This window comes from Dicentrarchus labrax, unplaced genomic scaffold (genome assembly GCF_905237075.1).
Source record: "Dicentrarchus labrax unplaced genomic scaffold, dlabrax2021, whole genome shotgun sequence".
Lineage (NCBI taxonomy): Eukaryota > Metazoa > Chordata > Actinopteri > Moronidae > Dicentrarchus > Dicentrarchus labrax.
Window position 1 is genome coordinate 24,188,293 of NW_026136706.1, and position 144,179 is coordinate 24,332,471.

Sequence of the window (144,179 nt, forward strand, 5' to 3'; positions counted from 1 at the left end):
AATACCATCGACCTCTCCCTCACTCCTTCCTGCTTTTAAATGAGAGTAAATTAGGTGTTATAATGTTGCGGCTGTTTTTAGTGGCTGCTGGGAACACACACACACACATGCGCATGGGCAAAGACACATATTTGTAGACACCCGTCGGGTTGCTGATATTTGGGCAGACAGTTTATTCAGTGTTCTAGCTCTTAATCAGTCATCAAGTTCAAGGGGAAGCAGGCAAAAGGGCTAGCAGTCGAAATATATGCAAACACACACACACACACACACACACACACACACACACACACACTCGCACAAGCTAACAACAAGGTCACATTTGGAGATCAGGATTTACTTTGGCCCGTGTTGCTGGTCTTTAATGATTAAATCATTTATTGGTTCAGGTTTTCGTTACTGTGTGTTAGCACATATCTGAAGGTGAGGGAGTGACGCCAGCTTCGCCAAGGCACACACCTAGAGGCCAGTGTATACTGAGTACTTTTATATAACATGACCATGTTTTGTATAGTAATTTGCTAAGTCCTGTCTCCCTGGTACTGTTTGTATGCTTGGCAACTGTTAGATTCTAGCATAGCACTTATGGAGTTTACAGTGATAACAGTGGCTGATTTGCCAATTAGAAATAGTATTAATTTTCTCAAACATTGTGTGTCAGATTTCAGACAGAAGTAGAGTAATATCTTCTCATTTTTGCAGGCTGAAATTATGCTGGCAGATTTTATTAACAGTAGCTTGCAAGCCACTTGCAGAAGAAGCGTTGAGACTACTCTTTCTGTCAAATTCATACTTAAAACAATAGCATATCACTGAACTGCCGTTTTCAGTTAGCTCCCAGACTGGAGCAGTCTCACTGGAGTGTTGGTGTTTACACCACTAGCACAGAAGCTTTGGGCTGCCAGGAATATAAGGTTGTGGGGAATGCTGGCGGGGGGCGGCGCCAGAATGGGCACCAGAACCAGAGATGGATGAGTGGGCAATGGGACGAGGTTCAACAGCCTCCCAATGAGCCTCCAAGAGCGACAAAGGCCAGTTTGATGACAGTGGAAAGACAAACAGTGAAAGTTTTGGCGAGTTTAATTTGGTTTCAGTCGAGTTTGAATTAAGTGTGTTTTAAAATGAGTTAACAAAGCTATCAAGCTAATCTTAGTTCGGTAAGAGAGAAACTTGAATTCAGAGGGTGTATGGTTGTATTTTTCTGTTCAGTAAGGAACATGGGGTAAGATCATTTTCCTTCTTGACATTTCATTTTAATTATTTACAGTAGTTACCTGTTTAACTAACACAAGAGAAACTCAGAGATTGCATAAAAACAGTGGAACAGATGCATCAAAAAAAGACCAAAATGTTTAATCCAAACTGTGTGAAAAGTGACACACATTAGTTTTACTTCAGCTTAATGAGGGAAGGAAGAGATGACCAAATGAAGAGGCATCAGACTTTGGGAATAGAGCAGTCTCGAGGAATTACACTACAGGGAAAACAAGGAAAAAAATGGCATCCAAATTGAGTTTATCTGCGTGACTCCTAGTTTCTTTGGTGGGCTGTTGGGGGAGGAGTACTGCGGGAAGATGGGGGACAGAGGGGGTTCATATCCAAAGAGACAGTCATTATTTTTCACGTCACAGGGAATAAATGAGGCCTGTCAGGCTGACTAATGACTGGGTCTCTGCTGTGGTGGAATCAGGAGAAAGTCTCCGTCTACCAAGTCAGTCATTTTTTGATGGATCTCGGCGCTGATGGATTGTAGGATCTGGCTCTGATTACACGCTACACTGGCATCCACTCATCCCCCGATCCCTTTGTTATTTTGGAAACGAGTAATAAACACACATACAGCAGACATGCATGCAAATACACACACTCGCTCCAACTCTGCAGTCTTCATCAGTTTTGACACTTCTCTCAGACCTCAGCTCAGTCAGAGGCTGCGTGGCGGAAACCCCCAGGAACACACAGCATGTCTGGTTCCCAGAAAACTACACACAATCCTCTCAGTTACACTTTTTTCATCATGCTAAATGGCTAATAATGGCTTTGAAGTACACTCTAACGACAAGTATGCATGCTCTACCTCCAAAAATACTCACATTACAGCATTCAGACTGAGCAGAGGCTTTTGATGTGACTTTTATTTTGTGTTACTTAACTGTGAGCTCTCTAGGAGGAGGGACATCTTCCTCATGATAAGTAACAGGCACATGGGAAATGTGCCTGTAATTTTGAGAAATATTTACGACAGCACTGGCATGAGATAGAAACTGCGAGTGGACTCATTTGTTTACATCAGTTACACCAGTGGATCCCAACCTTTTTCCTTAAGAGACCCATTTTCTATCATTGTGTAAACTGATTACCCCTGACTAAGTGGATATTTCATGGGTATTTCATATTATATTCAATGTATAACAATAACAGTAGAGAACAACTGATAAACTGTACAATGAACCCAAATAGTGAACACAACAACTGCAGAAAGTTTGTGTAAAACAAGCAATTTGGATGAATTTTGAGCAGATTATTTCCTGTGAATATTGCATCAGACAAGAATTTTATTTTATTTTATTTTTAGGAACTCAGTATACAGTTTTTGACAATTCAGTGTTTCTTATTGTTTGATTAGCTCTTTGGTTTGATCTGCATTCTTTGTAATCCAGGACGAGGCTGTTTAGCAGAGACTAAAGGCTCTGTGAATATAGCTTGTGTTCAGCTCTACAAAGTTTACATCTTAAATAATAATTATAAAAATAACAATTTTATTTTATTTTCTTCACAGAGATGAACAAAATGCTCACTGTGTACATTTTTTAAGTTTTCTCACACCCCTTATAATCAAGAAGGCCTCGAGACCCTCTGTAAAGCTCTGGCGACCCCTAGTGGGGCTCCAGCCCCCCAGGTTGGGAACCACTGAGTTACACTATAATATGAAGTGTTGATCAAAAATACAAAAAGCATATTTTCTCACCTGTTGTATTCAACCACGATTTGACGTTCAGGTTTTAAAATATATGCTACCAAGAGACTTTTGACTACACTGTAATACAGTGAAGGAGAACAGAGTTTTGTTTGTGCTGGTCACAACACTGAAAAGCTACTTCAGCAAAGGTTTATGTTGAGCTGAGGATAAAAAAGAAATAAGACTCATAAATGAACATGGTAAAGGTCAACAGACTCCCAGCTACTCGCATGAACACACAACTTTAGGTTAAAGATATTGACAGTATATATAAAGGTTAAAGACCTATAATTTAATGGAATATAGTGATCATTCATTTGATCACCAACTTGTGCTATGTACTGTAAAACATGCATTCAAAACTAAATCAAACAAGAATAATTATATTAATAATAATATTGACAGTATTCATACTGAAGTGTTGATCTGATGTTTCACCCTGTCTGCCCCCCCACTCCTGTCCTGTCAGCACTACAACAGGCAATGAGACAAGGTGCTGACACAGACTGCGTCCCTGAGAGACCCCACAGCCCCCACTGCAGCCCCTACACACACACACACACAGGCACACACACACACACACACCCACACACACACCACACACACACACACACACACACACACACACACACACACACACACACACACACATACACACATACACACACACATACACACATACACACACACACACACACAGATCTTCTCTGCTTGTCATCACACACACAGTGGAATCTGACTGACAGCATACAGAGATGTCTCCCATAAGAAGCAGGGAGAGATTAAGACAAAGAATAAAACATAATGCTCTGTCTTATGTTTTAATGATGAGTTATTTTTGTAAATATGAAAACTTTTATTGTGTCTGTAATACTCTAAACATATAAGTGTTCCCTGAAAGTGTATTTGAGCATTTTTTACATTGTTTTCAGACACGCATTCATTTCTTCAAGAGGGAGATTCAAGTGAAATTCTTGTAATCATTATTTATTCAAACAGCCTTGTCCTCCCACTTTATTTACTATTTTGTGTCTCTACACTTTATAGTTACTATTTATGTTCATGTATATTGTATATTTAGTGTATTTTTATTTGAGTTCTATTCATGCTTTACTTGTGTGTAGCAGATGTTCAAAATGTGTATATAATGTTCTTAAAGTTACTTTTTCTTCTGTCTTTGCAGTCCTGCTGCTATTACACCTCCATTCCCTTGTATGGTGTATATTTATATTTTATTTATTGCATTGCAACAGTAAATAATAATTGTGTTATCTTATTTTAAGGTTAAAATTTTACTTTGACACTGATTCTCTCATCCTTTGGATATTTTTTTAATTTTCCTTTCTTTAGCACCTCTTTTGGGTTTATCAGTCAAACTTCAAAAATGTTTGGATATATATAACTTTTCCTCATGTTTTATGCAAATTTGATCAATTATGTCTGAAAATGTAGACGCATTGTTCCTTCATCCTAAAAATCAAGTCTTTGAAAGTATATGAAAGAGTGCATGATAGAAAAAAATGAATTGAATACAGGATGAGGATGAGGGGAAAACCGAGATGCTCTTAGTGACTCTGTGTTGACGCTCTGTCTTCTTCGCTGCATGCTGCTGTCAGGTGACCTCCAACAGGGCAGTGACATCACATCAGCAGCTCTGACACACATAACGCACTCACTCAGAGTCTCTGCTGGGAAGCCATCAGGACAGAACTGTTCAGATGCCCCATGTAAAGTGTCCGTGCCTGTGGTTGGAGTAGAAAGTTCGTGTTTCACCAAAGGGTTCAGACTCGAAATTATAACAAAAAGAAGCCAGAGATCTCTGGTGAAAATGTGTGATTACAGTGTATAAAACCTCCTGCCTGATGAACCTAAGGAGACCATCAAGGGCCACCTGGTGGAAAAACAAAATCAATGTTGACACTTGTGCTCCGAAGCTAGACATCCTTGTGTGTAATTTATGAGGGAAAATGATACTCTTGAATAAGAATTTGTAATTCAATATCTCTAATTCACACTGAATCATGTCAGTCTTTTAATGCAGGGAGCAAAAATACAATTCTTCACATTCAGGCATAAGCATATATAGTATACACTCACTTTAGTGCAAGCGGGAAATATATGTGTATAGATATTTGATCTATTTTTTTTAATAATCATGTTACAAAAACAGAGACCTACAATTTTTTCAGGTCCTAAGTTGATGGGCCTGCAGACCCCAGAGGTATACTTTTTGTCCTGTCTCACAGGTGCCTTATTTTATCTTTCTGATATTTCATGACTTTGTCATCAATTTGTTCCTAATGACTTCTTCATTGTTTTCTGTTTCTGTGTTAATTTGTGCTTTGAGAATCATTTTGCTATGATGGTTGTTTCTTACAGTGTTTATTTTTGGGGTCCCCAGGGCCCCAAGTCGGTAGTCCTCATATCTTAAATATTTTGGTAGGATGAGGGTGAATTTTTTGTCAAATCAATAGCCCTAAACTGTTTCATAATTTTCAATAATATAACATAGAGAAAAGCAGCAAATCCAAACTTGAGAACCCAGAACCAGACTGTCTGCTGTTTCTGCTATAAATGACTTAAATGGTGATCAAAGATTCCTTTTCTGTTGATCGATTGGTTATTCATTGTCTCTGCCCGTCACTGAATCAGTCTTCAGTAGTAATATGCCCAATGTATATTGAGCTACTCTGTCAGAAAGGAAGGTAATTGAGAAACCTTTAGTATATAAAATAATGACGAGTTAAACCCAGTGCATTAAAGACTTGATGAATGAAGGAAGCAGTCATGCAGAATAATTAGCAGCATTGTCCATGAGGCCTAAAACAACCAGAGATATCAAGAGGACAGCTACCTCAGTACAAACATGGTATATATTGTTATATTGCCCAACCCTCAGAACAGGCATACAGTAGGTGGGCAAGTACATGTCTGTACACACAAACCAACACACATGCATATACACATAGACACAAATGCATTGCCTTGACAAGCACACACTGTTTCTCACATGCACAGTCACACAGATTAATGAAATCCAGATTCTCCTTGGGGAAGCAAACATTGCTTTACACAAAATACTTTGTCCTGAATGTTTATTATGCTTGCCGAGGCTTCCCACTCTGAGAACAGCGGGCCGGTGAGGGAGTGACGCTGCAGGCTGTGTGCGGTCGGCCCGACAATTCAATCACTGACACATTCTCTGCACTGCACAGTGTCGGACTTTATTATGTTTCATCCCTCTGGCCAAATTCTATCCTTCCAGTGATCGACTCATCTGCCTATACATCTGGTCGACTGTCCATCCATCCAGGCGTTTGCTCTTTTGTTTGCCTGTCTGTACTCCAGTCCATCTGATTTATCCATCATTCATTTGTCTGTCTTCAGCCAACACATCTTCTGTTTGTCAAGGTGTCTGTCATTCTGCTAGCTGTCCATCCATCCGTCCACTTGGGTGGTGGACGTCCTGTGGACTCTGAATGCCTACAGTGTCAGAGGGGAGATCCTGTCTTTCAGCGTCAAGATCCAGAGTCCAGAAAACACACACTCACACATACATCTTTGGCCTCTCACTCAGCAGCCCCCCACCCTCCCATCATGCCTTGCCTGGCTGTATTATGACAGGTGGAGTATCGGTCGCCACCAGCATCTCTCCTTAGCAGAGGGCTGCCGCAGAGAGTTAGTATGTGTGAGAGAAAGCATCAGAATGTGTGTTTAGAAGTTAGACTAATGTGGTGTGTATATATTTACAGATTCTGTATATACAATGTATATATTCAGGCATCTGTGAATGTGTATGCTTACATGTATGAAATGTGTTACAGCAGGTTTAATTGAAGGAGGTGGAGATGTATGAAGGGGGCAAAAAGACTGAGGAGAAAGATAAGAAGGAGATGAAGACTGAAGGTTGAGAAGAAGATAGACATGGTAAGCACCAGAAGAAGAATAAGAGGAAGAAGAGGACAGCAGGAGGGGCAGAGGGCCTGATGAGGATGTAAAAAGGAATCACCCTGATGGTGAAAGGAGAGCAAATTTGCGATGAAAGCACAAAGTCATCACTCATCACCTGGACGGCCTCTCACTCCTCTCTGGAGATCACACTGCTGAGTTTCTGTTTCTTCTTCTCGGCTCCAAACTGAGTGATGGGCAGTTTTTAACACTTGAATTCCCAGTGAAAGAAAGAAAGTATGGCACCACATTTACTTCCTAAAAACCATGTAAGCCTATCAGTTCGAAAATGTTGCATCATGCTGCAGAAGTTAGCATTACATATAAAATATGATTATGACTCAGAGGACTGGACCACAGAGCGGAGCGACAGCGTCCCATTCCCACTAACTTAGATGCTGCAGGTTCAAACTCACTGATGATTGATTTATAAATTTTTTAAATATTTATTCATATTCATGTGTGTACAGATGAACATTTCTGACTTCGGTGCCCCTAGTGGAAGTATAAAAAGAAACACAATGCATCTGTGAGATGAAAGCAATGTATAGACTGCACTATTTTCCAATTGGGTTTTCTCATGATTCCATAAACAACCTCAGGGCCACTTTTGAAGAATGACAGGAAACCAGGGGTCAGTTAATAAGCAAACATTCATAATATTTATCTGATAAAAAGGAATACAAAATGAAAACATTAGAATCATTGGTGCAGCAGAATAAGATGACTTCATAGTCTGGTGCCACCAGGCGGGAACGCTGCACTGAAGCTAGTGTGTTTGGAGTTGTGTCGATGTTAGCAACCTTGCATATAGCAATTGGCATTTGGCAAATTGAACGCTGTGGTTTAGGACTAGTTACACGAGTGCAGTGTTTTCTACTTGAGATCCATTTCAGTCGCTTAATGTACTGTGAAAAGACATTTTTTCAACCTAGTTTGAAAAAGGTGACTTGGATTTACTAATGCATTATTACATTTTGATGACCAATGACTTTAAACTGCACTGTAAGCTTAAATGTTTTATTATGGGTGATCTCTGTAGGAATTGAACTATTCTGACCGCACTTAGCTCCAGCGCTACATAATACCCACATATTCTATTATAAGACACAGACACACACAGACACACTAAAAAAATAAATTCAAAGCAGGAAAATCTCACTCTTCTTAAATTTAAGGAAAGGTATTTCTCTTACACTATGTAGGGAAGAGGAGGAGGCAGACGAGAAAAGAAGAGAGGAGACGAGGAGGAGGAAGACCAACCTCTACTGGGTGGCCAGGAAACAGGAGCTGCAGACTTACACACACACACACACACACACACACACACACACACACACACACACACACCAGCATACAAACCCATCTCCCACCAGTCAGTCCACCGACCAGATCTCCCATCACCCAGGCGTGAGAGAACATACCGGCTCAGGTCTCCAAATCTGACGCACCAAAGAGCTCAGCCTCACCGCCTCGGGAAATAATAATGAATATGGAATGATAGTCTGTATTTTGTGCTGCAAATGCAACCAGATGCAAAAGGTGGAGGGAAAAAAATCAGGAGCAGATGTCGGTAACTTACAGAAACAAGAGGTCTCAGGGACTGTGGGCAGCCAGTGTGCCCTGCAAACATATTGTAACCCTACCCTGTGTGTAGTATAATCACTTATAGTATGTATATCGCCACTTTGTAATGAGGGGAGGTATGGGATAGAGGAGTTCTGCAGCTGCTCCCTGGGAAAGTTCAGTTGTTAAGGAAACAGCCAGGCTAGACACAACAACACCCAATTAACATTCAGACAATGAGGAAACCGCACATGTCTGACACATTTCTATAGCCTACTGTACATGTGGTGGTGGGAGAGTGTGTATTTGCATATGTTCCTCTTCCATAGGCTGCATGGAGCTCAGATATACATTGAGAACAACGCAGGCAGCTGGTGTACGGTTCCACAAAGAGACTAGAAGGTCCCGTGTAAGACCCAGTGGCTGTCTGAAAAAGATATTATACATGAATTTAAGCAAGCGTCTGCAATAGTTCTTCCCTTCAGTGTGATTATTCTGTCTCCAGTAGAAGAAGACTTGAGTTATTTGGAAAAGAGGAACCAGACCAGTGAAAAAGCAAATCAATTGGAATTCAAGACCCAACATTACTTTTATATCATGCAGTGATCCAGAGTACGTCTGATATTGATCCAGTGAAACTCCCACACATACTCAAATCTAAAATCTGTACGTTGGAGTAGAGAAGAGATTCTGAAATACATAAAATGTTGGGAAACAAAGAAAATAAAAATGGATTACATTTCATAATAATAAGCTACGGTTTAAAAAGTGTATTGTAATGTAATGTATTGGAATATTACACAGTTCAGTGTTTCCTGTGTTTGTTTGTTTATTTCATAGTCTCATTTATTTATATAAAAATCAAATAATCCTGTTGTGACTTTAGCATTTATAATTCGCACTTGACATCTAAATGAGCTCTGTGCTTTACCTTCACTGTGCTGAATTATGGACTGAAACGCGGCGTTCTCCCTGTTTTGTCCTTTCAAAGCCACCGTAGCGCGACGTAACAATCCAAGATGGCGCTCCCTGTGCGGACTGACTTCAAACATCTCCTCAGATTGATTCAGAAGTTTAATTCTCCGAGAAGAGTCCTCAGCGCTGGAGCCTGTACGGAGAGCAAGGTACACAGACTGAAAGCTTCACCCGCTGGAGCACAGGAGCATTCCGTGCTGTCTGCCTGTCTGTCTGCCTGTCTGTCTGCCTGTCTGTAGAGGAGCTGTCAGCTGTCTCAGTACAGTCAGTAAACATGGCTAATGCTGACTGACTGACTTACAGGCAGGCACAGATACAAGCAGACTTATTAAGATGGAGGGATTTGGGGACTTTTATAAGTCTATTACAGTTATTGTCGGTACACACAATGTAAAAGCTTTTAGCAGTGTGATATGGGAGGTTGACGCCTTCTTTAATGCTGCTCATAAGACTGTATCATACCCTCAACCTGAGGGGGTGTATTATTATTTCCTTCACCATATATTCTAAAGCTAGATAAACTGTGTGGACCAGTACATCAGCCAATAGTAGTTTGTGGCTAATATATTGCTATATGTGTATATGCCGGTCAAAGAAATTGGCCAAGTGACATATACAATACATATATACATATATACAATACAGCAGCTGCAGTTTTTTGATAAAGTCAAATGTGAGACAAACAGCATTATAATGAAGTACTGTAGTGCTGCAGAGAGGCCCTGGTCTACAGTTGTTGTTCTCCAGATGTAAGAAAACAAACCAACAAATGTCGTCATGATTTTAATAGTTTTTCAGTGAAAATGAAATGTGTGATACAAAAATGATCATTCTCACACAAATTTCTGTCAAACACCATCACAATATGATGGCTTTACCATATTGTACAGCCCTCATTTAAATCCAAAGATATGAGGCGTATTGACACATTCTGTTATATGTATAAAAAATGGTTTTGGAGAATTGTTTTACATTCCTCAAACTAAAATAATTGCAGAATCAATCCAAAGCCTTCAGGCGGCCCCTTAGAACGATAACATGCAGAAGTCACATGCTTGTAAACACTCTACTACTCCAGTACTGCACTCTGGTGCCACTTAACCTCTTCACATAACCTCTTGATAGGCAGAGGAGACGCAATCTCAGCAGATATTTTAAACAACTTTTACAACATTTGTTAAAGTCAGAAAGTGAGGAAAATCTGATCAAAATAAAACATGGTTTTCAATTACATTTTAGAATTCTAATGGTATTATTAAGTATGGGTACTTGGTTTCGGCAAATAACAAAGTGTCAGTACTTTTACTGCTGTTTGGTGCATCCCTTCTCTCGTACTATATAACATTGCTCGTGATATCCATTTTCAGTATGTTAGAAAGCTCTCTCTGTGTTACACAGTGATTTGCTATATCTCCAGTGTGTTTCACTATGGACGACAATGGGGGAGAGCATTGTTTCAGGTAAGGCATGTCCTTAAAGTAAATGCTTTACATTTAGAAACCCCCAGGTGATTGGTAGGCACTGAGATCTCCAATTGTCTGGTATCGTGAGACTAATATATCAATACATTAACATAAATATATTAGGGCTGAACAGAAAATGTAAATATTACTGAAATTGCAATATGGCCAAGTGTCATAACCAAACTGCAGAAGTTGAATCTGTAGTGCTGCAGAGAGGCCCTGGCCTACAGTTCTTGTTCTCCAGATGTAAGAAAACATCTGTTTGTTTGTAGACCACAGAAGACATTTTTTTTTTTTTTGTTGAAATGAAAATTGTGATACAAAAATGATAATTCCCACTAATTGTGAATCATATCACAATCTTAATATCTGTCAAAATCACTGCATTATATATATATATATATATATATATATATATATATATATTTGTGCAAATTAATCTAATTATTATGGAAATCACAATATAGCCAAGTGCGATATTCAAATTGCAGGGAAAATGCGTAAAAGCAGCATTACAATGAAGTACTGAAGAGCTGCATATTTACAGTATGTATATTTTAATATATACTGTATATACAGTATATTGTTATTGTCATTAGTGGTTTCTTTGAGGGATTAACAATTACAACTGGCTGACAAAATCAGTCAATCAGCCAGCTGCTGTTAATGTGTAAAACCTTTCTGGTCAGTTAATGCGTTACAGCCGTCCTGTGGAGTTAGAGATGAATGTTTCGACCTGCAAACTCTTCATCGGACAAATGTAGTGTTTGCTTTTTAAAGAACTTTAGAGATTGAAAACTTGGGACCTTGGAAACTTTTTTTTTTTTTCTGTGAGAGATGAGCAGCAGCAGCAGCTCGGTGCAAGAATTCAATCATCCAAAGTTTCTCCTGGACGGGGAGCCTAAGAGCAGCACTTCTTATATGTGCATAAATATGCAGTGGAAGGTAGTATTTTTCCAGTTAGTCCATTTCTTTCAAGTGTAACAGTCTTGTGGATTTGTAGCAGGAAGTTTTGGTATTTCGAGCAGCTGCATTTAGTTTGACAGCAGAAAGTCTTAAAGCCTCCACAGCAACTGTCAGCTTTCGTGTCAGTTGCTCACAATCAAAGAGTGAAGTTTTTTTTTTCTAGAGTACAGATGAAGGCAGACATGGTTATGCCCAATCCCTGGGGAAAAGGCATTCTGGGAAATGGAGGAAATAATGAACTGAAGTCAAAGTAAGCAAAGCAGGTTGAAGCAAACAGTGGTTTTGAATGAAATGTAATTGATTATACATTGATTATATTGGACTTTAGGTGGATTACGTTTTACAAAGCCACAAAATGACATGTTCATTCATTATGGTGGGTTTATGGTTCATTCATGGATCACACCTTTTGGATGACTCTGTTTCGAGAATTTTCTTCTCAGACACATCACATTATTAATTCTTTTTTGACTGTAGCAGCTTTCATTTGTGACTAAAATCGGTTTCCTTTCCTGTCTGGCATGTGACATCATATCCTCAGTAGCACTCCTTGAGTGTACCTTTTTATTTCAGTGGATTCAAGAAACACGCTTACTATAACTCAGCGTAGGGTTTCCTATCATTGCACCGCTGCCTTGGAGAAGCAAATGGGGTGTTAAGGAAAACAATGAGTCCCATGGCACGCGTAAGAATAACCAGTGCGTTTCAGTACAACAACGATGCTAATTATTGAGCTGTTCTTGCATTACGGTGCAGTTGAAAACCTCAGCCATCTGCCCAATGCCCTGATGCTGGTTGATGTACGAGCTGTAATACAGTACGCACGTTCACCGCTGTCCCGTCTGTATTTTGTTAAGCCAAACTCTCTGGAGAGGCTGGAGAGGTGTGTGACGAGAGGGGAGGAAGGGGTGGAAGTGGGGGGGGGGACTCAAAAAGCATCACAGCAGTGCTTCATTACCAGCAATAACATCAGAAATGAAGTGTTGGTTTTCATTTGTTTTAATTTTCTCCAAATGTGGAAGGCTGAGTGCAAACACCAGCACTCTCACAAAGCCCTGAGGTGTGATGTGCGTCAAACAAGACGCTTTTGGAGGTTTTTCTGCGCTGGAAAATGTGTTTAAAAAGTCACTCAACCTCAATGGGCTGACACAAAGATGAAGTGCGACCTTTGTCAGATGCTTCGAATTTTGAGAGGAATGTTTGTGAGACAGCTGTGACTTGCTTTCTAAAATCTTGTCACTTGGAGTTAAAATTTGCTGTGAATGTCTGCTGATAATATCAGTGAGATAATTTGTAGTCATTAGACAGCAGTTTGTTTTGCATATAGGTTTATAGTGTCTTATTCTATTGTCAGGAGTACATACTTTGTTTACTATAGGGTTTCTTGGCTCACCAAAACATTTTACAATATACAAAGGAATCAGAAGGTAAACAAGTTTTATTGTTCAAACTGAAAAATTGAACTTAAAAAGAAAAAAGATATGCCATCAACCCTTATTCTGCTTCCTATTTGAAACAAATGATCTCAAATACAATGTTGTATGCCATGGTGTTCAGTCCTGTTCAAGAGAGTTAATTGTGGCTTATTAATTGTTGTGTTATAAAGTTATGCCTGTTAGTAAGAAGAGTCAATAGGGATCCCCTCTCAATACGTGCCATACAGCTTGCCCCGAAACTAGCTCTTCATGGTAAAAACATGAACAACAGTTGTTTTAGTAGGTATGGCGATATACAGTATATTTGTATCACAGGAAATTGTTGCCCAGCACTAGAAAGAGACTTCATAGGTAGATGGATTGGGATGGGACTGCCCAGTTATTGTCAAAAAAGAGTTTTCCAAATTTATATTTTAGATATCAAGTTTAGATGTCCAGTGTGTAACATTTAGGAGGATCTATTGGCAGAAATGGAATATAATATTCATAGGTATATTTTCATTAGTGTATAATCCCCTGGGTCCCCTTCTACAGAGTCCACCGTTTTAAACAGCCATGTTCCTACAGTAGTTCCGCAGCAGGTATAGTTTCTCCTTTGCACCTCGAAAAGGGAGACGGAGGTGGGGTGTCGCAGTGTGCAACTTAACCGTTAGATGCCATTCAATCCTACACAGTGGACCTTTGATTGTGATGGGCAGTACTACTCAGCCTGTCTTCCATGATTCTGGAGTTTGTCTGAGAAAATTACCCCAGTGATGTCATCAGGGTTATCATGGCTTGGGCTTGGAGCTGAAACATTTTTATAGAAAAGCCTGTGTAAAAAAACTGGATTTTGAAAGACATTAGTATTAATGAGGCAGGTAAGGTATATTGAATCCATTATTTGACTTGTCTCCCATGAGCTCCCCAGCATTATGGAAGAGACGAACTATATTGCCAGGCTTCCCCTTTAAGTTTATTAGTGCCAGAAATAATGCATTGCAAGTCGTATCAATTTACATGTTTTACAATATTTGGTTGACTCTTGAATTAACTTGAGTGTTTGAGGCACTGCATGAATTGATTTAATGTGAATCGTGAATTTAACTGTTGTAATGTTAGTTTAGGATTGAAAGTTGTGTTTTCTCTACAACCCTACTACCTTACACTAACCTCGAGCCTCACGTCAGCTGTAAATACAGGGCTCCCCATCCAGCCATCCCTCGCCTGTGGTCTTGTTATTGACTGATATCAGTCATGTCAGCCCCAGGCTCCAGGAAAGAGGAAGTGACTTCTAATTTGCCTCTCTGTTCTCCTCTGCTTCAAATTCACTTACTCGGGTGTCAGCTAAAACCATTAGAGCGGCTCCCGCACCACATGGGAGAGGACTGCGAGAGCGAGGAAACATGGCCTCCCCTTTGAGGATGTTCATTAACTGCCCTATTTATTTTCAACTGTCAGAAAAGCCCGCTAATTCTCAGCAGTCCCCTCTGTGTAATTAGGTCTGTCGTAGTCATTTTCCAGCCAGGGCCCTCACTCAGACGCTTTGCACATTACCCATTTCTTAAAACTATCCCATATGTCAACATATTCCCTTTTTTAAATTCAAATCTAGCTAAGTCGCATTACAGAATCAGGCTGTAGCTGTGCGCCTGCAGTGGTGCCAGGGGAACCGTACTAGTTTTCCTGTGTTTTTGGCCGTGCCTGATCGAACTCCTTTTGATGAGCGTCTGACATTTTTAATTAAAACGTACCAAGTATTTTGTTTCGTCTCTTTGAGCTGCACCGAGTCAACAGACGCTGCCTTTGCAGAGGGAAATTACAGAGAGGCTGCTGGTGGAGGTTTGCTGTGAGTGTTACCATAATTACATATTGATAAATTTATGAAGTGTGTGCCGGTTATTTTTTGCTGTGTTGTGACTTTTATGGTTTTTTAGAGTATTATTAGCTCTCCTGTCAGTCATTTGTTTCCGGCAAGTAAAATAAAATTAAACATGCCCATTGTCAACACAGAAGGAGGAAGTGGTATAATGAAACTATTTGAAACAATTTGGAAGGACCTACTGAATGGAAACGAGTAGCTCTGGCATGAATGTGTTTATATAACAGTGAAAAAAAGTTACCTATGAATTAGTCTTGGCTTTTCCAGCTGCACACAGCTGCTTTCTATGTGATCATGGGCATATTGTAGGCCAACTGGGTTGGTTTTAACAGGCCTTAACTTACAGTACATAAGATTTTTGTCAGTGTTACTGGTTTAAAAGTGATTAGTTCTTGGTCCTAAGTTAATGAAATTTCTGTTTCTCAGGCCTGATTTATAATTTGTTGATTTTAGATGACAGTCAGTAGCTATCATAGGATGAGAGTTTGAAAGGATTTTGAACTACAGATAATATTTGGGTGTTCAGGCAGACATTAGCACTGCAAGAGAAAACACAGCCTTGTCATTTATTTCACTGAGACTACTTGTTGGCAAAGCAGGATCCCAATGCAAAAACAACACTGGGTCATCTGCAAAAAAAGGGATCAAGCACCAGTTTTGCCACAAGTCTGTGCCATCCATCATGCCCAGTGTTGGCCAGTCAAATACATACGTCCACGTTTCCTGTAGTTTAGTTGTAGTTTAATAAAGCTAAGATGGAATTCTAGTGTATACCTCAAGATTGTCAAAATGGAGGAAAGAATTATTTCTTCCATGGTAACTCTCCAGAGTTGCAAAATCCTGTAACTACTGGGCATTGTTTACTGGGCATTACTCAAACTGGACCTCCTGGATTGTATTTCATGAAGCAACAGGAGCCCAAAGCAATGTTTGGTCTAAATGCCCACTTAAAGAGATTTTGATACCGTACCATGAGTGAGTATTTTTCAGACATCTGTTTCCTGTTAAAAATAAATAAGATTTAAAGTTCATTCTTGAAAAAACAAAACAATCTCAAGGTCCATTCAGTAGTTTCAATCATAACACATGATCTTCCTCAGCAGATAAAGATTTTACCTTTGCTCATGGAACTGTAAATGTAAAAATATCTGCACCTCAACTTTAACTTTGCCTTTTTAGTAAGGCTGCAACTAATGATTATTTTCATCATCGATTAATCTGTCAATCTTTTTTTTGTCAATCGATTAGTTCTTTGGTACATATTATGTCAGAAAATTATGAAAAGTGTAGATCACGGTATCCCAAAGCCCAAGGTGACTAATGTCAACAACCCAAAGATATTCAGATTATTATTACATGATAGAGGACAAAACCCCCCCTCCCGAAAATATTCACATCAGAGAGGCTGAAATCTGATCATTTGGAAATGTTCTTTCAAAAAATGACGCAAAACAATTGATAATCAAAATAGATGATGAATAATTGAATGGTTGACAGAAAATCAATTCATTGACTGATCATTGCAGCTCTACTTTTAAGTCAACTCATTTCTAAATCAGTTTTATTATGGGCTTTTACATTGTGTAAAGTTTGTACTTCTTTGGGTTGAACATTCTTACTTGTTGCTAGTAATTACATCAGCAGGTAATATGATACCGTAGTTGATACAATATCAGTTGTCAGCGTTTGTCACTTCCCATAAACTAGAAAAGTCATTAAACGTTTAGTTTCTAATGAGCCAGATTACAGCTTCCTGTCTTGAGTAGGCACTGCTCCTCTTGGTTATCTCCCCCCAGGCAGTATTGAAGTCTGGTTCCTTCAGAAGCTGCAGCCTGTTAGGGCTGGAGGCTGGGGCTGCCTCCCCTGCCTGGTTATTTTTGGAGCACCGACGGGCCCTGTCTGCGGGGAGTGCTGTTTTTGAAGGGCCTCCAGTACCATTAATCAGCCGAGGGACCCCACGGCGCGAGCGGGCCCCGAGCCCTGGCCCGCCACACTGCAGCGTTCTGTTCCTGTACCCCCGCTCTCCGCACAGTGTGAAACTCAGAGGAACCTCATCAATCTCACCTGTCCCACACGTCAACCGCAGATTTAATCAAACGCTCCTTTTGGGCCTTCCCCTCCGCTCCCCCTCCAACACACTCACTGGGAGGAAAAAAAGAAAAAACCTGCCAAAGTCTTGACTAGCCTATAGTCACACTTTTATTCTTCTTTCCTTTTCTTTTTTTCTTTTTTTACTACATTGCCTCCTCCATGATTTTCTTCTTTCTACCTCCTGCTTTATCCACTACTCTATTTTTTTAATTTTGTTGCCTGTGTGTGTATTTTTTTTTGTTGCCAATATGCATTCATGTGTGTGCATGTTTTCTCTGTGGTCGTGTGCACTTTGTTTCAAGCTGTGGTGTGTTCCCACATTGGCTAAACAAACACACATGCACACATGCTTTTAGGGATAAAGAGGGGGTACTACAGTAAACCCCATTTCCTATTTGATACCTCACTGAAGTGCAGCTCTGTTGGTCGCCAGCGTTAACAGGTCCCAAAGTGAGAAAGATACAGAGATGAAGAAAGATACAGAGGAGAGGGGGAAGGTGTGTCTAGGTGCATTTCAGCATGATGCCGGTGTTAATGGGGTGCGTGGGGCGCCAAAGACAGAAGAGGAACACTGGATCCTGTGTGTCTGACACCCAGCGGGAGAGCCGTGGAAATCCTACATCTGCAGGCCCATCTCGGTGCAGCCACGGTCAGATCTGGAGCTCTTCCCCGGCCCACAAAGAGCCGATGGTAATTCACAGCGGGGCAAGCGGCGATGCTCCCAGAGGTGGTTTTGAGATGTGTTGAAATTGGCGCGGTGAAATGGTGGTGACCGTCGGCCCCGCTCATCAGCCCCTTGGTGAGAGACATGTCAATGGGCCACTCCAGGACTCCCAGGCTCTGATATGATGTATGAGCCCTGAAAAGTAGCCCAGAACAGATCTGAGTAGAAGAATCCACTGTTTTGCAAGTCCTAGCTCAACCAAACCACGACTGTGATTAATAACATTGAGCGTAGCAAGACTGTAGGGCTGGACATGCCAATAATAATGGCGAATCTCAGGTCTGTTTTTAAGTCAGATTGTGTGCACGTCATGGATACTTCAGACCAGTCATACAAATGGTTTTCTAGAGCAAACCAAGTGTGATATTGATTTCAGAGTTGCAATCAAACATGTATGATTTGAAGTTATACACCTAGCAATTCAAATGATGCTGTGAAAACAGTGTTTCTTCTCGTTCCTACAGTGTGATGTTTGAATGCTGTATGTGCAAAGTTTGACTCTAGAAGGATGTTTTCACATTCATCTGCTGAAAGTTTCTTTGTGCTTGTTGAAAATCTGATTTTAACGGGCAGGGCCTACGAATAGTAGAAGTCTATAAATAGTTAATCCTAAATCCTATAAAGTCAATCCTGTACACTGAGAATGGACTTTACATTGAAGTAGGAGACATCTTGTGTCCAGTAGGAAAACTTTGAAAATTAACAAATTTAGCACATTCATAGGTAAGAGGAGTAGAGGCCTTTTTGCTGTGCAAATATTTCTTTTTTGGCAGAAAAATGTGTAAGACACACATCATTGTTACAAGCACACTATTTTCACATATGTCTTAATATGTGTCTGGAGAGAATTTAACTTATCTTTACATGAATGCTAAATAAAATGTGTTGTGTGAGTTAATTCAACCTACAAGATCTCTGCCAAGTTTAACTGTGTTAATCCAAATATGCAGCTTCATAAATCTGGCAAAACTATTTTGTTTTTATATTTCTGTCTTGTGTAGATTCAAAACCAAACTGTTAGCAGGTTTATACATCTGGTCCTAGTACTAGTTGTCACTGTTACTCATTCTTCTGTAAGGATGTAATTTAAATGTATCTTGCGATCACTGATACATCCAACACTTGTCATTCAGTTCCCACAGTGGTGGGGTTCCAGGGCTCTGGAAGACTGGAAAGAAAAGGAAAATCTTGTTTCCATGAAATCCTGGAGCTAAATTTTCTCTTTCGAATTGTGGGAAGCCCAGCATTGATTCCAAAAGAATAGGACAGTCTATTTGTTCTCAGATGAAGTGAATCAGCTCCAGTTGACTATTGTTTTCCATTTAACAATGCCACTTGTGCGGAGGATCTGGTCATGCTATTGTTTTTTTTGATGGCCTGTCTGATAGTTTTCTTTCTACCAGTGTTCCTTGATGGGAGCTGTCAAATTCATATGGACAGACACCTTCACAACTTAACTGATGTTGATGTAGGCAAAGACTACGACACGTGCAGACATGTGTCTATGTTTGCACATGACCTCTGTCCCTATGGAGATTACCACACACATACACACACACAGACAAATGAACACATATTCCCGGAAAGGTACTGAAAGTGTGAAAACATGGCCTTTTAGTATATCTAACCTTCTAGCTGTTGCTGTTAATGTCACACACACATAGTGTGTAATACATTCAGCATATGGCAGATGTGGATGAAGAAAGCTTTCGCCACCTTAGCAACGATGTAGTATGACAGCCCTGTGCCTGTCAGTGTAAAATTTGAGGATAGAACAGTCAGCTTTTCCCGCATCTGCTACGTGGTCATCAACAGGCATCCAACGAATGTGAGAGGGATCTTACGTAATTGGACATGGAGAGATTGTGTTTTGTTTGCAGTGAGCTGGGTGTTCTTGTTAACTGAATATTGAATCCTGCTTGCTGTTGCTGTCTCCAAAAAATGTCTTGACATCACAAAATATTTACAGTTTTTCGCCATACTATCGGGCTGGCTCTAGGGATGGTTGTATCATTCTAGCTGCTGATTGGGTGTAACCTGACTGCGCCAGTTGCCAGTTGTTACATGGAACCATCTGGAAAGCCGTCGTTGGAATCTGTTTGGAAAAGGGCAGGTACCTTAAATACTTCAGTAATAGGTCAGGTGATGGATGAACCATCTGTCTGTCACCATCAATCACTGGGGAACTTTAACCAGTCAGATCAACAAACCATATGACGTAGTCAAACTCTTGCAGAAGCCAGTCGGAAGAAGAGCGAAAACATCTTATCCATCGAGAAAAGCCTTCAGAGCCGTTCTCTTCTTTCAATTAAGAAATACTTTCCAGTTCTAATATAACTGATGCTAGCAGCATCTACGCTAACCTCTTTAGCAGCCACCACTGGTATTTTCGAGCAAACTGTCACTTATCACACATGTTGTCACACACCTAGCATCCAACCACACCTGTAGCTCATGCTGTAGCTCCCAGTAGTTCCTCATAGGATGCCGATTGGTCAGAACCACTGTGGTTCAAACACAAAAGCCTGGAAAGATGCTCTTGTGTGATCTTATGATCTTGCGAGTCCAGCTGCCAAGCAACGTAAGGTTGGTCACCCAAAGGGTGCCTTACTTTGACCCACACTGAAAAATCTCAAATACTGTTGGATGGACTGCCTTGAACTTTGGTACAAACACCCATGTCCCCCCAGGATGAACTGTAATAACTGATTACTGACTTTTAATCTAGAGCCATTATCAGGTCAAACTTTAGTTTATGCAAAACTGGCATTCCCATCAGCCTCAGCTTCAACATGGTGAACATAATATTTGAACCTCAACATGTTAGCGTGTATGTACCTAACTGTAACAGAAGTGCTGGGCATGGCTGTGGACATTCTCCTCTGGCCACAATCACCTGTGATGTTGCTGCAGATGTTCATCATCTGCTCTCAAAGGCAAAACACCTGCTGTGACATCACTGAAAGGGGTGTGGTCAAGTGCAACATGCTTGAAATATTTCAACCCACAGTGTGTCAACAGTTCTGTGCCTCATAATAAACAACAACAATCAACTTTATTTACATAGCCATTTAAACACATAATAGTCACTCCAAAATGTTCTTCAAAGCAGACAGAAAGAAACTAATAATAAAAATAGAAAGTGTTCTTGATTTCCACTGTTGTTCTTTCTAAAAACAAATTTTCAGTCATTAGAACTGCTGGAAGTGCGTTTGATATACCTTACTGGAATTGTTAACAAGCCACAAGGTGTCAATTCGCCTCCAACATATGAAGTCAAGCACTCCAAAACTATTTAAATATTAAAATGAATTTACTTGCACAGGTTTAGTCCGCAGCCAAAGTATGCTAGATGATAATATTTTATTACTGTTGGCTTTGCAGTGCGGTGTTCATTACAAACATTAATAGCTGTACAACATTTGCTGTCTCCTCTGTCATCATGCAGTAGTTGATTTACTTTCTTGTGTAACCGACTTTCATTTCCAACGACTATACAGGCACATGTTTAAAGACACTTTCCTCTGACCAAAAGTAACACGGAGGTTTCTGATGGAGTAGTGTTATGCGTGATAGCGCGTTTGCCCAGTGGCTAGTTAGCCGCAGCGTTGACTCTCATTTGACACTCGATTGGCTCAAATGACACCATTACCATGTCTGCATGGCTAATGGCTTCCCCTGGGGGACGGAGCAGAGGGGGAACATGCGTTTGGCGTGTCAGCTCGAGGTGAGAACACACATGAGCCAGACTTGGGGCCCCGTCCGCGCCCAAATCAATCCTGACACCTCTTAAGAGGCTCTCAGCATCAATGGCACTCCAGTGCAATTACCCCGTCGGTAATGACATAAGCACCCAGTTCCTTCCTGCCTCCCTCTTGCCGGGCAGCGACCAGCTCCCTCAGGCCAGTAGATGGAGACTTTGTGGACCACGCTGGCCTCAGAACAGTTGTTATTTGATCCCTCAGGGCTGAGAGATAGAGAAGCTCAGGGCCACACTGGCGAGAGAGCAGCTGTTATCTGATCTCAGAAGCAGTGCCGAGCCTGTCCCTCAGTCAGATTGAATGTGATGTAGCTCAGCTAGCTGTCAAGATAACCGATTTCTCAGCAGTGACTGTAGAGGATATCCTCTGAAAGCTTCAGGTTTTAATGATTAGTTATGATAACCTTGAGGAGTGCAGCCGGGGAACATATGATCGGCAGCCAGATTTGAGGCGATAACACAGAGATCTCATGGGTTTTGTGGGGGAACATTTTAAAACGGGCTTCTCTATCCAGCTGTTGCTTTTTACATCCCATCAACACATCTCACGTCAAGCTAACACAAACAGAATTTTGGGTCATTTTCTTTGAAAGTGATTAAATGAAAATTACAGCCTCAAGAATAATTTGATGTAAAACTTTGTGCACTTTTTCATCCAACTGCAGTGCAGGAGGCACCCCACTGAAGTCTTTGCCCTCTTGTATATACATATGACTTCATTTACTGGATTTCCCTCTAAAATGCTATATTTAAATAAAATTAGTTGTAAGTTAGTTATTCTGGATTTTGTGGACCTTGTGTAATTCTAACCCTTGTGCACGTGGAGGTTCATGTTTTATCTACCACATATTCCACCTCCCCATCCAAATGAAGGACAATGATCCCTCACCACCTTCTCACCTGTGAGTTTGAGCTCACGGCCAAGCCACAGCACCGCGCCTCTGCCGGGAACTGAGCCCTGGCCTCCGTGGTGGGCAGGCTAATGTGTGTCACCCAGATGCCAAACACTTTGTCTTTCTAGCTGCTCAACAAAAACACCACGTTCCAGTCTGGGTCTCTGTGTTTTTCTGCTCTGTCAAAGCCCTAATCTACTGTGTAACGGCTTTGGTGAAGAATCCCAAGGCTTTGGATACCATTGCGGTTTCATGTCTCATGACAGGTGCCGCTCTGCTTGCCCTCTAATTGTATCATGTGGTGCTTGGTGCCACAAGCAGTGGTTAAGACTCTTCCAGCAGGGCCAATTTAAAGCCAAGGTTCAGTGGAGTGGGCCAATGCCAGAAGAAATGAGGCGGTCTGGCCTGGCCGGGCTCTGCAGAAAGAGAAACACAATGTTTGCCCAATAATGCAAACACAACGAGTGATCTCCCTCTTTCTTTCAGAGGGGGGTGAAGAGCCCACTGCTATCCTAGCTCCACCTCTGTAAAATAAAGTCCTTGTTGTAATGTTGGTGATATAGTGGGCTGTATGTTGTATAGTATATTTTCTATTTCCGTGGTTCTGTCTCCACCTCCTCTTTCAGTGTCCTTCCCCAGTGTGGTAACAGAGGGCTCGAGTTTGGCCAGACAGATGTTAATTATTATTGTTGGCCAGTGAGGTGATGCATTCTTTGTGCTGGATGTGTTTGGGAGAGAACGGAGGTGCTAGCCATGGAGTTAGCATTTCGGTAATACAAGCATGACCGCTGCTGGCCCCCAGCCTGTCAATAGTTTAACAGTGACACTTCAGTCTCTGCAGGCTTCTTTCTAGTTTTAACTTTCTCACCTTTTCACCTTCACCCCCTCTCCCAAACACTAGTTTCTCTTCTCTTCTCCATTTTTTAGAAGTTTTTCTCCCATCTCTTATCTTGTCTTGTCTTTTGTTCTTAGTGTGGAATTTTAAATCAATAAATCATTGCTGCATTCATTCTGAGACGTTGATATTATGGGTACTATTACGTTTAGCACATAAGACATGATTTATGTTTGTACACTCTTTATTTTAAGATACACTAGCACTAATGAAGGTGTATGGTACATTGTATGGACTTTTTTTTCAAAAGGTAATTAAGTGAAAATATCTTCACAGAGTGTCTTGTTTCAATAAAGCTACCTTGAACATAATTCTACTTCTTTTCCAGAAGCCTGCAGGAGGTGGCCGCATATTCTCTGGGATCCAGCCAACTGGAGTGCCCCACCTGGGCAACTACTTGGGTGCCCTGGAGAACTGGGTGGCCCTGCAGAACCAGTATCCTTCAGTCCTCTACAGCATTGTGGACCTGCACTCCATCACCCAGCCTCAGGACCCGGCCCAGCTCCGGAGCAACATACTGGACATGGCAGCCAGCCTGCTGGCCTGCGGCATCGACCCAGAGAAGGCCATACTCTTCCAGCAGTCTCAGGTGGGCAGGAGAGGGGGGGTGGATGGATGGTGGATGTCTGCTGTGCTCCATTACAAACTGGAAAATAGATTGGTCCAGTGGGTCAACAAACAAAAACATAAAATAACATAATGACATAAAATTGTGTTCTCCATGCCACTATTACTACAGTGGCAATGTCAAGTAGATACATACATATACATATTTTATCATTTACTGCTCAGGTGCTATAACAGATGTAGGGTCACGTGTTACTGAAAGTTGAGTGTAATTCAGGATTGTTAAGATTAACAGAGTAAACAACATGTTGACATTATGTCTGATAAATGCTTCTTTAAAATGCCAGTCGTAGGAAGTTTAAAATGTTCTTACTGGTGCCCTTGTTCATCATTAGTTATGAATGTATGCGGCTTTGTTCTCCTTTGCAATCAATAGAGAGATAAATGAATACCACTCATACTCAGGCGCAGAGAAGTGCTTTTCATACATGATCACATATGAAGAGCTCTTGCCTGACTGTGCACACATATTTATTTTTTATGCCTGCGCATTTTATTTCACACATTTACTGTGGTTATTAAACAAAAGTTCAGACCTTTAACTTAATCAATGCTGCAGTGTCTGCTTATGTGGTTAATATATATATATCTAAACAGTCAGCCATCTTTGACTGTTTATTTTACTGCTGTCGACTCTTTAATATTTACCTGCCGACATGCCGGCCCCAAAACGCTTATTTGGTTGCTCCTGATTCTTATCTCCTCCGTACGCTATGCATACATACAGTTTGTTTGTGTGTGTGTGAGAAAGAGAGTGTGAGATAGTTAAGTTTGGCCCATCTGTGTTTCTCTGCCATCCCCCCCCTCCCCTACACACACACTCGCAGCCCTATTTTTATTCCCGTTTAGCTTTATGCCACATAACTTGGCAGCGAGGCAACCCTCCTGTTGAACACGCCTGCTCCACATGTAAAAATACAACGACTGCCCAAAGAAAATACTCTACCTCATTGAAAAAAAAGAAAGAACAGATCTGGTGCAAGCTGAAGTCAGTGGTATCAAAAAGGAAGTGAATGAATCAGCAGATCCACAAATCCTCTGGGTTTTCTAGTAAGTATGGAGGGGAAGAATGGATTTACAGTGCAGGGCCAACTGTTTGCTGTTCTCTAAAATCCCTTCTCTACAGTCTTGAAGAGTCTTTACCATGGCTGTATGATAACTCACTATCAATGTAATGCCCGGATGATCCGTATCATTAGCATATCCCTTGTTGCGGTGCATTCTTACCATGCAGCCTGAATGGAGGCCTTGTTCTTCCCAAGCTTTTAAATATCGGAGTTTTATTGCACTTCAAACCATATCCGTCCCTTTCTGCGCTGTCATCGACATCTGTCCCATCTCTTGTCTGTCTGCAGTGTGTAATGAATACCGACCCCCTGCATGTACAAGCCTGAAATCCAGGTTTATGTCCCTGCTGTCTGGTGTTGACGTCACGCTCCCCAGAATGCTTTTCAAGCAACAAGAGAAAGAGGGGAAGGCAATATAGCCAGCGTCCATAAACTTTAATTTGCTGAAGCAGAAGGATATTTCCTGCATCCCCACTCACTCTCTCTCTCTCACACACACACATACATTCAGGACAGCCTCCGTGAAAGTGGATATGTTGGAGTTAATTTACCACTGCCAGATGCACAAGATACTCTACATTAGCATTCAGCTATGCATTGCTTCACAACAACATATTAATAATACATTTGACCACATGCAAAATTGTTTTTTAAATTTAACCAGAGGTGGCAAAAGTACGCTCAAGTCAAAGTACAGATACTTGAGTAAAATAGGTACTGATTCAACTTCTTTACTCAAGTAAAAGTGAAAAAGTACAGGCTCTAAAATGTACTCAAGTATAAAAGTAACTAGTGCTCTCTTGTTTTCTCTGAAAGACATTTGTTCCAGCTGTTTCTGTGCAAAGCTAACTGAAACTATTTGCATATAAATGTAGATCAAGTAAAGCACAGAGACCTGGAAGTACTTAAGTAGCTTTTTTTTAGGTATCTGTACTTTTGCTTAAGTATTTGTACTTCCTAAATCGGTTAAATTCAGAGGTGGAAAAACAAATGATGATATTTGAAGTTTAGGAATGGATTGATTTTTAGTGTACCAATGTTTGTTAGCTGAGACTGTGACTTCCCACAAATGATAGGCATCAGTGACTAACACTAATAACCCCCAATGTGACCACAGCTGATCAAAATCCAGGATGCCCCAAAGGTTCATACTAATGTGTAAAAGAGAGGTGTTGTGTTGAAATGATTCTTGTTTGTCTGTTGTTATAGCACAAAAGTCAATGAGTCTTTAAGATGTACAAAATTAATATGTAAATAAAATGTCAACGAAAACAGCATATCCATGCACCCAGATTTTATTCAGAATAACATTCTGAATCCGCTCTGTCGATATCAGGAAATACACATTAATGTATAATTTGTAGTTGAAACCCGACTATCCAAACAGTAAGCACAGGTGTGACCAGGTGCACCTGTCTGTAAGGAGTGGAGGACAGATGGGGAGAAGCATACACTGGCAGTACTCCTCTCTGCCACTTGGAGGCGCTAGGGAGTCACCCTCTTGCACCACCACAGCTGTCCCACAGCAGTCCTCTCATCCATTCATCTGTGTTTGTTTAATCTGTCTGTGTAATTGATTTCTTCTATTTATCTCTCGAATGCTTCTCTGTGGTTACGCGTGGACTAAATAAAGTACAACACACAGACACATACAGATATATCTACAGACACGTGTATGTATGTATGTAGATGTGCAGATACTCTTTGTTCAGTGTGTAAACGTATATAACAGGGGGCGGGCAAGATAACTATAGAACTATAAACAAACAGAATGAAAGAAAGAAATACCCACCAAATTACAAACTACAGCAGCAACAACCACTCCTCGGGTCAGCGTGTCTGTTCTTCTACACAAACAATATTTATCTTATGTTTTTGAGTTATAGTAAAGACATCACTTAATGTTTCCAAACTTTGAAGGATCAGGATTTATCCGACTTTGAGGTTGCTTGTGGGTTGAGCTCAGGTTGTAGTATTAAAAATCTGAAGATTAGAAAAGATTGACTAGTTGAGTAGTAGATTAAAATATGTAAAATTCAATATTAAGTCAAAACAGATTTTCTCCTAACTGTGTCATTTGATGCATCCCCACCCCTCTCTCTCTCGACCCTGCAGGTGTCAGAGCACGCCGAGCTCTCCTGGATCCTCAGCTGTCTGACCAGCATGCCCCGCCTCCGACACCTGCCGCAGTGGAAGGTTAGACGTTAGAGATTTGCTGCAGCAGACCCTCACACATGCACATCTGCACAGAATAATCAGACAAATGATCAGTTAGACTGTTGCAGAAGTAAGAACACTTGATAAATAGTGAAGGGTAGTATGGAATCTTGATTGTTAAAGTATTATGTAATATTTATGATTTATAACCATTTGTGACAGTTGCAAGTTTACACTGACTGATTGAGTGAGTGTATTTAAATATGATTATTACAACAGTGACCTATTGCACAACCCTCATGGATAACATCCTACACTACCTGTTTGATAGGAATCAAACTATCTCGTCTTCTTTTAACAAGCCTCTATTTACTATTTAAATGTGGGCTAATAACAGTGTATTGATGCTCTACAAGCCAGACTACTAACATCTGACTTAATACTAATTTAAATAATAATTATATGATATCGTTATTATTTGTTGATCAATCAATACTTTACACAGTGTTTTTATTTTAACAGCACCATTTGTTAAGGGACATTTTATAAAGAGCCTTTTTGCTTTGTAGCAATTCAACAACAAAAACGCCTCAATCTCGAGCCTCAAACAGCAAATATTGAAGCAGATTAATTATGCTGCATGATATGGTAGAAAATAGCATATTCTGATTATTTTGACAGATATTGTGATTGTGGTATGATTCACAACAAGTGGAAATTATTATTCTTACATCACAATTTTGATTTTCACTAAACAAACTATTGAAATCATGATGATGTGACATTTGTTGGGGTCTGTACCAAACAAACATCTTTTCTTACATCTGGAGAACAAGAATAGTAGACCAGGGCCTCTCTGCAGCACTACAGTACTTCATTATAATGCTGTTTCTTCACACATTTTATGGGTACTCCTTTCCAAATTGTATAGACATTATGCCATTATGGAGATCCAATGCCAAATATCATTTTAAACTGACTGATGTAAAATCGAATCCAGTTTTAATATCCTGTTACTCGTTGCGGTCAGATCTGTTTTGGACTAAACGTATCATCAGCTGGAGATGAAAAGTATTTATTTCATAGCTGAACATTAAACAGAGACTAGCCTTAAAATCCAGCTATAATTTTTTTGAATGAACCCAGTTTTTTGTAGCCTGAGCTTTTAGACGGGCCATTTTATAGTAAATTACATATATTGTGAATATTATTGATGTTATATGTCTATCAAAGGTTGGACCTCCTCTTACTGTCTCACTGGTTCAGAATCATGCTGATTTAATTATAGCCACATATGCGCTTAACTTCACTTTAATAGTTTCAAATTAAGATCTTTCCCTTTTTTCGCTCCTTCTGAATTTCAGGCGTTTGTCCAACGTCTCTATTGTCTGTTTTATCGTTTTGTTTCTCTATTCTACTGGCCAGATTTTTCAAAAGTCTCGTAATTACAGTTATTTTCCCCCAGCCACAAGCAGTTTTAATACATGTTGAGACAGAGCGAGAGAGCCAGCGGTTCCCCCATTCTCAGTCTCTGTTGCTAAATAGAAAACACCTTTTGTTTACCCAACAGATGAGTTGATCTCCAACACGGTGGAAAATGTCACATGAAACCATCCGTACCCCGTTTGTCTGAGAATTGATGGGTCGTAAAAGTGAAAACGGGTCTTTCCGGGGGGGGCAAGAAAATGGTTGAGACACGCATCCCCTGTAAACTTTTGTTTTAGCTTCTATTTAGTTTTTCCTTTTTCCATTTCACCTATCTGAACTTTCCTGTTTTTCCTCCGTCCATCTTTTACTCCAGATGAAGAGCAAACAAAAGAATGAAGGCAGCGTTGGTCTCTACACATATCCTGTCCTCCAGGCCGCCGATATTCTCCTCTACAAGTGAGAGCACCATACAAGTAGGGTGTGTGTGTGTGTGTGTGTGTGTGTGTGTGTGTGTGTGTGTGTGTGTGTGTGTGTGTGTGTGTGTGTGTGTGTGTGTGTGTGTGTGTGTGTGTGTGTGTGTGTGTGTGTGTGTGTGGGGGTTGAGCACTTCATTATTGTCTATGTTTCTGGTACACATGAAGCTGAGACAAATGAAGTGCATCCTCGTGGTTTGCAGCCATTTTTATTGGTGGAACATACCGAAATGTGTGACCACCCCGTACAAAAACAGATTTATCTTTGTATTTGAATGCCAAAACTATCAGAGTTGTCAGTTTCTGTAAGCTAAAGCTGTTGGTCAGGTTGTTCCTCGCATGATTATAACTGATGATTAGGCACTGGACGATATGAAAATGTCCTTTCACGATTATCCTGACCAAAATAGTGGCAATGCTGGAATCACTTTACCTTACATTTTGTTAAGAAACAAATATTTGTCATTCTTTAGTTTGGAATCCATATTATTTCCACACGTCCAGTTGAACACTCTTCTTTTGGGCAAACTAAGCCTTCAGCCATGGTCACAGGCTTAGGTTTTTGGAATGACTGGAAAAATATGGGCCACCCCTTGTGGCAATTCAAAATAAATCAGGGAAGAAGAACAAGAAGATTTACCTTATTCATTTCTAACTGTATAAATTCTAACTTTTATAAATTCTTTTTAGGCATTATTTAAGTAAATTTTCTTTTTCTTCTTCCATTGATTTCCTAGTTTATTTTGAAGTGCCACAAGATGCCTCTAAATCCTACAAGCTGGTCCTTTAATTCTGTATTTTCTATTACTGCTGGTGTTGTTAATGCGTGCTAAATATTAAGTAATGGCAGGGTTTTGTAAGGGAGACAGTGGACGAGAGAGCGAAGAGCTGAGTGAAGTCAGTGAGGCAACGGAAAGCACAGTCGTTAAAGACGCTGCAGTCCTAGACATTTTTAAATTCATCCCCCACTTCCACTTTTTATCTCTGTTTGACAATATCTGATGTTACAAACTGGGACTATCTGTTCGTCAGAGCCATTTCCACTTTTCCCTCACTGTTTTTACATAAAACTCTTGCAGTGATGAACAAAAAGTCTTAGATAATGACATGAATCAGGATGTTATCTAAATGAAAAACTATTAAAACTTGTTTTATTTGGACTGCTGTTGTCATTACCAAAAGTGACCCAAAGTTCTGTGAGATTTACAAAATTGAAAAAGAGTTGATTTAAATTGGTCTCTTCATTATTTAACAGAATTACTGCAAAAAATAATAATAAAGTGAGAGAGGTGGATCCTTATCTGAGAACAACAACCACGTCTTCTAACATCATAAAAATGAAATTACTGCATATGAAATAAAACATTACCCTTAAGGGAAAAACCGCAGAGGTGCTTTTTCATAGAGCAAGGCCGTCTATTGTGTGACTATTGTTGAGGTTGTCATCTACTGGTTAAACTGGACACAAGAAGAGGAGTGTGGGTCTGGGTGGTTTTCTACCACAGCTAAAATCATTTTTGCGGATCATTTTTCAATTGAGGACATTTTAAACAGCCAGTCCAACAGTAGAAAAGATTCCCGCACACTCTTTAACTTAACTTAACTTAACATTTACTAGCAACCTTTCAGTCCCTCATTAGGCAAATTCTTTTTTTCCCATCAGATTTTGCCTGATTTTTTGGATACTCATCCCACTCATACACACCTGACTCCTGAAATAGAGGTGCGGATATTTTGTGTCTATTTTAAACAACCAGTCCACCCATATTACAGACAAAACTCTAGTGCTATCTGAACATGCACATTGCTTTTAATAGTCCAGGTTTTGAGATATCTGTCTCCAAGGTTTCTGCCTCCAATACAAGAAAAACATCAACACGTGCCAACTGTTCTCATAGGGACTATTTCTTCAGTGTGAAGTAGTTCAAATAAAAATTATGAACAGTGTGTTCTGTGCAGCATGGGCACATTGTTTCTGGAAAGAGATGTTGCTGTTGAATTTTCATAATTTAAATATGTTAAATAAATATGTTTATATATACTTTTCCTGAGGCAGCCCTTTAACACTCCTTAATGTAGTTAAAATGCAGTGAACCGAGCTGTTGTCCTTGGATTTCTGATGTGCCATTTAAATTTCAGTATCACATTTGAATGCTGAGAAAATGTCTGATGCAACATACTGTTAATGTTTGATCTGCAAGTCAGAGTGCCGGTGCTGCATCTGTACGTTTTGATGCGAGCAGAGTTAGTGATCACATCAGTTTGGTGTCTCTGCACTGAAAATGAATCCATAAGCTTCATATTTCTTTTTATTATGGTTTTCAGAGTTTAAAATACAAACAATATTTTGACATGTGTGACATGTAGATATCAATGACACAGAAATACACAAAACAAAAATAAAATAAAAATAAAAAAATTAATTTTAAATTTCAGTAAGGTTGATTGTTAAAGTACAGAATACACACGAAAAGCGGCAGAAATGGAAGAGGATGTCACGTAGCTCAGTGCTGTCTTCCTATTAACAACAGGTTAGTTTGTAGGAAGTGTTGGTTTCTAAAAGGGCTGCCAGATTTGATGGAATTTGTCTTCACACCCTCTCAGTGAGAATTCAGTTTTTTCTAACTGTAGATGTTGCATAACATCTTTCAAAAGGGTAGAGTGAGTTGGGAGCCGAGCCTGCTTCCAGTTTAGTCATATCAGTCTGCGTGCTAAAACAGATATAAATGTTATCATGTTATATTGAGAGTTGGATAACACGAGACCAGGTTCTTTAACTCCAAAGATAGCTGTCAGTGGGTTAGGATCAATAAGCTTCATATTTCTGAACAAATTCAGAAGTTATCTCTTCAGGAGTTTCTGTTTGAACCATCAAACAGCTAAAAGCTCATTTCCTGCGACACCCTCCTCCTCTAATGCTCTCTGTATTTTATTAAAGATGAAATGAATGGATTACTTCCTCCGGACTGACAGTTGCAAAGTTGCTAAACTGACTCCGAAGAGAGCTCCAACAGCGAGCGTCTCCAAGTGTCTCCAATTTGTTCTCACGTCTCAGTCCTGTGCTGTCAGTGTGTACTGTTGTTTAGAAGCTCACGTTGTGATATGGGTTCGTCTCTCAGGTCCACTCACGTCCCCGTCGGAGAGGATCAGGTCCAGCATTTAGAGCTGGCTCAGGATCTCGCTCGCATCTTCAACAAAAGCTACGGAGACCTGTTCCCTGAGCCCAGCGCCCTGCTCAGTAAGAACACACTCATACACACATTTACAGGCATGGCAGCACTCATACACACACTCATCAGATCATGAAAAAGATCTCTATTCGCCAATGATTGGTGAAATCAGTTTTATTTATGTAGCTCAATATCACCAATCACAAGTTGGCTTCTTATAAAACCTCATTACACACATTAAACACACACATGTTTCAGAGGGACAAAAGCTTGTTGGATTTTAGCTGAGTTGCACATATTAATGGAAACAGTGCATCAGGGATTTAATCATTTTTGTCCTTAACTGAGTCCTTAAAAGTTTATTTTCTAAAACAATCTGCCAGTGCATATTTCAACCAGTGTTAATAGAAATCAGCTTGCTTCGATAATTCTCTAGAAATGATTCATTCAATGAGAAAAATAACATGATGAGAGATTTTGCCGTGCAGAGTACAGCAGGTCTTGCAGCCATGTTGCCTTCTGTTATATTTTCTGCTTCTGTGCTGTGTTGTCTTGCATTGATCTCTCTGCCTTTCCCTCTGTGGACTTTTTTCCTGACTGACTCAAACAAAAAGAAAGAATCCCCAGTGTGTTGATTTGGAGGGACTAACAATAGTGATGTCTTACATTACTAAAATAATTTCAATCATCAAACCCTGTTTTAGCTGCTGGAAATATCTGGATGATGATGAAGTAACTGCATTAGCGGGTTGCCCAGCAAACGACCGGAACGAAAAAAATACAGCAAAAAGCAAAGCAACAAATGTTGCAGCGTGCATTTTTAAGGTGATTCTGGCATACTTCTGTCTTATTTTTGCAAACTTAATTCTTATACATAAAATGAGGGAGAGAAACTTTACATTCATTACATCAGATGGCAAGATCTATATTTGCTGTCTGTCGCCAGTTCTGGGAAAGGGATGAATAAATCATCCTTCATATTTACTTTCAGCCACTGGGATTAATCTATAGAAAGAAATTAAATTCAGAGAATTTCCACACGTCCCTGGCCAATTTCAATAATATTTAAAATTCTATAGTAAATTATGACATTTTTAATTGTCTCTTTTCATGGCTTTTTTCTTGTCTCGTCTGTTTTGTGTTGGATTGTTTTTATATTGTTTTGTATTTGAGGTGTAACCTTAATGGGACTTAAATGGGGGTTAAATAAAGTTTTTTTTTTATTGACGACAGAGTGACCAAGCACAGGTTACACATAAGCAAAATTCTGGGAAATATTTATGTGATTCGACAAAGATTTAACATACGAAATAACATTAGGACTGTTTTATTTTGAAATGTTTACTCCACTGTCTTCCAGTATGTACTCAGTTTAACACACACATGGTTAACATGTCCAGAGATCCCAGTTTCATCCTCCTTGATTATTAGCATCATAAAAGCACAAGATGGAGTCAGTCATGTGTGCAGTGCAGCTTTGATTAAAGAAATATTTTCTTCCTCTTGAATCTGAATAATGGAGTGATAATAGATTGGGGGGGATGTCCTCGGGATGACTTCAGGGAGGGGTGGTGTCTGTATGCGTGTGTGAGCAGCCAGGAGCGCTGCAGTATTTGGCTCAGCCTGGTGGGTCCCATCATTTCTTGTTTTTGGCAAAGCAGTGTTTCCAGTCACCACCTTCCCTTTGAAACCAAACCAAAAGGCCTTTTAATTTGGCTGAAATAAGGACGTCTCAGGGGTGATAAACAGGACATGACACGTGGGGAGGATGTGGACTACTAGTATGAGATGGAAGAAGAGTTTGAGCTTGCAAGATTGCGGAAGTATGGCTTTGATAAATAAGAAAGGAAAGGAAATCCCACAGTCTGCTCATCACTTCACACCGGGATACGTCTGCTTCACACCGGGACGTTTGCACACACACACACACACACACACACACACACACACACACAACAAAGGCAGCAGTCATGAAACTGTAATTCTTCATTCAGGTTCTGCAAGAACTAACGCTCAGCGATCTTTTTGGTGTCGAGTCTATTTTTTCTTTTCCAGTGCAGTGGAAATGATTCTCATTTTATCCTTTAACTCCAAAGAGCTGTTTGTTAAAGCAGTCATTCACATCTAAATTTAAAGAATTTCAAATTGTAGTAACATCGTGTTTAATACAAATACAAAAACAAATTAACTGAAATGCATCACTTGAAATAAAAAACCATAACTATATTCCAAGGTCAATAAGTTGATTTACATAAAATAAATGGATAAATTGACAAAAATGTGGTTACTTTTAAACAATTGTTGTTTTTATCAGATTTTAAAGGATTATATTTTGTTTAATTTACATACTAAAGTCTCTAAGTGTTATCTTGATGTTATCACCGTACACTCCCAGCATTAAGCTTTAGGACCAGCAGTGAATGCTGTGTGGACTTTTTTTTTGCCCTGGTTTGTGCCTGTCCCACCCTCTGATTGATGGAAGGTGTTGGAGTCACTGAGAGGAAGATTTGCCAACACTACTCAGGGCTCTGCACATACAAATAGATTTACAGTTAATACTCCTAAACAAATATGCTAGAATTAAACATGATTTAAAAATAAAGCAGTAAAGGACTTTTTTGGAAAGATGGAAATATAACATTGTCATAAAGTGTCGGGTCTTTTTTTGTTTTGCATTATCGTATTTCCACCTTTCTTATTTTGAAAGGAATATATATGTTTTCTCATCATACCAATGGATTTCTCGATCTTATTCCCTCCCGCAGGCTCTATACGAAAGGTCAAATCCTTGCGTGACCCTTACACCAAAATGTCCAAATCCGACCCCCAGTCCATGGCGACGATTGCCATCACGGACTCTCCTGATGACATCGCCCTGAAGGTTCGCCGAGCTGTCACTGACTTCAGCTCTGAGGTCACCTTTGACCCGGAGACACGGCCGGGTGTGTCCAACCTGTTGACCATCCACGCCGCCATGGCGATGATCAGCGTGGAGGAGGCGGTGGCCCAGGCCAGAGGGTTGGACACAGGCGCCTATAAGACGCTCGTAACCGAGGCTGTGATCCAGAGGTTTACGCCCATCAGAGAGGAGATCGAAAGGCTGAGGTCGGACCCTGTTCACCTGGAGGGAGTCCTGGCCCAGGGGACCCTTAGGGCTCGGGAACTGGCTGCACCGGTCCTCAGAGAGGTCCGACAGCGAGTGGGATTCTGCAGCTAGGCAGCTAGGCTGGAGAATAAAGCCACATTTATACTGCAGGCCTCGCTCAGCCCTGCACCGCTGCGGATATCAGATTTTATTCCAAAGACTGTTTACATCTCTAGAATATTCTAGGATGTAACTCATTAGATAAAATGTTTTTGTCTTTTTGAGCTCTGCCACTAAAATAATGAAAAATACCTATTTAAGATGTAACTTGTTATACTATACTGGTTTGGTTGTGTTCAAATGCAAATTGAATTTAGGTCACAGGTGCTGCAATCTGGTGTTCTAGAAGATGTCAATGGTTTGTGTTTACACTGCAATCAGATGTTTGTACATGAATATTGGAATCAGATTGGATTTATAAAAACTGTACTAACACAGACCAAAACACAACAACATAAAAACACGGATTTTTGCCAATAAGATTCAAACCAGATTCATTGGCGGTTTGACATCTGATTCAAACATTGTTTTCTAACGTTACCCCGAGTGTGACCGCTCAAACACAATGCAGTTCATCAAAAATTTACAAAGCCAAAAAACATGGAAGAAAGGATTGAACCGTGAAAATACAAATAAAAGTATAACTTCAAGAAAATGCAACCCGACTCCAACACGCAGTGCTTTACAAACTGGGGTCCAGGGACTCTTGGACCAACAGGGGTCCTTGAGTGGGTTATAGGGGGTCCCCAGCTAAAGGAGGAATACAATATCTTAACTTTTATCACTTTTTTTTGGGCAGTTGGAGCAACAAGGGACTTTTGTGTGACTTTTCTTGGTCCAGTGTGCATCTATTGTGGGCACCTTTAAAAAGTTTGCATAAACAAACAAAGGTCAGGCCACAGTTAAAAGCTAGAGAGAACAAATGAATTATGGGACACCTTCTGTACTTCCTGCAGTGCAGACAGTGTGTGAGCAATGAACTGAGCGAGATCACTTAAAAGGTTCTGTGGTGCAACAATTGACAGTGGAGATCACTGATAATAAATAATGGCTGCAATAATAGCTCATCCATAGCAGTGAACATGTGATCTTCAACACAAACAAAGGTAAGTTGCTCCTGATTGTACTGAACATACTGCATCAGCTTATCCACATCTTTAATGACCAATATAGTTTATTCTTTATTGATTGCTCTTTTTATACTCTGCGCTACGACACTGTTTACCACACTCAGTGGTGAAAGGGAAGAATTGATGTATTATGGCCTCAGAAACAGAATATTTGTCCCTTCTGTTGATCTTCAGCCTGCTGCAGGGAAACAGGCTCCGCTCCGCAGCTTCAACACGCACTGTCACACATCACGAGGAGTCGGAATGTAAAAAATGAGCATTGATATTAAGGTGATAGAACTGTGTATTTGTGTGTGGGGATAGTCAACTGGTATTCTGCTTGTTACTGTCGTCTGCTTATTTTACTGTTTTTTGTCTTTTGGGTATTTAAATAAAATAAATGAGGCTTCATGTTTTTTTAAAATCTGATTTGCAGCTCAGCAGTTTTTCATTGCTAACACTGATTCTGTTGACATTCACATGCATATTCTGAGTAACCATAAAGTGATATGTGCACACTAATGCACAACCTTTCATTTAATGAATCAGCACACAGTACATTTTCAAACTTTCTTAGTTTTCTGCTTCAGTTTTAGTTTTCTCTTCCTTCTTCGACTCTTGACTCTTTCTCATCCTTCATTTGTTCTTCTCTCTCCCTTTTCTTTCCTTCTTTGTTTCTTTCTATATTCCCTTCTTAGTTTTTTTTTTTTTTACCACCCCCCTTCCTCTCCCTCTCATCCCTTCATCCTTTCACTCTTCCCACAGCTCCTCATCCTCCTGCTGTTTCTTCTGCTACAGTTTTAACTTTCTGCTCTCTGTCATCACACTTTCTCTAATTGAAAATGCACTTCCGTAGCCCTGTAATATTCCTGCAGGGACTCGGACCGTTCACACACACACACACACACACACACACACACACTATGGAGTTGGAGGGCGCTGTGGTTTTTCCATCTCGGTGTTTACCTGGGAACAGAGCGTATCCTCGCTCGGTTTATTTCCCTTTGGTGCTTTTTCCCTGTTGGCATTAAGCAGCTGACAGAATATAAATAAAAATATATAGACTACATATGCACACAGCACCGGGCTGTAAATCCTGTTTGGACAAATACATGTCTCTGTGTAAAGTGAGACTGCAGTGATATCGCTGTGGTGTAGTAAGTAATCTGTTTTAATATGAAAGCGACACCGTAACTGAACCGTTTTACGCGCAGAAGTAAAAACTTTAATGGAGTCGTAATAAATGTTACTTTTTAAAGAAATAGTGGTAAATGGAAACAGCTACAGCCCGGCAGACACTAAATAAATATAAAAACGGTGTCCATGCAGTGAGCAGTATAGGAAACTAGTAAACCTAAAGCCTCTTTACCTCCACACATTATAGGCTGCTGAAGGCTCAGACACTTCACTTTGATTGTAATTAACCTGAACTAAAGGCTGCTCAGTGTTTCTATAGACTGTGTGTGTGTGTGTGTGTGTGTGTGTGTGTGTGTGTGTGTGTGTGTGTGTGTGTGTGTGTGTGTGTGTGTGTGTGTGTGTGTGTGTGTGTAGGATACAATTGTATCGCACTTGATGGTGTTAGGGTCAAGGGGCTATCGCACTTTGTGTAATTTGTGGCATTAATAACTCTCTGTTAATCCTCTGATATTCCTAAAGGACTTCAGCTGTGATACATCTGTCATTATATGTTTTATAATTGCGGCTCCACTTCTGAGTGCTGCAGATGTTCACTGTCTGAATAATGTTGTTAAAGACACATTTAACAGAAGAAACAGAGGGAAAACACGCACATTCAAGGTCTGAGTGCAATTTAATTGTATTTTTTTTAGTTTTGTGTCGAAGAATAGAATAAACTGTTTACCCGTCCAGCAAAGAATAACCAGTCATATGTAAGACTACTCTTGCATATTTGGCTCACCCAAAAACGGTCCAGTAGTGTTTGCACATCGTCCCTTAACCTCTGCTGCCGGACTTCAGGCCGTAAGGATCTTTATGAAATGAACATTAGCCACATAAGAGGTGCAGAGTTTGCACCAATACTGGTCCGCATCCTATAACGGGGCGAGACAACTGCGTTATTCTGCATTTTGAGGGAAGTATTCCACTCCTGAAAATTGGATAACTCTGTCATGCCTTCGCCATCCTGGGAAAATGTTTTGCTTCCAGAGCACTTCTGAATGTTGCGCATCAGAGGGGATTTAGCGGTGGTTAAACCGAATGCTGACTGAACAATAAGTGTAGGTATAGTCGGTAAACCTGCGTATACCCATACAGATACAGGCTGGAGCTGCATGGTATTTTTCATTGTATAATTATATCTGCGTAACATCCGTTTGTATTGTAGAATACACAAAATAAAGGAATAAATTAATATTTTTCACTATGTTGTTATGGGCATTTTTTTTATTTATTTCAGGACTGCCTAAACTTTGTCTTATATAAATATATAATTTCATTACAATATTTATTGAATTATAAATTTGACCTTTATTATAACAATCGCTTTCATGTTCCAAGAAAGTTTAAACGGCGCTTAACAAAACGTAACCACAGGCTCATGTCTTCATGTCATTGTGCACAAAGATCATTGCAGACACACAATGATACAGTTTATTTCCTGCTTTGATGTTTGTTTTTTACTCAGAGTCAGGGTCACCAGCCCTCAAGGAGAGCGTAAAACAAAGCGGCTCCTTTATCAGCAATGCATCCTCTCGTTCGATAAAATCACATGTGAGGTTTAAGATGTTGAACTCTGACCTCTTGGTTTTTGTGATCAGCGCTTACACAATTATTAATAAGTGCGCTATTTAACAGCCGCGCCGTCATCTTGCGCCAACCGGATGCTGCTGATTGATATTTTACGCCTATAAATGAGCGTCAGGTGGATCTTGGCGCACGGCCTCACAGTCTCAGTTCCAGTCCTAATCCTCACATCTTCAACTTCTCAGTGCCTGCGGCTCCTGCAGTTGCTCTCCACACTATATTTAGAGGGTTTCGTCCTGCGTGGGGAATCGCAGTCCTTGGCCCGGAATGGAAGGTGCTGAAACGTCTGTCGCTTCACCGCTTCATCCGCGGGGTCAGGCGGGGTCAAAAGCCTTATTTTACTAATTGAACATTAATGACGTGTTTGAGCGTTTCCGCCCACCTCCCACGTGTCTGTCCGGTAGGATGGCGAGGTCAGGAAACAAAGGTTCTTCAGAGAAATGTTTGTGGCTCTGTGTCCTCTCTGCGCACAGACTGAAGCAGTTCGGTAGAAACGGAAAACCAAACAAAACGCAGGAATTTTAGGACTCACGATGTAAACATCAGGCCTGCTGTAAAATGTTTTACAGAAAATATTTAGTAAATGATGAACCTTATAAAACAGTTCCATCTAAACCTCTGCATTGATTGACCCCCCCATGCTTTAGTTTAGGTTAATGAGATGCCATCGGGGCTATAATTGGGATCTAAACAGTTGGTTTTAGCTTTTTACTGCTTGTGTTTAACGAGTTTCCTTCCACAGTGATTTAAACCCACCATCCTCTACACCCACGCGCACGCGGAATATTTACTTGTTTACTGTGCCAGAAGTTTACGCAGAAGCGTTCACTCGCACAAAATCATCCAAAACATTTTTTTTATAATTATATTTCCAATCATCATTACATTCATATAATTCCAAGCTCCGTATTCCTCCCCCACTCTCCGATTGGATTCTCAACAATTAGTTTTAAACTCAAATCACATTTGCACATTATTTTCCATTCAATATCTCCTGCGTCGGTATCTATGCACAATAACGTCAGTTTACGTTAACCTGTATGAGAAGTCACTGCGGTACTCCTGTAATATGTCCGCAGTGGCGTACAGTGTGTCAGTATGAATTTATGTGACCCAAACTCTTTTGATTTATGAGTCTCTATCTGTCTTTAAATCTTCCGACAATATTTCAGCAATATATGTATTTCTTCTTTTAAACTATAATTTTATTATCTGTCTCTTAATTTCTTCTGATGTTCTTAACTTAATCCCACCGCTTCTACAGATGTTTGCTGAGCTCTTCTGCAGCTGCGCACTTTTTATTTAAATTCATAGAATATTTATTTTAAAAAGACAGATTTGACCTTTGCCAAGCTTCCTTTCCTTTCCCGGGGCCGCAGGTTGACTTCAGGCCCGCTCGGTGCAGACAGCCTCTGACCAGCAGTGAACATCCGCGGCTCTCTTTCCACCCTCATGTTTTCGTTTTGCCGCTGATGGGAAATGTGTAAAACATTTTTTCCCTGCGCGATCAGCCTGTTAACTCCGCTCTGTGCGCCACTTCCTGCGCATCAGGCCTGCACACTGAGACCTGCAGCTCGGAGCAAAGTCTCAGCAAAGCGACTCAATGTCTGATCTCTGGAACCCGATTATCTTTAAAGGCTTTCACTAAAAGCTGTTCCAACAATATGACCTGCCTCTACTACTATTATTATTATTATTATTATTATTATTATTATTAGTAGTAGTAGTAGTAGTGGTAGCAGTAGTAGTAGTAGTAGTATTATGATAAGCCTAATATTTAATGATTATTGGCATTCTTTTATTTTCCTATTTAACAGCAGTCTTATTTATTGCACTAACTATAGGATATTTACTTGCAATGCTGTTAGGAATCAATCTTCTTTGCATTCGACCCAAATTGAAATATTTAGTTTTTACCAAGTTTTTAAAAATAGCTGACTTGATTATTAATTAATCGAATAATTGCTCTTGAGTTAAAATTATATGTTATTTCAAGTTAATTTAGTTATATTACTATTTTTAATTAGAGGCGGTATTTGGCTTTATTGTGAGTAAATGTAATGACTGATAATAAATTACATTTATTAATAAATTAAATAATAGAATAAATACATGACAGGCCTATAATGCAAGCCTGAATTTTGAATCGAAAATCCTTATATCCGCTCGTGGATGATCTCCCTCTAAACACTATTTATATATTATCCACAATATATATTTTGCTGGGACCGACCCGCAGATCCGCTGGAATAAGCGCTCCATAAGCCGAACAGAGCCACAAACCTTCCCTTGCTAATCTTCTCGTTCCTTTTCCACGCAGCCCTGAGATCAGCCCACCTGTCCTGCTGCGGCTCTGCTCTGCCTCCTCAGCTGTTGGGCGACACAATGAAGCTGTAATGTGACTTTTCCTACAATCCCTGGTAATGATGGAATCAGCGGCTCAGACACACTTGGTGAAAAGACAGACATTAAAATGACTTTGGGATGTTAGGGCCTCTCACCGGCCTCGGCTGACAGTCCCAAACCTGGATGATCAACCTTCAGAGGGCGACTGGAGTGAAGCTGAGGGATCTGGGTGTTAAAGAAGGGAGACTGGTGAGGTCAATAAATGTTTTGATCACTTTATTATTCAGTTTGCAGGGGTCAACGAGTGCAGCAGATATAATGAGAAATAAGATAATACGCTAATATATTTTCCATAGGCTGTATGGAGTCAGTTCATCAGGCTGCTGCAGTCCGGATGAAGGTTCCTCTTCCAGGACGCACGTCTCCCTCCGCTGCCATTGGACGAAACACTTTGTCTCGCAGTCTTTCCTCACTTCTCATTGGATGCGCGGGTTTGGCAGGGCGCTGGAGGGCCGCCCCCCTTCGCCTGGAAAAAAAACTCCTCCAGAAGTGAGTATCAATCAGAGAGAAGTTAGAGGGACAGAAAGAGAAAAAGAAAGACGCGGAGTGGAAGGACGGAGAGACGCGCAAAGCGACAGACCGCATCAAAACTATCAATCCTCCCGGACTTGATCTCACGCACAGCCAGGATGGCACAGTCAAAAGTTTGACGCATCGTTTCTAATCACAGTTGGGATTACTTTGGACACTTGGTGAGTTTGCGTCCCGCTGTAAACACTGACGTGTGCATTTTTTAATTTTTTTTTTTTTTTTTTTAACTGTTTTGCTTCATTGCGTTGGACGGACGGAGTGGGTTTTTCGCAGCGTCCCCCCCCCCCGGTCGGGTGGATTTGAGAGAAATGAGTGAGAGGAGGCGATCTGCCGCAGCTCTGAGCTCTAGAGCCCACGCTTTTTCCGTGGAAGCCCTGATCGGCTCCAACAAGAAGAGGAAGCTCCGGGGCTGGGAGGAGAAGGAGCTGGAGTTGTCCATGGAGAGCCTCGCCACGGACGGAGAGGACCCGGCGCACTGTCTGGATATGGACCCGGGTCAGTGCGCAGACATGCACCACACCGCTCAAATGTCCGGATCTCCGTTATATCACTGCAGGGCAATGCAAACCGACGAGTCCCGAGTCAAAACATGGCTCCACGTTCAGTGACCCAACCCACGACAGGGCATGTAGCTATAAGCTCCACGGTCTCTATGTGAATGTGGAGGCTTTTTCCTTTAAACCAAGTGAGAGATTCCGCTCTGCTGCAGCGCTGTTACACCAGGAACAGTTTTACGGGTGTAGCTTATAAACCTGATGCATGTAGATCTGCACAGAAAGTCAGTCGTGCTGCTCTGCTGTCAGGAATATGACACAAAATATGCATCAAGGAAAACATAATAATAACAAATCAAACCACCACAACTTGATAACAGTCTCAACAGGAGGCTCAGTATAGATGTGTCTGTTTGCCATTGGGGGGTTGCTGTCCAGGTTTTGACTCAGGACTGCACTGTGAGATATTAGTGACATAAAGAAATGAGTCAGAAATGAATCAAGCGTAAAGTTGTGCTGCTGTTGGGCCGCTGTTTGCTTTGAGTTTGGCGGCAGGCCTGCAGGGAGGCCTCAGCTTGTTGCATGAAGTAAATGAACTAATGGGTTTCATTCTCAGAGACAAACACATTTCAGACATTTTGATTATTTCTCTGCTGAGAAATAATCCCCGCTCCCTGTGCGAGATTCCAATTCATTTATAGATAAAAGCGTCCACGTTGCGCCACGCGCAGATCATCCAGGGTTTTCCAGGGAACAGAGAGCGTTTACACAACTTTGGAGGTAAAATCAAAGACTTGATTATTTGTGGAAAATTTGCTATCAGTTTAAAGATGGATTGTAAGAATTCAACAACCAACCGAGCCCCGCGTAAAATGTGAACAGATTATAAATAGAACAATAGTGGAAATGCACGGCATGTGTCAAAAAATCACACACACACACACACACACACTCAAAAAATCAAATATAATTTATAAGAGAAACAACGACGGATTAAGAGGAATTTGTATTGACGTTCAGTAAAAGAAATGATCAACTGTGGAAACCAAGATTAAAAAGGACATTTTTTGAAGCAATTTTCTGTTTATTTATAACAAGCACGCGATAAGATACTTTTGAAAAACAACTAAAATTTTTATGTAAGCAAATCATATATATTTATTTATATATAGGCCTATATATATTTTTGGTCATTTTTAAATTCACGGCTGATCGGCATCAACTTAAACATGAGTTGAATTTTTAGCATTTTGTAGATTAATGAAGAGCAGGTGTGACATTCTGGCTGCTCCGCTTTATTTCAGTGTTTGGAGCTGAACTGATCACACACAGATAAACCTCCTGCAGACCTGCAGTGACTTTTAATCTCGATGCTTCGCTCTGAGCTGAGACGTCGACACTAAAAAACTTCATGTTTAAACTGACTGACAGGCCTACAGAGCTGCGCGTCCTGCTTCGGCCATACCAACTAAATAATTTAGTTGGAAATTCAGTGTAATTCAGTTTAAACAATGTTTAAGCACAGTGTTTATCTCAAGTCATCTTCTTGTAAAATTCTCGATTTGGTGAAAATGATCTTGGCGATATTGGATATTTAATTTGGCTTGAAATATACAAATCATAATATCTTCCATGTAGATCACAGCTCTTTAAATCTTTGTAGGAATGTAGGGACGGACAGAAATGAAGCTTACCTCTGCGTGTTGCTCAGGCTGACGCTGAGCCCCGCTGCTGCTGCAGTCTGACCTCCGGGGCGCAGCGCCTTCACGCACGGCTCCTCTCTGCTCGGACACTGCTCCTGATTGAAAAGCTAAACTTTAAAAACAAATGGAAAAAATAGAAGTAAACTTTCACTTCACTAGGAGGAGGATTTGAGGAGGAGGATTTTCTCCTGGGAATTCTCCTGGGAAGATTGTTGTTGCTGATTTTCAAGTGTCTGCAGTGTAGTTAAACCAGGGAGGTGAGGCTGAATGTTGATTACAGTGTTGCCAACGGCAAACAGCTTGTTTGTGTGTGTTTTAAAAGGGCAACGATAATCAACAGAAATGAAAGGCCAGACATCGTTAAACACGACTTTTTTATAATGTTCTTTGGTTCCGTGGGGCAGAAAAGTCTTTCTGTTCATCATCTTCCAGGTTTTGTCCAGGGAGTTTTAGGATTTGTGGCTGAATGAATTACCCAGTTACCGGTTCCTCGCCCCCCCTCCCCCCCTTGGTCCCACTCATTAGCAGGCGGGTTCCTGGCAGGTTCAGCGGGTCCTGCTCGGGTCCTAAAGCCTCCGCTTTGGCGCGTCGGGCGGCGGTGACCGAGAACAGCGAGTCTCTGTGGTCAGATTATGTGGTTTAGAGGAATCCTTCACGGAGTGATTTTATTTTTACTCAACTCCAGGCGAGGCTGGAGGCCGGTTGGTCGTATAACACGTTTATTAGCCTCAGAGACAAGGGCAGGACTGAGAAACGCACAGGCTCTGAACCAGGCTCGCATTTAACGGTCTGCCTGTAAGAGCTGAACAGTTGAGTTAGCACAGAAAAAGTAGTTTTGTTGGAGCTCGCAAAACTACTACAACCACATCTCCATAATATTTACCCTTTAAGTCAACAATTAACAAGGCGAACTACATCTAGTATAAGTTCATATTTAATGCCGTTTATCAAAGGCCTGACCCGAACTATGTGATTTACAAGGTGACACTTTTCGCTTTTACGCACAGATTACGCACAGCACTAATTCACTACGAACACCTGACGCCTCACCGGACTTCAGTAATTAAATTCTATCAAGATTACTGTATAATAATATACTAATATAATACTAATAACTGATCCTAATAAACGCCGCTCCTTCCATTAAGAATCATTGCTCAGTCTATTTTAAGCTTGCTGATAAAAGAGATGTGTATATGAGCTGGATTGAAGTTTTTACTGCCTCCTTCGTGCCTGAGTCTCCATCAGTGAGGAAACAGGTGCTCTCACTGTGTGGATCGGTTTACTCGGTGATTTCACGGTTGGCACATTGCTACTGTCCACTTCAGAAACCTGCTGCAACTTTATTAAATACATCTTCATAAAAAGACAATTTTACTATAAATGAAACAGTAGTAGCCATATGATAACTATTAAAACTTCATTTCCATTTGTTGACTTCTTAAATGTGTTTTACCTTAAGAATCTATAAAGTAGTAACAAATATATTTCCGCACAGTATAACAGGATCACATTGTATCTGTTTGTAATCCTGCACTGAATGTATGGGGTGCTTACACTTAAACACTCAAATATTCATATCCAAGACTGGATACTTTTTTATTCCTTCACCACAACATCAAATGGAAACACTGTTTGGAAACTTTTTGCATTAAAATAAAGTTCTCTGTCTTTGAACAGCGCCTGGCTGTACAAAATGTTTTGGAAAGACTGAATCACAGCCAGGTTTTTCCTCTTTGTTAGAGACATCTTAAAAGAAAAATTAAGTATTCTAAATCAGGTATAGAATTTCTACCTGACCCGCCAGACTAATGATAAAGATGATTCCCATATTCCACACAGCTCCTTAAAAACCACCTCCTCACAGGAGGCATGATGTAAAGGTAAATAACTATCTATAACAGTAATCTATAAATATTTAAACAATTAAAATATAAAAGCTCATTAAATGTACTTCCTCTTTCTGTAATATTTCTATTTACTATATGTGTGCATTAAGTTCAGGCCCTCTCCAGCTGTGTGGAGCTGATGTGAACTGTGACACAGAGAACAATTGATGTGCAACACTGACTTGATTCAATTCAGACCAATTAGTGGCCGACTATGGATGTCAGCCTCATTTTAATGAGGCCTGGCATGAGCTGATTGGGAGCCCTTAACCGCAAGATACAGGGCCCGAGTCTGTGTGTATACACTCTGTGTGTGTGTGTGTGTGTGTGTGTGTGTGTGTGTGTGTGTGTGTGTGTGTGTGTGTTTGTGTAACCACAGCAGATGTCAGGGCAGCGTTTTGCTGAGGGGGCAAATTTTTGTTCATCAATAAATGTCAGTTTTTATTCATTCAGCTTGAAAAATAACTAAAGCGAGGCTTCGGTTTAGAAACTGATGTGTGACACTGGACTGTGTTTGTTGTTATGATATTTTTTGACAACTTTATTCTCAATGTTTGAACTTTGAGTCAACACATATACAAAAACGTGTATGTATATAGCAGCTATCTGTTCTGGTGTGTTTGTCTGTCTGCCTACATCCAGCTCATGGTTTAGACCTGTGTGTGTGTGTGTGTGTGTGTGTGTGTGTGTGTGTGTGTGTGGTTGGTGGTGAGTGGCAGAGGACAGGTCCTTCAGCCTGATGACAGGGCGTGCGGGCGGAGTCGACAGGCTCCTGCTTGGGTTGCCGTTTCCCTCCTCTGCATCTCGGAGGCGTTCCTGCCAAATTATCTTATTTAGTCGGCCTCTTTTTGCTCTCTGGAATGCGTCTGTTCCCTCTGAACGCCTCCATTTCACGCACTAACATCCACTTCTAGATGCCTATAGTAGATATGGGGTTACTCAATGTGGCTTTTCAGGCTGTGTTTGATGCACATATTCAAGTAGATTTCAGTTTGGATGCCAGAAAACTTTTTATGTAGTGTCAAATGTTGTTCCTTTCAAAGAGAGCGGCAGCTGCATTTTTATATTTAAACTCTTCAGGCTAATGAATTTTAGATTTATCTCCTTGTGCAGGTACACAGACACATTTTAGGCTGTTAAATGATACATTCTTCACAATTAGTGAACATCAATGAAATAAAAATATAACATTATGAAGCCTGAATTTAAGAAGATTAACCACCCAAGTCCAGTTTACAGCACTAAGGCTTTGTTGGAGTCAGTTTGTGCAAAGCAGCTTGAGGCTGAGATAATCTGAGCTGAATGGCCTTGTCAGTGCGGCAGACAGTATTATTTATTATTTGTTTATTTGTAAGGGACACTGCAAAAAACATTGTAACAGATTACAGTAATGATACCCATCTGTTGTATATAGGATTCATTACAACCCCTGGCCCTGGTTAGGCTTTTCTGCTTGAAAAAGGTCATACTGTAACACATGATCAATACCAGAGGTACATTAGTTAAATTGAAAACACAATAAAAAGGTACATTCTCATACAATGTTTACGTCACATTTCAATAGTGTGTGTGAGCATGTGTGTATGTTCCCTAGTCCATTGCAATATATGTGTATAGAGGTATGTATGTCTGTGTTCATGCATGCAGGCAGTCTTTATGAGTATGTATGTGTGTTTATCTAGTGATCAGAGGTGAGTGAACCTTTTCATTTAACGTTTTCAGATCAGTTAAGAGCATTCCAAACATGTTGTCCTTTTAGACAGTGCTATGAGTAGGAAAACGTAGAACATAATTAGAACAATTTATAAAAACATCCAATGTTCAGTAAAACTTGGGAATATAAAAAACACAGGTGTTGCAATATTAGTCCAACTCTTTTTAATATATACTATGTATACCCAGTATGTGCTGTCTGTCCGCAGTATATAAATGAATCCCCAGAGCAATCAGATATCCCTGTTCTCCCTCCATTAAATACTCAAATTAATTGCGTTATATTGGCCCCATCTGAAGATTACATTACAGCAGGGCAGGCTATTAGTTCCCCACCCTCTCTTCTTCCACATACACTAGCAGTATGTGTAATAAGTGTTTTTATAGCGAGTGAGGGGGCAGCTTACTGACTGATTGGCTGGCTGAGTGTGTATCTGCATGCAGTTAAAAGGAGAAGAAGGGGAGAGTAATCGTGTGTGACAGTCCATACTGGCTGCAGTGACACTGGACGGATCTCCCAAGAAGATGATGGAAAGTGTCTGTCTTTCTGTGGTCATTAGCCCTCCACCCCATCTTTCCTCCTCCCCCTCCTCCTCCCTCCACTCTTCCTATCTCCATCCCTGCTCTCCGTATGCTCTTGTTTCCAGCAGGGGTTGGCTCGGGCCTGCGCTGCGGCAGTTTTTTCGCCTGGGACGCTGTCCAGTCTCTCAGCAGCTCTGCATTTGCATAGCCATATTTGTGTGCCCTTAGCCTGCCAAGTCAACCTCCTCGTGTCAGGGCCCTCAATAAATAATACATTATTAGATTCTTTTCTATTTTTTGGGTGGTGGCGGGGGTGTTGGAGGGGGTGAAGGATATTCAGCAATAAACTATTTCTGAGAAAAGTGAAATGAGAGATAGCATGTGGTGATCTTATGGGATTTTTATTCGGGTAAAGTGCAGTTTTGAGGTGTTGAGCATTAAAGTTTTTACATCCCAGCTGGAAAAACCATGTTGCATTTTGATATTTAACCCCAAAAGGTTTGGTTTAATAATAATAATAATAATAATATCATCACACATGTGTTAAGTAACATTTAATGGTCAGAGTCAAATAGAAGAATTCTTTTTTGAGAAATTCTTTAGTGGAAGTGGATTTTGTTGTTTAAAAAGGTTATTATTAATTGTCAAAAAGAACATAATGTTATTTACTGTTTCTGTTGAAAGAGCTTCAGTTTTGGGTTTTTGAGAGATTAAATAGAGGAATGAAGAACAGTGAAAATGGACAAAAAATTAAACCGTCTGATGATTTATGACTCTTGCATAATTCTGTTTGTCAGGTGTTCCTGTTATTTTGTCCACCCTGCCATGGCCTGCAACGTTAGGCTGTTGGATTAGAATAAAGTGAATGTAAAGGAGGCTGAGGTCATCCTGGTCGGTGTCTATGTGTTGGAGGCTCAGGCGGATGGAAAGCTCTCCTGTAGGTCTGGATCTGTTTCAGGATGGAGGGAACGTTTCTATCTGCTGTAACGTTGTGACGGCGTTGATGACTCTGAATGCTCAGTCTGTTAAACCTGGTCCAGAAGGAGCACTTGAGGGGAAACTTCATTTGCAGAACGCTTCCCATCGGAATTCGTCATTGTGTGGCCCGATGTTAAATTTAATATTTTCTACATCGCATTTCAAAGGCTTTACGCAGCATTTATTCTGCTTTTGACATAAACCCAGAACTCCATGAAGAGTCGAGCCAGTGAGCCAGACTCGGCCGCCTCTCTCCAAGCTGCAGACGGCAGGTGATTTGGAGTCAGCGGAGAGAACCGCTACACTTTCTCGCCGTGCCAAGTTTCCTGCGTAAAGCCTATTAATTCCACTGTTTCTGAGCTGCCTTCTCATCATCTTCTTCATTTTCCCTTCAGACTCGGAGGCGAGTCCCGGCTCGGACGGAGAGGGTCTGGCCGAACGGACGTCGTGCTCCTTCAGCTCACCTGACGACCTGGCCCCCGGCCCCTGCGAACCGTCGCCCCCGGCCTCCATGGAGGAGATCCAGGTGGAGCTGCAGTGCGCAGACCTGTGGAAGCGCTTCCATGATATCGGCACCGAGATGATCATCACCAAGGCGGGCAGGTAGGCCGGACACACACACACACAAGCACACACACACATATATATATATACACACACCCTCAGTTGCTGGAACTAGCACAGAAGGTCTACGTGCAGCTCTCTGGCGGACTCATGGCGCAGACAAGGCTGTGCGTAAAAGGCGATTTGCGCACTTTTACACGCAAAAAGTTTTTTTCCACTTTTAGCGAGGACAAACAGCCATTGTGTTATGGATTACTTTCTTTAATAATATTATTCATATTAATTATGAGGTCAGATTGTGACAACTCAAGTCGTCACACACAAACTTAAAATGTATCAACGGACCGGGCCACAAATGCGTCCTTATTAAAACACACACACACACACACACACACACACACACACACACACACACACACACACACACACACACCTCTGAGCTCTGTTTGCAGGGTGTTAATGTGTTGCACATGCAGGCCGCTCTGTTGCGTTCAGGCCTTCGTGACGAGGCAGGTTATTCCTGATGTCGGAGAATAAGGAGAGCTGGTTCTAATTAATCTCTATGTACCATGTTCCGGGTTTTTGCTCCCTCGGGCCAACAGTCCAAACCCAGAGAGCAAGCGCAGGAGTTGACCTGCGGAATCCTGCAGGAAGACCCTTTCCCCGCAGTCTGCTCCGCTCCCCCCGCGCCTGCAACACCGCACATTTCCCCCCTGTTCACATCACTCGTCATGACTGACACCAGGCTTAATACTGCTTGAACTTTACGACTAATGTCTAATATAACAAGATCTTTATTAAAGCATTTGGTTCCGTGAGGTGAGATAATTCGTTATATTTTCCAACAAAGGTTTGCTTTGAGGAAAATGTTAATAATAGCGGGTGTATAGTCTTGGAACGTTTTCTAGAAAGTATCATGACAGAAGTGAAGAAGCACTGTGTGAATTCATGACTTAACACAGATGTTATTCTCTGTCTCCTGCTGGGACTACAGATGTAAATGAGTTTATAGCTAACTCTGGTACAGCTAAGAAGCTGCAACTGTCCCTGCCAAACAAACAAACAAATAAAACAATATGAAAAATAATAATATCTCCTCTGTGTTTAATTTGTAGTTAATAGGGAGGGACATTATTAAGGAGGCACTCAATAAGACTTATTTAGTTTTTTTCCCCAACTGACCTTTCTCTCAAAATTCTACTTTGAAAAGTTTAATAATGCGTTTAATGTGTGGAATATTTCTTCTTGCAAAATGGAGAAATAATATCTGATACCAGCAAGGTTTATTTATCCAACACCTATTTCACACACTACAGCGGAGAGTTGGCCTTAACGGACTCAGACTAAAAAAAACCCACCACAGAATCATTTAATTGTATTTTCCCTGTTTTATATAACCTTGGGCCATCTATATATTTTAAACATGTAATTTGGTTTTGTTGCTGAAGAGCAGCGTCACATGAGAGCACAGTTGTTTTTCAGTCCTTCCTCTCAGTTCAGACTTCAGACTGAAATAACGTCGCTCTCTCGTTACACACCGCACTCGGCTGTTTTTATGAATTGGGTTTAAATTGGTAATCAGCTCATAAATAGAGCAACAATCAGTTCGCGCTGAAGCGGGGTGAAGGCGGACGCGACCGTCGCCGTGTGTATTTCACGGCCTGCTCATAATAAGCTCATAAATCCCGAAGAGGAGGGAGGCAAGAGAACAGCCCTATTTTCTCATTAGGCAGGCCCCGATTTACGACCTCTAAATGAAAAGGGAAAAATGCACCGTTTGAAGTGCAAAATGAAGAATTAAGTTGAAATGTCTCCGTCTCCACATACAGACCGTTAATATAGCTCTTTCCTTTTATTAGACCTATTGCATGAGCTGAAGTCTCAAGCTGCAGCTTCAACATGGGAGGAGGTGGTTGCTAAAAATACAACATGAATACAAATACATTTCTTTATATAGAAATAACATTTCCATTTGGACTATTTTTAAAATATCATGATAAAATAAGGATTATAACAACAGAATAATCCATGAATACGTGGAGTGCAAAGGTCAGAGGTCACAGTGGCATGATGTATGTATATGGAACAAAGTATCTCCCTTCACTAAAATTATGCAAATTAAGTTAAATCATTATTTGAAAACAGCAAATGATTAAGCCTACTTATTATTTTTTATATTTTTATTTACAAATTATAAACACATTATATATATATTTTTTATAAATCCAAGGAGTCACAGTAATGATAGAGAACTGATCTAGGCTCAATATTGACCTTCTAGAAGCTTTTAACAATTTTAATTAAATAAACCTGACAATATGGTCTGTATTAAAATACCAAACTCTGACCAAAAGCTGAATCTCCTCTAATTCAAACATGCTGAGGGTTTCCACTTTATAAGCTGCAAACTGCCATGATTGAAAGGATTTCAGTAAGTCTTTAGTTAAATAGCCAATCAGGACCAGTCGGCTTGAAACCGCCTGCACACAAATGTAGGAATCTAAAAACTTCTGCAGTGTTAAATTATATAAATATTACTGTATTATCTCTTTTAATTTCCACAGTAGGGTCCTTTCAACAGTTTGAATTTGTGTCTGCATGCTGATTGATGGATTTACTGAGGGCTGCACAAATACCCCTGCATTTACATCCTTTGGGAGGTTGTTCACATGAAGGAGGCGGACCCCTCCTCATTTCAGTAATTGAAGGCTGACAGAGCAGAGTTCTGTTCAAGGAGAAACAAATATTTTAAAACGTGTTAAACTGATAAATGTTGATTTAGTGAATATCCTATATATCTTCAGTGACGAAGACACAGCTACAGTCTTGTCCTTTATTGGTTAATTCAGTGGTTATGTGACAGTCAGCTGTGTAGCTTACGCTCAGATCTGAAAGGAGGTGTGCTCAGCGCTTTAGTGCACAAACAGTTACAATAATCAGCTTTAATAAAAATCAGGATGGCTCAAAGCGATGGATCTGCTGCAGCAGCATTTTTTGATTCTGACGGAGCTCCTGCTTTTGATCAAGTTGTAACACTTGTGGTGTTCCTTGTTCTTGTTTTGCAATCGAATGCTATTTAGGGAGACCTGCTATAAAAAGGCTTGTATGGAAGTATTTTCCATTGGCATTAATCCTTTACAATGTTGAATGAGTTTATATTTTTCTACACTGAAATACATATTAATCAAAAAATAAGTTGTGCACCAACTGTATGACTGTATATTTTTTTACCCTCTCAGATCAGTAAGTTGGAGAAATAATTCATTCTTGCTTAAATAAAATAAGTTTAAGTAGTTTCAGGCCCCTCCTTTACCACAGCTGCAGGAAACCAACATTAAATCAGAATCTTTACATGATATGAGTTATCTGTACGTATTTTTTAACTCTCCTAAATTAATTAAACACAGTTCTCTATCAGAATTTTTTTTCTTTACCTCTGAGTACGTGTTGTGTATCAATCTGCCATTGGAAAGTTAATCAGTCGGGTTTCAGCGTCCTCTGCGGGTCTAAATGCTGTTCTCGTGGAGTTTTTGGCAATTTTGTTCTAAAAATGTTATTCATCTCTCATCTCTCTCTAATTGATATAACAGAAGGAAAGGAGTAATACTCCATCACATTTATCGGTATGTGTTGTTTTTTTTCCCCTTCAGGAGGATGTTTCCTGCCATGCGGGTGAAGATAGCAGGTCTGGACCCTCATCAGCAGTATTACATCGCCATGGACATCGTGCCTGTGGACAACAAGAGATACAGGTACCTACACACGTACATGGGATGCCTGCGCTGACATATCAATGTATCCAGAACAGAGGTTCCTCTCTGAACGCACTTACAGAAAACAGTGTAACCCCCTGACATCAAATTGAACTGTCTTTGCACCTTTTTATTTATGTTCCTCGCCATTTTACTTCCCTTCCAAATGCGGAAATGTATCCCAGAGTCTACCAAAGTGCTGCTAAAACCAAAATGATTTCATTCTTTTGGGTTTCGGTGGGGAGTTTAATGTCCCGTGATGGTCTGAATGCTGTTACAGATGCTTCTCAGCCATGACAAGAATTAAACTGCGGAGAAAACGCTGAGTAACTGTATTTTTTCATGAGCACCAAAGAATGTCAAATTCACAGATGCTGCACAACAGCACAAAGGAACAGCTTTTGGCCACTCCGGTCTGACAATAGCAGCCTCCAGAAATCCTTTTAAGAAATGCACAGCTGTACATAATATGCACAGTCATATCTGCAGCAACATTTCTGCCGCTGCTACAGCTGGACACAAAACAGTATTTTCCTGGATGATTCTCAAATGTTGGGCCGAGCATAAACACATTGACCTAGTTGGATTGTTCTCATCTTCATGCCATTTCTCATGTTCGAGTTGTACGTAACAAGATTTGGACCGAGCAAAGATATTCCAGCCTTTTTCATTCTTTCAGATTTCTCATAAGTACTACAAGAGGTGTTCCTGTCTTCTCCTTGGCGGTACACAGAATATACAGAAAGAGTAGTTGCTCCCATCATTTGCATCAGTGAAGTGAAGCGAATGTGATTAAAGTGTGCGTGTGCTGGAGGAAGGCTTGTATATGATGGATCTCTCTGGATATGCAATAAGACTGATATTCTGGCCCCACAGTACTAGTCCCTGAAGTCCGAGCCAGGGAGAGGAGATTGAAATGTATTCATCATCCTACTGGCTGAGCAGCAGAGCCAGAGGCTGCCTGCAAATAGGATAACGCTCAACATTCAGGTCTAATGACGGAAATCGGGGAAAAAAACGAGGGTCGAGATGGAAAGAAAATTTGCGGTGCTGCGCATTTACCTGCTGCTGTAGTGGTTGAACTGTGGAGGTTTTATAAGCTTACTTTTACGGCTCAATATAATCTTTTCAGGTATTATGACAGAAATGAGGAAGTGAGATGAACATGATGGGAAAAATGTGTGAAGTTTACCTGCATATTCAGTGGCAGAGTCTGGTTTTATGGATGCTGATGCAGATACAGGCTGTTACTGTGTGTGATAAAGTGATAATGTGGCAAATAACCCAGAGCCTGCCTCACTGCAGTTAAAATAGAGTTTGAGCAGTAAGAGCCTCTAAAAGCCGACGTTGCTGTTTATCTACCAAACCTGCCAGTAGACAGTTTTTGTTTAAAATGGATGGTTAAAACTCCTGTTACCCAAAGGTTTAGCAAAAATCACCCTTGAAGAAAAATGCTGCTATATTTTTGTCAGCAAATCCCATTAAAGGAGCAGTGTGTAGGATTTAGTGGCATCTAGCTCATGTCTGTATCTGATGACCTAGGAATGAGAACGGGCTGTGAAATGTGTAGGAGAAACTACACTGGCCACAAAAACCGCAAAAGGAAAACAGGCATAAATAGTCCGTTTCTTGGGGACTATTTTCAGCTGTGGATTAGTACATATTTGGCAGTCTAGAGTATTTAAGCCACCTGGAGGATGATGTATGTAAAATAAACTACAGTCCCCAGTGTCCATCATAATGAAGGAACATGTGACCCAGTGCAACAGTGTGGCTCACTGATGTGCTTTTAGTTGTTTTTGGACAGTGGAAGAACAATGTAATTAGATATGAGATTTTAAATATTGAATATCACCAGATGTATCCATTATGTTCCAATGTAAGACACTCACATATAACTAATCTCATAATCATAATTCTAAATGAACTGAAAGCTGCTTTCGCCCCCAAATTTGATTTACACAAATGTTTGTAATATGATATTTGTTTACATATGTGATAAGCACCGCAGTGAAAGCTGCCTATATCCTATAAGGAATGAAAAAAATCAGTATCCAACAATGAGGCTCAGTGACACCTGATCAAACTATCCCTTAGAAACATATGTATCCTGTAAGGTCCAGCAGATAATTGACTGTATGAGCAGTAACATAGATACCCGTCTTTGAGCACAGTTGCATAACAAGTTCTGTTGAGTTATGTGTGTGTTCTCAGTTGTGTATCAAGTGTATCAGTGGTGTTTTAAAGGCCTTTCTTGGCAGCTAGCAAGCATATTTTAAAATCTGAAAGTTCAATGACGTAAAACATGTTTACAGGGAGTTAGTTTTTTGTTTTCGTGCATTGCTGTGAGTGAGTACACCCAAAACAAAACCCTGTCATCTCAGAAGGAAATAGAGAAAAGGCTCTTGCCCCTTTTTATTGATTTATTAGTGACATAAACCGGGTTTGTCAGAAAGAGAGTCTGCATAGAAACAAACAATGAGTATAAGTGACCTCTGCTGTGTGTGCGTTTGAGTTGCGCTTCATATCGTTGTTTATTAATGTAAAGTTTTCCACCAGAGCGTGGCAGACGTTCTGCCCTGCCGCCTCTCCCCGCTCTACCACCAGCGAACCAAGACATCATGGAGGATTTTTAGAGGCCAGAAGGTCTTGTAAAATTAAATAGGATTTTCTTCCTGGCTGGGGAATTTACCACAGGCCTTTGCGAACTGAGCTGGGAGCTGTCACTGCTGTGTCTCACAGTCCTGGGGAGTTTGGGGTCTGGAAATACAGTCTTTATTGGAATCGACTCGCTTTACTTGGGCTCCCTGCCCCCCTCTTTAGCAACGTCTCATTGGTACCGCGCTCATTAAATCTCCATATATTACGCTTCTTTTATGTGGACAGTCGCTCGGTTTGCTCCGAGCTCAAGCCGCTGAACGTGGAACTGTCTGGCTCCTCAAACATACCTCATTCTTCAAACTGTGTGTCAGAGCGTGCTGCAGTATATACACACACACACACACACACACACACACACACACACACATTCAAAAGGGATGAAACACACATAAACTAAAACTAAACCGACCCTATGCAGAAGTGAGCGCTGGAAAAAATACATTAAATTCAAAGATTTTTCGTTTTTATCTATCTCCGTGAGGACATTTGGGCCTCACACACAAATATGTACAGGCATTAATGTTGCTATACACGTGAGGACAGTCCCTGAATACAATGCAGTCATTCCACAAACCTCTATCTCTGCTCTAACCTTAACCCTAACCCTAGCCTTAATCTGATCTTGAACCCAGTTTGTTAACATAAACCTCATCCTAAATCTAACCCCAATAGAGTTCAACGTTAATGTTTTTTTCCACTTTCCCAATGTAAATTTTCACTTGCCCACTATACAAATTGTTTTTTTTATTAGTTAAATAACAAACACATAGCTGGAGTTCTACCCGTGTCCTCTAATGCCACCTAGCTAAACTCCTGTTTCCAGGATAATTAAAATTCTCGCTTCAGCTTCAGCTCATAAACTTTGTCTTTATGCGCTGCCATTTTCTTGCGAGTTCCCTGTTGGTACTGAGCAATGTGCAACTCTCAACAGAGAGGAGAAGGAAGCGAGATGTTCTCAGTCTTCTGCTACTTCCATCATCAGCTCCAGAAAATGATGTTTCATTATTTTTTACCACTTGCCTAATCAGGCTAGAGATTTGTTAGATTTACTAGCCAGACGTGGAATTTTACTTAATGTTTAGCCCTGCTTAATTTAATTTAAAACTGACCCTGCGTATTGGCACAATGCCAATGCCCTAATGTAAACCTATGGAGTACTTTTAGGATTTTGGTCTCCATAAGTGCAGAAGCAGAAGAACACACACACACCTGGGTACTCACACACAATTAATAACACAGTAAAAGGGGATAAAACACCACTGGGCCTTGTTATATTTGTGAGGGCGGTCAAACCTTAACCGTGACCCGATCCAGCCCATAACCCAAATTCTTAACATAAATCTACCCTGACCTTAACATGATCCTAATACCAAACTTCATCCAATAAACTCAGGTAGAAGTGAGCATTAGAAGTATAGAGATCATACACACATACAGGTACCCACTTAACAATAAAAAATACATTCTTAAAGGTATAAAAGACATAGACATACAGCAGTGGGTATTTGTGTTACTATACAATCACCAAATACGATCACCTTTCTAACCCTAACCCAAACGCGATCCTAAACCTAAAGCCGGAGATATACTTAGTGCTAAACCACACATGCCGGGTTGCATTCATTTTCTGAGGATGTGCACAACCAATGGTCCAAATTGACGCTAGATATGTGAGGCAGCCATTATGCGTACTAGTACATGTAGTTAAAAGCAAGTATATTCAGCCTAAACCTAAAGCTAAACCAATTTTATCCTAACCGTATTCTAATCTAATGTAATAAACACCAATCCTTGTCTGAAACTGCTCTGTGAGGACTGGCAAAATCTCATAATTAATCTATCTTTGTGTGAGGACATTTGGTCCTCATAAGTATAAGAATTCAAGAACACACACACAAAGCTGCTGGTCTTCTCTGACAAACTCTGAGCCCACGCACCAGTCAACCCTGAATGGTAATTCAATAGCAATATTTACTCTGTCAGTACAGTAACCCAATATACAGTCCGGGTTTGGCAAGTGTGTAAATGTATGCGTGTGTTTTTATGTGCATGCCTGCCTGTGTTACAGTATATGTGTGATGAGCCGAGAACACACACACATTCACACATACACTGACAACCTGCTTTTTGCTTTCTGATTGGCGTTTGTCTCTCTATGTGTGTGTGTTATGTCCAAACGTGTATGTGTGTGTGTGTGTGTGTGTGTGTGTGTGTGTGTGTAATTGTGTGTATGTGAGAGAAAGATAGAGAGAATTAGAGTATGCATGCATTGCAGCTCGGTTTTGTCAGCTGTGTGGTTTGGTGTTGGCTGAGAAGGGAAAGGACCCCCTCCTCCCCTCCACCCCCATCGTCCAGTAAGAGTGTCATATAAAGTCCAGTCTTTATTGATCGTGCCGGTGCCAGATGGCAGATTTATGGAAGATGAAAGCGGGGGGACTAATCAGATTTCCAGTCCTGTTTGGGGCTAAAGTTTCCTCGTTCCTTAACACTTTCCCTGCTACACCGAGCGTAACCCTAAACAGCACTCCAAACAGGAAATTACAGAAACGCCTGGCACCCTCTCTGGGTGTATATGTGTGAGTGTGTGTGTGTGCTAAGGTCAAAAGTCAAAGCTGTGTGCTTGGTATTAGATATAGTAAAAACAGATAGTTAAGTGTTCTTTTTTTGTAGTTTGTTGACCAGTTAACAGTCAGCAAAGACGTTATCTTATAAATAAATGCCAATTTTATATCTCTGTGTCTGGGTTATAGCACTTTAGTTTCCGCATTAAAGGTCCAGTGTGTAACATTTAGGATGATCTATTGGCAGAAATTTAATATAATATTCATAGGTACGTTTTCATTAGTGTATAATCACCTAAATGTCGGTATAATTGTGTTTTTGTTACCTTATGAGCTGTTTTTATTTACAAACATTGCAGGCCACCTTCCATGGAGTCCATCATGTTGAACCACTATGTTTCTATAGTAGCCCAGAAGGGACAAACAAAACACTGGCTGTAGATCAGGGCATTTGCAGGGGATGGTGAAGCGAGGGAGTTGCAAACTGCAACTACACCGCTTGATGCCACTATATTCTACACACTGGACCTTTAAGTGTTTTTTGGGGGGGAGTTTTTCTTTACTTGAATCGAGGGTCTAAGGTCAGAGGATGATGTGTGCTGTACAGATTGTAAAGCCCCTTAAGTAATAATATCCCCCAGATTGTCATTTAAATCTATTAAATCACTATGCATTACTGAATTAAGTGACACAATGGTGATTGAGCCTATTCACTACAGATGAAAGCTCTTGCATTTGCAGTATTATGAACTGGGTTTTCTGGAAAAAATGCTGTAATAAGTTTCTGCTAATCCTAACTAAAGCTTCACATTAAAAGCATTTAATGGGTGAAACATGAGTTGACTTTTATTATGAAGTAGTCGCAGGGAATGCAATGGGTTTATTAGTGAGCTTAACACTGACTGCTCCTTTGATTGTTCATCAAAAATGCATCTACAAAATGAGACTGATAATTTTCTGCATTTTTTGACAGCATATCGGTTTGAAATATGTCAGGGAGTAATGGAAAAGAAGGAGCAGCTACAGTGAGCTGCAGGCGACGTGCTGCACACCTCCAACTCCTTTCACTGTGCCCCAGACTCAAAGCAATGTGCAGCATAAAGTCAGATCACGGTTACTCACAGAATAATGGAAAAAGGCCAATCATTTCCTAACTTCTTTTTTAAAAGAAAAAAGATTTGTTGGCCACAACAAATACATCAGTTTCTTTTACTTACTTACTTCTGACAAAGTAGCTGTTCAAGGAGTGTTTTGCTGCTATTACCACCAGCAACCAAAGGTGTCGCCAAATCAACCAGGGCTGGAATCTGAGAGATTACAACTTTAAGGCAAATTTAGAATTTGTGATATTGGCATGGACTTAGCTAGCCAGTTCTATATAGCTATAAATGAGCACTTACTGTGTGGTCGCTCATTCATGATACACAGGAAGTGTGTGTTTCTCATTTCAAGGTTATTTGAAATAAAGTCTACATGAGCAGCAGCAGCCACTATGTCTTACAAGACAAATAAAATAACACACCTACAGAAAGTAAAAATTTGAAGACTAAGAGCTCTCTCAGTGCTCACACCACCACTTGTGGTAAAATGCAGAAACTCAACGCCAATGAGGCCTGAGCGACAGCAGAAAATAACTGAATATTTATGTCCTTCCAATACGGGCTATTGAATTGTGTCACAAAGTCTTTATTCATAGTGCACAAACCAAACAATAAGACATAATATATTAGCAGACACAAAATTGTGCGGGTGAGATTAATAACCCAAATGGGCTTATTAAGACGTCTCAGCATGTGGTTGCAGCAAACCTCGCAGAAACATCCAGCTCAGTCATGGAGGTCTGCTGAATACTGGATTCCTGTGATACACTGTATATTGCATAACAAACAGAAATACCAGTAAAATCTTTTGGTTGTGTGGTTGCATTAGATATTAGGTTGTTAACACAGACCATTTGCAGATGCAGCCTACAGTTTGTTTCCAGTGTGAGCCGCTTACATTCCCAAAGTCCAAACCACTGAAGAAAACCTCTGATTAAATTTGGGTTTTTACTAGTCCAACGTTCACAGATCAACCCTCTTTAGAAGTATAATATTTCTCTACAGGGCATTTTTTTTGTTCCATAAAAAGTACACAATTATGAATAAAGGAGTCAATAGTAACATTTTCTGAAGCTGGAGTCCTGCAAGTCCCACAATGCAGTGTGCTATAAGAAATTACAGTTGTGTCTGAGACTACACCTGTCAGTGACGATGCAAAATGATGATGATTAATAAACTGAACTACTGAGTGTCTGTTATTCAGGGAGTAGTAAATGAGTAAGAGGGCGTTAACACAACACAGACAGATTGACCCGTAGCAGCTGAAGTCAGATTGGGCAAACACGTAGAAAGTGTGGACATGATACTTGATTAATTATGTGTCTAATCAATTTGTTAATAGATTTGATTACAACTGTAATATTAGAAACATACAAAGCTTTTCACAGAGCTGACTTTACCTCCAGCAGAGGGTGTGTTTGCCAACATCGATAGAAACAGCCCAGATGCTTCTTAATTAGTGTATGAGGTGTGTTTTTTGTGGCAGAGTGTGGCTGAGTATGTAATTTTTGCTTGTATTTTAATGTAGTCATACATTGTGTTTGTTTGTGTGTGTGTGTGTGTGTGTGTGTGTGTGTGTGTGTGTAATGGGGTGGTGCAGCCCTTGGAGGCAATAACAAAAGGACCAAATGAGAGTTTTGTCCATGTTTCAGGAGTGAGTGATGACTTTGGCAGAGACGCTGCAGATAAAACACTTTCAACTGAGCGCGGGGGCCAGAACTAAAGGCAAACAGCTGTGCTTCACACTCGCTCTCCTCCACTTATTCTCAACCACGCTCTCTCATTCTGTGTTTCTGTCTCTTTCCTCATCCTATCTCGTTCTACCTTTATTTTCTCTTTCCGTCCATCGACATTATCTCGCTCGGTTTCTCTCGCTTTATCTCTCTTGATCACTCGGGCTGACTCTCTTTATCTTCTTTCACTTTCTCAGTTATGGATTTATTTCTTTTCTCCTTTGTTCCTTCCTTTCTTGCATTTTTATTCCCTTATTTTTCCTTTCTTTCCTTTCTTTTCCTTTTCCTTTATTGTGTACACAGCACATACAGTGTTGACTCGTGGTTTGTGGACTTGTTTTTAAAAAGGAGGGTAAAAGTCACTTTCTTTCTTTCTCTCTCTCTCTCTCTCTCTCTCTCTCTCTCTCTCTCTCTCTCTCTCTCTCTCTCTCTTTCTTCCCTCTCCCTGCTCCCTGCTGTTTAATGGGTGGGACGCCCCGACGTACCCAAACTCACACACAACATCATCAAATATTATGGCTGGGCTTAATTGAAACTATGCAGCTGAGTGTGTGACTGCATATGGAATATTTTATGTTGCTCTTGTTAGAAATTTCAAGCCCAATGAAGAAACAACAGATGAGTTTTAAAAGCCGGTGTTGTGGCAACGTGGCCGAATGTTTGGAGTTTGTTTTCCAGCAGAGTGAAAAAAAGCAGAGACGCTCCAGCCTTTTTGAAATCCAAACAGCCTTTATTCAACCCTGAAGTAACCTCAGAGAATCAAACGAGTTTTCAAAACAGTGAAGTGATGAGGGAATATTAGTCCTGGAGATTGCTCTAACCTTCTGTGGAATATAAACATGGTTAGCAAAAGAAATCTGAGTCAAATATGCAGAGTAGAAAAATGAAAACGTTGTTGTAGGATGGCATTCTGCTTTTCCAGTTTGAATTAACATTTCAAATAAGTAACATTTAGAAGTGGACAGCTCTTCTCCAATATACTGGGAATAGAGCAGGCAGTTGAGCCTGATCTTCCTGCTCAAGATGGAACATCTAGTAATCAAATGATCTTTGCAGTTCAAACACATTTGTATAGCAGGAAAGATTTTAACAGGAAATCAAGAAAAATCCGGAAGACCATTGTACAGTAGAAATGTTCACCTTGACATTAAACAAAACAATTTACACAAACTCACCAAAAAACAAAGAATGAAATAGTCCCATCCTTTCATAATTTAGGGTGTACATTGGTGGATTCAAGTTTCTACATCACACTGTACAAGTTGATACTGGACCAGGTTGACTTCCTAACTATTTGTGATGTCACAAACCTTGCTTGTAGGCCCCACCCCTTCAAATCATATTTTCAGTGAGCACAGAGAAACTTTCCACTTTCATCAGATGAATGTGAAAACATTGGAGGGGGTCTTTAAATATTGTAGAACAACTGTAACTGTAACTATAATAACTGTATACAAAAAATGTGTAAACTGTAAAAAAAGGAAAAAAAGAAACACAAGGTCTTTCAACAGTTTATATTGTGACCAGACTATTAATCTTCACTTACTGTATCTGGAAAAAAGGAAAAATATGGATTTTAAGGGCACATTTTTGCTTCCCTAACCTGGCGTGTTGGTGTCTAAGACAGTGTCCCTGTCTTGTCTTCCAGGTATGTGTACCACAGCTCCAAGTGGATGGTGGCAGGAAACGCTGACTCCCCGGTGCCTCCGCGGGCCTACATCCACCCGGACTCTCTGGCCTCAGGAGACACCTGGATGAGGCAGGTGGTCAGTTTCGACAAACTCAAGCTCACCAATAATGAGCTGGATGACCAGGGACATGTAAGGGACCTTTTCTCTTTATCTTCACCACTGAGTGCTTGTACATGCTGTTACAGAACATTTTGTTATGGCGTCTTTGTATCTGCTATGATTCAAGACCATATTTAGATATTTAGTGCATCCTAAAAGACCACCATATTCATGAGAAATATGTTAACATTTTTTGTAATCCATTACGGTTACAGAATAAAAGAGGTATTCAGATTACAGTTACTTTTAGTAAATACAGGAATTATTTAGCAGGATTACAATCTTAAAATATACCAGTTTTTAAAAATAAAAATACACTGTGTACACATGTTAGATGCTAAAATGCTTTACCATTTTTTCTGTTTCTATCTTCTTTTCAAAGGTTCCGTTATTCTGTTGTCTTACAGAATAAACTTGTATCAATACTTCTTATTGACATTTCGTTTCTCTTGGTCTTTGAATATTTGGTGTTGAGATAATCCAAAAGTAACACAAAGTAATCAAGTTACGTTACTTTAATGTTGTGATACTTGGATTAGGTTACTGACTACATTTTCTAAAAGGTAATTAATAATTTTATCGGATTACATTTTTAAAGTAACCCTCCCAACCCTGGATATTTCATATGTTTTAATGGTGACTGGGGTTTTATGCAGCTCACAAGTCAGTTAAATTAAAGACATTTTCATGTTTTTACCCCTGGACTGTCAGACCAATCAAATGTCTGTATTTGTTTGCAATGGCTGACTATGCATGAAATCCTTTAGCAGAGATGATAGCTTCAGCTGAAGCGCTTTGTGTTTAAATGTTCAAGCTGTGATTCATTAGTTTCATTTATACTGCTGTAGAAATGAATGCACTCTTGGAGCTCTGAGGCAGTTTTTGGATGGAGATGTTTTTGATGCGTTTGCTTGAAAGGAAAGTTGACACACCTCATGGGCTTCATGCTTTCATGACTCACGGAGCCGTGAGACTTGTTCAGAATTGATTTTCTGCAATAGATGACAGTCTGCTCTGCCACAAACTGCCCGCCCACAGTCAGACTGTTTCTTTTTGAAGATGGTCCACCCTGGCTGAGTATTATTAGGTTTGAGGATTAGCGTGGAGAGATATTAGAGGTCTGGGATTTGAACCCCTGCCCTTATTTTAATATATAATATTCATTTCCTTCATGGCTCTGCGAAGCATTTTGTAATGAAACGGTTTCGTTAAAGGCACTTAATGATTGAATTTGATTTGTAGTATGCTCCAGCAGCCACACCACTGAGCTAAAATTTGAGTCTGACCACAGTCTGCCTGATTTACTGCCTTGCTTGTAGCCAGTCAGTAACAGAGGTGGTGAGCTAAAGTAAGTCTCTTATTGGCTCTTGGCTGCTCTAAATGTGTAATGTGGCTTTCATAGGTGAAATATTTCACTGTAATGCAACAAGTTAGACCACAATTTATTTGATTTACGGTCTTCCTTATGTATAATCAGCAAGTGGGCAGCAAGCTAAAGTGAGTCCCTTTTTTGCACTTTATTCTTCTCTATAGTTAGAAATGGATTTCATGGGAAAGGGACAATATTAGGTGGAAGATTTTGATTGGCCCCTTATGTTTAAAACTGCAATGACAGCTTAGGAAATACTGTAAGCTAAATATGAAAATAAATGTTATGAGTGGCTAGTAAATATGGTCAGAAATCTACTATTAGCAAACTAAAGTTATTTTTGTCAGGAGTTGGCCACATCAGAGTGAAAAAGGAAATCACATTTGACTTAAATACACCAGGAGAGAAGAAACACAGCTCCAAATGAACACTAATGTTACTTAATGTTATACTTAGTCAATTATTTACTGAGACATTAACCACCTTAAAAGCCCAAGACATGGAGTATCTGTCAGCTTGTTTTGATGTTTTTCTGCCCCCTGGTGGCCAGAAATTGATTAATGTAGCTTTAAAGACAACAGCAAAACGCATTGTAATTCACAGTCCCAATATTTTTATTCCAACTATACCGGATTGAAACTATGAGGTAATGGTGTGTCGATAATGAGAACACACTGTGCTGTACTTAAGTGTCACAAAATATCTCATCTCAAATGGCCCTTTCAAAAAGTAACATTAATCTTGTGCAAAGTATAGCATTTAAAGATCATAAAAATCTGAAAAATGGCAACTTTTAGTGAAATGGAACCTCATTACTCAAAGTTCTCTTTATATAATCTTTTCCATAAAAATGTGTAAAGCTACTCAGAGCATCAATTTCAGTTTAGTCTTCTGAAATTACAGCAGATTGAATTAATTGCAAATCCAGCTCTGTATGAACCCCATGTGCTCTCATTAGCTGATGGTGCAAACAGGAGACGATCTGCTCTCTCTTTTTTAATCACATAATCTGGATGTCGAAACAGTGGAAGATGGCACAATGCCTCCTGTCATGACTGTCAAGTTATTTTCAAGGCGACTCCTTTGATTGCTGTGGTCTGTTGAAAAGAGCGTGAGGAGCTGCTACAAATCCATTTATTTTCAGAGCTCACCGTTACTGTGGAGATTCCAGGTGTTGCAATGATTAGAAAAGCTGTGCCGGGATGCATCCAGTGCTATGACAAAATGGCGGCATCCAGTTTAGTGCAACGAGCTGCGTGGTGCTGCTCTGTCACAGTTCTGCAGATGATCACATCAGCTCAGTGGTGACAAATGTAATAACATATGGGTGTTAGTGGGCGAGGGCTCTCTCTTAGAGTGAGAGGAGGTTGTCTTTCCTCTCCCGCTGCTCACTTTAAGGGCTTTGTTTCCCCGGAGGGGGTTTAGAGGCCAAAGGAAATTAATTTTGGAGCTTCCTGTGTGGGAAACCTCACCACTTCTCGCTCATCCTCCTGACTTGTGGTGTCGTGAAATGTCTGCCTCATCAGAAACAGACATTATACATGTCATGAATCATCAGACGTCACAGCGTATAACAGAAGCAGGGTCTGTGAGAAAAAAAACAACATTCATTATGTGTCAGACGGCACATTGTCATCCAGACAGATAAACAGTGCCTCCACAAGTTTATATTGTGTTGAGATTTGCAGGTTTGACTATTGACTGCACTTGTACAACATAAAAATGACATTTAAAAAACAGACAAAAGAGAACATTTTAGTAGTTGGTTCTGATGAAAGCTCTCAGAAATATCATTCTAAATGACTAAATAAGCAACAATCAAATTTAAAGTTATAAAAAAACATCCTATTGTTTATCAAAACACACAAGCTCAGTTAATCTACTTCTTCAACACTGTGTGAGCTGTTTGATTGATTTGATTGACTAAACAACTGCCATCAGATTCTGATTCAAATATTGTTAAATCTAAATGGTTGTGACATCACGTTTTCACATCTGAGCCCCGCCCACCTCAAACCAGTGTAGAGAGCGCAGACGAAACACAAAAACAGAAATCTCTGAAGGGCATGCACAAAAACTGCTCTGCCTTTGGCGGATATTCTATGTTCATGTAGGCACATAACATTTATAGTAAAAATCTGGTCGAAAAAAGTTTTACATGGGACCTTTAAGTATTTCCATTTGCTAGCTACTAAATACTCCATAAGGAAAATATACTAGTTACTTTAAAGATTGAAGTTTTGCCTACAAATTGAATGATTAGTTTATAAAACACGATACATTGTTGATAATTGGTCGATTGAATCATTTTATTTCATGATTATAAATGCATTTTATCTCTTCAATGCAGTAGTTAAAATCATTAAGGATAAAATACAATAAAGCTGAATGGCTTATTTCTATTTTCTGTCCTCCACATTTGATCAAACGGCCAGAATCTAAAAAAGCTGAATACTTGAAAACAGTAATAATTCTGTACTTAAATAAACTTAAATAAAGTTCAGGATATTTCTTGTTACGGAGTATTTTTGCACCGTGGTTCTGGTCTGAATTCTACACCACAAACTGGTTTGGAATTTAATGGGAAAAGTTAAAATGTGACTTTTTTGCTTTAGGCAACATTTGTGTCCTCTTTCAAACATCAACTGAAAAACAGTCAAGCAGCCGGATATCATACTGTTAGCTCACAGCGTTTGTAAAGTTTTTGTCTTTGGGACGCCTCGTTGCCTGGCTGGACTCGTTACCCTCAGGCTCATGCTGTCACTCTGGCCTGTCGTCTATTTCCTGTCTGTCCTCGCTGGTCTATGGGAAAACCTAATAAAACATTGAAGCAGGCTGGAATGGCCAAAATATTTTTTTTTGTTGCTTCCCTTTCGTTTCATAGTTGCTTTGTTGTTAATGATCCATTGCGTTGTAATGTATCGATGCTGTTGTGTGAGATCGTTCAAAACTCCACAGAAGAATTTTCTACATAGTCTGCTTTAAACATTTGTCTGTTTTTCTTCAGTCTAGTGAATCTGGCCTTTAAGAGATGCAAGTTTTTCACATGACAGCAGTATTCTGTGTGAGGCCTTGTAGCCCTGCTCATATTAATACTGTCCCTACTGGTGACCTAAAGTGAGAGTCCTCATTGTTCTTGGCTGTAGACCACAGTCTGTGTGATTTATTGCTTTGATTGTTGCATTTTATGGTCATCGAAGTGTTTTTAACTGTGTTTGAAAATCTATTTAGGCCACACTGTCGTGTAAAATTTGCTTTATAAACAAAATTTGATGTGATTTGACTTTTGTGGACACACACACGACATGTGTTACATGTGGGATGTGTTGGTGTCTCTCGGGTGTGAATGTCCAGATGGTTTTCAAAAGGGATTAAAAGAATGTCATTACCTTCCAGGAAAATGAAAACATCACTTATTTAGCCTAATTGTATTTGAGCGTGAACAACTGTCAGCTGATGTCCTCTGGCTGCCCTCTTAGTCGTTTGTTCTGAGTTCAGTGTATTGATGTGCGATCCGCTTTGACTTTACATCACCTCAGGCCGACTCTAGAAGCACGACTCCTCTGGGCCATAGGCAGCTGTGTGTGTGTGTGTGTGTGTGTGTGTGTGTGTGTGTGTGTGTGTGTCTGTTCTTTATTGCTAAAATATGACTACGGTTAAACCTGTATCGATTACATGAAAGCTTTTGTTGTTTTAACGCTTGTTGTAGCACTTTTCTTGCAAACATCATCTGCAGGAAGCGAGGTGTTATACTCTTCCTCCCGTTGCAGGTTTAGATCAGTTGAGAAAGAGGTTGATTCTGATTGAACACAAACAGACAATGAAAACCTGTATGGAAGAATGGACATAAAGAGACAAAATAACCCACCAAGCCTGATCTGCAGTCATTATACTGAAACTTTAACTTCTGATAGGCTACTTTAATTCTGCGATTTCCATGTTTACCAAAATGGAAAAAAATGCTGTTTTACCAATTGAAAGAACAGTGGCAGGAAAACAACCTAGAAAGTATTTCTTCCCTGGTGTAAAACTGATGCCAAGACAGGCAGCCAGGAGACATTTGTTTCTTTGGGAAAACACAGTTTGGTGCAACGTTTATAGAACGCCCAGGGAAAATGACACCACAGCGACACCCACGCAGTTTGATCGACAGGTGATCTCTGCCACAAACACCACAGAAATGAACACTGAGCAACGAAATGTTTAAAAATTACAGCATGCTTCTGTGTGTATATATACAGCAGCCCAGTCATCATTTCTCTATGATGTGAGTATGTGTGTTTTGAGGTCTGGAACGTAAAATGCAGTGTTTCTGACACCCGGAGCAGTTCCCCACACAGCCCTGGTTTGAAATGACCCCCTCTGTTGTAGAAGAGCGGGGGGGGGGTCAGGGGTGTTTGGCTCTGGGTAGGTTTTCTCACTCTCAGATTAATCAAGAGCAGACCGAGGCCCCGAGGCGAGGCTGGGGCCGACACCGTCTGACGCCTCTGCTCTGCTGTGAAATAATCCTCAGCCCTCCTGAGAGCGTCATCGCAGTGTGAACTCAGTTTCCGCTGAATGTCACGTAGCCCTGATAGAGGACCAGTCGAGCTAATTGATCTTTCAAAGGACTTACGTGCATTGTGTGTTTGCATACCGAAGGCTGAGACTTTTGTTTATTGTCTGGGAAGTATAGAGGCACACATCCCTCATGCACATACAGATTTGTGATAAATAACTAATCTGATCAGTCTTCATTCACCAAATTCACTTCCTGACCCCTAATCACAAGGATTCAGGGTTTGGAAGTTTGAAATCTTTAGTCACTGTGCCATTAATAAAATATTAGAATCTGCTCTTTCTGTTTTCTCCTGTTATTTTGATGTATTACAAGCAAAAAAAAAAAGATTTATAAAATATAGTGAGGACTGGCAAAATGTTCTTTTTTGCTTATTTTCCAAATGTCCTCCCAAAGATATTTGGAAAATTCAATTACTCACACACACACACACTTACAGATACACACATGGAAATAGTGTTTTTTCCCCCCAGTGATTTGGATTCTTTCTTCAAACATTGTACCACCTGGGTGATTTCACAGACTTCACCATTACAGCTAATAATATTATAATAATAAGAAACAGTATTAGCTGCACTTTACCGTCTTTCCTTTCATGTTTTCAGATCATCCTGCACTCCATGCACAAGTATCAGCCTCGTGTTCATGTCATCAGGAAGGACTTTAGCAGCGAACTGTCTCCAAACAAGGCGGTGCCCAGCGGGGAGGGAGTCAAGACCTTCAGCTTCCCCGAGACCGTCTTCACCACCGTCACTGCCTACCAGAACCAACAGGTATGCAGCTCTCATTTTAATTTCAGAGGCATTTAATCCCAGCTAAATTAAATTAGTATAATCTTGCTTTTAAAAAATCCCTGAAATTTTCCTGGAAAAAAAAGGTTAGAATTTCCAGAGAATTAGATTACAAGAACAATTACCACAAATTTCAGTGTCAGGTTTATGAGCTGAAGTCGAATTAATATATAGCCTCAGTTTAAACAAAGTTGTCTTATATCGGAATTGAAGAGGGCATTGTCTGCCTGGAACTGTAAGCCATTACTACTTTAATTCCTAAAACTAACCATTTGGATTATGGAACTAATAGTTGACACTGCATGGCATGGTAGGAACCAATAGCATTTCCCTTTAGATGGATTAAAGAAGAAACGGAAACAATGGATGATTTGCAGGTTTTAATATTACCATAATTGATTGTGAAATAGCACAGACATATTGGCATATCTAAGGGATTTGGAAAAGCAGCAAATTCAACTCAAGCTGCAATAATAACAAACATCTCCTTTCCGTGTTCTTCCTGTCTGCAGATCACCAGACTAAAGATCGACCGCAACCCTTTCGCCAAAGGATTCCGGGACTCTGGCAGAAACAGGTACATCACTGCAGCATCTGTTTACCGACTGAGCAGCTGCACAATACAGCCTGTTTCAATGTTTTTCATGATATCCCACAAAAAGCTATTATTTTAATATGGAATGAATATCTGAAGATAGCATTTAGTACCATGTGCTGCTCCATATAAAAACATCTGCTTTGTCTGTGGAACCTTCAGATCTGCAGCACAGTCAGTGAGAGAGAGACACTGGTAGATGGGATCTCTTGCCTCTGTCTTTATTGCTATCAATGTTTTTTTTCCATCTCAAATGTGCATCTCAGAATGCAAACTGCACTGTTCATGCATGAAAATATAGAACCCAGAAGAAGAATTGATTCATCAGATCAGTGTCAGATTTTATCATTTTACCACCACATCACTAGGATTGTACGTATTATACATTATCAGCACATGTCATGCTCGAGTCATTATATACCCCACTGTAATTGTGCTTACATTTGTTGTTTTTGTGGTATAATGTGATGATCTTAGCCAGTTGTAGGTTTGCATTTGAACTTTCTTGATGTGGTTTTACTATCAATAATCTTCCAAAAGCATCGCAGTCTTTTAGGAGAAAAAAAATACAAGCAACCCAAACTGACCTATCATAGTTCTCCAGGGGTGGATCTAGAGAAATATTCATTGGGGTGGCAGGCGGGTGGCTTTAAGGGGTGGTATGCGTTAAACGTGTTAATTTACATTTTTAGTTATTTTTATAATTGATCTAAATGAATGTGTTAAATTTGACATCAAACCTCTAGTTCCACTGTGCAGGTCAGCTCTTGCATATGATGTAGCAACGTAACATTGCTACACCGTAAACCCCTAAACACACAGGTATCCATCCACCTCTAATCTTAGCTGTAAATGATCAGCCAACCTTCTCACACACTGTTAATACATATCCTTTCATGGCTGAAAAAAATAATCTTTACGCCTGTGTCGGCAACATCTACAGTGAGCTTTTCATGGATCTGAGTTTAGTTAGTTTTGTTTGCATCGTGGCTCCATAATCCCTCTGTTTTAGGAAAAGTGGTGATTTTTTTAACTAGTTACAAAAAACTATAAAAATGATTTCAACTCATGTTTAGGAACTGCTACAGACAGACATATAGCTATTAAAAGGCTGTTGAAACAATCTTTACATGTAATTGTCTAAAAAACATGCACTTTTCAACCAGATTTAGCCCACTTCAACCTAGACGTCTAGACAGCTTTTGACCTGCAAATCACCAAATCCATGCTTACAGGGTAATTAACTCTTTCTGAAGTCATGTTATTTTATTCAACATCCCCACACACCATAGAATTCTTTGTAAGACTTGAACATGATGTTTTATATCCCTTGTTAGGAAGCAACATACTTTACACACAAGCCAGGCAACACACACACACACACACACACACACACACACACACACACACACACACACACACACACACACACACACACACACACACACACACACCATGCAGACAGAGACAGACAGTTTTCTGTGGCTGTCAAAGAGTGTGACAGCAAACAGCACACACAACCTGACTCCTCAGACCCTTTCTTCTCTCTGTCAGCTGTTGCATCGGCTGTGTTGTCACTACCGCTGTGCTCATGTCAGCCAGAGAGAGCGCTCCTATTGGTTACTGACACTGTAGAATCATAAATCACTTTATTAACTTTATTACTGATAATCACACACCTTTTGTGTGAGCTAATAATATTGTTTGACTTTTGTTGATGAAGATGAGCCCTTTTCTCAAGTTTCTAGCTCACTCTCTTCCTTTCCCTCTCTCTCTCTCTCTCTCTCTCTCTCTCTCTCTCTCTCTCTCTCTCCGGAATCATCTCTCCTTCTCTCCATCTCTGAATTATCATATATAACACTTGTGGAGGAGAGGAGGAAGGAGAGGCGGTGCACTCAACCACCAGACCCCTCTACACATGAAAGCAGCCCCCTCATCTGGTCCGCATTATTGGCACACAGATATTTGAGACATCTTTTTTCGTTTTTCAAACAATAGACCGTTTGATTTATGAACTGGCATTAGAATTTCATTGCAGAAAAGCTACAGATGAAAAGATAACGGAGACTGAGATATTTGTCCGGAGAGAGAGAAAATGAATTGATCCTCACGTACTGCTCACGATTCCTTCCTTTCAGCTCTGCTGGGATTTCTTTGGTTCAGACTCAAGTAGGAGCCTCGGAGAACTCAGAGTGAGCTTCTGTCACCTTAAAAACCCTTCCTCCTTGTCTAGAACTGCTTTTTTATCTTTGATCACTCACAGATATTGTTAGAGAGCTGAGGCGCTGACCCTTGACCCCCCGTACCGCTGCCTTTGCATAATTAGGGTGATTTAGGAGTTTAATTGGTCACATACTGTAAGTCACTCTGGGCGTCTGCTGAACAGAAAATGTAACTGATGCTGTATTATTTAAATTGGTGCATTGCTATATTAGATTTCATACCACAGCTGGGTTTTCTTTCCTTTTATGTGGCACAGATCTGATTTTTAATGAACAAAACCTGCATATTTTCAAAAGACCACTTCCATGGGTATAAAGCATTGTTATGACAATTGAATTATGGGGATGAGCCCCATATTTAGGCATTAATAATAATAATTACAAAAGAAAGATAATGATGAAAATATTTAAAAAAGAATATATATATATTTTTTTTTTTACAAAAAGTAAGGGCATTACAAAACAAAACAAAAAAAAAAACAACAACTTTTAAAACAATTAAAATTTACAACAAATAAAGGCAACAGAACTACATTTGACCAACGTCATCGCTGATGGAGTCTCAGTGGTGGTGGTTAGATGTTGTTAGCATCAGGTGCAGCTTGTTGGGTTGATAAAAGGCGATCTGATCCCGTGTGCAGTGAGTGCAAGTTGCCTGCTTTTTCGTTTTATTGAGGAAGGGGGCGAGTTGCATACGCTTCCTGTATCACATTGATCCCGTCTCCTCCAGCTCACATGCAGTACTTCAATCTGACTGAACCTGTGAAAAAAACTGTATCCAGCTAGTTTAAGAGAGAAGGCGGGTTTTACCTGTCATTTAGGAATGCTCACTTTTGCTTGCACGTATTACTGCCCATATATGGGCAAGAAGACACATAGTAAGACATGCGTAATCACATTTTCTAAATATAAATCCTCACCAAGATGTTGTAATGTGAGCCATGAGAGAGTGATGCGTGTTTCTCTAGGAAACCTTTCTCCCGGGCTCCTGCTTTGCTGTTTCTTTCTCTCATTACTGGTTGCAGCTGCCAGGTCACGCAGGATCAAGCAGTCATTTTTATGTCATGTGTAGACCAGATATTACAAGTCGACCAATTATAAACTGATTGGGTAATTGTGTGAAACATGGAGATATGAGCAGACAGGAACCAAGACATGTGGCTGCGGGGAAAAATACATATAGTATAAGAGAAAGAATGAAAGAGTATTTGTCCATCCTGTCTGACAGCATCACATGCTTTCTTTATCTGTATGGTGTGCTGAAGTATCACATTTATATTCTCTGAAATATTTAAAGCCAAGACTTTTAGGTGCACGGTTTGATCAGATGGAATAGAGGCTGTTGCTTCGCTACCATCTCTGAAAACCAAATCTGCCCAACAGCGACTCACTGCCGGTCAGACTAGTTTTGGGTAAACTCAAGCTTTCATTTTCTGTGGCCCAACAGGTAAATTAGGTCTCCAACCTAACATTAGTGAAAGTCGTGTTATTAATCAGATATGAAAGCATAAAACATGCATTTTATATGAACAAGATGTATACACTCCAACATGTTACTGCCATTAAATCATATGTACATGATGCAAAGGTTTTCTACCCGGAAGTTATTGTAAACAAACATTGTGATTGGCTATACAGAATGCAAATGTCTTGTTGCCATGACAATGAACACATCTCATCATTTACTAACATTTTGAAGCCACAGTACAGTAGGTTTGGTGTGTTTGTGGAGATGCCTCAACACTTCAAAAAGTTGCCTTCAGGTAGCAAAACTATTGCGTAATCTACATTAATACTGTACTAGTGCAGTGACCTGCCTTCCTGCCAACAGGTTTTAATTCTAAATATGAGATTATCCAGTTTATGTAGTTTGTGTAGTGAAGATGTACCTTTAACTAATAAAAAAAACTACTTTTCTTTGGGTTTTAGCTGTAAAGTGACTGCAGTGTAAATGCAGACTGGTTTCTGTGGAACATTACCAACTAATTCCACAGTGACAGGAAATTCAAAATTAATAGAAAGGGCAAAACTGCACTGCTAATTCTCAAATTAAGCACCAACATGTTTCCCTTTTTCTGACTTTCTTAATAGCGTCTTAATATAGAACTGTCCCAAGCTCCTAAGTTATGGCAGTGTCGTCAGTTGTGTCTGGTGACCTGGCTTTATGGCCTAGCGGAGGGATACAGCTCATTTGTTGGGTTTTGGTCCCGCAGCAGTGTGATCGTATGAATGAGTGCAGTGATGGCGAGGGCCTGGGCGATTAGCATGGCGCACTAACGAGCTGCCGTAGCCAGGGAGTTAGTGGCCCTAAAATAACATGGTGAGCAGTGACGGGCGCTGGTTTCTCTGGGACGAGGCCGAGTGGCGCGCAGGGAAGTAAATCATGCAGGAAGGGAAACCGTGTACAGATTCAAGATGAAACGTCACCCAGATTTATGTGCACAGTAAAAACTTGCTCCTTTTTAATGGCTCCAGTTTCCTCTGAGCAGGACTCCAGTTTCTCCACCCTCTCTCTCTCTGTCTCTCTCTCTCTCTCTCTCTCTCTCTCTCTCTCTCTCTCTCTCTCTCTCTCACTCTCTCTCTCATTTAATCTGGCTCAATTACTATCAACCTATTTCTCTCTCTCTCTCTCTCTCTCAAAATGTATTTTAATTCAGTGGAGCTTTATTGGCATGGGAAACAGACATTTCCATTTCCAAAGCAAGTGTGAAATAAAAACAACAAAAATTCACATAAATGGAAGATATGTGTTTTTTGATTTAGAAATACACTATATATACAGATAAGTAAAAAATAACTCTAAATAAATAAATATAGAGAGAAAAAAAATAGAGAACTGTAAATTTACAGTTAGAAAAACAGAACGTAGAAATACAGATAAGTGAGAACTATACATACAATAAGTATGTCTACATCAGAGAATGCACAGTAGAAATGGTCAGTGCAGGTGTATGCAGGTGATTGACAGTCTTCATGGTGGTTGGTTTCCTTTGGACGCCCTTCTCCTGTCACAACAGCTCACAAACCTTGCTGCTGTGTTTGCACATTGTTGTATTTCGCCCACAAGATATGGACATTTTTGGGTGGTTGTAATCTGTGCGTATATGTCTCTGATGTTTTGGTATAGTTGGCATATTGTTACTCTCTATTTCTCTCTCTCTCTCTCTCTCTCTCTCTCTCTCTCTCTCTCTGTGTGTGTGTGTGTGTGTGTGTGTGTCTCTCTCTCTCTTAACAACTTGGGAAAAAAGTCAAATTTGACGTTATACAAGACTTAAACCGGCAACATCAGAATACAAATTTTCATTGTTTTTATGTCAATAGAGATTTAAGTGGAAGAATAAAACAAGGATAACAGAAGGTTAATAAATGAATAAGATCCAGATTGTGCAAGATGAAAATCAAAGCAAATTCAATAAATCAGATCAGAGAACACTGCCTTTGGGGAGGGAGCTTTACAGCTGAAGGGCCCGGACTGCAAAGTGCCTGGTCAACCCCGTCTGCCCGAAGAGCTCAATCTTAAGAAGAGCAATGATAATAAACTACCTCTCTCTCTCTCTCTCCTTCTCTCTCTCTCTTTCTTTCTTTCTTTCTCTCTCTCTCTCTCTCTCTTTCACTGTGTGTATGTCATGTGCTCAACACACACATGCAGAGGCCTTTTGTGTTCTGAAATCTCTCTCTCTGTCTCTGTCAGGACTGGCCTGGAGGCGATCATGGAGACCTATGCTTTCTGGAGACCTCCTGTGAGGACCCTCACATTTGAAGACTTTACCAATATGCAGAAACAGCAAGGTGTGTGAATGCACGTTCTCTCTCTGTGCAGAAGAAATCCCCCTTCAGTCTGTCCTGTCTACCTCTAGTTCTAACATCATTTCTTATTCAATTTCCTTGCTTTATTTGTTTTTGTTAAATGTTTCTTTTGTACAGTATAAACATATACAAAACAGATACAATATAAATATAGCGATTTAGAGAAAAGAAGTAATGGTCAGAGCCCATCTACAAAGCCGAAACTGGCCTCTGTGCCTCCACTTTGTTAGATTACTCCATGATATTATTGTTGAAGGTACGGCGTAATTTGTCAACTCCAAAAAGATTGCCTTGTCTTATTCTGAAGGACCAACATCCAAAGCTGTTGAGTTGACCTCCACCTGATGACACGTATTTATGGCCACAAATAAAATAAAGATCCCAGATATGCAAGGAGCATTGCTAACAGCACTTGAATAAAATGTTTTTTATGGCCTTTCTTACTGTCAGACACCTGACAGAACACAACTTTTCTGACTTTTTCTTCCTCATATAGACCTTTTGGGATCTTTTCCAGCATAGTGGCTACTAGTGAAAATTAGCCCTTCCTAGGTTTGAATGTGATATGACTCCTCAGCGAGCACTTTGAGAACCACTGTGGTATCCCATAATACTCAGTCACTTTATAAGACTCACTGTCATGTGAATTTTGTCAACTTGTTGATACAAAACAATTGATCTTTATTCTTGTGATTATTGCACATACATAAATATGGTACAGCTTGCTGCTAATCCAACGACATGTGTTTTTTTAATGTTAGGACCAAGGTAAAGTAATCAGCTGTATAGTGAACTGAGAGTAGTGTACAGTGGTAATTAGCATGACCTTGGTGCATGTGCTGTCCCAACCTGAACTCTCCCTCTGCATACTTTCCCTGCATATATCACCACACACTGCAACGGCTATGGTTGTCCTTCATTTGAGCTTGGCCATACGCTGCTCCTCTGGCAGGTCAGCTGGCGTCTGCTGAACTTTTCACATCACGCGCAGCCCTTGAAAATAAAATCGTTAAACAAACCCTGTGGCTCTTGGACGCCTCCACGACACGAGTCAGCGTCAGTCGGGGCCACCTCCCTTTGTCTCGGCTCCAGCGCCGGCACATCTTAGTCATGGCTCATATCAAGGGCCACGCCGCTTTAAAGCAACTCTGTTTCCTCACCGACCCTATCTCGGTTACCTCTGGGGGTCAGCATGACGTGACGCTTCGTATTTTGTCTGAGCAAGCGGACATGTGTTTGTTATCATTGAACTCCTCCAAAGTGATTAGGATTTAATCAAAGTCCTTGCACCGCCAGAGAAGCCTGTGTCACTCTGAAAGGACACTGGTGTACGTGTGCAGTGATTGTATATGTGTGCATATGTGTGTGTGTATGCTTTTGCCCTTATGGCACCAGACACCCTTTTCCCTTCAAGTAATCAGCTATTCCCCCTCGGCGCTCAAGCACCTCAAGTCCTTCTAACCAGAGGAAAACATGACATCACCAAACTATCGTCCTCTCTTCCCTTCTCCCCCCCCCCTTTCTGTATTTCTCTCCCTCCCCGCAAGCCCCCCCCCCATTTTCTCGAGCAGAGCTGCAGCGATATTATCGAAGGCATATGGTGCAAAATCAGAACCCCAGCCAAGCAAGTCCTGGATTATTTAGTTATGCCTCCTTCTCATTCTTGGTTCAAACTGAATTTCTCCAAAGGCAAGATGAACCCTGGCCAAATTCTCATTAACAGAGAAATATGCGATTGATATCCCACAGCTATCATTTCACATTGAAAGACTTGATACAATTTGTGCCAACATATATATATATATAAAAAATGTATACATATATATAAACTGTATAACTGTATATACAGTCTCCACTTTTCCCTTTCAGCTGAATCAGTACAGTACAAGTCTGTGGCTTTTTATTAAGGAAAGGACTGGGGATGAGGGGATGTGGGGATGTGGGGCGGCTCTGTTGACCAGACATGGTCAAAACTAAATCCATATTTATCTCCACATACCAGCAATATATTTTACGATACAGTTCACAATCTCGTATCCAGCTGCTTCAAAGAGCAAGGCCCTGCAATTAGTCTGAGGGTAGGGGTTTGAAAAAGTCCACGTGGCTCAACAAGGTTATATATTCAACTGGCGACAGGTGAATTCATAACGTAGCTTACTGCTTACTTTAATTGTCTGTCTGACTGCATGTGGATCACTGGGAAATGCTCCCTTTGGCAATTACTACTGCATTCTGCTTCCATCTGCTCTTTATGAAGAAAGAGACGAGGACGGCACACGCTCAAACCTTGAAGATATAACCTAGTGGTGAAGAATTTGAACAAAAACTTTGGTTGTGCAAAATACAATTCAGATAAAAATCTGTCTTAAAGGAAGATTTATACATTCCAGGCAATTGTGCAAGACATTCTCCTGCACTGCCACAGGGTAGAAATGATGTGGAGGTCTGGCAATGAGAGACTAATACTAATACATCCCCACAGGGAAAACCTGTTTCTTGCTACCCTCCACACAGGGAGGAGGTCAGAGGTAGGTAGGCTGGGATTCATGTCACTTTCCCATTATATCAAATTTTCCGGGAAAAAAGGTTTGTTGACATATGTTAAAATATGGCAGGCAACCCACTCTTAGCTGTTTTATGTAATAAATAAATAAATAAATATAACAGAAGATCATAATACTTATATTCACTTATACAATAAACTAAGAACAGAACTCATGCTCCAGTTTGTTCATGGTTGATTTTAAAAAGCATTTGCCCCACGGCACCACGGCACCACAGCACCACTGCACCACTGCATTGCTCATCTCTACTTTTAGCAGGGAAAAATCTTGCCAGAATGAGTAAATGATAAATGCTCAATAACTATTAATTATTCAGGAAATTAGACGTTTAATCTCACGTATAATAAACTCTTTTTGCAATTAATAATTTTATGATTTCACAAAACCTTTAATCTAAAGATGAACAGTGCCATACATCATAGTAACAGGTGTGAGTTTTGGAGTCCGGCCTTCATGAGAGCTTTTCTGGCCTTGTGTCTTATCCACTATTGCAGTGTTTCCCAACCTTGATTTAAGACTGGATGTGAAAGTGGATAATGTTATAATATTATTTTTCTATTAATTGAACTATGTGTTTTGGTTTTTGTAACTTCACATACGTACAACTTGTGGCACAAGCTGGATGTTTCAACCATGTATCCATTTTTTGCTAACTTTTAAAACTATTAATCCATTAGTCTTGGTTATTTAAACCACTTCTCCACTTTTAGATGATTTTTGTCAATCATTTCTAAAAAAAAAAACGAACTTTTTTAGCAGTTTATCTGTTACTTTTTGCTGTTTTGACCATTTATCTATTACTTGTAGCTAACTATTTAGACTTGTCTGCTCGCTGCTAACTAGCTAGTTTTCACCAACTCAGCACCTGCTGATCAGGTGTTACAGCTTACTCAATATGTTGATATATCATTTTTAAAATAAATTTGAATTTCTATTTTTTCAGATTAGTTAAGTTACTCCACAATCTTCTTACATACTCCCTGGTAACTGCAGAAATACCCCCTGGGGTAAATGTACCCCTGGTTGGGACTCACTGCACTATTGGATGATTCTCCACAACAACACAGACATCTCAGTGGATTACATCCATAGTCAAATAATACATAATTTGAAGTTAAAGCTTTTACTCCACAGGTCTGACTTAAACTTAACTGGTTCTGGTCTTGAAACTCATGGCACTGTATTTCAGTCTCTCTGCATTTGTGTGTTCTCCAGGTGGAAGCACAGGAACTTCTCCCACCACCTCCAGCACGGGAACCCCCTCCCCTTCTGGTGCGGCACACCTCCTGTCTCCTTCCTGCTCCCCTCCAACCTTCCACCTCGCCCCCAACACCTTCAATGTTGGCTGCAGGGAAAGTCAGCTCTGCAACCTGGGCCTGTCCGAGTACCCGGCCTGCGCTCGCAGCAACATGGCGGCCCTGCAGGGTTACGGCGGCCTGGCTGACAGTTCCTACGGACGCCTCCAGGCCGCAGGGGGTGCTGTGGCTTCTGCTCAGCCCTCTGAATCCTTCCTACCACAGAGGACTTCCTCCTTGATTGCTGCTGGCATGCAGGGCAGCGCTCACGCCTCCCTGACAGGCGGCGGTGGCGGCGGTGGAACCGGAGGCAAGATGGATGCCTACAGCAGTCAGCTCGGCTCCTTCCCAGCCTCACAGCTTCAGTACGTGATGCAGGCCGGAGGTAGCTCCAGCACTGCCTCATCCTCTACATCCGGATCCTCCCCTTCCTCTGCCCACATGTTCAGCGGGAGCCACCACCATGTGCAGCAGGGATCCTACAACGCTTTCTCCCTGCACAACCCTTACAACCTGTACGGATACAACTTCCCCACCTCTCCCCGCTTGGCCGCCAGCCCCGAGAAGCCCCAGGGAGGTCTGCTCTGCTCCTCGTCTACTGCCGGGGCCTTCGCCGAGCGCCAGTACCTGTCCAACGGAAGCATGGACACTATGCACATGATCGGCAACACCACCAGTGGCCAGCAGGGCAGCAGCTCCTGCGATGGACGTCAGTATGGCCCTTCCTCTCAGATGTCCATGCACATGGTGTAGAAACTGGGAATTGAACCTCACAGTCCTCCATGTGTCTCAAGTCTTCCAGCTGAAAAGCAAATTTCAGTTCAAAAAAATGAACCAGGTTTGGTGTCGATGTTGAACCGGTGTTTTCACATGAAGCATTAATGTACTGAGGTACAAAACAATCCTTTCAGAAAAGGATATCATCTCATGTTTTTGTTTTTAAAGACACTCCACCACTTACAAAGCATTATAGAGGGAGTCAAAACTATTATTTAATTATCTTTGTATTAATAAAGCCAAAATTGGGACAGCAGCCTCACTCTCTTTGTTGTTTCTGACAGGAAAGAAACAACAAAATCCTCCGATTGTAATAAGAAGGAGAGGTAGGAGCCCACACACTCTGGTTCAGAAGGGATTATCAGTTGTGAATCTCTTATGGTGCAATATAGCAACACTCTTTTCAAGTGACTCATTCTTGATTTTTTTTGGGACTTAAAAGACCATCCGGTCATGATATCATGTAACCAGAGAATCTTCACTGTGATCCAGAAGTTTTTGCTTCTCGCAGCACTTGTTATGTATTGTTTTAGAAATGTCAAGGGGTCGGTGGTTCGCCTTCATGCTCTGAAGTTTTGGCTGGAACGAAAGGGACAACTGGACAATTGGACAACTGAATGAGTCATCGCTCCACATACATGCAGGAGATGAAGTATCTGGACGCTGTGGCGGCCAGTTGTGGTGCCAAACAGGGTGACTACAACACGTGGATGCAGTGAGTCAAAGAACTGTAGGTCGGGTTAAACTAAGGAACGTCATTCTGAAAACTCCAAGCAGGCGCGAACGTTCAAGACTCCACCACACAACTTCATCAACCCGTTATCCTCACAGACTGGAATGGCTTCACTATTTTTGAGTGGATTAAGTTTTTAAGCGTATATATAAGATGGAAAATGCAATCAATAACATAAGCTTAAAAGTTGTTGTGTGAAAAGTTATAAAAGAAGCAATAGCAAAACAGAGTAATTAAAGTATGTTTTGGTGTGTTGTAGAGATGTGTATTTAAGTGCTGAGCAATGTAACAATTTTACAGGCCAATCTGTTATAAAAAAAAATGTGTGAAAAAAGGGAAATGGCAAAGTAATTCTTTTTTGAGGCATTTTAAAAAAATGTAAATACAGGTGCCAAGCACGTAAAAAGCTCAATAAACGTTTTAATTCATGTACATTGTTTTGATTTTTTTCCTCTTCATTAGCAGTAGGTTTTCAAAATAAACTGGATATTGTAAACGGTTATTCAGCAAAGATTAAGAACAAGAAGTTGTTTTCCAACTAAAGAGAATGGGAAAATATGTTTTTATTGGTAATATGCCATGAAAGCATCCCCAAAGCTCAGCAGAAACAGGAGTTGCTCATAAAAATTAATTTGGAACACATAAACAAAAAACATTATGGTAATAATGATACTTTTACACAATGGATGTTCTATATTTCACAAAGATTCACTCACTGATTAATTATTGGAGATATTGGAAATGACTGATAAATGATCATTTTAAAATCATGCCCTTTTAAATAGAGTTTGAGATTGACTATTGTCCGTCACAGCCTCTAGGCTACAATAACAACGAATGACATGATTATTAATCACACAAGAAAGTGTTGCCCACTTATAAAACACACACACATCTGCTCTGCACCACATCACAGGCATGAGCTTCAAACGCTGACGCAATGCATCGATCATAAACCAAACTGGAAGAAAACGACCCAAAATCAGACAAATTTTCTCCCTGCTGGTTCTGTTTATTACGAGAATGAAGACTAAAGCTCTTGTGCCAACTGCGCTCAGCTGCACTGCTGTTGTGCTTGATGCACATAAATATGGCACCTGTTTAAAGAGACAGAGAAATCCCCTTGTAATCATTTGAACCTCCGAGAGAGGGAAAACATGCAGCATTTAGGATCATTACTGCTCCAGCTTTGTGGTTCCCTTCTTGTTACACAGGCACAGGCTCCGGGGATTTAGCCAGGGCCAATCAGCATCCATTACACGGATGTCTTCTGAACGGCTCTCCCCAATCACTTCCTATCATGCGTACGCCTCAAGCCATGAAATATCATATCTGAACCATCATCAGAAAATGAAAGGGGGGGTGCGGGACCGTGAAGACAGCGACCCTGTATTGGAAACACCTGTTTTTCCAAGCATGACTTCAAATAATGAGCAGGGTGATGTACCGGAGAGAAGCGCATGATTTCATAATTTGGCTCCATTCCATCAATCTGGACATTATTTCCAATAATTATTCACATTATTTGTCTGACATACACCCCCTTCTCTTGTTCCAGCAGCATTCACAATCACCCTGCCCTCCCCCGTCGTTGCCCCCACCCATCTTCACCGCAAATTTACCTCAGGGCCTGTTAAATTAGGAGATGTATTTGTAAAGAGGAGCAGCGCACATGGGCCTACAGAGCAGCAGTATGACATAATGCACAGCAGGTCTGCTTTTGTACCATAAACTATCCATCAGGTCCTTAAGTGGAAAAGAATGGCCGAGCTTGAGTAACAGCCACTCTCTGCCTTTCATTGTGGCGTCTTTCATTAGAAACAAAGTATGCAAACGATCCCATTGATTGATTAACGGCAGAGTGCGGCCGGCTCGCTGTAAAACATGAAACTGGAACAATTGGAGATACAGGACCGGGTATTTTAACGAGTTCCTCTGACAGAGATGAGAGGGATCTGGTGCCTAATCTGCCGCTTTGAGACCATTTTGAGTGACAGCACGCTGACTGGAGGGTATCCCATAATCCCCCCGTCTCAGTCATTGATCTTTCCCTCCGAACACATTTTAGACATTTTAACAGACTCAGAATCACTCTCTGGGGAACTTTACTGGATGCAAGTCCCGGCCGAGGGGGGTCAGTGACCATATGCAAAAGAGGAGAGAAACGTTAATTTCTTGGATTTTTAGGGTCTGTTTTTGATACGACACAGTGCAAGTTTCTATCTGACACTGCAATCAGAAATTCCTGGTAAACTATTGCCCTCTTGTGTTTATTCCTCTCTTCTGCTTCAGATTCCTTGGCTCGACTCATCTCCACAGTAAATTACTGCAGACAGGAGACGGAGACCCACTTTTCTGAGGTGTTACAGTGCGCCTGACATGTGTATTGAAGCACTAAATCATTGCTCTTTCACAAAGGGCTTTCACATACCTTCAGTCGCCTTACACCAGTGTTTCTTTTTCCTCCGAGGAACATCTTGAAACTATTTTAGGATTGATAAAGTCATGATACAGATGTCAAGCTTAAAAAAAGAAACATACAGACTCTGGTGATGTGGCCAATGTTTTTACAGTCACAGGAGTACAGATCTCTGAAGGCAAGTTGTGCACTTTCTGAAGCACGATGACTCAGAAAGGAGGAAAGTACATGTACTATGACAGAGTGAATGACCCCATCCAACAGTAAATACAGTCTTATCATGTGCTGCATGTGCATAATATATCGTAACTCCTATTTATGACCTTGAATAAAATAAAAGCTGGTAGGAGAAAAAGAAACTTCAACAAAACACAAATTGTACACATTTTTTAGAGTCTCTGGCAGCGATTACATTCTGTCTACTGAATACAGAAAAAATTACACTATCAGTTTTTATTCAAATCTTTCATTTCTTAGTCATGACACAATTGCTGCATGAGCAGAAAAGAATATTCTGTAATAGCAAAAATGAAAATCATGAAAAAAACACTTATTTCTGCTGCATTTTCTTTACTGTCTAAATTTTCTAGCAGCCATAATGGTTGACCAAAGGCCTGAATATACCCAAACAACAGAGGCACTGAAAAGAAGAATAACCTGAGAAGGGCAAATGCAATTTAGTTACTGCAAAATAAACGTACTGTCTGTCAAAAAGTAATAATTGTAATAATCTTGTCTTTAGCTTTGCTCTTACTACAGCGAACTTGCCTGAGTGTCTCACAGCCTTTTTTGCACTGAAACCTAATAATCATGGCAAAGAGTTTTGGCAATTGACAAAATTCAGGTAGCCTCAATATACCAGAATGCAATGCAGTTTGTTCCATATTGACCTTTGTTGATATGTCTTCCATCATCTTGTCACTGTTGATGTCATTTTGGACAGACAAATTCAGCTGCTGTTGATGTTGTCAACCAACAAATACGATCAGTGAACCACAAAATCCTGACGAACACAGACTTTATTCACAAGAAAAGAACACATTTCTTGTCCAAGTCAGCTATTCTCATTGCAGACAAAACATTTGATACCATGGCCAACTGTTCAACTTTTCTTCTTCTCTATATTCTCACATTCTTTTTCCTGTCTCTGGAGTGAAGAAAGATGGACAGTGGAGGAAAATTAAATTAAGAACAGATCTGAAATGGACAGATGAGTGGAAGATCAGAAGGGGAGATCTGGAAAAAGATTCACAGCTTCCTGTAAGAGAAATCTCATGCATCCTTCAGTCTGGCTAAGCCACATATATAGAAACATAAAACACCACTTTTGACAAAAAATATTTATATTTTTATATAAATTATATTATATACTGTATACGATAAACCTATGTTATTATACACATAATATTATAATAAACACAACTCTGAGGTAAGAAGAAAGAAAAAGGCATTATATCATCTGTTATAGTGACTTATATTAAGACAATATAACAGAATGAATCAAATCAGTTTTTCATGACTGCAACATTACCTTAAATGTAAATATTATGTGCTTTTATTGCCTTTAATTGATTAAGACAGCTGAACAGTGAGAGGAAAGGGGAAGAGAGAGAGAGAGAGAGAGAGAGAGAGAGAGAGAGAGAGAGAGAGAGAGAGAGGGAGGTGGGGGGGGATGACACGCAGCAAACGGCCACAGGTCTGAGTCATGCAAAGGTTGCCAGCTTTACCAGGTATCAGGGAGCCCCAGCTCTTTATATTTAAAGCTATGGTAAGCGCTCTGAAAAGAAATTTAAAAAAAAAAGTTATCCCTGGCTGTCGCAGGTCTGTAATAAGATAAGACAAGATATATTACTAAAGCTACCAAGCTGAATGACAGAGAACAACAGCTGCTAAACAATGCAAGAAAAAAAATACAGAAGTAGAAAAGGGTACAAACAAAACCGGGGTGTGTCAATGATAGTGAGAACTGAGATAGTTGAGGGGGCTGATAAGTGGCACCATGCTTGCTGTATTTCTGTTGGACAAGTAATTATCTGGTTTGCTTTGTTTTGGGGAAATCTATTTTCCTGAACTATGTAGAGTTTAATGTAATAACTACAGTATGTATGAATGAGACATGAGGTAGTTAGATACGTTTAGCTATGACAACGATGTGCTGTGCTCCTCTTCCGATCACGCTCTCACAGACTTGTCCTCCGGCAGTAGTCAGGCGCTGTTGGTGGAGGGAGGCCTGGAGGGAGTTTTTCATTTGCATACTTGTCTTCTGTCTCTAGCTAGTTTCTCTAACATTACCTACCCTAGCTTTAACAGTCCTTGTGACATGTGTTTGTAATGAACCATCAGTGTGTTTGGCAGAAGCTAATGAAGAGGGATTTTCAAGCCTTAACCACTAGTGATACAGCTTTAACTACTGTATCACTAGTTACAAAGGCCTTGTTTTAACTACAGTTGTACCCATAATTCTACCCCATACATGCCTGCAGTTTTACTCCCACATACTTAAACACACACACGGAGAAGAGAAATAAAACACATTCTCAAAACTCTCAGAGAAAGGCTTCAGCGATGGCATGCAGGTCAACAGGAAACAGTCTAAATGATTTTCTTCTTCCTCAGGAGGGAAAAGAGATGTTTGAGATATGGTCGACCCGCACAGGCAGGTGTTTCTGATAAAACTGCCGGCCCAGGCTGTCCCATGGTGCCGTGCCTGCTGAGTACAAAGACGCCCCACTGGGAAGCCCCCATGTCTAAATGAGAGAGGTCCGGTGCTGTGTAGCGGTTTGGAGTCAGGTCCTTAGAGAGCCAGCGGATAGTGTGACTGCCTGGGTAGGTGACCCGGATATTGAAACCCCAGTGGAGGGTTGATTTTAGAGTGTGAGAACTGGAGTGGTGGAGTGTGAGAAGGGTGTGCAGTAGTAAAGGTATGTGGAGTTGTGCTAAAACACAGCTGATGAAACTATTAGTCGACTGACAGACAATTCTGACTGGGGAGGCGGGGGACAGAAAGCAATTTGAAAAGTACACTGGTGACAAACTTTGATGGGCTTCCGAGGATTAAGTGGTGATTTACTGGTCAAAGGACGTCTAGGTAAAAAGTGGCAAAATATAGTTTTGTAAAGTTTCTAAAGTTTTTTTAGATGTCTTGGCCCAGTCTCAAGCCAAAACATGTAAACCCGCCAATCCAAATCCAAAATACTCTGTCAGTATCATGTTTTGCCTCATCTAGATGTGAAAAGTAAATGCATGTGCAGTATATAGAGCCAGGTCCATGTCCAGGATGACACGGTGGATGGATGGGTCAAACAAACATAAGACATTCGCCTAGGGGATTGCTGTTTGCATCCCGTATGAAACCAAAAGTCAATGTTAACTTAATTTAAGTTACGTGTGCGTAAATTAACTCGTGTAACGTACTTAACTTGAGTTATGAAATGTAACTTATGTTCTTTTCCTAAACCTAACCAAGTAGTTTTATTGCCTCAACCTCACCAAACTGCAACCTCAGCAAGCTTTATTTTAAAATTGTAAAGGACGTTGCATATTTATTATTGCTAACTGCAGAATAAACACATACTGAAAATATGAAATTGCCATGGAGGACTGGTGTGTGTATTCCATGCTTTGGTGTGATAGAACCAGGTCACCAGGATTTGGAGGGTTATTTTAAAAATGTAATCCCATACAATGACTAAATATCTAGTCAATAACCTAAGTGTGATAATATTAAGGTAATGTAATTTAGTTACTTTCTGTTACTTTTGGATTACCTCAGTAGAATACTTTCTGTTTTACCTTGCCATCAGATCGCCCTTTTCAACAGGAAACTGAAACTGAGGGGAAAGAAGTCTAGTGGCTTTGGAGAGAGCGATCTAACTGCTTCAATTTTCCATTGGAAAGGAATGTGCGACGGCGAGGTACAAATGTTGTGAATATAGAGTACAGGTTGAGAAGCAAGAGTGAAGATAAATCCACTATGAGCTTGCCGGTCTGACTATGGGTGTTTATTCCTCTAGAAGCTCTGGCTCTGCCACTGAAATTTGCCCCATTTCCCTATTCTCGTCTTTGCATTGACTTTGTATGTAATCTCATTGCACAAAATAATTGGTTTGCTTTCTGTGTGAACTGTGAGCATTTAAACCAACCTTTTGTTAAGTGGCTAAAATATATGTTTTTCTGCTGACCCCATCCACAACAGTACATTGCTTAGTTTCTACACTGGTATTACTGTCTACTTTTCCAAACTGGGGACATGCTGACAGCCATCTACTGTAGGTATCACACTGACTATGGATAAGTACCTCATACAACTCCACTTCAATAAACCTAAACTATCCCTTCAAGTCAATTTACCTTAGTCTAAACCTAGACGTAGGTTGCTCTGCAAGCACCAAATAAAAACCAGTGAGCTGTCTTTTGAAATTTTACATAAGAAAATGTAAAAATTAATGAACAAATTACTGAATAATGAAGAGAATTTTTAGTTACAAACCTAAAGTGGAGGCAACCATGGACTGTATGTGTTAGTGTGGGTAAAGCAAAAGCTAATGATAGCAGTAACTGTGTGGAGGATACATTTCAGCCACAATTTCAGTCGTCTGTGTGACACGTCTGATGGAACGCGTACATTTCAATCCTAATGAAGCCAGCTGTCTACACAGGCTGCATAACGGCTCGTGTTTTACTCATGATATACGCACATAAAAATGTTCATGTGTGTACACCATAGTATAGTTTTATGCTTGAAGTCTATTTTCTTACATTTTATGCACATAATTTTTTACGCACAGTGAGTGCTCTGAGTGCTGCCAAAATGTGGATGACCTACACTCAGTAATGTGCCTGAACACATCCTGTGTACACACAGATGCAGGGCTGAAGCTGCTCTGCTAACCTGCTGCTTTCATGCCAATAAACATCCATTTTACTGCTGTCCAACACAACAGCGACTGAAACTATATTTTATCTTTCATTGTTTAATACAGCTATGATGTACACATTAACTTCAACAACTGCCAATCCTTTTTTTAGTGTGTTTGTGTGTCAGACACTCAAGAATCCTGCATGTGCGTATAAAGTGGCCCGTTGTTGGGGCACTGCACTCACATGGATTCAGGCAGACGGTAGACTGCAGATGGACAGTACCTTCATTACAGCACGGGAAAAACAAAACACGTGTGACAATATGTTGCTATGGTGATAATAATATAATATTTACAAAGAATGGAATAAATATGGTAAATAAGATGATTTTGTGTATATTATTTTAGCTTATTTATTAATTATTAGTGTCTTGTTGCCCATGTTTTCTCCTTCTGTGAGTATGTATGTATGTATGTAACATTGCATATAGGACAGCAAAAAGTTTAAATAGTTTAACTTTGGATGGTAGTACCGTCTACTGTTTACTGTGCTGCTCTCATCCACTAACATTACATGCCTGAATCCATGTGAAAGCAGTTTAACTAACATCCCAAGGATGGACCAGCACACAGATGCTGGTTGGGTGAGTGGCTGTGGGATGATGGGGGTGGGGGGTGTAGAGGGACAAAGAGAGCTGGTTGAGTTGTGAGTCTAGATACAGTGTAACAGGTGTCCTCAGTAGGAGAAATGAAATTAGGAACGGCGGCTTGTTTTCAGTCCTCGGACATTATCTGACTCTGTCGACTGCTGGCAATAAAATATGAGAGCTCTGGATTTCCCGCTTTTTCAGTGTGACATCTTCTATTTGTATGATATACTTTATCACTTTGTTTTGTTAGAACTAGGGATGTAATAGTCAAAGACATTTAGGATGGTCCTGAGGTTTCAAAACTATTTTCTCATCCCTGAACTTTACAAGCATAACTGTATTTGAAAGTCAAGTGAGTAAACCATTGTGTGATTGACAACTCAAGCTGTCTGAACTGTCCCCACTAAGCTCCACTCTCTGGTGCTGCAGGAATTTTACATCAAAGCTATGAACCAGTTGTAAGCACTATTGGCACTATGGCCCAGGTCTGCTCTGAATGAAGAGTACAAAGGAGAACAAGCCAGAGGTCACTGCCATACATAAAAGGCCATCCCATAAAAATAACAATGCTTATAAGTGTGTTCTTGCAACCGTGTGCCTCCCTTGTCCTTGTCAGGCCTTCTGAGAGGGCATTCAGAGTTTTCCCTTCGCTACGCTCATTATTTTCACAGGAAGTTTGTTTAACGGTCAACGTCGGGATGATGCGAACAACCAGGCAGATTTGAAAATGCACTCCTAATACCCTGGCTAAATATTCTGGAAAATATTCAGCCCAACACACATGCGTTCTATAAATCACCTTTATAATGCTTGTCACATAAAATGTTACTATGACTGTGGGTTTGAGAGCGTGTCCGCTGTGTTAAAGCTGGCCTGATTTCAGGACAGCCACACAGCTCTCGCTTCCCCCCGCCACCATCAATCTATCTATGGGGGCCATACATGCCTGCTGGTGCGTGTCTGAATGCAAGTTTGAGAGTGGCAGCTGCACTCTCTCATGGACCTCACCTGCACTGGCTGGGCAGACGCCAGGGACAGATTCGCAGAAATTTCACAGTGACATTTCTGAAGCCGTCAGTGAGCTAAGTGTCTGACTTATTACACTGATAAAACAACATTCTATTGTGGTCCGGATAACACTATTAAACAACGCTGGCGTAATCCCCGGTAACAGGCCTGTTGAAAGCTGAATCACACCCGCACTCATTGTGCTGCCCAGCAGCTTGGCTGGGGTCGCATTGCGACGTGCGCTGAGACGGGAAAACAGGAAGCCGGGGTCCTCTGTCTTTCCCCTAGTGGAATTTGGACTGGCTGCACATGTTCAGTGAGCTCCTGAAACCTGTGTGTCAAAAACACACACTGACCAACTGCTTGAACTCTGCCAAACCCTCTTTTAAGTCCCTGAAATGCACAGCTGGAGGACAAAGGCTGGCTGTGGATGTGTGTGCTGTGTGTAAATGGCACAGAGGCAAAAACAGAACATGGAAGAGCAGATGATTTGCAGGAGTTGTGTGCTTGTCATTGTATAAATCAAGGACAACCTCTTCACTTACTAAATCAGAATGCATTACTTGAGGGCTCATGGGTGTGTTGTGGATTTCAACATTATTTATGGACTCACTTTGCCTAAACCATAACTAAATTTATATGTGTGCAAACTACTGTGGCAAGTTGGCAGGCAAAATGGATACAGCTACACTGCAGAGATCAGAAAGATAAACCATCCTCTCTGAAAAAACAGCATCATGCTCCTGAATAAAGTCATTGTTTCATAATTTAGAACAAAAGGCATTGCGACTTCTGTTTCAGAATCAATACTGACATTTAGAATTTCTTCTTTCGTCCTTATTAATCACGCTATTCCCATACACTATACCCAGAGCAGTTGTTTTCTCTATTTCATCTTTTATTCAAATACCGAAGTGGCCAACCAATATTAAATCTCATAACTATGAAAACACTAAATGTTAAAGCTGATATTATATGTGGATCCACAGTGCCCATCTGCAGCTTCCCCTTTATGGTCAAACTTTTAAAGGAGACTGTAAAGGCAGAAGGTCTTCACCAGCAGCACTTGTCTTCTCAGTAATGATGGCAGGTGTTGAGAGAGCAAGGAGCTGAGTGACTTTGTGTGTGTGTGTGTGTGTGTGTGTGTGTGTGTGTGTGTGTGTGTGGGGGGGGGGGGACCAACTCTTGTTGTCATCGTACTGCCCAGTTGTCAATTTCTCTGTGAATGTCTGCATGTAATATATAATGTAATTTATGTATAGCCTCTTCTGCCGCTCACACAATTCAGTGTGTGAATCGGTCTGTATGTGAAAGAGTTCAAGTTCAGATGTCTCACAACATGTACAGTTTGTGAGACATCTGAGCCTAATCCCTCACACCTGCTCCATAAAGGAATGCCAAGTTAAATTTACAACCACGAGTAAAGACTCAGTGGAAAGAAGATTTTAATTGAGGATGGCTCTGTGAGGTTTGGACTGCATAACAAAGTTGCATGTGCAGTTTATTGCAATTACTTGCCTGTCCATTTCCAATAAAGTCTTAATTCTAGGAGCTAGATTCAAAAGAGCTGTAAATCATTGTTGTCAGGATACTGTAAATATCTTGCAGCTATTTTTCTTTTATTTTCTATTGTAGAAACTCAACAAGAAGGTCAAATGTTTTTGTAATTAGTGCTCGTGATTCTTCTTTGGTGACTGTTGGTTGGACCTAACCTGTAGAAGGCAGTTAAGAAACAGATATGCAAACATGTAGACACCACAGTAAACACTGCAAAAAAACAACAACAGGCTAATGGTCAGCTATTCATCACATCGCCTGGCGAGCTGACAAATGTAGATAGTTGTGTTTGTATTGTAAGTAGTGTAGCTACTATTTATTACCTAACTAAGAAGCAAGCAGGCTAATTTAAACAAATTCAAAAGGATCACCTGAATTTTATCTAAATTACAAGAGGACATACTTTGCAATTTAGACATAATGGTATATAGCCAAGCAGATTTGGTTTTACATGCTCACTTTAAAATATCTATCTCTATATCAGATTTTTGCTGCCACCCACAATGATGGTCGATGGAACCTGGAAGTTAGCGTTCCTATGACAAAAAAGCTAATGGGATTCTTCCTTTGCATTTTGGAAAAAAAGATCTGTGACAAACTTTTTTACACACATTTCGTTCAGCCAGATAATCTTGCCTCACAAATGAACACTTTTTCAGGCATTTAACCAAACCCCTATTAGAGACCGGAACTGGAGCAGTACAAGTACAGAAGTACTGGAGAAGTACAAAAATGATTACTCACATGACAATTGTGGGCCCTCTAAGACACGTAATATCTGCCCTTTCTGAAAAACAGAAATGCTTCATAACTGTTGATATAGCCTTTAACATTAAGTTAGTCAGCCAGAATCCTAAAATATAGCTACTAAAAGTGTTTTTCTTTCCTGATTACTTGACTGTGAAGCGTGGACAGGAGTAATATGTTTTAGAATGAACAGTGACTGGGTGGCTGCTGCTGCGAGCGGCCATGTGTGTTGTCCAGATTGAGACCTGACATTCAGGCACGGCCTGAACAACAGGTTGTGTTTGCGCTGTACATCTCTGGCCAGAGCTGCTCTGCCCTGCCTGGCATCTAATACCCTTAAAGCCAATTACAAGACTATTACTGTGATCGCCCCCTTCTGAAAATGACAATGGAGCCAGTGGTGGAGGTTAGCTGGAGAGCAGAACAAGCCCTCAGCTCTAGTTCTCTTTCTCTGTGTCTCTAGAAGTTCTGGGCTTAATTCTTTCTCTCCCGCATTGCTGTTATCTCAATTACTTGCAGAAGAGGCGATTGATATAATCACTGTTTTGGCTACAGAGAGGCGAAAGGTGTTGACAGATGAGTTCCTACTTTGGCAAAATGAGATTTAGAAAATGTTTCATGGGGCTGCTTTGAGGTCAAAGTGCAGATGGCCAGACACATCAACTCCTGCCACACTTTGACGCTTTAATTAATTTGAAACACACCAGAAAGTGTTGGGTTCGTGTTAAGCTGCCGTCACAGGATAACTTTTTATTTTCACTGAGTAATAAATATCCTCCTGACTGCTCAGTGTTAAACAAAGCACAACTTAATGAAACAAAGCAAAGATTGGGTGTGCATTTATCTGAACTGCTTTACAGTTTGCCTTTTATTCAGACACACAGACACAGCAGATGCATGGTAGCACGAGCAAAGCAATGAGCCTCTGGTTTATGATTTGGACTGAGCCAAACATGGGCTGGTGCTTCACTGAGGATCTTTTTCATTCTGTGATGTTTTACAGCAGTTGACAGCTTACAGTAGGTACAGATTTCATTGAACTGGAATATTGAATACAAAAAGTGGTTCATTGCACTTTTTGTAATTGAACTTAATGTATATTTATTTTAGGAATTATGCATGACTAATATTTGTATTTATTTATTTATTTATTTTAAATCTCACAGCCCCTGCAGTACTCCAAAGTACCCCTAGGGGTACGCAAACCCGCATTTGAGAAACACTGTGCTAGTTTTTATAACTGAAACTACTAGTAAGGGTGCTCTGATCAGGATTTATGAGGCCGATCACTAAATATATTTAAAGCCTATTCTTATCAACAACTGTTTTGGCAGGCAACATGTTCAACATGACACAACTTAAACCGTAACCTATTGGTTAGTGCGTAGCTTAGAGCTTAACAGTGTTCTATTCCCATAGGTCATTTCATATTTCAACTTTTTATTTCAACTTAATTCTCCACCTTATTTCATCGCTCCCCCTGCACACACACACACACACACACACCTACACCTCTGTCCCACACCCGGCCTGCCCCGCCTCTTTCTGCTCCATGTATTATACAGGCTGTACGTGTCTCTGTTACTTTGTTGGTCAGCAGTAGGTTTTATAAAGTCGCTCAAGAAACAGAACTTACGTTTTGGATCTTTCCCCCCGTAAATCTGTTTTCACAACAGCGGGTCGCCTATCAAAAAGAAAACTGTAGATTTACCTGCTCCTTTAAACGAGTCCCTGACCGTTAATGTATCTGGGGCAATGCAGAGCTGTTCACCTGTATTACTAAAGAAAATACGAATATTGTATCAGGAATCAGAATCAGCAGATACTCTGTATTAAATGGGGGCAATCGGGTCATTTTTACAGTGGTATCGAATCAGTATAGAGAATCATGGAATTTCACTGGTATTGGTATCTACTACTGACTTTCTGGTATTGTGACACTCTTTGTTAAAAGCTGGTCAGCTAGTATACCATTTAAAAGCAACAATATTAAAATGTTATATTCTACTTTGTCACTTTTGAATAATGTCTGTGCTTATTCTTTTTATCTTAAAGCCAACAGCATCCAACCCTAACCAACCGCAGAGGCTCTGCCCAAAATTGTAGATGGTGGTCAATAAAACCTTCTGCAGTCTTTATTAAGAGATATGGAAAGTGTTTTCTGTTCACTCATACAATACATTCAAGTGTGTGTGTGTGAGTGTGTGTGACGTACAGTAGATGGACAAAGAGTGTTTGTGTGTCATCATACATATGGTGAGCACACACAAAGGCGTCCTCCAGCATCACATACAGTACAACACGTTGATTTAATTACACAGGAAGTAGGCCCTGTGACATTCTTCTTCTTATTTATGATGTGTTTCCATCCATTTATGTCTGAACCAACCGAGCGGGGGAAACCCAGGGCAGCAGTTAGTCAGGAATTTAAACCACTTGTGTCGGGAAAACACTCAGTTACAGGAAAGGCTAACTATCAAAACAAAAACAAATGTACTGAGAATCAACTTATCAATGATTGTAGCTTTTTTTTAACTTACAGGTGTGGGTGAATTTTTACTTCTCTGTAGCTAAAATTAGCATTATCAGCATGATCTAACATGTCCTGAGTTAGGAATGCCTGCTAGCTAGCTAATGATCCTACGTTGTCTATTAGCATTATATAGCTAACCTGTTAGCTCATGCTGTTTAATGCCACATTACTAACTTAGCGAACATTCATATTACAAGTTTGTGATATCAATTTAAAAGTTGATTTGTCAATTCTATATTCATGACTTGTTTCTGCTGCCCCCAAGTGGCCAGAAAATAAGTGATTGGAGGTTTAAATGTTGACCATTGTTGTACGAGGTATCTTGTTAACCTTTCAAATCAGCAAATCAGGAACGTTTTTTGATTTTATGGTCATTGTACTAGTCTTGGGGAACAGCAGTTTAACTACATTTTTTGAAGTAACTTAAGTAGTTTTACTTCTTAGCATTTTAACCCAAACCATGATCTTTCCCTAAACCTAATCACGATGTGTTAATGCACAGACCTCATCCCTCATCTATATTATCAAACATTACTATCATAAAACAGATTTCATTCTCAGATTTTCAGAAAGCACAGAAAACAGATCAGAAATTGCTCTACCTGTCATTCCATAGGGCATGGACAAACAACGTATTTTCAAAATCATGTAACCTTTCTGGAAGTGAGATATTTTTCCAGGAAAAAAAACGGTTCAAATGTTGCTCCATCATCAGCACAGATTTTGCACCTGCATTTCCCATCTCCTGAGTCAGGAGAGAATCTGGCAGCAGGCTGTAGCAGAGGAAGAGCGAGAGGTCTGACAGCTGGCCAGAGTTGGTTTGGTGTCAATCTTGCACTTTCATTCTGTCAAATTGCTACTGCAGAGGTGTAATAACTGACACCACAAACTAATGGGAAGATTTGTTTGTTATATTGATAATGATGTGAAATAGTTTTAATAGCCTAAGCTGTTTTGTACCTTGCCACTTACAATAAAAGGATAGTGTTGCTTCTTTGAATTAGAAGGATCTTGTAGCATCACAAGCTACTGTTTCAAAGTAGCTTCCCCAACACTGCATGGTTTAAATGACTTCTGAGTCTGGCATTTGCTTTGTAAAACAATATTGGATAGGTACTTGAACTAAATAGAAAAAATATTTGACCAACCATTTCCAACATAGAAAGTGTTGTAAACAGTTGCCCAGCTGACGCAGAGCATTAGCAATATGGAGTCATATTGACCAAGCTTGTAGTTCTAGGCAAGTATACCTGCAGTATAGTATACTACACTGCACAGAATCTTATCAGAGCACAGGCTGCTTTATATGTATGTTAAGTAACAAAAATATTAGCCGTCAGCTGCTAATGTGCTGTGTAGAAACTCTGAATTGGGTGTTAATTCTTCAATGATTATATACTGAACGCATTATAAATACACCTGGTTAAGTGTGGGCCTTGTTCTGTCTGTGCCCAGAACGTTACATTAAGTCTTAGCCAAACCATTGGCACTTAGAGGCCAAATATTTGAATGTAGGCCAAAATCAGGAGAAACTGACTTTATATCACGTCTTTATTTGTATATATATGTCAGCTAGACTTGGCAAATACTTCATTGTGCCAATACATCCTACTGGTCCCTGTGCTGTAAAGCTGTAAATGGTCTCATCTTGCTTTAGGTTAAAGTTAATGCAACAGTTTTGGAACAGTGAGACCTGCTCCTCAGATGCCTGGATGTCCCAGTGTAATTTTATATTTCTTTTTTTTTTATCTCTAGTGAGTGAGTTGCCAGCTTTAGTTGTATAGGTTACAGAGCAAGCACGCTGGGAGGTATCTAGTTACCACTGCCTGTGTGTGTGCGTATGTGTGTGTGTGTGGGAGGGGGGAAGGCGGAGTGTTTGTTGAGTGGAAAATGGCCTCTAAAGCTCCTCTACTCACCTTTCGCAGTGACAACATTTAGCACGGTGTGCCGACTCTCGACTCCCCTCTCTCACCCATCACCACCCTCTGCTTCCTACCCACCCCCCAACACCCCCATTCAATTTTCCCTTTTTAAGGCTTCACAACCTGTTTTTGAAGTGATAGAAGGATAAAGTGATTTTGCAGGAGTAAATGCCCTTCAACAGATGGTCAGACATGACAGGCGATAGTGGGTGTAGGTGGTGGTGTCGGGAGGGGGGTTACAGTTGGGGTCCTGGTGCAGCCCCCACTGTGGTCGAATGTGACAAAATGCAAAGTGGAATTTGCCGGCCCCCCCAGTCCAGAATTGGCCCACAGAAAGAGCATGTGAGAGGCACGATGGCATGTCCTTCGCGGTCCGGGCGAGCTTGGGTGACAGCTGCGATGTTTATAGGCCAGCTTCGATGACAGTCAGTGGGGGACGGCTCGGCTCTTTTCAGACAGGAATTAGGTTTGTCATCAGATTCTAAAATCCTTCTGATTTATGACATTTCCACTCCTGTTTTCCCTCTACCCCTTTGACCCCCTCCTACAAACGCCCAGCGGGGAGACGATGACATTCGGCAAAATTGTTTGTTTGTTTGTTTACCTCTTACTTTCACCACAAAGGATCACTTTCCTACCCTCACCAACATCCACCATGCCACAGCACCCACACCAGATCTTGCTGCTGTGTGTTGAAATGATCATTTTGAAAATGTGATTTACACTTCAATGAAACCATTTTCAGTCTAGTCTACTTGGGGCTTTTTGGTGAAATTTGTCTAGTTGTTGCTCACATAGCCAAAAGCCTTCACTCATACCTATTTTTAGATTCATGTACTCAAGTTAGTTTTCCAACCAACCAGCATAGTTTGCCCTGAGCTACTGGTATATAACTTAATATCCTGTCAGGTTTCATGAATTAAATTAAAAGTTAAATCACTTTGACTGTTAAGTGTATAGACCTGAGAGAAGTCCAGCCAGTAAAAATCTCTCTTATATCCCATCCAGCCTTTAGTCAGACGTGGCTCTTTTACAGGTCAAATATTGAACACAGTTTGAACCCATAAAAAACGTAATTGAAACATTGGTGGGTGACATACTGGTTAGCACTGTTGCCTCACAGCAAGAAGGTTCTAGGTTCTAACACCCTTGCCTTTCTGTGTCTGGGGCTGGGACCTTTCTGTGTGGAGTTTGCTTGCTTCTCCTGTGGCTGCGTGGGTTCCCTGCGGGTACTCCGGCTTCCTCCCACAGTCCAAAGATACACAGGTTAATAGGTTAATTGGTAACTCTAAATTGCCTGTAGGTGTGAATGTGAGCATGAATGGCCCTCTGTCTCAGTGGCTAAGGTAACACTGCAATGCAATCTGAATCCAGCAGTCCAAATCAGATACAGGTATGATTTTTGGCAATGTGACCTCTGTGTGAACAGTCATATCAGAATACATGGGACTTTTACGTCACTCTAGATCAACATCTCTCATTCAGGACCGTGACCTGTTCTCACTGGAATCTGATATAGGCCACATCTAACAAATAATGTAAAGCCAAACAACAACAAAAAAGAAAAAAATCAGATTTGAGCAATAAATCTGAATTGAGCAGTAACGCTTGCAGTGTGAATGTAGCAGTGTCAGTCCTGTGATCGACCTGTCCAGTGTGTACCCCGTCTCTTGCCCAATGTCAGGTGGGGTAACCCTGCAAAGATAAGCAGTTAAAGATAATGAATGGATGGTGGACACATTGGCTATAACTATAATAATATATAATATAATATTGTTGATCCTCATCACCCTTCTAGAGAGGAGGACAAGTATTTGTGAGTAGACATCATAGAATTTAACATTATGTGACGGCCGCTGGAGCTGATGACTGTTGTAGACAATGCTTGTGATTATACCAGAAGCTTCCCGCAAGCGTCTCTCAGCTCTTCTCTGCGGCGAATACACCTCTGAATATTGATTGGCTTCTCTATGCTGTTTCTGTGTTTGACTTCCTGCTCCGTGCGTCTTGACGGGAGTAGGTCGTTGCTTCAGAAATAGACCAGCCGTGTATTCCATGCATTAGAGAGCAGAGAGACACTTCTGGGACACTTCTAAGACGCACCACGACGCTTCTGGTGCAATTTAGAGCATTGCCTAGAAAAACGGCTCCAGTAGCCGCGGTGAAGCCAAATTCATAACAACATCTAACATGATGGTATAGGGTTCAGAATCATCCAATCATCCTTGGATACAGTAATTTGTGCAAAAGTGCACCAATGCCATGTTTCATGAGATGGAGCAGAGAATGTTTTGTGTCGCAGGTAGGGGACTCGTCAATATCGCCCTTTGACCTTAGTTTCATAGGCATAAACAGAGAAGAAGACACATTGTCTGCTGTGTGTGGAGCCCATTACTGTGCATGTGTCAGTCCATTGTGACTAGCTGAGATGATTTATCCCATGATAAGCAAGATTTCCTTTTCAGTGTCCCCTAATCTCTCTGATCCCCCCATAACCCACATATCTAAACCCATCATTTACATAGAAACCTCCTCTGATAAACAGACTGATTTAGAGATTACATGTAGAGCAATGTCTCAGTTGACCAGGGAATGAAATTACAAAATAACTCTCCTGACAACCAATTAATGAGGAGATTATGTGTTGAACATCTCTTTTAATAGGAGAGTGTCATCAATACCAGGAGGGCTGTGTGGCAGTGCAGTTATGTGGGGAGGCAGTTTTACAGGAGGTACCCAGACAGATCTTCGGGGGGAGGGTGGGGGTTTATTTTAGGAAGCAGCATTTGGGAAATAACTGTGAAATTTTTGGTATCAAAGTACAAGTCAAGGTTGGGATCAGAGACTATAGAGTTTCTCCCTTCTGACCATCATGTCAAATCACCAAGTTGAGTTTCTTTTTGATCATTGCAAACGTAACCCTGGGGCGGAGCTAGCTGCACAAGCTAACCAGCTAATGGCAACTAACATTACAGTTAGTGGCAGTTACAAGTCCCTCAGGAAATCCAGCCATGTTCACTGGGAGGCTGCTGAGCCTGGTTCCGTTGCATGCTAATGGCAGCTAAAGCAACAGTTACTAGAGTTGAGGAAGAGCAGAGGACATAAAAGCAAAAAATAGAAAATATTTTTCAGAAAATATTATTATATTGCTTTGAAAAAGCGTATTGCATTCACTTGAAAAAGTGTTTTTGGGTTTGTTTTTCTGAGTAATTTTTTGTGTTTTTCTGAGTAATTTTTTTTGTCTGTTTTTCAGAGTAATTTATTTTTATGGTTGATTTTTTTCAGAATTTCTTAATATTTTTTTTTTCTGTTCTTCGGACAAATTGTTTTCCTGAGTTTAGAGAGCATTTGGAACAATAGACGCATGAATTCCTTTATTGAGAGCTCGATTTAACAGAAACAAACATGACCGGCTTATTTAGTTCAATCAAGTTTTACTTTGACCCGGTACTGTAGATAGTTGAAGATGGGGCATGTATGTGCGGGCAGGAGTCACCATAGGTCCATGGGAGTCACCTGCAGGTTGGAGGTTCTCGCGGGAGTTCGAAGTATCTCAATAATTCAGGAAAAAAATTACTCTGAAAAACAGGGGAAAAAAATTACCATGAAAAACAGAAAAAAAATTACTCTGTAAAACAGGAAAAGAATCACTCAGAAAAACAGGGGGAAAAAAATTTGTCAGAAAAACAGAAAAAATCACTCAGAAAAGCCAGAGTTTTTTTTTTTTTTAAGTGAATGCAATACGCTTCCATAAATGTACCCACCCAAAAAATGTTTTATCTTGTCTGTGAAATACAGGTAAGGAGAAATCAACCTATTATTGTTTTTGTGTTTCACACCTTTGAGGATGAACTATAACTAATGAAACAGAACAGAAGGGAAAGAAAGACATATGAATTTGATTAGATTTGTCATTGCCACCGATTCCAACATTTGTGCTACATCAGCTTCATTTATGCGTCATGGGAAACTTACATCTATTTTTAGTATTTCTGAATTTCAAAAGGAAATCAAGCTGGGCGGCATTTCTTCACATCTTAAAAAATTGACATGAAGCTATGTGACACTTCCCCTCTCCTTATCGTGGGAATTTATAAGCTCTCCTCTGCGCCAGGTGCTCTGACTGGGGAATGCACACACACATACACACACACACACACACACACACACACACACACACACACGATATACACTTACAGACAGACATATGTCATTCACATGAATCTACAAATGAAAACACGTAAGTACAGCCTCAGACATACAAATACACAAACACTTGAACATTGACCCCCTCATTCTAACACAGACACACACACACACACACACACACACACACACACACACACACACACACACACACATATGCATGGTGTGGAGTTCACATAATTGTACTCATGTACAACCTGAAATATACCCTCTCATTGCATTTACAAATAAACATTCATACACACACACACACACACCCACAGTGTCTGGGCCCATTGTTCCTCCAGCTCCCACCACCCTGGTTCTCCATTCTCTCTCATCCTGCTGTTAACGGAGAGAATTTCACAAGCTGTAAATTCAGTGCAGATATATAAATCACAGAGGGCACAGCTCACTGGGGCCCGTGACGGTCTCTGCAGACTTTTGCCCCAGGGGTCACTGGTACTGTTCCAAACCCAGTCAAGCTGTTGAAATTACTGATGGGAAGACAAGCAGGGAGGGGCGAGAAGTGTAGTAAGTAGAGTTACTGTACTTATGGGGGAGTTAGACAGGTCCACCATCCTAGGCAAAAAAAGCATTTCAACGAGTTTTGAGTACAGTACAGTAGTACAAAACGGATAAGCCAAGAATGGTTAGATAAGGCTTGTGTGATCGTGTGTGCAGTCAAGATAAGTCTGAGATTTTTGTCAAGGGGCGGCTGTAACTCAGGAGGCAGAGTGGGTCGTCCACTAATCAGAATGTTCCTGCTTTATGTGGAAGTGTCCTTGAGCAAGATACTGAACCCCAAAGTAATTAGTTCAGTAATGAGTTTCAGTTCAGTAATTAGTTTCAGTTCTGTGATGAACGTTTACACTACACGCCGCATTTGCCCTTTCATTCACATTCACACACTGATGACACAGCACTGGGAGCAATTTGGAGTTCCTCGCTTACTCAAGGACACTTCGACCTGCAGCCAGAGGAGCCAGGGATCGAACCAACAACATTCCAATTAGTGGACGACCCGTTGTCGTCAGTGTATGAATGGGTAAATGTGGCATGTAGTGTAAAAGCGCTTTGAGTGGTCGGAAGCCTGGAAAGGCGCTATACAAGTACAGTCCATTTACTATTTTGTTAATGGATGGTTGTTAAGATAAAAACTAGTGCTGTCAGTTAAACGCATTATTAACGCCGTTAACGCAAACCCATTTTAACGGCGTCAATTTTTTTATTGCGAGATTAACGTTCTTTTTGGCCTAGCACACTTTGTTGTTTTTTTCACATGCTGTTGCAACAACTAGTAACGTTAGAAAAACTACAACACCACACCGGATCTAGCTAGACCGGAAACAAAACAACAGGCACGCGGCACACACTTGTTTAAGAGTAGTAGACGTTACGTTTTGAGTGGATGGCGAGCGCGAGACGCCAAAATGGATGCCAATAATATTCTGAATGGAAAGTTTACTTTTAAAAAGTTGCCAAATGGTTCCATTGACAAGACCAAAGTGATCTGTGTGTTTTGTCATTGTGAACTGAGCTATCATCGCAGCACGTCCAGTCTGAAATACCACTTGATGGCCAAGTACACAGCTGATGCAAATTCTCCGCCCCCTGGTCAAAGCCAGGCGACAGTGGATGATTTTTCAATAAAAACAACATTTGCAGAAAGCAAGCCGATCCACTTTTCCATGTTGATAAGAGCATTAAAATGAGAAAAAATAATGGGACAAAAAGAAATCAAGGGACATTTAGAATAGATAAAAATTACGATTAATTGCAAGTTAACTATGACTTTAATGAGATTAATCGCGATTAAATATTTTAATCATTTGACAGCATTAATAAAAACTGACACAATGCAGTAAAAGGTCTAAGATGTAGGATATAGTGGCATCTAGCGGTGTAGTGCAGATGTAGTGGAGAAGCCAGTGTTTTGTTTGTCCCTTCTGGGCTACTGTAGAAACATGGAAGTTCGACATGGTGGCCATAGAAACAGCTAATTTTAACGAAAACAAACCTTATTAACCTAAACTCATATTTTTAGGTGATTATACACTAATGAAAACATACCTATGAATATCATATTCCATTCCTCATGCATGAACACCAGAGATGGTCAGCTATGAAAAAGTGTACTAAAGGTCCACCCATCACACAGATAAAGTTACAGATCTGGAGTCAGATTTGTTTTGAATCTCCAACCTGGCAAGATGAAAGTTAACTATAATATAAACTATAATATTAGCTGCTTGTGAGTCCATGTGGAACCAAATACACAAAGTAAGCCCTCCATCTATGGTTCAGACCAAAGAAAACAACCTCTAGCTGTTATCAGACCCCAACAGAAGTTTGGGGTTGTCCAAGGCTTGACAGCCGGGCACATGGCTTGGCGGCTGAGGTTTGTTTTCCTCAAAACCTATGTTGCAACAAGACGCCCTGTCCACCCCTCCTCCCTATCTGATCTGCTCCTCTTCCACTGATCCATCATTGGATGACAGTGTGTGTCCATAGCTGAATTTCTGCTCCACAAATAGCCCGGCCAGACAAGCCTCACTTTTTTGAGCCTCTGCAATCTCCTGCTATCTACAGTAAGTCATGCGTTATGTGTGCTGGTCTGTGAACGCACTCGGTCTGCAGGCGAGCGCAGCGACCCCCGCTGCTGCCCTTGCCGACCCCCCACGCCAGGATATTTTAGGCCCCAACCCCCTAGTATTCCTCTGTCTGTCCTCCTCTCTCTTTCTCCTATTTCTCCCTGTTCATGCTACCTCTCCTCCTCCTCTGTCGTGCCCCCTTGTCATTAATCATCTGCCTGCTGGAGGTGAAAAAAACAAACACCACCCCCTCTAGGACACAAGGGGCAATTTTCGAGTGGTGGCAACAACTTTGCGACTTTTCAAAAATATTCTTTCCCCAGCGGGAGGTTTCAGTCCGCCATGAATCTGCCAGCTGACAAAAGTTAGCACTCAGCGGAGTCTGTCAGTAACCTCAGCCCCTGTCTGACGGAGAGACATCCACACCAACAATTAGAACTTAATAAATCAGTTCCGCGTTTTAACACCTTGATTCTCCACAGCGAGGGGTGCCTCTGGAGCATGATGTCTTGGTCGGAGATGTCTTCTTTGCTAATTAACCGTTCAGGCGGGTGGGGCAAGAGTAGAGTGGACTTTGGCTGAGAGAAAGTTTAGGATTGTTGGAATGTTAAAGGAAGTCCCTTTTGAAAATATATCAATGTATGAACTGCTTCTTATCATTACCACCTGCTAAGTGCATCAAAGTTAATAAAAATGCCTGCACTATAATAAAAAAGCATTGGTAAAAATAAATAAGACAGAGAGAATCTAGCCTAATTTGTAATAATAATATGTTGTATATCCTCCCCCAAATCACCTGTCCTGTCTCAAGGATCATCTGAGTATTAAACACTATAGGATCAAATATCATTGAGCTTTAGAGAGGTTGATGCCATGACATGAAAGATGTGTATTTAGCTGTATTTTGGTAAAATGATACTATTTGAAGCATACTGAGCAAACAGATGGACAGAAGATTTATGGATTATGCTGCAGGAGCTGTTTGTTAGGATGTTTTGATTGGAATCTGTAGTAACAGACATAAATCTAAGCTAACCCCATGCAGCTGCTGTTCTGTGATGAAGCAAACTAGAAAGCTGGTACACCAACTTTCTATGACTATTACTTTATTTTTACCACAGTTTTACTGTTTGTTTCTCCTGCGCTGCAATAATAAATGCTCATCTGTAGCTAGGAAGGCGAAAGGACAGTTATGTATGTAATGGCATGTGTGGTTGTGTGTGTGTGTGTGTGTCTGCAGAGAGGGGGTGGGATGAACACCTGTGCGACAGGCAATCTGTCTCTGTCTAAAGAATGTGACAGTGACCCCGGGATGAAGGTGAGTGTGTTGCTGTGTGTGTGTCAGTGCTTTCTGTGTACAGAAGCAGGTGCTCAGTTATTGTTCACAATAATGACAGACAGTATGTCATATCTGTTTAGAGGCAGTTCTTTAATGTGGAGACTGCACCATATTGGGTATAGCAATGACACAGGCAGGGTAACCTTACAATATATTGCTAATGTCATTACTGTCTGCAGTTTGGAAGCTCACTTCAAGTTGCAGGGATGGAAAAATGTAGAGTTAGATGATAGACGTGGTTGCTGATGACAGTCGTAACAACTGTTAAAGCTAAAGGCTTTAATAATAAGAAAGCCACAACAAAATATAATTGACGAGATTTTAAAAGAACATCTTAGACGATCAGCTGTCAAATGTATATCTAGTTTTGGTTAAAAGTACAGATATCATTTGGTTTTGTACTCCAAGTTTGGTAAAAAGACCAATATTTAATATTGAATACTAGGTATATAATAGGTAGGTATATAAATGAACAGACATTGGTCGCAGGCAGAATGTGGACCAGAATTATCTCAACATTCAAAACTTTACTCAACTGGACACAAAATATGCACCTGTTAGAGAAATGGAAACAGTGGAAACAAACTGTATACAATTCAAGTTTAAAAAGTTTTTTTAATACTTGGTGCCTGGTAGTTCCTTCTTTTATAAAGGTACACTCGTACACAAGAATGAATGTGTTTCATGGCTAAGCACATATGGAATCAACTGATCAAAAGCATTTATTTAGAGGTATTATTATTAATTCAATTCAATTCAATTTTATTTGTATAGCGCCAATTCATAACAGAAGTTATCTCAGGACACTTTTCAAATAGAGCAGGTCTAGACCGAACTCTTTAACATTATTATATGATGAAACTGTTGATCCATGTGGGGAAATACGTTTAAGTAAAAATGTACATTTAGTAAAAGAACTGGCCAAATGTGCCTGTTTCATCAACTTAAACTGAGATTAAATGCTTCATATTCTTAGTCTTCACTTATTCTTTGAGCAGATATTTCACTTCATTTGACGTTCCATCATCTTTGCTGTTGTTTGTTGTTTGGAACATTTTGGAAAGCTTTAAGTTACTGTTCTGTGCATATTGTAGGTCATTCAAAGTATATTGATTCAGAGTTAAAGGTGTTCCTGTCTGCCAGTAAGCTATCCTTGTTTTAACTTTCCATCTCTCGTTGAAGGATGCCAAGGCCACTGGCATCATTACACACCCCGCTCTTTACATAACAAGTTTTATAATAAAACAAATAAAGCTAATTTTAAGGTATTGTATGTTCATGCTTTAATGCCAGTAGGGTTCCTTTAATGCTACAACGACATTTCACACATCAACTGACTATCTTGGCCGATGCACCGCCCATCTAATTTTTTATTAGCTTAAATGTTTGGTTGACTGCTACAACATTAGAAGGTCCAGTGAAACTTAAACCTCCTCCCAAACACCACCTCTCGTTCTCACTTGGTATGCTCTGGATGGTCAAGTGGAACATTCCTGCAGACTGCATTTCACTCGGTTGGCTCAGATCTGCTTTAATCACCTCAGCGATGGCTGAGCTGCGGATATAGAGTTACAGTACCAGGGAAAGAGAGAGAGAGAGAGAGGGACCCCAGAATTACTTTTCCATCAGTGGGCCAAGCAAGGTTTCACAGGGTCAGAAAATGTTCGTCAATTGGCACTGACTCTTTTTAGAGATTCCCTCAAAATGTTTATGGCCATGCATACATTGAATTCCCAGGTAGGTAAAGAGAGGAACAAAACAATGAATCAAATGAAAGAAACATTATTTCCTGATGGTTTCACTGTGGTTACATTCTAAAGGACAAATAAACAAATATAGAGTTGAGTCTATACATGCATTTTTTTTGAGGGAGAGAAGGGGTAGTCACGGGTTGCCCACTGTCAATGAACCGTCATCGCAAACCACTTGGAGGCAGGTCAGGTACACTTTGGTCCAAATCCGGAGATGCTCTGTCTTCAAACTAAACAACAAAATAATTTAGCTCTTCTTTGTACTGGCACCCTGATCATTAACAGAACCATAAAATTCAAAATCATTACAGAAATTACTATAACCGTTTTCTTTGCTCACTTCTTTTGGTCAAATTCTGTATTAATTGATTTTTTTGGGTCACTTGGGGGCAGTGGAACAAGCTGTAAACACATCACTGACATATTATCACTTTCTAATGTTGAGATGTATTTGTATGCAGCCTTTAAACATCCAGCAAACATAGAATAATTGGCATTCATTTGCTCTTCTTTTAGTTTTGATATCCACCAACTCCTGAGGGAAATATCCGGCTCTCTACCTACTAAATGCTCTACTATGTTCACCGGCTAGTTGAAAAACTTTGTCTGTCCATTTGCAGAGAGTATACGATGGGTTTATCTGAGCTTTTTAGTTTAAAATAGTTTCCTGCTACAGCAGGAAATGATAAGAGCAGCGAGAGTAAAACAAAACAGAGTTGCGGACCGTAAAAACCAAAACAATGTGCTGATAGATAATAAAATGGCCTGTAGCGTCTGGTTATGATTAGGGAAAGTTTGTGGTTACGGTTAAAAGAAAAATTGAACATGAAGATTAACAGTTTAGGAGATGGGATGCAAACCTTAATTTCCCTTGTCAAAGTCACATGCTTTGTTGACCACATGCAACCACAATATGTCATTTTCAAGAGAACATAAACATAGGTCCTTTTAACTGCAAATAATTAAGAATGTCTTTTGTTGGTCTTATACTGAGACAATAAATTCATACCCCCAACTGGTTTACCATATAAACAGCTGATTAAGAGCAGGAACCTGCCTGTGTTTTCAGGAAGCTCAGTGATATGAATAGCACATATGCTAGCTCAGCCAATGCTCCATGTTCAGCTCAACCTAAAATCAAACTACAACAAGACCCCCTTACAATTTTGAGGACAGATTTCATCCATCTATAGTGGATCGTGTGCCTGCTGGAGCTGTTTAACTATTCATCTATGCATATAATGTAATATTATACACTATTCCCCTCTCTCCACTACTCCCCTCCCTCACCCCCCTGTCATGGTGCCATGTGCCTGATCGTTTACACTGCTCATACTGTGTGTCACCAGGTCGTTACGTTTATTTCAGACGACCACCAATTAGCTGGCTTCTAATTAATCAGCACTTTCCCTGATTCCACATGTCACACAAGTTCAGTCCATCACCACCGTGGAGCTGGAGCCGGTTTTATGATTGTCAGCTAGAGAGCATGTGATCCATCTTTGTTTGTTTGGATACCGTCCTAATGGGGTTGGCTGTATTGCAGTGCTATTCTTTCTGTTCCTCCTTTCCGTGTAAACAAGCTATTCTTTGATTGAGCTGTTATTGTTATTTTAGGTTATTTTTGATATTCAACAATTTTGTATTTATGCTTGTATATTGTACAGTAGTACATTTTTGTCTCATATGTCAGTTTGTGGTATTCTATACAAACTATACTATTTAGTTGTTTGATGTAAAAGGAAAAAAAGTTTAAAAAAGAGATTATAGATAAGATTATCTTTCATGTATTACAGGGTCATTACTTTTTCAAAATCAAGTAGATTATTTCTATTTTGTAAATTATTTTGTTACTCTAGTATTTTGAGTGTGTGCTATATGAATAAATCCTGATTACTGCCATGGCGTTATAATCGTTTTAATAGGCTGTGTTGGTTGCACTGTAGAAAATTACTTTTAGGTTTACCACACCCTCTGGAGGTCTGCAGCTCTTGGGCAATAGTGGCTGTGAACAGGTAGTTTGGCCACATAAGCAGTCAATATTCAATTAAATTGTATTTGTACAGAGCCAAATCAACAAAACTTATCTCAGGACACATTTCAAATAGAGCAAGTAAAGACCATACTCCTTATAAAAGTATTTACAGACACCCAACAGTTCCCACCATGTGCAAGCACTTGGCAACAGCGGCAAGGAAAAACTTCCTACATTTAGTTTCTTTACTCATTTTAACAAGGGGCGTTTTCATGAATGAATTTGGACTATTTCATATTCATAAATAGCCGTCTTTTAACTATCTATGTATATGTATTAACTGTCACTGCCTAATGCAGTGTTGCCAGGCCAAAAACCAAATCATAAACAAAAACTAGGTATTATTATATATCATATTTCAGGGCAGACTACCCTACATTAAATTTAATGACAGTGGCATACCCAGAATTGAGTTAGCCACCTATATAAATCTGTGTCGAAGGATTGTGCACAATACATCCAGTTCAAGTTTCAAGAGTTCAGTATAGAAGCTACAAGACACGCTATGCATACCAGCATGGGAGAAAATGGGTTATAGCTGCAGCATTTTTGTACCACATCAATAAACAATACGTAAGGAAAAATATGGCAAGCAAAACAGTTTTACACCCAAACTATAGTGTTTTAAAGTTGTTAAATACAGTCACAAAGAAGTTAGAGGAAATTCAGAGTGAAGACTGTCGCAGAGTCAGTTTTTGCATGAAACATGTTTATCATTGTTAACGTACAATGAACAATCAGGCTGATTGTACATCCACTGCACAGCATTCCGCTATGTTTGGGGTATTTGGAATTGTTGATTGTACAAAGAACTAAATCATTGTACAAATATGATCATGTACCTGGCAGGTGTTCAAGATGAAGTAGCTTTTTAGCAGTATCTAGCACTTTTTCTTTTCAGATTATTCTTTACATGTACAAGTTGCATTAAGTAAATAATTATAGCCACACATTGCCATTCAATGCTTAAAATGAGACAGGACACTGAATGTGATATGGTGTGGTTACACTTTTATGACCAACATACTTGATAATGTAAGCCAATTGGACAGATCTATCTATCTATCTATCTATCTATCTATCTATCTATCTATCTATCTATCTATCTATCTATCTATCTATCTAAGAATCTTGCAGCAACTTAAAGCATTTATTTTAGCTTTAGTGGCTCTAATTTCTAATCCTACTAGCATCAATATCTTACAAATGTCAGTACTTTACTATACAATGAGCTATATGTATTAACACATAATATCCTGTCTAATAATAATTCCAAATGGGAATGAAAGGTTGGCTCAATGTACACGTGTTTGAACCTAGATGAAAGAGAAGAAGACCGAAGTAGTTCATGATTTGATCACTCCATCAGTGAAAATAGCTTGCTATGCTAATCATTTCAGAAGACATGATATGAGTCCATGCTGACTGATGAAATAGTGTTGTCTGTAATTATATCTAAATTGATTTATGGGGATACATTTCCAGAGCGCTTTGGCTGCATGCAAGGTTGCACCTGTTCAGCCAGATGGAGATATAGATAGACCACAAGGTACAGGGCATGTGTACAATATATATTTATATAATATACATAATCTCAGGAATCAGCTTCATGATACTCTTTTAATTTTACAGTAAATTCTTTCAAATTGTGATTCATACACTCAGTTATACAATATAATACAAATACAATAGCAATATTTTCAGAAGTGAGCTCTGAAGTTCAGCAATAAAAGCAATTGTTTCCCTTTGTTAATGTAACGTCAATAATAAAACAATCTATTATCTTTGTATATTTATATTACAATTTTCAGTGAAGCAACATATAAGATGAAAGATTAACTGTCCTGACTCGCCGTATTCCTGGATGGGAACACTTGCGGTTGCAATAAAGTTTATGTTACTGCATTCCCGGTCAGTTGCATTTTAATACTGCGCAGTTGGGGCCGTTCACAGGGTCACCGCAACCTTTCCCGTCATTGACTCACTTCTCGGTTTCACCAGAGTGCAATTTGCAGCAGGGTGGGCTTTTCACATTAAAGACCAGTGGAAATCTAAAAGCAGGACAGAGAGCGAGTGCTGGCATGCGGGTGGGCAGCCGCTTCGTGTTCCAGATATCGTCACATCACATGAAGATTCCTCGCCGCGCACATCAATCTCTCACCAACCCAGAGTCTACCAGTGTGAGCTCCTACATATGGTACAGTGTATATCACCAGGAGGGTGTCTGAGAGTGTGTTTGATATGCGGCTCTGATTGACGGAACAAGTGTTTTGTCATATCCAAAAAGAGTTTTTTGAGAATAAATTGACCATTGTTTGATGCTTCAGAGACAGTGCTTTAGAGGGGCAATGTTCAGATCTGTTGAGGTTCGTCAGCACTTCAGGACATGGCCTATTGCGACTTTTCATTGCTGTGCTTTTTTTCTATAACCTTAAAACTGCACTGACATATTTTCAGTAAAAAATACATCTGTTCACACAGCTTAAATGACAAATTACTGTTGCAAGAAAGAGGAACTTCCCATCAGTACTTGCTGAGACACTGTAGATTTTTCCAAATGAAAGTCAACTAAAGTTGAATTTGCTACTCCTTTCTTTATGCCTTTTCTTTCTTGCTTCTTCTTTTTAAAGACCCCTTCCAGACATGTATTAAGACTTATATACAGATAATCTGCCTGGTACAATAATGGGTGATAGGTATAATTTCCACATTAAAATCCTTTAAAAGACATCTACTCCTTTTACATCATTATATGCACATTTCAGGAACTTATTTATTTCTTATTTAATAACTCACTGGAGGCATTCTCCTATCCACTTTAACCAATCTGATTTCTTCACAATATCTGTTAACCAATTATCTTGTTGCTGTCAAAAAACTGTTCTGTTCTGGGCAGCTGTTTCAGTCATTGTTGAACTGACGTGAACCACCTCCACACCTCCTCTAGTATCCTTTAGTACCAGCCAAAATGTGATCCTGCTCCAGGTCCAGTCCAGCTCAGGAATCCTGCTACAGTTCACATAGATGGTGACAAATTCATTGAATAAATGACAAGTAGAGAAACCTCACAAACACAGTCGCTCAATTGGAAAACATATGGCAGATTTCGGAAGAAGTTTGTTGTGTGACAGTTCACTCTCGACCAGCATCATCAAAACACCAAATGAGGGAATATCCTTTGGAAGAATAGCGCTCATCCCTCCAGTAGGGTTCCAGAGACTTGGAGAAGCTGCAAGCTGCTATTGGGTTCCAACACCTTACTGAGAAACCTTTCATTTTGTACACCTCTTAAGTCAAAAGCCTGAATATTCTTTAGATCTTCAGCATCACCAGGATCTACTCCTTCGGGGTCATTCCTATGTCTTCTTCCACTGGTATTAACCAGTGGACAGACCTGCAGGCTTGGTAAACAGGGATGTGTTAGTACAGTATTTTGGGGCATTTAAGTTCAGATTTATTTTTCATTGCAGCCGGAGTGTGATGTTCCCCTTTGGATGCTCTTCTCAAGCTTCTCCCTTCTTCACATTCACACAATTATACACATTCACGCCTGAGGTCTGCCCAGTATGGCTACAGTCTTCCTCTGTTAGCCTCTGAGGCAGGTTCATTCATTTTCCCTTCCCGCTGTTATCTATCGACATTTCTAGGGATTTGAACTGTTGGCCCTTTGGTCGCAAGCCTGCTTCTCTAACCTTTAGGCTACCACCGCTGCCCCCCAGACCTTCAATCTCAGCGAGCCACAGCATAGGAATGTGAAAGTCAAATAAAAGTGCAGAGGAATCAGAGAGCTCTGGGTTGTGGGAGGAGGTGTGTAAAAATGTGCAGCACCAAAGTTCACCCTGTTTTGGCCAAAGATACACTCAGAGATATCCAGCGCCAGAGATTACATCTTTTTCAAAGTAAATAAATGGAATTATGATGTTTTCCTTGGCTCTCCACATTGTTTATAAAAAAGCAGAGAGAGCAGTCCGTTCACACTTTAGGTGATAACTACAGTGGGCCTTTGTGAAGGCCAAGTGCTGGCCCAAGAACCATAGTTTACTTTGGAGGCTAAAATTGAGCTCAACTTTGTGTGCAAAGTTGTCAGGATTTGTACCTTGTTTACAGAGCATAACCCGTTTGTGAACTTGTCTCTGTGTGTGTGGAGAGTGTGGAGCTAGCTTGTGTGTGTGTGTGTGTGTGTGTGTGTGTGTGTGTGTGTGTGTGTGTGTGTGTGTGTGTGTCAGCATTTGGACATGTGAGTAGAAATTGTATTTCATAAATTGTAAAGGAGATTTTTTTTTTCAGTTTTAAGAAAAAACAATCCTGACTCTGGCAAGGCGCTGCTGAAATGATGGATGTATTTCTGAAGCAGAACAGAAAAGGTCCCGAGTGGATACAATTACTAAATGCTTACTAAGAGTAATTCAGTAGTAATTCCAGTAGTTGTGTATATTTAGCCAGCAGAAGTAGCCAGTAGTCAAAAACATCCAACTGATCTACATTTATTTATATGAATTGGCTCTTTTTGTTGTTAGATACTGTCACCACCGCAGACCTGCTCATCTTTTCAGGGAGTGGACCCTGCCATGCTTCAGCGGCTGTTTACAGAGAAAGTCTCTGATAAGAACTGACAGGTCAATAAAAGCGGAAATATCATCAGCCCCGTCATTAACCATGGCCCTGGCAGCTGCCAAAATACCCTCCCCCCCATCATGTTGGCCAGCTCCTCTCCAAACATCACCGCCCGTCTTTAAAGAAAGGTGCTAATTTTATGACGCCAGAACGCAGCTACGCTAAACAGTTCAACGCCAAAACACCCGATTGGAAAACTCGGTTGCTTGCCTTTTCCCAGCTCGCTGTGATTCTGGTGCCGAAGATGCTGACATGGGTGCCTGAGCAGCTTTCCACATATCACCCTGTTACTGACTGATAACTGAGCGGCCAAACCACCTCAGTACTGTCTCTCAACACCCTAATACATTGAGGTGTTTACTGACAGTCTTCACACGTGTATTACAGTAGGTCACACTGCTGCAGCAGCCCGCTCTAGCAGCACTCTTATCTTTTCCTACTGATAATCTTCAAATGTGTACGCTCCCAACTTTATTTCTTCTTTTCTGTATTACCAGAGAAGCTGAAGCACAGACATGTAGGCTAAGGATTTGACATTCAGATTGTAACACTGCAAGAAATGATTCTATCCACTAAGAAAATACGGGTAAACACAATTGAGCAGAAGCATTTTATTCTTTCTTTTTTTTTTTTTTTTTTTGGGTAGTGATGATATTTTAAGACAGTAATGACACTGATGCAAATTATTGCACTGGTGTTAAAAAAAAGTCTGATTTGCACTGTAAATAATTGGAACACATTATAATTAATTTTTTTCATAATTTATAATAAAAAATAACCTCAGACAGCACTGTTTTGAGGTTTTGAGGGTCCTGACAAAACAAAGATTTTTTTTCAGTGTAGTTATTCTCACTGGAAAACCTACTACATTTATGTTGTGCAGTAAAAAAGAAACTTCATAAGAGTTGTCTTTAACTTAAGCTTTAGATATTTTGCCAATTTTTTGAGCAAGGTCAACATTTATTTTCATGCCAAAAATAATGAACGTGCAAAAAAAGCATTGAGTGGATCCCCAAGAACCATATTGTTGTAAAGGAGGGAAATTATCTAAAAACAGCAATTACAGTTCCATGGGACACTAAAACTCTCCACTGAAACCAGACTAATGAAATTCTGTCTGTGGCACAGTAATTCTGGGATATATAAATATCGGACAAATTCACGTTCCCTACGTACAAATTCAGCTATTGAATTAAATACCCAAAGAAAAACAAATCCTTTTACATACTGTTTTTAAGCTGATCAACATCAATCTCAGTTAGACCAGCCGGTTTCTGTTATTTAAACTTCCCCTGCAGTCAAAAATCTGTGTTTCTTCTTGTTCCTACAGTTGGATGTTTGAACTTCACTGTGCATAATGATGTATGAGCAGAGTTTGACACTAGAGGGATGTTTTCACATTCATCTGCTGAAAGTGGAAAGTTTCTCTGTGCTCAATGAAAGTCTGATTTTAAGGGGCGGGGCCTACCCGCAGATTTATGACATCGCAAATCAAGTCAATCCTGGTCCAGTATGTGATGTTGAAACTTGAAGCCCCCAGTGCACATCCACTGAAAATGGACTTTACAGTGAAGTAGGAGACATCTTGTGTCCAGCAGGAAAACTTTAGAAATGAATCACATCTGCATATTCATAGATTTTTAATGAGGTAGAAGTAGTAGAGTTCTATTTTCTTTTTTTTTACAGGTTTTTAATGTTGAAATTAAACTCTTTTTTTGTATGTGGAAAAAAACCTAAATCTAACACATATTATTGTTCCAAGCAGACTTTTTGTATATATGCATAAAACATGTCTGAAGGGGATATTTTAAGTAAGGAGCAAGAAAGAAAAATCATAAACAAAAGAGTAGCAAATTCAACTGTAGTTGACTATTATTTGTAAAAATCTATAGTGTCTCAGCTAGTACTGATGGGAAGTTCCTTTTTCTTGCAACACAAAGACAATATCGTTCAAAATTGAATCCTAAATTCAGAATTGAAGATTCGTGAAGCCTAGTGTTCAGCGAAAAAGTAGGGAAATGTGGGACTCCTCTTGTCCTCCAGTGTGTCAGGACACTAGACAAATTCTCCTGTTATATCAGGCAGGCCGGCTGGTCGAGACGATGTTGTTTTGCTGTTGTCCGAACCGTTTGATGTTCTATTTCAGCGCACACTTGAAAGACCTCTCTGTCACATTAATCAGGGCTGCAGTGAATGCCAGGCAGTGTTTTCTGTCAATCCAGAGGCCGCTGCCTACACTGACGACGATTTATTGGGAAGAAAAGTGGCTATATTTGTAGTCGCAACCTTTTACCGGACCTCACCAGCTGATGTCAGTTAATTATTTGTCCCCTGAATCTAATACTTTTCCCCTGTGCCAAAACTGTGGGCATGGAGAATCAAGATCCCCACACATACACACGCTCATATTGATAGACACTCACATAGACACAAACTCAGACGTGTGTGCACGCATACTGATGCAGAAAGAAACACACACACACTAGCAGATGCCATCTCTTACTGTCTGTCAGTGCGGAAAATCAGACACTCCATCCATCTGCTTATGTTATTCCTAGCAACCAAAGTTATGTTGCTATGGTAAAGATCTCCCCACATGAACTTGTCAATCAAGCTGCAGCGACTTAATGTTTTTATTGTTTTGTCCCCCCCCCCCCCACTTGTCTTCCTAACCTCATTTGAATTTCTGTTCATTCCCACATTGTGGTTTCCGTGCCTCATCAGGTCAACAGTGTTTATCTGTTTACAGCCTTCCTCTGCTAACTTTAGATGCCTCTGCTGTCATTAAAACATGGCCGTGAGTCAGAGCTGAGTGAATGAAAGCAAAGAGGGAAGAACTTAATGCTCTCAAGACCAAAAGCCGGCAGCATTTCAGAGATTCTGAATGAATAATAGCTTTGGTCTTAAATATGAGGACAAATTACAGTTGTGCACTTCCCATGGGTGCTGCTGGTGAATAGTGTCACAGTACTGAATCGATCAAAACTCGCGTGTAACAATAACTCAAAAGGTGCTCTGTACAAGTTGTACGTCATGGTGGGTAAAAACCACATCTGTTTAGACAAATGTGTGATTTAGTGTTGTGGGTTTAAGGGAGAAAAGCCAGGAAAACTTGATAAACCACACAAATCCACCATAACCACAGAAAGCCTTGGTAAACTAGAGTAATGCCCAAATGAAGTGTGAGAAAAAGGGGGAAAAGAATGACTTTGTAATACCTTTAACGACACGGTTTACTCTAGGATGAGTATCGCGTTTCCTCGGAAATATTGCCACGTCCGAAATGTGGGGCGGCATTTGTCTCATTTTGCACGCTGACTTACGCTTTGGTATTACACTGGAAATAGTTATGCTTGGATTTCAAGCTGTTGCGCTATTGCACTGACCTTCTTCCACTTCCATTAAAAATATACTGCACTCCCACTGTTTTATCTGAGACCAGCTCAAAGCACTTGTTTTTAGTCACAATGACCATATTTCAATAATTATTCCATGTATACCACAGAGACTTTGGTTCGTATTTTGCGGCGGTAAAATATAACATCAACGTTATGTACTTGAGTATTATTTTCAGTGCTTGAACTTAAATTAAATATTTGTAATTAATGCCACAATTTACCTATCTTACATTAAATTTCAGAAGCAGATTCTTTGAAAACAAACTGTGATATCTATAAATACTCTTATAAAATACAATGTTATAGATTAAATTACCTTTTACTTTTTTACATTTGATACTTTTTTCAGATTTTTAAAAATCTCTTACATAGGATTTTTGTATATTTGTGGTATTTACTGGTGGAAAGTAAACATTACTGTACATTTACTCAATAAAATAAAAAGATGCAATAAACGATTTTTAAAAATCATCTTTTGGCACTTTGGAGATAAAATAATAAACTAAAAGGTCCCATTTTGCTAAATTTGTACTTTTACTTTCCAGTTTGTACTTTTTTACTTGAGACTTTTTGCTGCTAATGCTTTTACTGTAGTAGAATTTTAAACAACTTTTACTTGTCAGAAAGAGTATTTTTATGTTGCAGTATTGCTTGTTTTACTTAAGTAAAGAAACGGAATCTGAAAGAATCTAGTTAGTGCTAACTGGGTCTTCATAAGGACATTTAACACAATTCAGTTTGTATGGTGACTGAGAACTTGAAGGTATCTAACAGTGACTAATGATCAGAATCAATTAAGCTGATTGAGTTGCAACAGAGATGATGTCCGGTGTTTGGTTTTTGTCTTGATGTGTTCTCCGGCTTAAGGAGGTAGAATAGTAACAGGTGGCTAAATCACAATGACGTTGATGGATTTCTGGGAAGGCCAAGGGACTGCCCAGTCACGCCGGCAGGACGAGTACCTCAACTCATTATTGACGAAGCGCTGACCTGTAAAAACACGACCTTGCTCTTTGATTACACAACCACGATTCGGCACAGACAGGCTCAGGCGGGATGTAATGGAAAAGTTCTCAGCGTTTCCTGCCATCTTGTTCCCACTGAAGTGCGCTCGGCGGCCTCTGCTTTCCCTTTGTAACTTCACAGACCCTGAATCTTAGCCGGTTCTATAAAACCAGTCTTTAAACGCGATGCGGGCAGCAGGTGGGGGTTCCATGATAGGAATGCCGGGCAAGGGGAAGAACTCTGTGGGGGCTTAAAGATGCCCCTTGGCACTGTGGAGGAGACCTCTGCGGGGTTGCCCTTTAAGGCTGCATGGCCAGTGAGAACGAAGTTCAGCTTGAAGTCTCTACATGTGAACCTGTCACTCTTGCAATCTGGAGGCTTGGCGGGGTGGGGGGTGTGTGTATGGGGGTGGATTTAGACCATTAGTTCTGGGCTGCTCAGGCACACACTCACATGTGTGTGGAGAGTCACTGAGGTCTTTCTGCTAATTATAGGCTGAAATCTGACAGAGAAAAATTAGAGGGAAAAGGGACAGCTGCAAGGTCCTGTGGACGACAGAAGGAAGAAGAGAAGGGAGAGGAGGGGTTTTTGATTTCTCGCTAAATCCTCAAACCCCCTCCTTGAACCTAAAAACAAAATTCAATCATCTTGGTGTCCTTCTCGCTCTCTTATCCCTCTCAACACAACCTCACTGCCTCCGTCATCCTCCCAGACAGGAGGTCAGGGGTCAGTCCCAGATGGGATCACCCCGAGTTTCACAGGACGTCCCATCTTTTCCCTGAACTAATGCCATTTCCTCAGGGGAGCTTAGCCAGCAGCTACAGAAGAACTCTGAGACCTCCCCAGTGTGAATGTGGTCACATCATCAACCACCACTATCGTATCACACACATACTAACGTATGTGCACGCACACTCACACTCACAGAATAGCATTCTGTCTTTGTCATAGGTCTATAATAAGTTATACAAAGGAACAATTGAACCAAATAAACCAAAAGTCTCAGATGGTACTAACAGGTTTCAGCATCTTAACTGAAAGCATCTCTATATTTCCTTAACACACGAATATTCAGTCAGTGTGTCTTTTTTGGATACATGATATAATTTATTCCACAACTGCAACAATTAAGTCATCACTAAGAGAGATAGTTTTAGGAATGAATTAACAAATGGGCAACAAATGCAACTGCCCTCTGGGGGCCCAAGGGTCCGGTTGTGATTAGTCTTGTTTCCATCCAAATATATTGCACATTTAAAAAATATTTCAAATAACTCTATTGTCTGTCTCTTGGTTTGTTGTACGGTAATGTGATTACTTGGATGTTTTTTTTAAATAACCATGAGTCAATCACATTCTCCCAGACAGGCAGGTCAGAGGGACGTCAGTCAAAAACCGTCTGTACACACCCACAAAGTCCTTATGAAATGTTTAATTTATGTGGGACCCCCACAAGAGATGCATATTAGACCACGGACCCTAATTTAAGAGGCTTTTGTCTTAAGGAATCCCCTCTAAGTATCTTTTTTAAGGTTTTGGTTTCAAGATTCCTAGTAATAAATGATCGAACTGGGATCACTCTAAATTATAATCAGTAAAAATGTCAACCCTAGTTCTCTCCTTGTTGTTCCAAATTTAAATATTCTATTCCTCCTTCCTCCTCCTGTCTTTGTCACTGGGATTATTCCTCCTCTGCTTGGTATGGCGGTTTGACAACATGCATGTGATGAATTGATCTCCTAACAGTCATATACAGTAAGTAGGGAGGAATTCTGGCCTGGGACTGCTGCATAGACAACTCATGTACAGATAACAGATCTAGATAAAAATAAAGAAATAGATTATATGTATCTGAGTATCTGAATACAAACACTTATTATCAAGTTGTCAAACAAAATGGACTGCCATCAATTTGATATTTGTTGCTGCTATATTTTAGTATTATAGACAATTGTTATTGGGCAAGTTTGCACAGATGTAATTTGTGTTTCAGATTTTGTTTCTTATGTAAAGTATGTCTTAGTTTATACCACCTGGTAACATGTTGGACATAAGTGCTCTCTCTCTCTCTCTCTCTCTCTCTCTCTCTCTCTCTCTCTCTCTCTCTGTCTCAATGTTATCCATTCATTCCTTCAGTGTGTGCCATAAATAATAGTTCCTGTACCGTCTTCATCCATCACTTGTACACACACAAACACACTGTTGGTAGGGTGGCTCAGCTTCTCCACAAAAGCCACACAAACAATCAAAGGTCTGTTTAGTGCTGCAGAGTATGTTACTCATCTCCCCCTTCATAACGTGCTAGTGTGCAAAATGTTTCTCAATGTCGGTGTAGTATTGTAAGATCATTATCTTGTTACAGGGGTTTCCGTGAGAATGTCATGAGCTTGCCTTGGGTCGGCTTAACCGTCTTACAGCTGAGGCACAGTAGCCAAGTCCAGATTGTTTCCCTCCGCTGTCTGATTGACAGGTGTCCAGCAATCCCCCTGGCTTTGCTCCGGAGATCCTGAAGAGGCTGTGCAGTGGAGGCCCCTTGTGCGGGGCTGACCTTGCCCGGCTCATCAATAGCATTCATTGCACACAGGCTGTGTGTGACAGGTGCCCAGGCCCAAACCTCTGCCCTGGCCCCCCCGACCTAAATCCTGCCCATTTTATTGGTCCTTCTGCCTTTCCCCTCATCCCTGTTTCCTCCTGGGACATTTAGGAGTGAGGCTCAGGTCTCCTCTGGCTCAAATTAAATGCCTTGGGTTAATTAGCTGAGGTTGCTGTTACCAGCAGAGGTGGAAACCCTTACCAGTGCACCCAGGCCTGGGAACACTGGGAATTGTGTGGTCTCCCCTCTGAAACAAGACAGAGTTTGTAGTTTTTTAGTCTGGCCCCAAACCTTTAACGGGACCCACTTCCTGGCATGCTCCCTCATCCTCCTGCAGGCTGCAGGAGTGCAGAAGAAGACTCACACCTCCCCCCTAGTGGCTGCCATTGTACATGCAGCCCTTCAACACAAGTGTGATTGTCTCCAAAGACAGTATAAGGAAAGTCATGTAAATGTTTGCGTTTAATTACAACATGCATTTATTAGAACTCAATTGAATTAGCATATTTGCTTAAAATATTTCAAAAACTTAAATCTAAACTATTTTTTGTATGATTATAGATGTGTACATAATATATTTCACAGTTCATTCAAGTATCAACTGAGGATTGTTGTAAAACTATGTAAAATAATGAAGAATGCAGTATGCATGAATTATATGACATTTGTTGACAGCAGCCATCTCTAGGCATGTGAGAACTGTTATTTCTAATAGTTTTGTTGGGAAATATCTCGTCTTCATACATATTTATTACATTTTTGGAAAGCTTTTCTTTCCCTCGCACAAGAACAGACACACAAGTAGTGTGTGTTTTAGTTTAAATAGGTTTCACCTCCTAAAATATGTTGTCTCCCTGAAGCAAACTGGACCAAATAATACTCCTAACACCCAGGCCTCCTGTTGATTTCGTTTGTCGAGGAAAAAATGGCAAAAAGCCCCAATGGCTGTCTTACACAAGACTTCTGATTCCAAATCCTTAGAGTTTCTGCTCATACATACTGTATATCCTCCCATTATTATTCATCTGGCTGTGAGTGAGCATCTTGTTTTGTGGGTCTCTCCTTTAACACAAATGCATCACTTTCTGTGCATCAGCAAGAATCTTTCTCAGCAAGGACTTTCCAGAATCTTTATTGAATTGCAGTTTTCCAGCATCATGAATTGGGGATTGACATGAAATTGTAACTTTAATTGTAAATGAACAGCAGATCTTCTGAAGTCCCTCTGTTGAAGGACAGGTGGGACCTTGTGGTGCTGCCCTCTGCAGTATGTGTTAATGGCTTTGAACCAGTAGCTGTATACACAATGCCACGGCAGCCTTGTGTGCTACTTAAGGATGGTGAGCATTTCCATCCCCTCACTGTTACCTAGGCTACTCACTCTCTTCTGTTCCTCTGCTGGTTTTTCTCTTTTTTCTTCCTCACACACATTGCAACTGAGTTTAATTCTAAATTCAAATGATCAAATTATTAATTTAGAAAAAAATGGAAACTATAACCCATACTCTAGCTATATATATATTGACATTTAGGGCTGCTCTGAAGGCAGAAGCCAAAATGTCTTGGCTTGGTTCACTTGTGTATCCCATCTAATTTTATTTTTGTCTTCAGAGGCAGTTCTAGCTTTAATGAATGTCAACTGTCATTAATTGTGTACACAATAAACCCAAACCAGGGCTTGACCAGTGCATTGTAAGGCTGATTAAAGCTAATGAATTATTTAAATCTATTAGTAATAATGCTTTTTTCCAGTTTAATATAAATAGTTTTTTTAGTATTCAGAACCCCTAAAACTGTATTCTTTTTATAAACATAAAAATCTAGACTCTGGGAAATTGAAACATAAGTCAATTATAATAATAATAATAATAATAATAATAATAATAATAATAATAATACCTCCTGGACTGGCAGCAAGGGCACTAGAAATAACTGAATCAATTAAATGCTAATAATTAAATTATACTTTTATCCAATTTATCTTCAAAAACATTACACAATTTGTGTAACATTTTATTCATAACTATTAAATAGGCTAATCAATTATCCTGGCTTATGAATGCAAAAACCATGAATGTCATGCTTTCAGCATTTCATATGACGTCATTATATGGACAGATTTTCTCTCAGCACCCCTGAATCTTCCAGCGTTCCTGACTGGCAGGATAAATCTGGGTGGGGAAAGTGAAAATCAGTGCTTGCCTGTCCCTCATTACAATTACTAATGTGCCCTTGAGCAAGGCCCGTAACCCCAATCACTCCAGTGGAGCTGCTCAGTGGCCAGCAGATCAGACTGTGGTTGCACTGGGCAGCTTCTAGGTGTGAAGGTGTAACAATGTGAATGTGATCAGGACATTACTGAAAAAGAGATGCTTCCTCTCACTGAAACTCCTCCTGAAATACTAATACTAATAATAATAATAATAATAATAATAATAATAATAATAATAATAATAAGATAATTAGTACACAATGGTTATATTAGAATATATGTTTGAGCAGTCGCAAACATATAACACCCAGCAAATAATAAATGTGTAATCAAACAAACTTTATTTTAATATTGTGTGTCACTTGTGTTTAATGTTTTTCTGTTTGTCACAGTTTATCTTTTCTTCTCTGTCAGTTGTGATACTGTAGCTGCTCCTTAGTTACAAAGCTGGACTCGTGTTTATCCCTAAACAGACCATATGATGTACAGTATTTCTGTAACGCTTGGCTTCATCTCAAGGCCTCAGCACACCAGGGTTTCACTGGGAACTTTGCCTCATTCTTACACAATTCTTAAAATGATATCCACTGAGGAGTTGAACCCCCTCTGCATTTATACCGCTGTGATACAGGATAATAGGATTCACAACAACTGAAGGGTGGAGCAGCTCTCGCCTCTCAAATCAGTAGATACAAATCTCATTAAATACACAATATTGGTGTGCAGAATGTCACATTGTTTTTATATCTATGTCACCCATCCATTTTACTGTCTAAATTATTTATTCCTGCATGTTCTGCTGGCGCAGGATGTCAATTTATAATGATGATCACTGCTGTGAAGTGTGCATGTATCCAGATGTCCTTTGTAAGTGTCTGTGTGTGTGTGTGTGTGTGTGTGTGTGTGTGTGTGTCCTGGCCCGGGTCTGTGGATCCTGCCCAGCCTCAGCGCTCCTTTACAGGCCCGGGTCTGTCTGCGGAGACACCTCCATGTCTTCCAGCTGTTTGACCTAAAATCCAATCGTTCTCCTGGAGAGTTGGGATTTGTTCAACATCTTTGACCTTCCTGGTTGGTCTCATGCAGCATTGTCTCTCTTATCTTGTTGTCTGTCTTTTTTTTTTTGTTTTCTTTTACTTCTGATAATACTTTTCTCTCCTGTTGTCTTGTTATCATGTTCTCACCTTAGCATTTCTTCTTTCTCTCCTTTTGTCCTTATCTACCGTTTCTCTGTCTGAAAATATGTTATTTGGTTTAGCCTGCGAACACCATTATAACCCCTAACAGAGAGGGGATTCACCAATGAGATGAACTGGATACCTTGGCAGAAGGTCAAACTCTGCATGCAAGTATGTGTGTCTGTGTGTCTGTGTGTATGCATGCATAACTAACACGTTTCTCTGGAGTGTTTCACTTTACTATGTAAAAACATACATGTATGTGCCTGTATGCTCAGACCCACAGCAATATACAGTTATATACTCTTTGCCTGTGCAAAAGAAATAAGATACTGTATGTGTGTGTTATGTGTTTTCACACTGCACAATAAAGAAGTAAGAAGTGAACTAGTCTGACAGACCCCTCTTTGCAAATATACCCCAGATTTGTCCAGGTTCTTTGTTTTAGTTTGACATGGAGAGCACAGTTGGAATTCAAATCAGTGTTTATTACCTCCACTAAGGGGGGTTCATTTCCAGACTTGTCTGTTTGTTTACAGGAAAAACAGAAAAACTGGTGTAATTTTGTGTCACAGGTGAAGAAACAAGTAATTCGTTTTTAGTGCAGATTGAGAAAACTATTGAAAGACTGGACATTGGGATACCAATTTTTTTTAATGCCTATTTTACTACCCCACTTACCTGAATGAAAACAAATAAAGCACATGTATCTATCATTTTGTCAAACACACACATAGGATGTAATACTGCCGTCAATGCACACTCTTTCATTACCGTCACCGCTCAACTGATGCTGCACCACTCTGGACTGGAATCCACTCTCACCCTATTGTTCTTACCCCTGTTATTTTTTCAGTCTGTGTGATAAATAGTGTAAAAGCGCTCATTAATACTGTGTAAAGCCATATAAAGATTGCTACTGTCACATATTGATCTGTAATGTTCAGTACACTGTATTCCAGGAGATAAAGCCACTTTTACTGAACTGATCTTCAGTTTGAGATTTGCCGCATTTGTGAATTACTGCGTACTCTTAACACAAATCTGCCTGCATGTCACTCTGAGCAGGTGCTGGGACAGTTGATAATTTTGGGGAACTGACCCTTTAACACAGTGGATGGGATTCCCAGGTCTTTATGTGAAAGCAAAGGAAATAATCTTTCATGTTTGATTATCTGACATGTACAGTTGTTAGAGCTCAAAGACAAGCTGATCTTTGGGAAAGTGTTGATCTGTCCATCCTGTTTTGTTAGTTTTTTTGACAAAACCTTCTGACTTTATTATCTGAAGTAAAAAAAAAAAAAAGGATGTAGTCCTTACATTTCAATTATTTATTGAGTAACACTCCACAAAACTCTGACATGTTACATGCCTTCAGTCTTATTTGAAACACTATGGTATGTCTCAGGTTTCTTTTTTAAATACCTCCAGCTTCACCATCTCCCTTGTTGTGTGCAGCCAGTGCTGCTGTATGGCTGTGCTGTGTGAGAAGTTGTTAACACCGTTATTCCTAACCCAGATGAAGGCCGTGGGGCTGGTTGTTCACAGCCCTGAAGCCTCCGCGGCATCCTGAGGGACCAAAGCCGAGCGACCGTCACATGACCGGCGGCATTAACTCCTAACACCTGTGGGAAGGAACAAAATAGCCTTGCCGCTCGCAGTGGTTAAATATGAGGGGCGATAAGTCTTGTGACTTTGTGCTGATCAGTGGCATTCCCTGGCTCTTACATGTGTTTTGTGTTGTGTGATGTCGTATTATGAGAACTGAAAAGAGGATGAAAATCATTCATAGTGAGTCCTAAAAGAGTGTTTTGAGTTTAGCTTAATGCAGGTAAAGGAAATAATAGCGGATAAGAGATCGTCTTTCCAGATACAGAAATATAACCTAATGTCTCACTTATTTTCATGTATTTTTCTTTTTCATACTGTATGAAATTACGCCTGATGTCCCACTCTGACGGACTCAAAGTGTCGGAAAGGAGCAGGTGTTTGGTCCTATGTAGTGTGTTGGAGACATCTGAGGCTGCGTCCAGGTCTTTTCCCAGATCCCAGATGAAAGACTTGCCTTCCCCTGCGACATTGTCTGTGATGTGCTCTGTGATGCTTGTGACGTACATTATGTGGATTGTGAAAGGCCAAAAACTGAATGGTCATGTAGTCTGACATATCTCTTTGCCAAATCATAGGAGAAATTCAGAGCTTCGGTGAAATGTGAAAGAGCTATAGGGCGGGTGGTCTCTAATGTGTTAATGGTGGAGCTCTGTAGGGAATGTACCAGTAGGCAAGTCAATGGGTTAGTTCACCCAAATTACAATAAAACCTATTTTCTAATACCGGGTGTTATCTAACCACTCAATCCCTGTACAACAGAGGCAAATGTCATTTATCTTATGCTGCTCATTGCATTGAAAAATTACTTTTAAAAAAGTCAAAAAGCAATGTTTCTTTCAAGAACTGATTAATATTGATCAACTGTGTAAGTAGAAAGTAGTTCCAATAAGCTAAATAAAACAAGGTGTATTGACTGCAATGGTTTTCTAGCAAAGCAGCTATGATATCTCTCACTTAGCCCAAAGACTATTAGAAGTGTCAGCAAACTATATTACAGCTTGTAAAAAGGTGTCTCTGTCTTAAAGGTGCAGTGTGTAATATTTATAATATGCATAGGTGTGTTTTCATTAGTGTATGATCACCTGAATTTAGGAACTGTAGTATTTTCGTTACTTGTAGAATGAGACGTTTTCCACCATTTTGAGCCGCCATGTCTACAGTAGCCCAGAACGGCCAACCAAACACTGGCTGTAGTGTCATGTTTTTCGGGAGTTTCGCGGAAACCGTACTTTCTCCTACACTCTTGGAAACTAAGCTGTATTCAAATGGTTCAATTTGCAACTTCACCGCTACATGCCACTAAATCCTACACACTGGTCCTTTAGTGCACAATAGGTCAGTGGTAGATTCAAACAGAGTCAGGGTGTTGCTATTGTGCATGTTGGCTCTGAAAGGCTCTGCTTAACTAAATGGAACAGTGTAATTGGCAAAAGCCTGTCATTACCCTACTATTTCACGTCAAATTGGCCGCTGTGAAAAAGGTCTGTTAACCAGGCAGGGAAGGTCTAATTAAAGTTGCATTATAGGAAATGTAGGTTCCAGAGCTTTACTTCTACTAGTGACTGGAAGTCAGAATTTCTTGCCCTCTGCTGGCTGGATTTTGAGGGTTCTTTGTTTAATCTGTTGTCGAAGTCAACCAACTTTATGGAAGAGCTATATTAAAAGCAGTCGGACACCTTTTGAAAAATGCATAAAAACTGTAGGATGAAACATAGAAAGGCCTGACCTTTGTCCTCCAAACATCGCCTCATGAGGCTGTATGTTATCCTGTATCCAATATTTTATTATGTGTCTGGTTTTCTCCTCCACAGAGTTACCGGTGTTATTAGAGCCTGAATATACTGGACCCCTTGCTGTCGATAAGATTATTGGATTATAGAGAATTGCATCAATATATTTTACTGAAAGAAAGAAGGTGGAATCTGTTTCCCTGCCCCTAGCATGTTTCCACTTTGTGCCTCACAAAATCCCACATGAGTAAAACAGTGTGTGTGTGTGTGTGTGTGTGTGTGTGGTGTGTGTGTGTGTGTGTTGGTGCACATGCATTCCTAAATGGGTGTGGATACCTGTGTGTGGTGCAATTCTGATTGTGTTCCTACTCAAGTACATTGTGTTGGGGCTTGTGTTTGTGTGAGAGGTGCTGAGCACTCCGCAGCTCATTAGGGACTCTCTGCTGGGAAGGTAACGGCTAATGTATCCTCATTGAGCTATATTGCGCGTGCAAAAGGCCGTCATCCAGAAACCACTCACTCTCACCCAGGCCGCCTCAACTAGAAGCATATGGCAGCTTGTTGTATGTGTTTATGAGTGTGTGTGTGTGTGTGTGTGTGTGTGTTCTGCACACCCGACAATGTTGACTGATTCATACTGCTGTGAGCTTTGGTTTGAGCCGGAGGGAAAAAAGCAGAAAGAAAACATTTTCCTGGTGAAACTGGTTTTCAAAGGGATGATCCGCAGGCAGCATTTTCAAACCAGAGAAGGGCAACAATATGCCTATTATTTTTTTCCACTGTGTTTTGCATGTGTATTCATAGAAGCATGTTGTCTTCACAAAGGCCAAAAAAAATAAATCTCGTAATTATGAAGAAAGATCCTGTAACTTTTAGATCATATCATCATTAGAAAATTCACACTGGTCCTGTATGCAACTTGTACAGTGTGATGTAGATACTTGAAGCCACCAGTTCACATCCACTGAGAATGGGCTGTACAGTGAAGGTGACAGCAGGAAAACTTTAGAAATAAACAAACTGTACATATTCATAGATTTTTAGTGATGTAGAAGGAGTAGATGCTTTTTCAGGATTTAAATTTTGCAGGAAAAACATGTCAGACACACATTATTGCCACAAGTAGACTATTTTTATGTCGTTATACATGTCTGGAGGGGATCTTTAAACCTGCAAGAAAAGTTTTCAGAGTATCTGAACGCAGGGGTTTGCATGTTTTTAGTACATGCATGTGAGTGTGTATGAGTTTGAGCACATTGCTCTCTAAACTGCACCACAGAGCCACTCAGCAGTAGTGAAGAATGAAATGTGACGGGTCTGTCCACAGGAGCCTAAATCCAAACTCCATCTGCCTCTGTGCACCCCGAATACACACACACACACACACACACACACACACACACACACACACACACACACACACACACACACACACAGGTCTTCTCTCATCACTCCCTTTTCTCACCAGTTCACTACCATCCAGTTCCTTCCCTTCCTTTCTACACTTTCTTCAGTCTGGTCTGTTTTAGCTGCGCAAGTTGCTTGTTTGTTCTTCACCTTCAAGTAAACTGGTTTTGATACACTAATCTGACTAATCTGATGTTTACAACCTCTCTGATTGTCTGGCTGCCCGTCATTCTTGCTCCATCGAACTTTGTGGTGATGTTGTTGTGTTCCCAGATCTCAGCCATTCTGAGAGAATTATTATAGTTGATGGAAGAAACATCAAGAATAGTCTTACTATAATAAGTTGTACTATTATTATATAGGCTAAGAAAAGAGCTTTATTTATATACAAACATCTTAGCAAATATCTTAAATGGCGTAATAGTCAGAAAAAGTGTGTTCACATCAGCTGCTATTGCTGAGAGAGGAAGAGCAGATGATTCTTTATCAGCTTGCAGGGATTAGTAGGTACCATAATCACACACTCACTCACACTAACACGTTCTCTCAAACCCACATTTGCTCTCGAGCATTCTCTACATTTGCACATTCTCTTAAACACAGGGGCAAACACATGCTGTCACATACACACACTCACACACCAACGTGAGAGGTTTGAGAGGCGGCCAGGCTCAGAGCACTGTGAGGCCACATGATGGTTGGAGGGAGATTTGAGAAGGCTTATCTGAGGATAGATAGAGCGGCAGACTGCAGCTGTGCTGAAATGATTTATATCAGCAGAAACACACACACGCACTTTTTGAAGCCCTTACCCACAGACGTGTGCATGTGTGTGTGAAACACAAGTGCATGTGATTGCAGTAGAATTACACATGACACGAATACTTAACTGTAAAATCAATTTGCACATTTGTCTGTGACGGAACCTCAATGATGTGAGTAGATTATTACCTTTGTTTAGTCACAGTAGAAGCATTTACTGTACTTTCTTTATCTGCAGATGTTCACTGCTGGAGATTTCAAAGGCCAATTTGAGTTTACTTTATCACCAAAAAAAACCTAGTGTAGTTTTTTCAGTTAGTTTTAATATAGTTGGGCACTAAACATTCAAAAAATAAAATGGCAGAAATGCAGCAATATTAGAAATGATCATTAATATATATATATACATACATATATGTCCACATTGTCTTGTGTACTACTTTCATGTTTTAGCCTTGTCGTTCCAATTAAGACCCTCTCACCTGTTACCACACCTTTGGGGTGTAGTGGAATGCTAATGGTGAGCCAGAACACCAGTGGTGGAACTCACTAATGCACTTGTGTCTGAATAAGAGCTCATGTGAAATCACGTTCAAAAATCTGGGGTGCATTCCAGTACCAATACTACCATACTATTTAGTATGCCAGGAACAGATTTAGTATGTCCTAACACAGTATGTCAAATGCAGTATGCCAAAATACCAGGATGTCCTACTGCACCAGTCACGGTTTGTAGTTTGCAAGCCAGCAGGCTTTTCTGGCTAACTGACCCACAATCCTATGTGCAGAAGAAGATACGTCACATCAACTGAGCCATCGAAAGCAAAGCCAGATGACAGAACATCAATTGTTTGAGTGAACAAAATATCATAAAGATAACTAGTAACAACAAAAGGACATAACTATGAAAGAAAAAATGCATACATACTTTGTCATATACATTACAAAGTAACAACAGCAGAGATCTCTGGGTTGACCTCTGGTGACCTCGTTTTGTTGTATCCCCAAGGTTACATTAAGTAGCACCTGTTCCACATCGCATACTTTTTCTTACACTTCAGATTTCGCTCTACGGACTGCAATGGATGTATGAGCAAGACGGTCAAAGTTCTAGGTGCAATGTTATGACACAGCAGTATGTCCCAATTCTATGCGTACTGCATGCAACAGTATTTATTTGGTAAGAGCAGCATCAGTACGTACTAAAAGTAAAAATAAAAATGTCATTTTGAACGCAGCTCTGGTGTAAAGCCTGAAACTTGAAGTGTGGAGGCTGATATAGCAGCAGCAGAAGTAGGAAGTAACAAAGCACAAATACTTTGTTATTGTACTTAAGTAGTTTTTCCAGTTATCTGTACTTAACTTGAGCATTTATTTTTCAGAAAACATTTTACTCCCTATATGTTTTACACAAATATATGTATTTTTTTATTTATTTGACGAGAATTATTTATTTTTTGTTTGGGACACTCAATTCCATTTGAAGTTTCAACCCAGAGAGTATACTCTGAGTACATTTTAAATGTATCTGTACTTGTACTTGAGTAAAAAAATGTTTTACTTTTACCATCTCTGAGCAGCAGATTAATGAAGATGGTTTTGGAATAAGATGTTGAAATATTACACATGGGTGTGAAGACATTAAAAACACTTCTTCACAAAGATCTTCACAGGGGCTTAAACACACTCACAGGTATGTGTGTATACATATTATTATTATTATTATTTTTCCCCGTTTGATAGGAGGTCACAATTTTCACCAAATATTCTAAAATCAAAACAGAAAAGATTAGTGCTCACTTTAGAGGCTTTTGAGAAGGATTCTGATGTCAGGTGTGAACTGTAATCCGTATTAACTGGATCTAGATACTAGACACAAACTGGACAAACTGGATACAGGATATACGGTCTGACCAGCAGTCAGGCTGTCAGTGATGATGTCCTGCTGGCAGAAGAGATTGAGTGAGGCCACAGATGGATCTCTGTGGTGATGCTGTCAGCACACTGAGGTCTGTCACGTTCACAACACTTTCACACCACAATCCACACTTTCTCAGATACCCAGATGTCATTTTGTGAGAAGCCTTTCACCAGCTTGCTCACTATCACAGACACTCCCAGCGGTCTTCTTCACCATGCAAAACTCTACTCACTGCCTTTATATCACATTTCTTGAAATCTTTTAGGTTTAGATCTGTTGACATCCTTTGGATTCCACTCCTCAGTCACCCTCTATGTCTCTCAACCACCTCTGTCTCTCTCTGTCTGTCTCTTGCTCAAGTAAATGGACTCAACCCAAAGGAAACATCTTGGTGTCGTTGTTGTGCAGCATAGACAGCAAGCCAGACATGGAAGCTGAGTACACAAAATAAACCAAGCGAGGACACAACTAGTGTATCATAGTTTGGTCCATGAACTCAACCTGGATACAGATGTTTCAGTGATATTTCAGGATTGGCCACCGCAGCATGATGTCGTTGACGTTGTATTCCCGCCACAGGTCACTTTTTTTTTTTTTCAACATCCCTTTTGTGCCCCACCACCACAGCCCAAACTGACTACCCACACTCAAAGGAATGACTGGCATTTTTTCTGCAGTGCCTGATTTGGTCTGAATATGGCTAGGAGCTGTCCATTTCAGCATACTGGGACATTGTGTCTCTTCCCTGCAGTCCCTGGGCATTCTAGGGGTAGAAAAGCAAAGCAGCTAAAAAGAAAAATATATTGCATCCTCATCATGTCAAGGTTGGCTTTTGCTGTTTTGGAAGTAATGTGTGGGAGGAACAAGGCATCATACCATTTTTCTTTTTAAAGTGCTGTGCTTTCCTGAAGAAGTACCACCTTTCATACTATCTAAAACCTGAGCTTAAATATTATTTACCATTAACTTGGCTATATTTATTTAGCTTCATAGGGGTTTTAATCAACCAAAGGTAAATGTAAATGGACATTTCAAGAACAGCCTAACTTGATTAAGAAATCACAGATGGTAAATGACTCTTGATGATAGTAAAAGGATACATTTACCTATTCTATTGTAAGCTTGTGTCTGAGAGAGCTGCACACACAGCAACATAAAAAGCATATAAGGAAAACATCTTAACAAAACTGCAGCAGATAAATAAATCAGAAGCAAATACAGAAACACTGCAAGTCACATAAAATCAAACAGGACTGCACAAAAGAAGTTTCCAAGGGGCACTGACAACTGATGAACATGTCTGGATGTGTGGAAGGCCATCGATCAATAATAGTGTCAGAAAATTAACAACAGGTGACAACATACATTTGCACATTTTCTTTTTTTTTTTCAAAATGCAACACGTTTTGTCAAAGTTGTTAAACTATTCTCTTTGTTGATTGTCTTTTATACATTGAAGTGCCTTAAGTTTTCTCAATTTCAATTTCAAATTAGGGTGGGACAAAGTCATTGTAAGCCTAAAATAAATGTCAAGTCATTTTGCACTCACATTTAATCCTATGATACTATTTGCCTGCTGGTCTGCACCGCCAGACACATTTCACTCCAAGCTGCTGTATAACTGATGCCTTTTTTGTAGGGGTGTTCATCTCTCCCTTCTAAGATGATCCAATACGTATTTAGTTACATGGGCTACGATATGATTAAGGGTGATGCATTTTAATTTGGAAAAATTTGGAATCTCGCATTGACCATCTATCTTTCACAAGAGTGGAGAAGCTGTTAGCAGCAAAGCCTCAATCAACAGATTCATAATTTCAGAATTGGACCATTGACTGGTTCATGGAACATTGAGATTGATCCTGGGGTCCGCATACCAATGTAGTCACATCTATGACGTTAAATCTGATTTTGCTTCAGTGTGTCTTTACATTCCTACTTTTTTTTGTCTTTCCTCATGTTGTTGCCATTTTTCCCTCTGTGACTATCGGTCCTGTAGTTGTGACATTTGGGCAAATTAGTTGACACATATCAATCTCAACTAAAAACAATATCACATTCTGAATACGGATACACTTTATATTGAAGAGTCAGTCTTTGTGTATCATGTGCAGTTTATAGCAGTTGTTTTGCTTAGGGCAAAGATCTCTGTCCAGACGACTCATGTATGGATTGATGGAGTTACAGCTGGCTGTGTGGTGTGCTCTCTTGGCAGTAGTAAAGGTGAGTGTTAGATATATATATAGCTCTCAGTCCTACAGGGCAGCCTGGGCTGCAGTTGGCTGGGGTTTGGATTACGAGGGGCTTAAAGTGTAAGTTAATAGAAAGTGTACTGTGGCACAGAGATGAGCTGACGCGATGCACTTTTCTATTTTCACTTCCCAAAACCCCCCTCCAACCTCTCAGATGGAGCAAAAGGTTTTTTGCTCTGATGCCGTTAGCAGATGCAAGTGCGTTATTGTGGAGAGGGGAATTGGACATTCTCCATATACTGCGCTATAAATATCCCTGTGACGTTTATTGTACTCGCTAGGGTTCAGGTGCTAAACTACTTGGATCTCACTTGATCCTTTTGTCTTCATTCATTGTTGTTGTCAAAGAGTTCTGTCACTTCTGGGGTGGATTGTTGAGATTATGTGAACCAGTGTGGGAACGGAGAGTAAGAAGTAACCTCAGTGCAGTCTTCAAATTAAGGGGGGAGTAAAGGGGGGCAAAATAGACTTGAGCTCCTTTTGAAACAACATCATTTTGTGTTTGGTCTTTAGCATTTCGAACGCTGCAATTAATGATTTAAAAAACACATACCATTAAATAAAAATTTGATGTCTGGTCATCAGTCATTTTAATCGTATGTGCGTAGCTTTGGTGGTCAGTGGGACTGATTCATCAATAATGCATGTAACATGATTCATGTGGACATGTGCAGGGTATTTTTGTTGTGCTGTAGCAAGGTGGACCCAAGTGCAGGATGCGGACATGAAGGAGAGGGGAAGTTTTTAGGGGTTATTGTAAGGTACCAGGTGACAGAGGTGAAGTAGAGAGGAGGTGATTGCTGGTGGGGCAGAGGACAAATCAGCGATGGGAGATGGCTGGCTGGAGAGGTGCGGGGATATCAGGCAGATGTGAAGCAATCCTGAGGTACACGGAGAAAATATAGTGAGTTTAACAACTAGGAATGAACATGAGGAATAGTTCTCAAGAAACACAAAGAGGCCTGAAGTGAGTTACTACCACAGTAGTCGAGAGAATGATCTGACATTGACTGGATAAAGATCCAGGGTGGAAATACTGCCAGGATAAGTTAAGGGACAGCATGTGTGCATCAGCAGCCGGGACCAAGGAGCCAGGCGAGTCAGCGAAGGATTGCCACAGGGGTCTGGGGAAACACAATATAACAACATCACTTCCTGCTTTGCCCTGTGTGAATGTGTCTTGTTAAAACCCCAGGGGCTGGTAGCTGAAGTGCAAGACACTTCAATATGCCTGAAACTAAGGCGGACAGAAGATCAGACCAATTTAGAAACATGCTCATTAGAATAATTCAATACAATTCTGCAATTAGATTTTAATGTTTGTGATTGGGGCCTCAGACGGGTTGGATTTGTTATAGTTGCATGAAGTAAGTCAGAAATCCACAGGGATGAATCTGAAAGTGAATATTGCACATTCAGTTGATAACATGTTACCCTATCTGGTGCTCCAAGTGATTAAAACATGATGAACCGTCAGGAAGCATTTTAATGTTGAATAGATGTTGATGAGGCGACTGGCAACCACGCTGAAAATAGAAGTAAACGAAAGCTGAGATCATGTCTGTCATCATCCAGAGCTGCTCCATGGTCTAATTAAATTAGGATTGTGTGTACTTTCTGATATCATAAGCAGTTTGTTTAAGATGCCAGACCAAATTACAATACTGTTTTGGAAGTTTACTGTCAGTCGTCACTACACTGAATCCTGCTGCTAAAACATTCTGGTTTTCTCAACATACCAACAAACCAGTATAAGCATTTATATTTATGTTGGTTGTTTGACCCAGACAGAAGCTGCTTTCCCCCCCTCCCGACTCCTGAGGAGAGCACGTACTCTCTGTCCCTCTACCGTCCTGATACAGCATCACTACAGACGTCATTACTCTGAAGTGATGCTCTAAAAGGCTGACTGATAATTTAACATGGCTGACCTTACCACTAATCCCCCCCCCTGAAAATGAGATTAAGACTTCTTCTAGCATTTCACTATGTATGCACATATTCACTATATGTTCTTTTCCAAGAATATCCACCAGCAGATCATTACCAAATTGAATGTGACTTCTGGCTGTGGTGAAGGACATTCTATATGAGCTGTACTGATACGCTCTGAGACCGAGTGAGCGTGACTGCACGTGTCTCTGTACTCTCCTGTACAGCTACGTGTGTGTGTGTGTGTGTGTGTGTGTGTGTATGCTGATACAACTGATTCAGGTTCTTGAATGTTACAGGACTAAATAAATCAGAAATCATGTAATATTTACACTTGACCAATATTTATTTATGTTTATTAGTGAAATGTGGCAGACATAGGTGTAACAAAATATACAGACAATAACACAAAACAGTAAGACGCATTGAACAGAGGTTATGAATTTTGTATTTGTATTCGGTGGTGAGGCAGAGAAGAGGAAAAATAAAAATAAATACAATCAATAAAACATTTTAAAAAATAAGAAAAACTAAACCCCTGGAAACAAAAATTGTGTTTCTATAATTAGTATTATTCTATTATATACATATGTGAGTGTATGTGCACATATATGTTTTTATGAATATTGTATATATTTTCTATTCCACTTTCTCTCTTTTTCAAATATTCACTTAATAATTTGTAGTAGTAGTAGTATTAGTACCATTATTATTATTTGTATTCATTTATTTATTTATTTACTACTATATTTTAAAATGCAATTTTTGGTGCTGATGAGAAGTTCTTGTGGCTGATGAGTACATTAGACCAGACCAGGGACCTAAACACCCCATCCCTTAATTCATTCTTAATTAAACTTTTGTAGAGTTTGCAACATTATGAATCTGGGTCACTTCCCTAATTTTGAAGTCCAGGTCCCAACGAGTCCTCCACTGTAAAAAACAAAAAGCGTAATGCATTTTTTGATCCCCAGTTCTGAGTGATTGTCCACTGTTTGTGTTGTGTTTCCCTTCAGTCACTAAACCTAACTCAAGAACATGAGATGGTCTTCCCTCTTAAAGCTCCAATTTGTGATTCACATAAAATCTTCTTTGGTGCTACTTTAGGAAAACAAAGGAGCACTGATAGGCTTTGGAGGTTTCATTCTGTATGAATCTGCCGTGTACATATCACAGCCAAGAGTCACTGTATGGATACAATCCATCCTACAAACCTGTTTTATAGAACCCTGCTAAAATAGAGGGCCCCTCTTCAGCTCAGTCTCCCGGCAGATGGTCTGAATTACCTCACTGTATGGCTTAGGGTTCCCTTGAGATTCAGAGCAGGCCTGAGTTGTGTGTAGGTTTTGTGTGGTCCTAACCTTTTACCGTTATTTCTCTCTTTCTCTCCTCTCAGATGACAGTTTTCTCTCTTGTTAGAATAAGAGGAGAGTGGGGATTTGTTCATCATCATTACCATCTTTTTCTTTTGCTCCTCTCTCTATCTCCCTCGCTGCGCAGCCTCCCCATTTCCTCATGTTATCCCTTTCCATTTTATTCTCTTTCTCTCTTTGTACCTCCTTCACTCTTGTTCCATTTTATCTAGACAAAACATACATGTTTGCAATATTCATGTTGACAGATTGTACTTTTTAAAGAGGATGAGAAGTAGAAATCTGATAGCAGAACTTCCTTCACCAGCAGGTTTTTCCTGTACCGAAAAAGAAGGAAACTCCCAGATTTATAAAAAGTCCTTTGATGACAGAGATGTTCTTATAATAAGGAATGTGACCATCTGAGGCTCGCTGCAGCACGTGTCCACCACCTGTTCTCTGTAACAGACCCAACCTGAAGTCACATACTCTTTACTAAAAGGCCCCTCTGTGTCAGACCGGGCAGATAGAGCAGCAGTCCCAGTGTAACACAATCACACCCTGTACTGTCAAACACATTATATCAGTTCAGCCTGCAATGCATAACATATGTAATTGGTGCTGACTGATTGCACCGATGGAGAAAACATGATACAAGACCTTTTTGCAGATGGTTGTCAAGTGAACACGGTTACTGTACCATCTCTTTCCTTGAGTAGTGATATCATTTATATACATCATAACAAATTTAAAGCAAAATTGTAATTATATCTATATCTTTTCATCACTTTGCCTGACAGTTGTGTTACTATGACAACCGCATATTAAAGGTCCAGTGTGTAAGATTTGGTGGGATCTAGCGGTGAAGCTGCAGATTGCAACTAACTGAACACCACTGGCGTTTGTATCTGATGACCTAAGAATGACAATGGGCTGTGAAGTGTGTAGGAGAAACTATGGTGGCTGTAAAACAAAAAAAAAAATCTACAGCAGGCGTTTGGACTCACGGAAGGCAAAAAAAAGGCTCATCCTAAGTACTAAAACAGCCAGACAATTCCTATATTATATATATACATATATGTTGATTATACACTAATGAACTTAGTGAAATGGAACGGAAAAAAATATTAGATTCCATTTCTGCCGATGGATCCTTCATAAATTTTCTTGCTTTTATTTATGTGGTAAAATGTTATTAAAAATGCACAACAAATGAACAGTGATATGATAAATATTGCTGAACCATTTGCTCCTCCTCAAGGTACCCCACTTCGGGAACCAAAGGTTTAGAACATAGTCTAAACAACAGATTGCTCGTCTAACACGACAACCGGCACTGCTAAATGTGTTATGCTTTCATTTGATGTTTGCTGACAGGAGGACTCTGGAGCTCTGCGTGTGATATTTTCCTTTTTACTATTTTGTCACATTTTAGTGAATGAAGCTTGCCCACAAACCTAGCAGAACAATCTGCCTTATATTGACATGCACTACACATAAAAGAGTTTGTTAAAGTAGAATATTAATAGAATGATGTGGTGATTAATCATTATCTTCACTATCATTCAGCCTCAAATTACTCCTCTTGTGCATGTAACAACCCACTAAATAGAGAGCAGATCACAGAGCAGCTTCTCCAACTGGGGAAATAAGAAGTAAAGCACCAATTTATGTTTGGTTTTTTTACATATAGGAAGCTACCCTGTCTGCATGTGTAATGATTTTATTTCCAAACACAATTAAAACAATAATTGTAGCTTTGGTTGTAGACTTCGTCACACAGGAAAATCTTACTGCTCCTGGATGGGTGCCTGCTGAGATATACTATCTGTGGTGACCTGAGTCGTACATTGTGGTATAGAAAGAATAAAAAACAACCAATCATAGCTATACAACAAAGAATAGCCCAGCTTATTTTTAAGAGGGCTTTTTTTTTACAATGTCAGCTACAATTCTTAAATGTCAATTGGAGGTCATGTATCTGTGTCTATGCATCACATTGTGGGTTAAAGGAAAATTGTGTTAACAAGCCTCCAGCTGCCTTAGTCAGGCGGCCTGCTATCCCTCAGCTCTTGTCAATGGACTTTACAGACCCACAAAAACTAATCTGTGTGTGAGTATGGTGGGGCAGATGTAATGGTAGGGGGTGTAATGGGTGGAAGCAGCCCTTATAGTCCTCCATTGCAAATGTTCCACCCTTTCACCATGTGAAACTATAAAACATCAGCCTTCTAACAGTAGGTGTACGGTTTGGTGGCTAAAATAATCTTTGACAATATCCCTTACCTACAGTTAAAATAATCCATATACAATGACCCTGTTACATTTGTCAGGTATGGTTATGGTTAACATTATTTTACAACCATCAACACTAAAAGCACAATAATGTCTGTGACTTTCTTTGTAAATGTAAATCTGTATATGATAAATCCATCGGTTACTTCAGCTTTCTAGCTGAATGTTTATAACAAAACTGTCCTTCCAACAACTTTTGCAATGGGAAGAGTTGAGATTTAACAGAATCTTCATTTTGAGAAACGTAACATGACTGGTGAGCGACTGAAGCTAAAACTGACCTTTCCTTTACTATGTTATGTGCTGGGCTACTCTGTGATGGAAAGACAACCACATTTAAAGATGGTTAAAAGATTTAAGCAACATATAGTCACATCTTAAGTTAGCTAATGTTAACAAAATGTCAGCTAACTTGCTCACTAACCATTGACGTAAATCAGCTAGCTAGTTAGCTAGCTAGCTTTCACAAGTAACTAGCTAGCTAAATATAATAATATGTAAATTAGTTAATTTGTGTTTTTCTCTGTAGCAAAACTTTTTTCATTTAAAATCCTAAGTAAACAGAGACGACGGTCCCATACAGAGGAGAGAAACTGCAGCATCCGTATAAATGCGCATGTCCTGACACCTTTTCCATGCACTTTCATTACAATTTGCACCCTTATTCATGTGAAAGACCCACACAGGTTAAAATGCTCAAGACACATTAAAAGAACTAAAGAAACAACTTCAGGACCAGCAATTTCAGTTCAAACTAAGATTTTAAATGTAGATATCCTATGACCTTGATGTCTCAGAATCTCAAAGTAAATCATCACCCACCTGGAGGTTTGTATTAATAATGAATGTTAATTATTCAATAGTCTATATTTACAACCAGAGCAAATGTATTTTTATGCTACAGCTTCAATTTCTTTATGCTTTTGCTGTAGCGTGCTTTGTGAGCTCAATGGGAAACCAAAAAAAAACCATGTTTGCCCCCAAAAAACAAAGAAAAAAATAATCATCCTTGGTGTCTAACATGGGCTTCATATTTACCCTCATGCCAATGTTGTTGTTGTTCAATTACATTTTCTGCTAGTTTGTAAATAAAGTAAATCAAATCATCTCTACTTGTATATAAAACTAATGGTCTGACAGGGGCCAGTCAATCCTAGGTGACTACTTTTAATAATACAGTCAACTGTTGATGGCCCTATTCTTCTGTTTTTTCTTCTTTCCTCTTTTTTTTTTACAGTATTTTTTTGGGCTTTTATTGCCTTTATGATAGTGACAACTGGAGAGAAACAGGAAAGGGGGGCAGAGAGAGAGGGTGACAAGCAGCAAAGGGCCGCAGGTCGGATTCGAACCCTGGGCTGCTGGAGGACTCAGCCTCGGTACATGGGTCGCGAGCTCCTCCTCAGCTGTATGGTTTGTATGAGAAAATGATTAATGATTTGTGTTTTCGCCTCACTTAAACAGAGAGCAGATATCATTTCATGAGAACTTTGGGACAGAAATATGGGACAGCCTCTGCCCCGGTTTCCAAGGGAACTGGCCAAAATGTAACATAGCCCGTCTTTGACGGCCATGTAGTGCAATTCTCCTCCCTGGTGTGAGCTCTCTCACAGTGGCTGAATATAAACCTGCAAGCTGAGAAGCTCCTTTGTGAGTCATACTCTATCACATTAAAATGAAGCAAACCTCATATAAATAGAAGAGAGATGTGAGCATGTATTCACCAACAGGCTCCTGGCTGTGTATAATGGGACCGGTTTCATGTTTCAGGTGTTTATGTGAAGACAAGGCTTCACTTCGAAATATACCTCATGAAAAACATTTAGATGGCATTTTCACGTGTAGTATATGTCATTTGTTTTATCTTTTGCAGGATTAAAAAGACGCGGTGTGGGTTTGGTGGATATGCTTCTTAACAGGCATGAATGAGCATCAACATATGTGTAGTTACCTGTTTGTGTGTGTGTGTGTGTGTGTGTGTGTGTGTGTGTGCGTGTGTGTGTGCATGTTTCTAAACAGAAATGAGTGATTGTTTGCCTGTGAGAGATTGCCTCTGTGTGAGCATGTACGTGTGCGTATGTGCATGTCCGTAGTAAACTATGGGGGTCACTGGGGGGTCGACTGGTTGTCTCCTCTAGAATGTATTTGCATCTGAAACTCCAAGGTCAGGACTAATGTTTTTCTCTCTGGTCGTGTCCCTGAGGGGGACAGAGAGATTAGCTTGTCGTATTTCACCTGTCAAACACTTAAAAAGGACCAGTGAGAGCCGGTCAGAGAGGCCCGTGAGACCCAGTGGGTCTCCTGAGGTCGCAGCTGCCCATCCACAACCACTGTCACAGAAAGCCCAGAGGAAGGGCACGGTGGGGCGGACTGACCTTTAGAGCAAGCCCACAATGACATCTGATATTCTTATAACATGTAATATATTTATTTCACTGTGCATCCACAATGTAGGCATCCTGACCAACCAGCAAGAGTCGTTAGTGCAGCATCAAGGACACGGCCCTAGCTGGCTTCCCACTCATTAACACCTGCAAAGGCAGCCTCGGCTCGGTTGAGGATGTGGAATCAAACCCCTGGTGCATGCAGTGAGCAACACATTTTACCCTGTGCCGTCTGTCTGCACCAATAATTGATTTCTAAAAAAAAAAGCAGTCTGACGTCATCGTAGACTCTACTAAGCTTACAGAGTAACTTTAACCTTACCATGCAGCTGGACTTGCCAGGCTTCAAGCTATGCCCATGTGTCTAACCACAATGGTTCGGACCAATCAGCGTCTTATGAGGAGCAACTGGCAGCAACAGCGTGAGCCATAGGCGTGGTTCAACACTAGGTGAGTTACAATGTGTGGGAGAAGTGACTGTTTGCTGGAAAACAATAAAGGCCGCTGCTAAAGAGGTTAGCGTAGACGGTAGCACCATCAGTTACATCAGAACTGGAGGGTATTTCTTCGTTGAAAGAAGAGAAAATAACGATACTGAAGAATTTTCTCAGTGAAAAAGATCTTTTTCCCTTTCTCCCGACTGGCTTCGGTAAGAGTTTAACTACATTATATGGTTTGTTGATCTGATTGGTTGAAGTTTGCACGTGACAAACAGTGAAAGATGGTTTATCCAATCACCTGCCATTTTTTGAAAGTGCCTGCCCTTTTCCAAACAGTTTCCAATGATGACTTTCCAGATGATTCTGTGTAGGGAGCTGGGGACTTCACTGTCAGGTGTGATTACAGGTGGAACACCTGTAATCACACACTTCTGACCACGATCAGCGACAGTCCATCAGTGATGCTGGATGGTAAGAGGTGAAACAGGATGCTGCTTTTAGTACCTTTTAAAGGACGTTTGAAGGCCGAACTTTCTACTGCTAACGAAAACTTGATAACTTTGGACCGTGAAGGTCTTTAAACTACTATGACAAAGTCTTAATTAAGTTGATCCAATCAGTTACCTACGAGTACAATGTGTGCAAATTGGCAGAAATGGCTGTTTAATTCAAAATGGCCTACTTCCTGTTGGGCTTTGGATATGGGCTTTTTTGTTCGTCTGGACTACATATGTGTGTACCAATTGCAAATTACAAAAAAATCATCTGAGCAGTTTCAATAGGGCTTCACAGCAGTCGCCGATTGGACCCTAAAAATGCAATAGTATAAAATGTAGGTCAAAAACGTTCCAATTGATATTGGTCCAACTTGTAGGGTAGGGTAAGGGTGTGACCAGAGCAAAGATGAGTAAAGCAG

At 40.3% G+C, this 144,179-nt stretch overlaps 2 protein-coding genes across 3 annotated transcripts; both read left to right on the forward strand.

The window, feature by feature from the left end:
• Positions 1-9,468: 9,468 nt before the first annotated feature.
• wars2 (tryptophanyl tRNA synthetase 2, mitochondrial) lies at positions 9,469-37,142 on the forward strand. Its single transcript, XM_051403646.1, has 6 exons — positions 9,469-9,597; positions 23,866-24,126; positions 27,347-27,427; positions 29,190-29,272; positions 32,409-32,527; positions 35,225-37,142. Exons 1-6 carry the CDS (start codon positions 9,493-9,495, stop codon positions 35,674-35,676), a joined length of 1,101 nt encoding a protein of 366 aa, XP_051259606.1. The 5' UTR covers positions 9,469-9,492; the 3' UTR covers positions 35,677-37,142.
• A 5,239-nt stretch (positions 37,143-42,381) lies between these two features.
• tbx15 (T-box transcription factor 15) lies at positions 42,382-83,016 on the forward strand. Of its 2 annotated transcripts, none has more exons than XM_051403610.1 (8): positions 42,382-42,908; positions 50,108-50,315; positions 53,927-54,028; positions 63,732-63,903; positions 70,406-70,573; positions 71,104-71,168; positions 77,100-77,197; positions 80,995-83,016. In XM_051403610.1, exons 1-8 carry the CDS (start codon positions 42,722-42,724, stop codon positions 81,825-81,827), a joined length of 1,833 nt encoding a protein of 610 aa, XP_051259570.1. In that variant the 5' UTR covers positions 42,382-42,721; the 3' UTR covers positions 81,828-83,016. The 2 variants fall into 2 exon arrangements, with proteins under 2 accessions (XP_051259570.1, XP_051259571.1); XM_051403611.1 differs by having other exon boundaries at positions 42,383-42,574.
• Positions 83,017-144,179: the final 61,163 nt, after the last annotated feature.

Coding starts and splice junctions, on each gene's coding strand:
- wars2 (XM_051403646.1), top strand. CDS start 9,493: ATGGCGCTCCCTGTGCGGACTGACTTCAAACATCTCCTCAGATTGATT. Junction 24,127..27,346: donor TACTCTTCCAGCAGTCTCAG/GTGGGCAGGAGA, acceptor TCGACCCTGCAG/GTGTCAGAGCACGCCGAGCT. Junction 27,428..29,189: donor GACACCTGCCGCAGTGGAAG/GTTAGACGTTAG, acceptor CTTTTACTCCAG/ATGAAGAGCAAACAAAAGAA.
- tbx15 (XM_051403610.1), top strand. CDS start 42,722: ATGAGTGAGAGGAGGCGATCTGCCGCAGCTCTGAGCTCTAGAGCCCAC. Junction 50,316..53,926: donor ATCATCACCAAGGCGGGCAG/GTAGGCCGGACA, acceptor TTTCCCCTTCAG/GAGGATGTTTCCTGCCATGC. Junction 71,169..77,099: donor CGGGACTCTGGCAGAAACAG/GTACATCACTGC, acceptor TGTCTCTGTCAG/GACTGGCCTGGAGGCGATCA.